At 36.9% G+C, this 144,179-nt stretch overlaps 1 protein-coding gene across 9 annotated transcripts; it reads left to right on the top strand.

The window, feature by feature from the left end:
• Positions 1-5,604: 5,604 nt before the first annotated feature.
• On the top strand, positions 5,605-96,229 carry TANK (TRAF family member associated NFKB activator). 9 transcript variants are annotated; one of them, XM_047721909.1, is made up of 8 exons: positions 5,605-5,732; positions 40,799-40,946; positions 61,049-61,160; positions 62,437-62,570; positions 85,387-85,463; positions 86,130-86,245; positions 91,368-91,948; positions 95,399-96,229. In XM_047721909.1, the coding sequence occupies exons 2-8, from the start codon at positions 40,848-40,850 to the stop codon at positions 95,576-95,578; spliced, it is 1,299 nt and encodes a 432-aa protein (XP_047577865.1). In that variant the 5' UTR covers positions 5,605-5,732; positions 40,799-40,847; the 3' UTR covers positions 95,579-96,229. The 9 variants fall into 9 exon arrangements, with proteins under 9 accessions (XP_047577865.1, XP_047577867.1, XP_047577862.1 ...); XM_047721911.1 differs by lacking the exon at positions 5,605-5,732 and adding an exon at positions 5,822-5,841; XM_047721906.1 differs by lacking the exon at positions 5,605-5,732 and adding an exon at positions 22,515-22,667.
• The last annotated feature ends 47,950 nt before the right edge of the window (positions 96,230-144,179 follow it).

A 144,179-nucleotide genomic window follows, 5' to 3' on the forward strand; every position in this document is an offset into this window, starting at 1 on the left:
GTTGTCTCTGATTACATCACTCCCACAACTCTATCCTAAAGCCAAATTAGGCCATGTGGAGCAGGGATTGGAGATGGTATATTCCCAGTTCATTATCTTCTTGTCAGTCTGGTAGCTTGCAAAATTGTACATAAGAAGAGATAAAAATTGGTAGGGAAAACATCTGAACTTCTTTTTACCGCCTCTAAAATTCCATATTATCAGCGAATGAGAGGATCCGTATTAAATGAAGGGTCCTATAATGGGCATCCTGGCTGCACTATAGTAAAGTTGTTAAAAGCATGGACTTTGGAGACAGATGCCTATTTCCATTTATTAAGCTATGTGCACTTGATTATATTAGTTAACTCCTTTATGTCTCTATCTTTTTTTTTCCTTTTTTTCCCCAAAGATTTTATTTATTTGACAGAGATTACAAGTAGAGAGAGAGAGAGAGAGAGAGAGAGGAGGAAGCAGGCTCCCCGATGAGCAGAGAGCCCGATGCAGGGCTCGATCCCAGGACCCTGGGACCACGACCCGAGTTGAAGGCAGAGGCTTTAACCCACTGAGCCACCCAGGTGCCCCTCTATCTTTTTTTCTATAAGACAGCACTCTCCTCATAGGGTACTTACCAGAATTAAATGAAATAATACATGCAAAGTACTTAGAATTGTGCCAGGCCCACAGTAAATGCTACATAGGTATTAGCCATTATTATCTAATCTGAGACTTTAATGTCCTTGCAGGATTCCCAAGCAGTGGTCATTCATCTTACGCTTGATTTTTCCCAGTAATTGAGAACTCATTACTTCCCAAGGTGATCTATCTCATCTTCTTACTATTGGAGTATTGCTCTTTCTATAGTGAGTCAAAATTTGTTTTTCTCATAGTTCCTACTTAACTAGTCTCAGGTCTACCTTAGAGCTACAGAGAAGAGTTTAATTGATATTTGAACACTGTCCTTTTGTTCTCATTTTCTTTAAGCTAAACATCCTCCATTCCTGCAATCATATACATGTAATATGGGTGAGTATTTTGCAACTAGTTTGTCTATGATCATCTTAAAGAGTGGTACCTAGAAAGTTAGAAATGAAAGCAAGACTAGCATTCCCCTTATTCTCAAGAACATCCTAAAGTCCTATTCATTTTGGAGCTTTTTATCGTCCCCAGATTACTACCTCAAATAAAACTCTTAAGCTGTGTTTGTATGACTTCTACTAAGCTGCATCTCATCATTTCTTTCCTGGGCTCAGGCCACTTTTCCTGCTTTTTTGTTTGTTTGTTTGTTTGTTTCTAGGATGGTGGTAGGAATGGCATTAGTAATTAGACAACTTTATAACTACTACTTTTTTTTAAGATTTTATTTATTTATTTGAGAGAGAGAGAGAGAGAGCATGAGAAGGGAGAGGTCAGTGGGAGAAGCAGACTCTCTGCTCAGCCAGTACCCTGACGTGGGACTCCATCCTGGGACTCCAGGATCATGATCTGAGCTGAAGGTAGATGCCTAACCAACTGAGCCACCCAGGCGCCCACTACTATTAAAGTTCATGTTGGCACTGGCCTGTAACTTGGGTTTCCAAATATTTTTGGATTTTAGTTCTATCAATCTTTTTATCATACATCACTAAGTGTCCTCTTTATTTTGATAATCAAAAATATATAGATATCGTAAGATGAGGAGGACAGAATACTGGGAAGCCACAGCTCTACTTTTATTCCTATTCTCAAAAATAACAGGTCTGAGGTACTTATTAACTGCACAGTCTATCTATGTACCTCACACATTTATTTTTTAAGGAAAAATACCAGGAACACTAAAACAGTGACTATCATCAAGACTATAAATAATCCTTACAGCATTAAAAAGCAAATTAAGATTTTTTGAGAAATTTTACTTATAAAGCTTTGGAAACAAGCAAAAAGTCACAAGTTTAGCCCAAAAGAAATCAAAGTAGAAAGGCATAAAGTATGTTTTTAACACTTGGTCCTTTTGCTTGTTCAGTCCTTGGATATCTAGGCAGCTCTTCCTGAGTTGTTCAGGCTCTGGGGACTGCCTCTCTGCCCACAAGCACCTTGTATCTCCGGTCTTACCTTTGGTATTGGGAACAGGAAAATGTTCTTTGCCTACCTGTCTCTTCCTTAAGGTCATGAGCTCCTTAAGGGCAAGAAAAAGCCTTTTATTTATTTATTTATTTTTTTTTAAAGATTTTATTTATTTATTTGACAGACAGAGACCACAAGCAGGCAGAGAGGCAGGCAGACAGAGAGGGGAGGGGTAAGCAGGCTCCCCGCTGAGCAGAGAGCCCGACTCGGGGCTCGATCCCAGGACCCCGGGATCATGACCCGAGCCGAAGGCAGAGGCTTCAACACACTGAGCCACCCAGGCGCCCCAAGAAAAAGCCTTTTAATAATCCCTATACCCAGCACAGAACCTAACACATAATAGATAATAAATGTTTGTTGAATAAATAATTGAGCAAGCATGCTAACTATATATCCTTACTCATATAAGGCCAGTCATTAACTGAGATTACAGCCTAAGTATAGGAACTGTAAAGACTAAGGCTATTTCCCTTTCCCTATCTCTTCCTACTTCAACCACATTTCCTTTCCCCATTCATTATGGCCAGAAATTCCATTAAACGGGGACACCTTTAACTCTACAACTCTCTAAGATATAAAATGCAAATATGGGGCGCCTGGGTGGCTCAGTAGGTTAGGCCGCTGCCTTCGGCTCAGGTCATGATCTCAGAGTCCTGGGATCGAGCCCCGCATCGGGCTCTCTGCTCAGCAGGAAGCCTGCTTCCTCCTCTCTCTCTCTGTCTGCCTCTCTGCCTGCTTGTGATCTCTCTGTCAAATAAATAAATAAAATCTTTAAAAAAATAAAATAAAATAAAATGCAAATATCCCCACCAGAGAAGCAGTCCTTTGACATAAATTTATATTAAGTTGCAAATTAGTGATACTAACTACTCCCTCCAGTGCAGTTTACAGAGATTTCGGTGTTAGCAGAAAAAGAATATCCATTATCCCTGCAGAGTCCAGCCCTGCTTTGGCCATGGGCTAATAAAATTGTAGAGCTTTAGCCCGCCAGCAAGTAGAGGCTAGAAAATTCTGCTGCTTCCACACATATTATGCCTGGAGCAAGGATCCACCCTGAAGTTTCCCATGTGATCATCTGAACCAAGTTCCTCGATGGGACACCTATCCCAGGCAGCTAGAAGCTTCAGAGTTGCAAGTATCTGCATCCTCACATGGAGGAGAGAACCTATCCCTGAATCCCAGTTAGCAATGAAGAGCCCTGACCTTCTTACCAGGTACTGTCCCCAGAGGAGACTCTGCTTTCCTGGGATTCTTCTTAGGCAGGCCTTGGGGATCTGCCCATGAGAACCCTGCTTGATCACCACCTTGATAGCTTCCTTACTTGATTAGGAACTCCTTGGCCATTCACCTCTGCCTAAATGGGAAGCTGACTTTTGCCTCTCATTCTCTAGTTTGGATTTGGATCACCCTCCCATCTCCTCCTGCCTTGGTCATTGTACCCTAACCTTTGCCATCCTGGCTTGGTGCCATTTTGCTCCTTCCTCCCCCACAGTAATCGCCGTATTTCAATCTGCCTGGTCACGTGGTTTATGACTCTGAGAGGAAAAAAGGAGGGGGAGGGAATAGGAAAAGGAACTGCCAGAGACAACAAAGATAAAAACTTCCATCTGTCTCACATGTTTTGTCTAGAGCCAGAACTGCTCCATGGCACAGGTTTTAAATTCCATGCACTCGGACAGAATTCCCTCAAAAAGCATCTCTAACTACAGCTTCTCCATCTTGCCTCAAGACCCTCCTGCAACCAGCACCCTACCAGGTTGAGACCAAATTCCCAGGAATAGCCAGTTCTGCTGGAGCTTGGGCATCAGCCAAACGCACATGCCAAAGCAAATAGAAGAGGGAAAGGGCATAGAATGGAGAGACCGAAGGGGCATTTCCCAGTTAAGCCAACACACTGCTTTAAAAAAAAAAAAAAAAAAAAGCTGTGTTTATAAAATTCTACTCATGCAAAAATATAAATTCTTTTTTTAATTTAAAAAAATTTTTTAAAGATTTTGTTCTTTTTATTTGACAGAAAGAGACGCAGCAAGAGAGGGAGCACAAGCAGAGGGAGTGGGAGAGGGAGAAGTAGGCTTCCGGCCGAGGAGGGAGTCCAATGTGGGGCTCAATCCCAGGATCCTGGGATAGTGACCTGGGCTGAAGGTAGACACTTAACGACTGAGCCACCCAGGTGCCCCCAAAATATAAATTCTGGAGAAGAAATTTTTCCTTCCACTTTTTGTTTTATTTTGCTATATTTACAGTATTAGATAGGTTTTACTTATCCATTGCATACAAGAAAGTTTAAAGTTTGCTCTCAGTAAGATAGTTGTAAAACACAAGTGCTGAAAGAAATTAATACTTCACTCTATGTTAGATGAGTAAATGGAATGTTTTTCATTACATGCTTATTCATCATTTTAGATGTCCTAAACGTATTTCCTTCTCACAGAACAATTTCATCATGAGTAGAAATATCTCAGGCTTACTTAACATCTAATTTAAGAGAGAGCGGTACGTGAAAGTAGAAAACCAGACTGAGAATCAGAAGCTTGAATTTCTAGTCCTTCTAACAGTGGAACTTCGGGTAAAGTCTCAAAGTCCTCATCTGTAAAACACAGGAATTGAACAGACTCTCCATCTTTTGTAGTTGTTGTTGTTACAGTCATTTTCCTGTTCAGCAACTTGGTGTGCTAAGAGTGTGGTACAGTAAAAAAAAAAAAAAAAGAAAGAAAAGAAAAAGAAATGCACTTGGATTCAAAAGACTCAGCTGCCTCTAACTTATGACTTCGGACGTCTACCCTCTCCTGTTTCCTTATGTGTAATAAAAAGGAAATGGAACATATGGGGTCTCAGGACATTTCCAGCTCTAAAATTTTATAACAAAGAAAAGTGTCTGCGGTGCATATGCTGCCTTCCATTTGCATGTAAAACTTGATGTTTTGCTCCAAGTAGCCTGAGAAGAATGGATGCATTTGTGAAACATTTCCCTTGTGTGCTGGAACACACATGCCCTCAGCCACACGAACAGGGCACCTTAGTTCCCAAGGACAAAGCTGTCTTAGGAGCCTTTCTGGCTTCATTTTTCTTCTTAGTCTCCGAGACCATGCTCTGGAATCCACTACAGGCTTCATCATTACTAGGCTTCTTCCTAGTGAGCTCTGTAGGCCTTAAAGCAAAGGCAACCACACTCAAATCTAGTCTTTGCCTGCTGTTTATAAATATAGTGCTCAGGTTTAAAAAAAAAGTGCCTTCTTTAAAGCTAAAAAAAGAAATTTTCCAAACAGACTTTAACATTTTCTTACATGAAAATGTGCTTAATCCAAAAATATTTTTGTGTTTATAATTTCTGATGCCTTAACTCTTCACAAAAAGAATCTTTGATTCAAAAGGAAGTCAGAGCTACAGGCACGGGTGGTTTACAGAACATTTTCTGGTAGTCTTTGCTTCATTTCAATATCTTGCCACGATTGGCTGTTGAGAGCTACAAATAAGGAAGTCTTCAATTTAGGGGATTTCTCAGTGGAAGTTCCCAGTGCAACACAAGGGAGAGCTCAAGACGGTTTGGGCAACATTGCTAGAGCCTGCAGATAAAGCTTCCAGACTTCGTAACTGACCACTTCTTTCAAGAGCACTAGTCTGTGAGGGAAGACTGATAACCTGGAGAAGAGGTAACCAAAGTTTTAGTTGTTTCTACCAATTTAATTCTCAACCTAGCAAGGTGGCGGGCATGTCTTAGACTGAAGTGTTGCAGATTTGTTCTACTCTTGCTTCTACAAAGTGAGTAATTTATGACATGATTCGATAATGTCTTTGTATTCGTTGTCATAATTGGAAATTTGGCCCTTAAAAGGTAGAGTCCCTAACCAAGACTAAAGAAAATTTTTAAATACTGTGATCTTTTTACATTCTCCCCAACTTTTAAGATCAAATTTATGTCTCTACTTGAAATGATTTTTTAATTTTATATCTGGAATATATGAGCCTTCTCCAATAAGTGGTTTTTATAACATAATATAAGACTTAAAAAGATATGTATTTGGCATAATTAAGTTGTATGTAGCTTACTAGGTTGAACAGTAAACTAATACTATATATATTTATACTTTGGGGGAACTAAATTTTTAAAGATCAATTCTGGCCTGACCCAGTGTGTCCCTTCAAAAATTAACTCAAGGTTAGTATTTTTTCATCTCCTAAGAAACACACATAAATGAATACTTTTTACAGTAAAATATTAACCTTACAGACAACATTGCGTTTCCTATCTTAGAACATTTAAACTTTGGCCATTATAGTAATCCAGTCTTATTCGCACAAATTGGCCTTTATTTTCACAATCAAAAATGAATGCTGGGGTTCCTGGCTGGCTCAGTGGGTTAAAGCCTCTGCTTTCGGCTCAGATCATGATCCCAGGGTCCTGGGATGGGGCCCCGCATTGGGCTCTCTGCTCAGCAGGGAGCCTGCTTCCTCCTCTCTCCGACTGCTTCTCTGTCCACTTGTGATCTCTGTCTGTCAAATGAATAAATAAAATCTTTAAAAAAAAATGAATGCTAAAAATTATATAGTATTTTCTCAAGAATAATCCTAAGAGGGGTGGCTCAGTTGTCAAGTCTCTGCCTTCAGCTCAAGTCATGATCCCAGGGTCCTAGGATGTGGTTCCCTACTCAGCAGGGAGCCTGCTTCTCCCTCTCTCACTCCTCCTGTTTGTGTTGTCTCTCTCACTGTGTGTGCGTCTCTCTTTCTCTGTCAAATAAATAAATAAAATCTTAAAAAAAAAATAATCCTAAGAAAAGTTGATAGTTTGAAACGACTAAAGAGCGAAAATCATTATCAACACCAATAGCTGCTATTTATTGAATGTCTGTGGGAGAAAAACAGTAACAGGGTCTTCCAGCTAGTAAGTGGCAAAGCCAGGGCTCAAACTTGAGTTCATATTGCTTCTTTTTTTTTTTTCTGACTGTTACTGCTGCTCTGCCTTCGTACAATATTGAAATAACATTTTGAGATGTCTTTGCCAAAGTGCAGAGTGATGGGGAAAAAAGGAAGATGACTTGGCCAAGGTCACAGACCAGCAAAGTCATTCATAGAAGCTTAGAAGCCATTCCAAGATCTCCCTTTCCTCACTCTCCCACCCCATTCCCCTCATTCCTTCCAGGATGCACGTCCACCCATGCACAGGTGCACACTTTTGTCTACTTCCATGCAGCGGTGCACACGTTTGTCTACTTCCATGTAGCAGGGGACATGGGGCTGTAGACTAGGTCCAACATGATGGAGGTTCCTCCAAGCAGCTACTTTGGGCCCCAAAGCACACATAAACACATAAAGAAGTGTTTATTTCTTTTGAACACTTGTGACAATGAAAGAGATGGCCAAGTGGAAAATTTTAAATCAATTTGTTAAATTCTGCCCAGAAAGTTCTAGTTGGAATTCCATGGAACTTACACACTAATTAGAGGGAAATGATCATCCTTACAGTAAAGAACCTTCCTATCTGCACATATTTTTTTTCTCTCCATGTATTAAAGCCCCGGGAAATACCATAAGTTATTCATTTATTATAAAATATATTTCAATGTATTTTATTTATATTTATTATAAAATATACCTCAATATATTTTATCTTCTTTGTGTATAGGGCTGGGGATGTTTTTTTGGATAGAGACGTTCTTTCCACTGTATTTTCTAACCAATTACTGCTAGCATTTAGAAAAGTTCTTTATTTCATATTTTTATCTTGTATCCAGCTATTATGTTGATCCTCTATTTGTTCCAAATTACTTTAGGTAATTCACGTGTGATGCCTAGTTAAGAAAAGTATAATTTTTCTCCTCTTTTTTTTCTTCTCACCAAAACTCCTAAAACAGTGTTTAATAACAGAGGAGATAGAAGTTAACCTTGTCTTGTTCTGATCTCAGTGGGAATTTCCCTAGTGGTTAACACTAAGAATGATGATGGCTGTTGGTTTGAGATAAACATATTTATCATAAAATACAAATAACTACAAAATCTATTTCTCATACTGTTTTACGAAAGGTATATCAAGACTTCATGTTAACCTATACTCAATGTCTTTTTGGTGTTATTAGAGATAACTGTAAGGTTTTTGTACTTTAAGGAATATAGTGCTCTGCTATTACACAATGCAGTAATTGCCTTATTTAAAAATTCAATGTTATAGGGGGCACCTGGGTGGCTGTTGGTTAAGCCTCTGTCCTCAGCTCAGGTCATGATCAGGGTCCTGGTATCAAGGCCTGCATCAGGCTCTCTGCTCAGCGGGGAGCCTGCTTCTCCCTCTCTCTCTGCCTGCCTCTCTGCCTACTTGTGATTTCTCTCTCTGTCGAATAAATGAATAAAATCTTTAAAAAAAAATTCAGTGTTATCAAAAATCATGCCTCCATAATAAAGGTAGGTTTATAATTATAAAATATATTTAGTTATTGCTCTAGTTAAAATAATAAATCGGTTGATCAAAATGAGCCAAACCAAACCTACACATTTCCTCATTCTCTCTTTAATCCACATGCTTAGATGTCTCTTCTCTATTATTTTGGCTTCACAATTCAGTTCACAACTCAAATTAGCAGAAAAGAATGAAAATAATGTGGCATAGCCAAGGAACCCTATCCAGGCAGAGCAACCAGATACTCAAACAAAGCAGCTGTTCCTATGCTTTGTGCAAAAAAGCTTTCCCCCTATGATGACTGTGCTAGTTGCAAGCCACAATTGTGTTATAACCAACAGCAGTATGCAAAATGTATGTCCAAATTAATTAATCTTACACCAATTTATATTAAGAAAATGTATGTTAAAAGAAATCTGTATATTGTTGAGATCTTTTGCTTTCATTTTCACAGGTGAAATTACTTTGTATTTTTATTTTTTGATTAAAAACACCAAAGTTTTCCATGTTCTAAAAAGTTTAATGAGAGTTATCTGCTCCTTGAAATGTTTAAAGAGCAAATCTTCACACTGTTTGTCCTTGGCACCCACTTTTGGAAGTAATTCTTTAAAAGCTTTCCAATATTTTCTATTGTTATTGATCTAGTTGGGTTTAATGCTGTTTTTTCCACCCAGTTAAGGTGGTTTATAAATGATCTTTTTCATCAAATTTTTCAAAGGTATTAGCATACACAGCATTCTCTTGTACTTTTTTTTATCATCTCCATAACTATGTGGATAAACTTTTTCACCAATAATTTTGTTCATTAATGTTTTTTCTCTCTCTTTTTTTCCCCTGATTGAACATGTCAGAGAATTTATCTCTTGGATTTATCATTTTATGATCAGCTCTTTTTTTTAGTAGTTTTTGCTTTTATCTTTACCTGTATTTTCTCTTTTGAGATTCATCTATTTAAGGGGGGAGGGGGCTAAAGGAGAGGGAGAGAGAATCTCAAGCAGACTCCCACTGAGCAGGGAGCCTGTTGTGGGGCTTGATCTCTGGACCCTGAGATCATGGCTTGAGCCAAAATGAAGAGTTGGAAGCTTAACCAACTGAGCTACCCAGACACCCCTCGTTATTTTCTTAATGTCTCTTATTAGACTACAATATTTTACTTTTTCTCTTTTCAGTTTTTGAGTTAAATGCTTAGTTCATTTATTTTTACTATTTCCTATTCTTAATGAAAGTATTTAAAGCTAAGAATTTTCTGAGCACCATTTTAACTATGTCTTACAACTTTTGATAGGTCACTTTCACGTCATTGTTATTTTGTTTTTAATTGTAGCTTTATTTCCTCTTTGATCCAAGAGCTATTTAGGACAACCAAGTTGTTTCCAGTTAATGGTCTTTGTTTATTTCAAACAGTTTTAGATTTAGGAAAAAATTGCACCAACACAACAGAGAGTTTCCATATTATCACCCTGCCTTGTCTCATCACATAATTTCCGCTATTACTAACATTTTACATTAGGATGTACATGTGTATGTGTTACAATTAAGGAACAAGTATTGATATGTTTTTATTAACTCAGTCTATAGTTTATTCAAATTTTCATATTTCTTTCCTATTTTAAAAAATTGAGGTAAAATTCACATAACATAAAATTAAACATGGTAAATTAAATAATTCGGTAGCATTTATTGCATTCACAGTGCCTTGCAACCAATACCTCTATCAAGTGTCAAAATACTGTTATTACCCCAAAAGGAAACCCTTTATTAGAATTAGTTAAGCAGGTGCTCTGCATTTCTTGTTCCCCTCAATGCCTGCCAACTGCCAATCTGTCCTCTGTCTTTATTGATATGTCTGTTCTTGGTGTTTCATATAAATGAAATCATATAATATGTGTCTTTTTCTGATTGGCTTCTTTCACTTAACGTAATGTTTTCAAGATTCATCCATGTTGTAGGATATATCCGTACTTTATTCCTTTTATGGCCAAGCAATATTCTATTGTATATATATGCCACAATTTGTTTATCCATTCATCGATTGTTGGGTAGGGTAGTTGGGCTATTTTTACTTTATGGATATTGTAAATAGTTTTGCTATGACCATGTATTTATATGTATTTGTTTGAGTACCTGTTTTCAATTCTTAGGAATATACCAAGTGGTAGAATAGTGGGTTGTTCTGTTTGACTTTTTAAGGAAGAACCAAATAGTTTTCCACAGTTGTCAAGCCATTTTAAAATGCCCACCAGAAATGTATGAGAGCTCTGATTTCTCCACATTCTTGCCAACTCTTGTTATTTTCCTTTGTTGTTGTTATTATTATTACTGCTATCTTAGTGCAGGCGAAGTGGTACCTCATTGTGGTTTTGATTTACATTTCCCTGATGACTAATGATAGGGAGAATCTTTCATGTGCCTGCTGGCTATGAGTATAGTCTCCCTGGAGAAATGTCTGTAAGTCCTTTAGCCATTTTTAAATTGGGTTGTTTGTCATTTTGCTGTTGAGCTTTAAGTGTTCCTTATGTATTCTGGATTCTTAGAGTTTCATCAAATATGTGACTTGTAAATATTCTCTCCCATTCTGTAGATTGTCTTTTAATAATGTCTTTGATAGGGCCTTTCAATGCCCAATTTTTCTTTTTTTTTTTTATGCCCAATTTTTCTATTAATTTTTTATGAAGTCAAATTTATTTTTTCTTTTCTTGTTCATGAGTTTGGTATCATATCTAAGAATCTAGTGCCAACTTCAAGGTCATAATGATTTACCACTATGTTTTTATCTAAAAGTTTTATAGTTTTACTTGTTAAATTTAGATCCATTTTTAGTTAATTTTTGTAAATAGTGTGAGGAAAGGGGTCCAACTCATTCTTTTGATTATGACTGTGAGTTGTCCTAACATCATTTGTTAAAGAGGCTACTCTTTCTCCATTGAATAGTCTTGGTATCCATATCAAATATCAATTCATCAAATATGTATGGGTTTATTCTTCACTCTCATTTATAGTCCATTGATCACATATCTATCCTTATACTGATACAACACTGTTTTAGTTACTGGAGCTTTGTAGTAAGTTTTTAAATTGGAAAGTATGAGTCCTCCAACTTTATTTTTCTTTTTCAGTATTCTCTTGGCTATTCAAGGCCCCTTGTAGTTCCATCTGAATTTAAGGATCAGCTTTTACATTTCTGACACAAAAAAGGCCATTGGAATTTTGATATAGATTACATTAAATCCATAAATCATTTTGAGAAGCATTGTCATCTTAACAATATAACTTCTTTTAATCCATGGGAATGTCGTCCCGTTTATTTAGATCTTCATTTCTTTCAGCAATGTTTTGTAGTTTTTAATATACGAGTGTTTTACCTCTTTGGTTATATTTATTCCTAGATATCTTATTTTGGGGATGCTATTATAAATGGAATTATTTTCTTAATTTCCTTTTTGGATTGTTCATTGATAATGTATGGAAACAACTGATTTTTGAGCATTGCTCTTGTATCCTGCACTGTTGCTAAACTCATTTACTAGTCCTACTAGCTTTCTTGTGGATTCTTTGGGACTTTCTATACATAAGATAATTTCATCAGCAAATAGAAATATTTTTACTCCTGGCATGCCTGGCTGGCTCAGTCGGTGGAGCTTGCGTGCAACTTGGAATTGTGAGTTTGGGACCCATGTTGGGTGTAGAGATGACTTAAAAACAAAATCTTAAGAGAGAGAGAGAGAGAAATATTTTTTATTTTTATTTTTATTTTTTCCTTCTTCTTCTTTTTAAAATATTCACTTATTTATTTACTTGAAAGAGAGAGAAAGAATGAACATAGAGGGAAGAGGCAAAGGGAGAGGGAGAGAGAATTCAAGCAGATTCTGTGCTGAGTGTGGAACCCCATACAGGGCTCCATCTCAGGACACTAAGATCACAACCAGAGCTGAAACCAGGAGTCTGATGCACTCAGGCCCCCTTATTTTTATTTCTCTCTAATTTATATGCTTTGTATTTCTTTTTCTTGTTTAATAACTCTGGCTAAAACTTTCAGGACAATGTTGCATAGTAGTGGTGAAAGGATGCATCCTTGTCTGTTCCTGAAATTAGTGGGAAATGTTCCAGTCCTACACTGTTGAGTACAATGTCAACTGGAGGTTTTTCATAAATACTCTTTTTCATGTTGAGGAAGTTCCCTTCTAGTCCAGGTTACTAAGTCTTTTTTTTTTTTTTTTTTAATATTCATGAAATGGTGTTGGATTTTGTCAAATGCCTTTTCTGCGTCAATGGAGATCATCATGTGGGGTGTTTCTCCTTTATTCCATAATGTGGTGTATTGCACTGAATAATTTTTTTCTTCTTTAACCACACTTGCAGTGCAGGGATAAATCACACTTGGTCATGATGCATAATCTATTTAATATGCTATTGGACTCTGTTTGCTAACATTTTGGGAATTTTAAATTTTTATTCATAAAGAACATCATTAGTTTTTAGTTTTCTTTTTTCTGTTGTTTTTATCTGGCTTTGATATCACAGTAATGCTGGATTCATAAAATGAGTTAGGAATATTCCCTCCCCCTCTGTTTTTTTGAGTTTGAGAAGGATTGGTGCTAATTCTTTTTTAAGTGTTTGTTAGAATTCTCCAGTGAAGCCATCTGGTTCTGGACTCTGTTGGGAAGTTTCTGATTATTGATTCAATCTCTTAATTTGTTTTAAGACTGTTCAGATTTTCTGTTTCTTCTGATTTAGTTTTCATTGTGTGTTTCTAGGAATTTCTATATCTCAACTAGATCATCTTATGTGTTGGTCTGTGATTCATAGTAGTCTCTTATAATCCATGTTATTTCTATTTGGCTGATGGCAATGTCCCCACTTGCATTTCTGGTTTTAGTTATTTATTATTCTCTTTCCTTTTTTCTTCTAAGTCTAGAAAAGTTTTGTCAAATTTACACATCTTCTCAAAAAACCAAGTTAGACTTCATTGATTTTATTGGGTTGGGTGTTTTTGTTTTTGGGGGGGGGTTTGGTCTATTTCATTTATCTCTGCTCTAATCTTTATTATTTTCTTCCTTCTATTAGCTTTGGGTTTAGCTTGCTCTTCTTTTTCTGGTCCTTGAAGGGTAAATTGGGTTATTGATTTCAGAGCTCTCTCCTTTTCTAATGTAGATGTTAACTACTATTAATTTCTTTCTAAGCACTGCTTTCAGTCATCTCATAAGGTTTGGTATGGTACAATTTTGTTTTCATTAATCTCTAAGTAAATCTAATTTCCTTTGTGATTTCCTCTTTTGATCAGTTGTTTAAGAATGTGTTGCTTAATTTGCACATATTTGAATTTTCTAGTTTTCCTTCTGTTATTGCTGTCTAGCTTCATTTCATTTTGGTTGGGAAAGATACTTTGTATGACTTCAGTCTTTTTAAATATATTGAGTCTTTTTTTGTGGCTTACCATTTGTTTATCCTGGAGAAGTTTCCATATCTACTTGAGAAGAATGTATATTCTGCTCTTGTTGGGTAGAATGGTCTATATACGTCTCTAGGAGATTGTTGATTTACAACATCATTCAAGTCCTCTCTCTTTCTTGATTTTCTAGTTTTCTACCCGTTATTAAAAGTGGTGTAGTAAATTCTCCAACTGTTATCATAGTACTGTCTATTTCTCCCTTCAATTCTATCAATATTTGTTTCATATATTTGGGGGATCTAGTGCTTGATGTGTAAATGTGTATAATTGTTAGATCTTTTTGATAAGTAACCCTTTCATCAATATATAATGTCCTTCTTTGTCTCTTGTAGCAGTTTTTGACTTGAAAGGTATTTTGTGTTAATATAACTGCCATGGGGGCGCCTGGGTGGCTCAGTGGGTTAAAGCCTCTGCCTTTGGCTCAGGTCATGATCCCAGGGTCCTGGGATCAAGCCCCACATCAGGCTCTCTGCTCAGCAGGGAGCCTGCTTCCCTTCCTCTCTCTGCCTGCCTCTCTGCCTACTTGTGATATGTCTGTCAAATAAATAAATAAAATCTTTAAAATATATATATATAACTGCCACATGTTTCTTTTGGTTACTGTCTGCATGGAAAATCTTTTTTCCATCATTTTACTTTCAAATTAGTTGTGTCTTTGGATCTAAAGTAAGTATCTTGTAGTAAGCATATAGTTTGATCATGTTATATTATCCATTCTGCTAAGTTTTGCCTTTTGATTAGAGAGATTAATTCATTTATATTTCAAGAAATTACTGATAAGGAAGGACTTACTTCTGCCATTTTGCTATTTGATTTCTGTATGCCTTATACCATTTTTCTGTTCCTCACTTCTCACATTAGTGCCTTCTTCTGTGTTTAATTGATCTTTTGTTTTGTACCCTTTTATTCCCTTATCATTTTATTTTATATATATGTATACTTTTTTAAAAGATAGTGTCTTAGTTCTCATTCCCTTCTCATCTTATTTTATATATGTATATATATATATATACATATATATATTTTTTAAGATGGTGTCTTAGTGCTTACTGTGGGGATTATAAATAGGAACTTAAATTTATAACTATTCAATTTTAATTAATACCAACATAGCTTCAATAATATACAAAAGTTTTACTCCTTTACAGCTTAGTCCTCCCTTATGTTGTTGTAATCACAGACTTTATACATTATGTACCCATTAATATAGATTTATAATTTTTAAAGCATTTGTCTTTTAAATCATAGGAAATAAAAGAGGAGTTACAAACCAAAAATACAATTATTTTTGTTTTCATGTCCATCAATGTAACTGTCAATGTCAAATTTTTTCTTTGTAATGCTTTGAATTATTGTCTAGTAGCCTTTTATCTGAGCCTAAAGGATTCCCTTTATCATTTCTCATAGAATAAGTAAATCTACTAACACTGAACTCCCTCAGTTTTTTATGATCTCAGAGCATCTTAATTTTTCCTTCATTTTTGAAGAATAATTTTGCCAGATAGAGAATTCTTGGTTGACATATATTTTTTTAAGCACTTTAAATTTGTCATCCCACTGCCTCCTAGACTCAATGATTTCAAAGTGAAATTGGATGTTAATCTCACTGAGGATCCCTTGTGCATAATGAGTCACTTTGCTCTCAGTACTTTCAAGATTCTTTCATCTGCGGCTCTCAACAGTTTAATTATAATGTGCTTCAGTATAGGTCTCTCTGAGTTTATCTTATTGGAGTTCATTGAGTATAACATTTAGAAATCGACAGGAGAGAAAATGAAGACTGAGAAGAACCATTAGGAGGCTAGTATGGTACATAAGGATTGATGGTGCCTTGAACAAGGGGTTGGCAGTAAGGACAGAGAATGGAAATGAAGACAGCATGTAACAACGAAGACAGAAAGTATATGCATGCAAGAAATGTTGCAGAGGAGAACTCATGTGAGTTACCTTATTGGGTGACTGATTAAATGTCAGAAAGTAAGAGTTTTATATCTTTGTTCTATGGGGCATTTTTTTTTCTTTCTTCCTCTATTATGTGAAAATAAACACACAGTTTTGAATTCTATGTATAGCTACTTACCTTCATATTAAAAAAAGAACCCTAGGGATGCCTGGGTGGCTCAGTTGGTTGGACGACTGCCTTCCGCTCAGGTCATGATCCTGGAGTCCCGGGATCGAGTTCCGCATCGGGCTCCTGGCTCCGCGGGAGTCTGCTTCTCTCTCTGACCTTCTCCTCGCTCATCCTCTCTCTCACTGTCTCTCAGATAAATAAATAAAATCTTTAAAAAAAAAAAAAAAGAACCCTAAAATAATATATGTTCAATTATCGTAGAATGACATCCTATCATTGGCTTATTTCTATAAGAAGAAGATAAGAAAAATGGTAAATTAGAACTTTTCACTCCCTGCCACCTCTCTTCCACCCACTTGAGTTTTGTTGCTATAAACAGGAATTTTAGAATACATTATTATTAAATTATTTATTTATACTTGTACCCTATATCTTCAAAATTACTTTTAATAGCCTCATTATATTTGCTGCAAATTTTCACTTAATCCAGTAGTTATTTCTAATATTTACAAATATTTTTTTATCTCGAATTTTACCTTTCCTTTTTTAAAAAATGTAATTCCCTTCTTGACTATCTAAAGTGTATCTTCAACTATTTCAGGAAATGGGTAGTATATTTCTGAACCTTGACATATCAAAGAATATCTTTTTCATTTCCTATGTGAATGATAACTTGGGTGGCTATAGACTTTGTCAGTTAAAACTTTCCCACACAACTGTAGATGTTATTCTAATCAGCCTCTGAAGTTTAATATTGAAAATAGTCTATTTTTCTTTCTTTGCAAATACTTTATTCTTTTCTACCTGTATTCTTCTTCTTTTTTTTTTTTTTCTGCCTGTATTCTTATCAAATTCTTTCCATACCTTAGATATAGGAAAACTTCCCTTACCCTCTCAAGCCTGGACTCCAGTGTGTTTTCAAAGTACACTATTCTAACCCTTATTATAATACTGTAATAACCATTGTGCAGCAATTGCCTTCTTTTTCTACATATGTTACCCACCACAGAAACTAAATTCTTTTAAAGTAGGACTGTGGGGATGCCTGGGTGGCTCAGTTGGTTAAGCCGCTGCCTTCAGCTCAGGTCATGATCCTGGCGTCCTGGGATCAAGTTCCGCATCGGGCTCCTTGTTCTGTGGGGAGCCTGCTTCTCCCTCTGCCTGCCACTCTGTCTGCCTGTGCTCTCTCTCTCTCTCTGACAAATAAATAAATAAAATCTTTAAAAAAAAAAGAGTAGGACTGTGCTTTGATCATCTTTGTATCTCTAACTTTTAGCATATAGCAAGCACTCACAAAATATTTGCTGAATATATAAATAAATTGATAAATACTTTCATATCAAAATTTTTATCAGGATATGTCAAAGTGTTTTGTCTCTTTTCCTTAATACATTTCAAAACTTATTGAGTCCTTTGCATCTCCAATTGCTTTGGATATATCTTCTGATATATCTTTGGTTGCTATTTCTATTCTATTTACTCTCTCTCTTCTTCAGGAAGATGTTAGAGCACTTTCTTTCCACTGTCCCATTTCATGGTTTTCTTCTGTTTGCCCTTTCCACTGACATTTGAGAGAGTTTTTCAGGCTTTTACTCTAATTCTGCAGTATTGATTCCATCCTTGATTATGACCAAATAATTATTTTAATTTTGCCATTGTGTGTTTTATGTCCTTACAGTCTTAACTTACCCAACTATGTTTTTATTTCTCCCTGTCTCTTAACTAGGTCCATCTTTTCCTTAGTGTAATATTTTGTCTAATAAGACATCTCTTTTTTTCACGGAAAATGCAAAGCACATTTTTCCCATTTACTTACGCTTCTGGTAAGCCATTTTCCAAGGTGTTCGTTTTCTCTGCATTTTGAAAACTCTTTTTTTTTTCTTCCTTTATGCAGCATAATCTTTTCAAAGGGATGCTTTGTCTTCTATTTTCTCATTCCAATCATTCTGTGGCCCTTACTAACCAGATGTATGGCTTTTCCTTGGTTCATATCTGCCTGCTTTCTCTTAGTTCCTCAGCACAGATATGAAGCTGAGAGACAGGTAGACATGCACAGGTCACAGGGACTTTTTTGGCCTGAACCTGACATTTATTAATTTTTCACTATAGGTATTGACCTGAGGTGAGATCCCTTACCATTATTGCCTAGTTATTTTAGTATGAAGAGGAGGATTCTTGGTTAATCAGAAGCAATCATTGGTCTTTTCCTTGTTAGGAACTCTATATGAAAAATCAAAGTCTCAGGGATAGTCAAACACAGAGCTCTGGGTTTGCTCATCGCTTTCATTATTGGCTTCACATAAAGCATCACATTTATCCACTTCCATTGGGCTTGTGTTAGTATACTCCAAATCATAGCTCCAAAGATAATAATAAAGAGAAGTACTTATGGGCACACTGAGGCAAAGAGAGGTCATATACTACCTGCGGGTCACACATAGTAGCGGGGTTTCTACCCAATTCACTAGCAGGTGCCATGAGGCAGATCATTTTACCACTGTTGTTTAGGCCAGCAGATTTCCTCATTCTCAAGCAACAAAGGTTATGTCCATTTCAGCCCCACAGTTCTTGGAAATGACTGGAAATCCTGCCAAATTTTGTCACTAGGACGCCTGTGGGTAGACTTACAGCTATTCTTTTGATGTTAGTTTTTTTGTTGTTGTTTGTTTGTTTTCTTACTCAGAAAAAGGCAGTCCTTTGGGAAAGACTCAAGCCCAAGAGAGCAAAGCTTGGCAAGTGACTAGCCATGTCAGCCAGGTGCTTTGTATATGGCAAAGTCTGCTCAGCCATACGTGCTGGATCTGGTCATCAATTCTTTCTTTCAGTGCTATTATGAGTTCTCATATTTTTCTGATTTTTTATTAGGCATTTAATTTAGAGTCTGAGACACAAACAGCTAGTCTAGATGTCATCCTAAATCGGAAGTCAACCAGATTCTATTAATAGTGATACTTCACATCAAAGATTTGACAGAGATCATTGATGCATACCTGACATTCCAAGTTGTAGTAAGTGTTTATACTGGCAGCTTTCCTTGTCCCTAGATTTATATTCAGAACACTCAGTAAAATATTAAGCAATTTTGAAAATAGCACCTAAAATATTTTTAATGAGTCTGCAGTTCTCATTTGCATCCCATTCTACCCCATAGTACTGCTTGCTAGCCTAAGATATATATAAATACAATATAAGTAGAGGAAAATTGAAGTGAAATTATGTCATTCTTCTAAAGGACTAAATCTCAAATAAATGTCTCCATTTGATTCCTAACCTTATAAAACATACTGTATGTCAGTTCTAAAAAATTCATCATCATTATAGACAAAGGAAAATGTTTGATGTTATCTTAGCCTAAATCTTGTCTATTTACCCCCGCATTCATGCATGTTTCACACACTAGAGAAGTACGCAGCCATTTCTGTTTATGACTACAACATCATGAGATTGAAAAGAGAGAAAAATATATATTTAAGAAATGTGTATGTTTAATTTTTTTATTCCTTTTTCAAATCTCTTAACACCTCCACGTTCAAAATGCTTATCATTTAGTTTTAGATTCTAGATGTATTATTAATATCCCACTATTTCAATTAGAAATTATCAAGGCAGCTCCTTCAATTTGCTCAAAGTTGGGTGAGATCGACTTCATTAAAATAAAAAAATTTCTGCTCTGCAAAAGACACTGTCAAGAGAATGAAAAGACAAGCCACAGACTGGGAGAGAATATTTGCAAAAGATACATCTGATAATGGATTATAAGCCAAAATACACAAAGAACTTTTAAAGTTCAACAACAAGAAATCAAAGAACACAAATTTAAATGGGCCAAAGACCTTAACAAATATCTCACCAGAGAAAATATACAGATAGATGGCTAATAACCATATGAGAAGATGCTCCACATCATATGTCATCAGGGAATTGAAAATTAAAACAATGAGATATACTACATGCCTATTAGAATGACCAAGATCTAGAACACTGACAACACCAAATGCTGGCAGGGATGTGGAGCAACAGGAGCTCTCATTCATTGCTAGTGAGCATACAAAATGGTGCAGTCACTTTGGAAGACAGTTTGACAGCTTCTTTCAAAGCTAATCATACTAATTATATATATGATCCAACAACCCCACTCCTTGGTATTCACCCAAAGGAGCTGAAAACTTATGTCCACACAAAGACCTGCACACTACTGTTATAGCAGCTCTATTTATAATTGCCAAAAATTGGAAGCAACCAAGATGTCCCTCAATAGGTGAATGGATAAATAAACTGTGATACATCCAGACGCTGGAATACTATTCAATGCTAAATTCAATACTATTCAGTGCTAAAAGACAAGCTATGAAAAGACATGGAGGAAGCTGGAATGTACATAATGAAGTGAAAGAAGTCAGTCTGAAAAGGTTACATACTTTTTGATACCAATCATATGACATTCTGGAAAAGGCAAAACTATGGAGACCATACAAAGATGAGTGGTTGACAGGGATTGGGGGTGCGAAGGATGAATAGGTGGAGCTCAGAGGGTTTTCAGGACAGTGAAACTACTCTAGTATAGTATGATACTAAAATGATGGATACATGTTATTATATATCTGTCCAGGATGAACCTTAAAGGAAACTATGGACTTTGGAAGACAATGTTATGTTTATGTAGATTCATCGGTTGTGACAAACATTCTGCTCTGGTGGGAGATGTTGATAATGGAAGAGTTTTCTGCATAAGTTGGGATGGAGAGTACATGGGAAATATCTGTATCTCCCACTCAATTTTGCTATAAAACTAAAACCACTATAAAAATTATTTTTTAAAAAAAGTGCTTGACTGTCATATTTAACTTGATTGCTTATTATAAGAAACTGTTCAACTGATCACAATGTTATATATGAGAAGTTTCTGTTTGTTTAAACGTTTTTTACAATACATTTTGGCTTTGACTTTCAAAACTAAGCACAATATTAAAAAGAGCACTGTAACTTGGTAAGTTTTTAAATCCGTGGATTTACAAGCCTAAGGAAAGAAGTACAAACATCCATGGTTCAGAAGTGTGAGGAGAAAGTGTGGCAATCAGAAACCGAGTCTCCTGCTCTAACAAGAAATACAATCCCAGGAAGAGCAAGATGCTAAGCTCCCCGAGAAGATAGCAGCTTCGAAGTTACGTGGGACTGTATGATCAGAAGAAAGAGAGCTCAAGAATTCCAGACTGGGCTTGAATCTTTCAGGATGCAGAAAGAATCATTGGCTAAAGACTTAATCAAGCATGGGTTGGCCAAGATCTCCAGGACAAGAAAGTTCTCAACTTCAGAAATGTTGTCAAGTCTATGGATGTAAAGCTATGTTCTAGAGTAGGCTGTGCCTGGTAACATATAGTATTCATGGTCATTTTAATCCAAGCTATCAAACTTTACTTCAGTGTCCTGAGGATGCTTGTGCTTGGTGATGAGGTCTTTTTCAAACCCTCTCAACCCATGTCAGATATGTGCAAAAGTGGTGAGATTTTTTTAAAATATTTTTAAGTTAAATAAATAACATAGGTCATTACTATGGAAGCTTCAGAGAGGGCTACATGCATTCAGCCAGGTGCAATCAAGCTCCAGTCAACGTGGAAAGTCCTAGACTTCAGGGCTCTCAGGAGGCTTCCGCAAGTGCTGTGGATCCGAATGTTCTGTTTTAGTGCAAGGAATCTGAGGGAAAACCTTTTTGGTGGCAAGGATCCAGCCTGACATGAGTGACTCTGGACAGTATCTTTCATTTGAAGAACATTCTAAAATTTACCATGTGGTTTTGCTCACGTTATTGGATTGACCCTCACAACTACCCATTCAGTGAAGTAGGTTATCACTGTCTCTATTTGTCCGGTAAAATACTAAGATTCATTAGGTTAAGCAACTTGCCTGAGCCCGCAGGTATCAGAGCTAAAACTGAGAGTTCACGCACTTCTAGAGGTATCTGTCTAAAATTTCTATCTTGGAGAGTGCTCAAGTCGAGGTAGGAAATGGAATAATGGAGAAGTCTTAATTCATGAGAATTTTCTGTAAAGGTCTACTTGTATCTGGCAACCAATTCAACTTTAGCAAGCACATTTAGTGAAAGGTATTACAACTGGGGAAAAACCAAATGGGTGTGTGTGTGTATGTGCGTGTGTGTTGTGTTTCTCAGTGTGGACTTTAATCACCTTAATCACATTCACATGAGAATCCTATAAAAATGCAGGTTCCAGGCTTCACCCCAGTTGCCCTAACTCTACGCTCTCTAGGGGTGAACTAGTAAATCTACATCTTTAACAAGCGTCTCAGACGATTCTTGTGTATGCTAACCCACATACAGGGTGATAGTAGACCTGGCTATTTTCTGTTTAGGAAAAAAAGTCTCCCTAAGTCCCTCAGGTGGCCTTTAACCTTGACATTGTTGACTTTCCGCGGCAGTACTTCAGCGAGACGAGGCCCGGCGGGATGAGGAGGGGCGGGGCGGGACCGTGCTTGGGTGGGCGGGGCGGTGCTTGGGTGGGACGGGAGGGGTCCGGCCTGGCCTGGCGGGGTGGAGGATGAAGGGTTAAAAGCTCCGCGCGCAGGCGCTGCCCTCTGAACTGGAACGGAAAGCAACTTCCGGCCGACTCTTTCGGCCCGGCGCCGCCGCTCCGGGGTGTGAGAGACAGGCGCGGAAACCCTGAACTGTGAGTAAGAAACTTCGCGAACGAGTTGGTTTGTCGGAACCCGTCGAGCACAGCGGCGGGGAAGTTGTGTGTGTGAGCGAGGGCGGTACGCTGGCAGTACGGGTGCCGCAGGGAAACAAGCCGACGAGCCGCGGAGACGACCTGTTCTCAGAGTGGAGAGGAACGTTGAGCCAGAAAAACTACCCGGGTGTGCGTCCCGGAGCGGACCCGGGAGGGGCTTTCCGAGCCCGCGACGTCAGCGCAGCAACGTTCTCCCCGCCGCGACGCTCTCTGGGGAGGGATCCAGCTCAACTCCGCGTCCACGGTTCGCGGTGACTTGACTTCCACGCCGGGGAAGAGGGGAGGCAGGGCTTGCGATGTCAGGGTGAGCAGTGGGCCCCGTCACGAGTGTCCCAGACTCCTTCGGCGCAAGGGTTGTCTTCTGGAAGCTAGTACTATCGTGGTTATTCTTTCGAAAACTTTTAAGTTGGTCTTTCTGTTCTTCCCAAGGTGGTTGCTCAGTTCCGTTCTCTGCTTCCCTGTGGGGTGTCATCATAGCCGTGTCAATGAGAAGTGGGGTAACTTCCCCGAGGGTCACGGAAAGAATGGGTGGGCGACTGGAAAAAGCAAAAGCAAACCCTACCCCCAGTGGGAACCCAGGCGTCAGGTAGGGTCTCAACTCGGATGTAAACTGAGTAGCAATGAGTTAAGGTGTAAAGATCTCTGCCTGTCAAGAAGTGAAGAAAGTAAGGGGAAGATACTCAAACCAAAGACAAAGAGTAGGTGTGTCTCCCTTGTTATACTATAACAAGCAAAAATTGAACAGCCTTGCTATGAACAAGGGTCCTTATCTCTCTGATGCTTTTGACAAGTTGTCCAAACGGAGAAATGGTAGTAATGCAAGTCAGGTGACATGAAAATGAAGGAGAATGAAATGATCTGCCTCCTTAACGTGGTGGAATACGCATTTCAGACGAGGGGTAGCCGAGAAGCAAGCAGTGAAAAATTATTTTTGCATCATTGGGAGGAGAGGGAAACCCTAAAATGATACGACCATGTATGAAGCCAGCAATTTATAGAGAAAATGAAACTTTTTTTCTCAGCTCTTTCCCCAGTTGTAGTACTTTATAAGGCCTTCCGCGTCACTCTTACATGTGCATAAATATGTTATTTCATTTTCTGGTGAGAGTATATATGCATACTATTCTGTTATCTGCATTTTCAGACAAAAATATAAGGTGAAAGTTTTCCCATACAAAGCTCTGCTTTATCTTAACGTCAGCGTGGTATTCTTTGTCAGGATGTACCATAATGTAGTTAACTATTTCTTGACATGACCTCTCAATATATTTTGCCCATTATGCTTCAGAATTATTTATCTGTATTTTATTAGGGTCCAGGTGTAGTAATCCTTTGTGAAATATATGGCAGATATTTTCGAGAACTGTCAGTCTTTTGGTTTAAAATGCCCAGATTTTTTATCACTTAAGAAGACTGCTACCACTCAAAAATGATTAAACTGTTTTTCCTATATTGTCTCTTAATTCTTTTATAGTTTTTTATGCTTTACTCATTAAAATATCTGAAAATTATTTTTGTACATTATATAAGGTAGGGATTTAGCCGTTTTTCCTGAAATCATTTGTTAGAATCATTTCTTCCTGACTAGAGTACTACCTCAGAATAATAAACTTCCGTGTATACATGGGTCTTTTGTTATTATTATTATATTATTATGTTGCTTTTTTCTGTTTGTCTCTTCCTATACAAATACTAATCTCCTCCGGGCGCCTGGGTGGCTCAGTGGGTTAAAGCCTCTGCCTTAGGTTCAGGTCATGATCCCAGGGTTCTGGGATCCAGCCCCGCATTGGGCTCTCTGCTCAGCAGGGAGCCTGCTTCCTTCTCTCTCTGCCTGCTTCTCTGTGATCTCCGTCTGTCAAATAAATAAATAAAATCTTTAAAAAAAAAAACAATCTCCTGATTGTACCATTTTTTTAGTAATTCATAAAGCAAGTCCTTCATTTGTCTTTTTCAAAATTTTCTTGAATATTATTGCATTCTTTTGGGGGTAAAATTTAAAGTATAAATTGTTCATGTTTCATTAAAATAATCCTTTTGGAGGTTTTAGCTATTATATTAACTAATATTTTGTGGCTGGTATGTAGATAAGTGATTCTACATCTGGCCAACTTTCTGAACTTAGTAGTTTTAATCAATTGTTTCCCTTGAATTTTCTAGGAAAAATCATCTTAATATCTTATCTTTATACTTCTTCTCTATCTTTGATTTAGTGAATTGCTAGCTTCTTAAGCACGGTGATATGTAATAACAGTGATTCTGGTCATCCATATATTATTTCTCAGTTTGTGGCTGTTATTACTATGTCATCATTAAATAAGGGGCTTAATATTAGCTTACAATAAATTTTGTTTATCAAGGAAGTGTCTTTAATATTCCTAGTTTACTAGGATTTTTGCAGGTTGAATTTTATTTTATTTTAGAGATAGAGCAAGAGAGGAGGGGGTAGAGGAGGGAGAGAGAGGAAGGATCTTTTTTTTTTTTTTTTTTAAGATTTTATTTATTTATTTGACAGAGAGATCACAAGCAGGCAGAGAAGCAGGCAGAGAGAGAGAGAAGGAAGCAGGCTCCCCGCTGAGCAGAGAGCCCGACATGGGGCTCGATCCCAGGACCCCGAGATCATGACCCGAGCCGAAGGCAGCGGCTTAACCCACTGAGCCACCCAGGCACCCCGAGAGGAAGGATCTTAAGCAGGCTTCATGCTCAGCTCAGACCCTGAAGCAGTGCTCAGTCTCAGAACTCTGAGATCGTGACCTGAGCAGAGATCAAGAGTCAAATGCTTAACTACTGAGCCACCCACGCACCCCACAGAGAATGGATTTTAGACTAGGGTTGTGTGTGTGTGTTTACATTGTCACATTGAAAGCAATTTTGAATAATAGATGTTGAGTGTTTATTTGGTCTATGTATTTCTGGTTGTTAAGATTATGTCTTTTCATTACGACTTAACTATTTTTATCAAGAGTGGAAGTTGAGTTTTGTCGTATGGCTTTTGGCATCTCTCATGACCTATTGTGTGCCTTTTTTTTTTTTTTGACCTATTAGGATTATGGGTTATTTTAGTTGAATTATAGTTTGTGAAACAACCTTAGGCTTGGTCATGGCGTAATACTTAAAAAATACAGGTTTCTTTTTGGTAACATTTTTACTTAAAATCAGTAATTTGGTATCTTCTGTAGCCATCATTTTCTGTGTCATCTTTGCCACAGTTTGATAGCAGGGTTATTTATAATGGTTTCCTAAAAACAACAGAAGAATTCCTGCTTTCTCTGCACTGAAGTTAGTTTAAACAGCGTAAGAGCTTTCTATTCTTAGAAGGTTTGAAAGAATTCACTCATGAAGCTATGTTAGCCTGAAAGTACATTGTTCTTTTTTTTTTTTTTAAAGATTTTATTTATTTATTTGACAGACAGATCACAAGTAGGCAGAGAGGCAGGCAGAGAGAAAGGAAGGGAAGCAGGCTCCCTGCTGAGCAGAGAGCCCGATGTGGGGCTTGATCCCAGGACCCTGGGATCATGACCTGAGCCGAAGGCAGCGGCTTTAACCCACTGAGCCACCCAGGCGCCCCAAGTACATTGTTCTTAAAATAGCAATAATATTCAGCAAAAAGCCTCAGAACCTTAAAAAAGCAAACAAGCAAGAACTCCTCAGTAAATCCAAATAAATGGAAGAGTCTAAAATACCAGTATATTAAAAACAAAGAACTTCTGTGTTGATCCTCCACTTCTGTGTTGATCCTCCTCATTTCTCTCCCCTCCCCTACCTCTTTTTTTTCATGGTCAGAGAAGGTGCTATAGGTAGGTTGAGGCTAATGATAAAATGTATTGCTGTTCCTTCTTTACTCTGCTCCAGTTATACTATAAAGTAAGTGGTATTGCTGTGTCTACATGGGCAAGTTCTTCTCTGCCCTGAAGGAAACCAGCAATGACACTTAAGTGGGAAAGCATCAGTTTCACTTTGTTGTCATTAGCTTCCCAATTTTGTTGGGAAATTTCTTTCTTTAGAGGTACTAACCATGCTAACATTCTGCTGTAGCCAAATCCCATAGGAGAGTTTCAGAATGAGTAGGTGAAAAAAAAAAAAAAAAAAATACACAAGCTCAGCATGCCTGTACTTAGTCAATATGAAGTGAGAATTATTAGCATGGTCCAGATATACATGTGACTTATGTATTGTGTACTCTTTGGTTGAGTTGTTACCTCTTATAGATGATTATTTCAGGCATTTTTGATCACTCAAGAATATGACCTTAAGCGGGTAATGTAATTTAGCAGTATACATCTGCGAAAAATGTGGAGGGCTTCAGGACACTCCTTAGTGTTATGTACAGAGAGATGCAGGCATTATGTGAATGCTTACATATTTGAGTATTTTAATTGATCATGTATCAATCTAGATAAAATAATTATTGACATGATTTAGGAGTGTGCCGTATAAAAACAAAGACTTTGCATGTTTTTTTAAAGTCCTACTCATTATCCAAAAGGAAATGGTAAATAAAAGTAAGTAGCCTATGATGTAAAACTTCACTATTCTAACTATTCTGATATTCTAACTTAACTGATTAGCTGTTAGTATTTTGTTTTCTGACTCCTTATAAGCATGTATATTACAGTTTAATTTCACGTAGTTTGCATTTCATTATGTCAGGCCAAATTTTGGGGTCTAGTTCCTCTAGGATTTATGTTGTGGCTGCCATTCCCCTTCCCCCCATCTCGTTGCTTCTGTGGTTCTCAGTCATGGGTAGATGGAAAGAGGAGGCTGTTATCTAGAATAGTTAACAAAAGTCTCTTTATAGTCTGGGACCAAGATGCCAAGTCATCTTCAAAAAAGAAGAGCAGAGACTATTAAATGAACTGCCTTGTGGATAGATAGCTAATTAGTGTACAAAGTCTTTTGAACTATGCACAATATTTGATACTCTTCAGAAAAGTTGAGGAGGACCAGAACAGTCAGGGGTACCAGGTTGTTTGCAACTGAAAACAAGCCTTTGGGACCTATGTAATACATATGTCATAGTTTTTCAATCCCTAGTCTATAAAAACTTTTTGAAATTATGGGGAAATACATAAAATGTGAAATTTATCATAGTAACCATTTTTAAGTGTACAGTTTTGTAGTGTTGAGTATATTTATATTGTGAAACAAAGAAAAACATTTCTTAAGGGACTTTTTTTTTTTTTTAAGAGTAAGAGTTGGAAGTAAATAATATTTATCTCACAGGGAAAATGTTCTATATAGTAACCTGAGTTTTCTTCCTTCTATCCAGAGATATACTTTCTGTGATAGTAATTATCAATATTAAATTATGAGAGTAAACTGAGCACTGATGATGTGCATTAGCTTTCACTTATTACCAATAATTTTGCTTTTAAAAAAAGTGTCTCTTACAAACAGGTTGTGAAAACAAGGTCTGTCTTTCAAGTCATTTCAGTAAGGAATTACTGGGAATTGATAGATGAAGAAAAATAACATGAGTTCCATTTTGATGGTACTTAAGAAGTTGAAGTTTTGAGAATCTTTGAAATAGTCGCATGGAGTGAAGGATAGAGAATTGTTCTCGGGAGCAGCAGAACAAACACAACCAGGTAATTTTGTTAGGGAGATGCTAGGGAGGACAGAAATCAGGGACTTAGGTCTTTTCTAGAAAATATATGATCTCAAATCATTTGAATAAAATCACCTGCTCTTATGGGATATTTAAATCCTTGTATTATTCATAACCACTTGTTATGTGGTGTTTCCTATAATATAATTTCATATATTTGCTATCTCTAAACTAGAAATGCCTTTCCTTTGATATTGATGGTTCTTCGTTTTTTAAAAAATCCTTATCCCCTTTTTCATAAACATAAAATCTCACACATCCATGGAGATTTAATATGTGCTTCTCCTTCCCACACAGTCTTCTCTTACACTTCCTCATCCTGAATATAACTTGCTCTTATAGTTCCCTCATCCAATAATATTCTATAGAGCACTACTTTATATGATTTATGAAAACAGATTTTTAATATTAAATAGCCATTTTAAACTGCATAAACCCCATTCTACCCCCCATCTCTAGATTTTAACATGACCTTTACTCAAGTGAGGATACCCCTTAAGAAGCTGAGCAAGCTAACTGAGCAGTGCCATGTTTCTGTTTACGGTGGGGTAGAACATCACGTGCCATACCCAGTTTCTCTTTTGGTGTTATACAGTTTGGTTGTGTGCTTCAACTCCTAGAATTTGATAAACAGTCTGAGAGAAAGAAATACTACTGGACTAAAAAAGGGAAGTAAGGCAAAGCTGAGACACATGGGTGTGGTCTTTGGCTGTGAAATCTTTTAACTCTTAGAAGATAACACAGAAAGTATCTCCAAGTTTGAACATCCAGCAAAATGGAGAACCTGATCTGGGGAGCTTTTGGGTTGATCACTGGGGAGTCCTCTCACCTTGTTTATCCTGATACATTTAGCCTACTACCAACTTACAGAAAAAATACAAATCTAAATTCTGACACTGCTGCATCAATGGTATTTAAGTTTCTATTATTTCAGCTGCCTGACTGCAACATAGTCACAGTTGTAGTGCAGCATGCTATGGGTATATCCGAAAGTGAGACTAGAAATACAAACTGTCATTTTAGGGAATTGGCTGCTTATGTTAGGGAACTCTCTTAAAAGTGGGAAATGATTATAACTAAGTGTTAGGAGTGAGAGTTCTTTTCCATTTCCTTTCTTTAAGTGGGGAAAACACACATACTATTGGTGTCGTTAAAATTTTACTGTAACTGAGACAGAGGATGTCCTTTTATTTAAGTATTTACTGTGTTACTGACTTTTGCTTTTTGCTTCTGATGTTTTCTGTGGGTGAAAAGGTGAACAAAGAGCTCAAATACAAAAAAAGAAAGGTTGTGTCTTCCATTAACTTATTTACCTCTTTTTTTGCTAAGGTGGCAGCTTTGCTGAAATAGAATGTGAATGCTTATTATTATTCATACCCCAGGGGGTTGGAAAAAGCAGATGACTTTTCTAGGATGGAGTGATTTCCTTCCCCCATCCTGAAACTGCTTTAGATTTCAAGTGGCCTCTCACCACAAGTGTGAACCTGGCAGAACACTTAACCAGACACAGAATAGTCTCAGCAGTGGAGGAAACCCAACAGAGGGGCCTTTCCCACCTCCCAAATCACCAGTACTTATCTCTACCACCCCACAAAAAATAGGCCTTACTAAAGCATTATAAATCATTGTGGGTGGAGGTGGTGGGGGTCTGATACCTTTTTAAGCCTGTGATTCTTTTCAAACTTGAAATCCCAAAATATATATCTAATCAAAGTTGAGTTGTTCTGGTTGAGCTGGGCAATTGGTGGAACACTGTTTTGGTTCACACACACCCCCAGCCTCAGTAGAGCTCTGGAAGCACCACTACTTACTTTGATTATTGTGTTATTTATTCAGGATTGGTTAACTATCGCTTGGCAGAATAATACTGGTTACCAAAGATAGCAGGCTTAAGATATTTTATATATGAAATAAGAAAAATAAGTTCATTCAAGAAGAAGGCTGGGAGGAATTAGAGTATCCCTTCAGAAGATTCAGCATCCAGGTAGAAGAGTTGCACAAAGGAATACAGAAGAAATGAAACTGCCCCCCAAAATAATTGAAGAACATTTCCTAGAAGTGAAGGATGAACTTCCATGTGAGTTAAGTCAAGATCAGAAATCAAAATGGCTCTGGGCTTCCACAAAAACAAATGGAAGCTAGAAGACAGTATAGCAAAGCTATGAGCTGAATCCTTACTTTGCATCGTGGAAAGACAAGTAAAACTGAAAAATCAATAATGGCAATATTAGCATGTTAATAGAGATACCAAGATTAATACCAGAAAGAACCGAAAGAACTAAGAATTATTGCCAAGGTGAAGTGGGAAATGAGGAGGGGAAGGAAGAGAGCAAGGGATTGATAGTTGTTCTTAAGCCTTGTGAAACTCCTTGACTCCTTAAAATGTAGGTAAGTATAGCTTTGTTTAAAAATAAAATAAAAACTAAATTAGAGTGAAAAGAGCTAGAGATTGGACTTTCATATCACAGATCTGGATTTTTCTGCGTCTTTTATTGTCTAATTCTTTGACTTTAGTCAGTTTATATAACCTTTTGAAGCTCATTTTCTTTATGTGGAAAGGGAAGATAATCTATGCTCCTGCAGAAGAAAAATTAGAATAAGGTACTTTATATAAAGCACCTGGTAAGTAATATTAACTCAGTAGGTATCAATCCCTCCCCCATCCCTAATGTTTCCCATAAGGAAATAGGGAAATGCCTCTCCTTCATTGTTGGAATGCTTGTCATTCAGACACAAAACTGAAATTGTCCCTAAGGTCTGGGGTTCTGTGCCTTTCTGAATTGAAGGCATGTCATTGAGTTTTATGCCCTTTCTCAACTATCTATACATAGTTTGAGAATTTAAATAGAACTGAGATGATTAGAGTATCGGTGGGGGGAGCAGCAAGTGAAAAGGACCATTGCTGCTTGGTAGAAGAGCTGTGGTCACACTTAAATCTTTCTCAAAATGAACGTCAGTGCAAATGCCATTCATGGAATCTCTTCCATTAATAGAGGAAACACTGGTATAGACTCATGAGTTGTGGAAATTTCAGGGAACCAAGACCATTAGAGTGCTATTGCTCTGGGCCATCTGTCAAAGTATCAAAATACCTCCTTTTTTCTTTCTTTAAGAACATCTACCTTAGCAACTGCTGTTTTTGTTTCCAAATTGTATATACTTCTTCTGGGATGATTCAAAAAGCAGATCACTGTGGAACAAAAAGACACGATAAAAAGTCTGTTTCCCTGCCTTGGTCCATATTTCTATAGTGTTATAGAGAGTACAGTGCTTTTCCAGTTATGAATTGACACTTTATGGCAGTGATTCTAAATTTGTCTCACATCTGCTCTTCCCTCTTTTCCCCTTAACCGCCCGCCCTCCCAAATTACCCAAAAAGTCTTAGACCGGGTTTGCTGATCTGTTTATTTAAACCACCGTGGATGATTCTCTTGACCCATGTAGGACAGTATGTTCTAACCCAAACATCCTAAACTGGGGCAGATGAGGGAACTGAGGTCTACAAAAAGGTTAAATGACTTCAATCTCACCTGTCAACAAGCATGTGTTCTATACTCCCATTTATCTTCAGTTGACTAGGCTTTTTAATTTGATTTCTAATGTTCAAGTTGTCTTAATAAAGAAGAAATTAATATATTTTATATAGGATGTGGTCTCAGTTAAAATTTAAGTTTGGGGTCTTTATTTTATAGCATCTTCTTATTTTTTCCAGATACAAAAAGAAGTAAAGAGGGAAAAAAATGAAAATTTTTAATAAACTCTTGGTTCCCCACAGTAGGATAGCACAGCAGGTGTTAAAGATTTACTAGATCTGCATATTCACATTTAAGAAAAACTGGCTTTGAAAAGAGTGGAAATTCAGTCAGTTTGGGCACAGATGCAGGTTTGAGAGGTTGGTTTGTCAGGGTACCCAGGGATTTGGGAGTCCTGTCTTTAGGGGTATTCAACAACTGGAGTAAGATTGTGTTTAATGGAATTATATCTGGTTTTAAAATTTTATCATACTAAACATTTAAAATCACACCCTAAACATCTTGGGAATGACTGGAAATAGAGATTTGGAAATCTCTGAAACCTTATTTATTTTCTCATTGGAGTTCTCACAATTACTTCTAATAAAGCAAGTTGTGACTTGCAGACATTTGCCCAACAGCCTTGAGGTGTCCTCAGGGAAATTAAAAGCGGGGGTATGAAGAGCCGGGGAGTCCCGTGCCAATGGTTAAGAGCACAGAGTACAGCTTTATAATTATGTAAGCTTTTGCCTATTCCCATTTATCATTGGTAATATTCTCAAAACTAAATGACCACTCAGCAATTTAAGCAGTGATTTAAGAGAAAATAGGCCTTATTGTGAAAAGGTTCCCTATCTGTCTCCTAAAGTTTTATATCTTCATAGAAGAGCTCTTTCCTTTTATAGTGGTTTGGTTTTGTTCTGAGAAAGTAAATGACTCAGAGATGCTGGAGGGGTCCCTAATCTGTTAACTCGTGATATTTTATTTTTTTAAGATTCTATTTTTTTATTTGAGAGAGAGAACACGAGAGAAAGCGCAGAAGCAGAGAGTGTGTAAGCAGGATGGAGTGGCAGAAGGAGAGGAAGAAAAGCAGGCTTACTGCTCAGTGGGAAGCCTGACTTGGGCCTCAGTCTTTGGATCCCGGGATCATGATCTGAACTGAAGGCAGGTGCTTAACCAACTGAGCCACCCAGGTGCCCTAACTCATGAGATTTTAACTACTTCATCAAAAGCAACTTTTCCTTTTATGAATCTTGTGCAGCCTGTGACATCTCATACATTACTGTGTTCTGTTTAGGGGGACTTTTTTAAGATTATTGAAAAAAAATTTTTTTTCAGACTCTTTTGGTTAAGACCAAAAGATAGGTACAAACTATCCTACTCCTGTGAAAGATCATTAGTAATGCTACTTGTCATAAATGCAGCAGAGTAGAAGGGAGGAGATTTCAAAAAGATCACGCATTCAGACACTTTACCGGGAGTTATTTTTCCTGTTATTTAGCAGCATGTAAGCATTTGCAGCACACAGCATTAGATAACGTTCCTAGTTTTTTGCCTAACAGTGTCTTTCCATAAGATAACAGACTTCTGCTAAAAGGCCCATTTTATGCATTCGCTAGTTTATTATTTACCTTCAGACATTGTCCAGATGATAAGTGGCCCTATCCTCTCTTTTGCTTACTATTTGAAAGGAAAAGAGTATACATCTTGTGACATGAATGATGCAATAATGAGCATTGCTTCTTTCTCCACTTTTCTTTTCAAAAATGTTGGTTTTTTTGTAAAAAGATTTGGGCTTGGTTGACTGTCCAAGGACTTAACCAGCATCAGAGGACATTCAAAACCGGTTTTTAGGAATAGGAATATAAACAGGAGGGAAGCCATACTTAATATTTATTTATTCCTCTAGATTTGGTTATTACTCAGTTGGTACATTTTTCCTGCCTACTGTTAATTATATGTCTGTTATAGCACTTCTATCCAAAATTGTATTCTATATCTTTTTTTTCCCAAAACATTTTTCTTCCTGTTTTTCTATCTGGCTATCATCACTGTCTGCCTAGTATTCTGAAAAATATGGCTGGTGAACCATCTTCAACAAAGTCACCTGGGTTATTTATTAAAAGGAAGATTCCAGGACCCCATTCCAGGCCAGCTGATTCAGAATTGCAGGGACCTGAATCCTGCCTTCTCATCTAGAGCCACTTGGTCAACAAATCCTGTTTGTTCTGACTTAAAAATGTCTCTTGAATGTATTCATCTTTCATTTCCCCTGTTCTTGTTCAAGCCCATCTTTGACCCAGACTACAGCAGTAGTTTCCTATGGATATCCTTACTTTGTCTCCCTCATTAGTTTCTGTTCTACAGTGGGTATCCAGTTTACCTTTCTGAAACATGTTTATCTCCTGCTTAAAAATCCCCCATCACCCCCCCTTTTTTTAAGATTCATTTATTTACTTTAGAGAGAAAGAGTGTGCATTCGCATAAGCGGAGGGAGGGGCAGACAGAGAGGGAGGATCCTGAAGCAGACTCCCCACTGAGTGCAAGCCCAGTAGGGACCTCAGTCCCTGGACCCTGAGATCATGACCTGAGTCAAAGTCAAGAGTGAGATGCTTAACTGGGAGCCACCCAGGCACCCTGAAAATCCTGCATTACTTCTTAGTAACAGGTTAAATTCTATAAATTTAATAGAGTAACAGTCAGGGTCCACTACAGTCTGGCCAGACTGAGTCTGCTGCATATTGTTTATGTACTTAGTATACTCTGTAACTCTAGGGGGTTCCATTCCAATTATGGTCTGCCTGAATGGTGCCACTAGGGCTTTTGTAGTTCAGCTCAAGCACACATGGAGGACCTGACCATTCTGTCTTAACACTCTCACTCTCCATTTTATATTCACGTCTTAGACTTCCATAAATAGAATACCTCCAGTCCCTAAATGCGCTGTACTAGTGACTTCTCAATTCCTTTGCTCTTTCAGAGTGAATATTCTTTCCTCCCTCTCATTCTCTGCTTCTTGAAATCCTCATGTTGGGTGCCTGGGTGGCTCAGTTGGTTAAGTAACTGCCTTTGGCTCAGGTCATGATCCTGGAGTCCAGGGATGGAGTCCCAAATCAGGCTCTCTGCTCAGCAGGGAGTCTGCTTCACCCTCTGACGTCTTCCCTCTCATTCTCTCTCTCTCTCTCTCTCTCAAATAAATCAATAAATCCTTAAAAAAAATCCTCATGTTTCAGGGGCTAGTTTAAGTGTCAGATCTTCTGTGAAGGCTTCCACAGTCCCTCATTTTAATTGTTCTTCCTGTTGAGCTGTTATCCTGCTTATACCTTTTATTTAACAGGTTTTTTTTTTCTTTTGAGATAAAACTTATATGCAGTAAATCTTCAGTGAACCATTGGACAAATATCTACAAATGCTTCTACCTGTGCTTCCCAGATTCCTATTAAGATACGATCATACCTTTTTACATATTTATAATTGGCCTGCTAGTATGGTTAATCATTTTCTTGCTTGTCTGCCTTACTAAATTATAAGTTCTAATTAGAGAAAAAGGCAAAGAGTATGACTTTCTCTTTCCCATGGAAAAAAGGGGCACGTACAATGCATTCAGAACTGAACCAGTGTTGACTGGTGTACTGATTAGTAAACAGCTCAGCTCCTCTCTTAAGAGATTCTCAAAGACAGTGGCTTAAATTAGACAAATTTTATTTCTTTCACATACTCTAAAGTGTAAGATGTTCAAAGCTGATCTGGCAGCGCCATCGTGTCAAGGACCCAGACATCATTCTTGTTCCTTCATCCCCTTGTCCTTCCACCATCCCTGAAGTGTTTTCCTCACTATGGTGTTTTAAGTGACTCACCACAGCATCCCATCCAGTTGGGGAAGGGAAAAAAGTGATGAGCTCCTCTTGGAAGTTGAAGTTACTTGCCAATGACCAGAACATAGTCATCTGAAGATACCAGTTAAAAGTTAGAAATAATAGAAGAGAAGAGGATAAATACCGAGGAACAGATAACATATGTACTTCATATATGGTTTCATTTAATCTTCATAATAACACTGCAAACTATTTATCAAAAGAAAACGAATACTCAGAGAAGCCAAGTAAATGGCTAGAAAATTGCAGATATGGGATCTGAATCCAAAGCCCCAACTTTGTTCATTCTATGTAGTTGTGTTAGGAAGACATACATAAATGTTATTAAATAAATAGAGTCACCTTCACAGTGTTATTGCACATATTTTTATATCACACATTTTCACAGTGTCATATCATCTCTTTAATTCCAGGACACCCTGTATAACTTTTACTCCATGCTTCTCACCATCTTGAAATTAAATGCCATATCAGCTGGTTTGTAACCAAGGCCTAGTTTATAGTACAGTTTAACAAAATGACTACTACTTTTAAAGCTGGTATATGAGGAAAAGTATATTGCTGTATTAACCAAGCAATAGCTTCAGTCCTCTGTATTTGTTTGGAAATGCTATATAATCATAAAGTTGAGGGAGATTATATCATTTAGCCCGTTCATTTTTTTTTTTAAGATTTTATTTATTTATTTGACAGAGAGAGATCACAAGCAGGCAGAGAGGCAGGCAGAGAGAGAGGAGGAAGCAGGCTCCCCACCGAGCAGAGAGCCTTATGCGGGGCTCGATCTCAGGACCCTGAGATCATGACCTGAGCCGAAGGCAGAGGCTTAACCCACTGAGCCACCCAGGCGCCCCTAGCACCTTCATTTTAAAAGAAAGGAAAATTGAGTTCTATTGAAGATACAAGATTTATCCTTTATTTCATTCTCACTGCTGCTGCTTTTCAAGTATCATGGGAGGAGCACTAGCATAATCAGTCATTTCTGTAAATAACCATCATTGTTATGCTGAAGAATTGTCTTAGGTTTAAGAGTAGCATGATCAGAAAAATGAAGGGGCGCCTGGGTGGCTCAGTTGGTGAAGTGCCTTACTCTTGATTTCTGCTCAGGTTGGCTTAGGTCATGATCTTGGGATCCTGAGATCAAGCCCCATGTGGGAGCTTCTCACTGAGGCACAGAGTCTGCTTGATATTTTCTCTCTCTCTCTCTCTCTATCTCTGCACCCCCCAATACATGTGCATGCTCTCGGTCTCTCTCAAGTAAATATTTAAAAAAAAGAAGAAAAATCAAGCTGAACAATGCATAAAGAAATGCTTATTATCCTAGCCTTTTTTCGTGAAGAATGGATATTATCTAACACTAAAAACATCTTTGTAGCCTTGGGAACCTGTTGTAGAAAGGATGACTGCTATTTGATCAATAAAAGGAATGGGTGAGATCATTCCTATCCATAATTCAAAACCTAGTGCAAATGTTACCTACTTCTCAAAGCCTTTCCTAAACCTCAAAAATAGATGTGACCACTTTCCCAATTCTGTAGCCTTTGGATACCTCAGGGTGTGTGTGTGTGTGTGTGTGTGTGTGTGTATTTTAAATTACAGCTAATGGTGCTTTTGTGAGGATAGGTTTCGTATTTGTTTCGTCCTCATTGTCAGTGGTGCCCAGTACAGGCTTTGTTTGTACTTGGAAATATTTTATCAAATGAACATATCCACCATGGCATCCTGGGAGAATACTTTGCAGTTGTCTTTATTTTATTTTATTTCAAGATTTATTTATTTGACATTTGACAGACAGCAAGAGAGAGAACACAACGGGGTGGGGGGGGGACAGTGAGAGAGGGAGAAGCAGGCTCCATCCCAGGATTCTGTGATCATCACCAGAGCCAGAGGCAAACACTTAACAACTGAGCCACTCAGGCGTCCCTGCAGTTGTCTTTAATAAACTGTTTTTGAATAAAGAATTTCAAAGCTGTAGTCCCAGTTCCCTTGCTTATTGCTTTGTAGCTCTAGGCAAGTCATTTAATGCCCCTGCGCCCTTATCAGTCAAATGGGATGTGAATTAAAAAACCAAAGAATTGGTGAAAGAACTTTGTAAAAGGAACATAACTCTGAGGTGGTACTCTCTGAAGCTCCTTGCCATACCCCACAAAAGTGCCTTACATGTAACAAGTAAACATAAACTTTATTTTTGCTAATTGATTTGAATAGTAATGGGATCCATCTTACTAACATCTAAGTTTGGTCCTAGCAGTTGCAAACCTTTGTTGGAGCTGGGAAACTTTACAAAGGGAAGATAAAGTTATTTCCCTTGCATAGGCTACCTCTCCTACCCTAGAACAGTTTAATTACTGAACCAACGAATTAATGAAAGAGGAAGCAGCATGCTGCCCAGGGATTTTCTTGGTGCTTCCTCCTGGGTTGGGCACACAGTAGACCCTGGGAGGAGGCAGAACAGGAACTTGTCCTTCATTTTCCTTCTCACAGGAAACACACTGGGGTGGGGTGATGGGGGAGGAACTACTGCCCGAGGGTCAGATGTGGGTGGGTAGGGACTATCCTGGCTTCAGGGGGATTGCCCTGGGTAGGTGGGGGTGCTTTGCATTCTGCTTGCCCAGATACCTTCTGGGGTATCAGTGACTTAATCTTCTCCTCCAGTGGTGGAAGGAAGCCAGCAGATCAGACTGAGAATAAAGATACTACCATGGAAGGCTTTCCTGAAAATGTACTTAGAAGAGTGTTTCCAAGACAGAGGTTGCCTTAGCTTGGATCTCCTGGGTTTAGGCAATGAGATTTGGGTTTGAGCATGTTTACTATAAATAAAACCATTTCCCTGGAGCCTGGCATGTTTTGCAGCAGGCATACCAAAATGTAATTGAAATGTGACTGCCTCTTAAATTGTGAAATTAATTTTACACTTAACAAATCCTTAAAAAAAAATAGAGGAACAAGTGGCTTTAAAGTTCAGAGTGTTAATATTTGAAATCTGTCCAATTTAATTAGTTGGTTCCCAGCGACTGTTTCCTTTTTCTCTGGTCAGTGTCACCGATCTAACACCCAATTCTCTTATTGGATGTGAGATAGAAATTAAATGTATCATTTATTTAGTTGTATTGACCTGAATCATATCTCTCCAGCTTACATTCTTATTTCAGGAAATAGGATGCATCCGTGTGGAATTTATTCAGTAACTCTTCTTAGTGACATTTGTGTGATCTAATTCAAGGACCTGAAGTGAAGCATCCACATGATTTACTTGCATATGATGCAGCTATTTTTAGTACTGCATTTACATTTTAAAAAAAAAGAATGCACCTTTTTGATGGAACAGACATGCATTTTTTAGACTCACAGACTCAAGAACTGTTAAACAAAGAAGTTTCTTCGAAATCAAGTCCAAACATCTTTTTTGTATTGGAGAGAAAGAAACTTGGGTCAGAAAGATTTAGTGGCCCTGTATCAGGGTCACAGAGTCATTCAGTGATAGAACAAAATAAGAAGTTAGATGGGTTTTCAACTCAAGGTCTTACTTGTCTCTAATTTTAAAATATAGGTGTGTTTTATGTTGACAGTTGTCATTTTGTGCAGCTTTTTAAGACAGTGATAGGTAACTTAGCCACGTAGTTCTTAAACCTCTCATTTCTGCATTAGCATTTTACACTGTATTACTGTCCTGATAGCTGCCTGTCCTTAATTTCTTTGCCTGCTTGTATACCTATTTTTAATCTTGCATATATTTTTATAAGCTGCCTTAAATCCTTTGAATAATAGAAAGTTATACTATTTGTGTGCAAACACAAGTATGGAATTAGATAATGATGATTGTACAACATAGTGAATATACAAAAAGCCACAGAAATGTACACTTTAATATGGTGAATTTTATGTCACATGAATTGTATTTTAATGTAAAACACTACAATTTTTTAAAAAGCTTTGTGTACCCAAAATGAAAGGACAGATGAAAGATTAGAGACTGTGATTATGAAGGATTTCCAATCATAAAGTGAAATAATTTGGTTCCCCCAAACCCCACATGACTGATAGAGAACTTTATCTATTCTGTGGCTTTCGGAAGATTAAGAGAAGGGTCCTGTGGTGTGGTTTTTACAGCTGGACAGGAAAAATCAGAATCATTACATGGCCCTCTGCTCGGAGCCAAGGAATGTGGTTAGAAATGTTATGCAAATTGAAATGATAAAATCAAATTACCTCCACTCTATAAAGCACCTGTAGTTCAGAAACAGCAGGGAGGTTGGAAAACTAATAGGGAGTGTGGGTAGGACTGAAGGGATGTGATTTTTCTTTTTTAATGTACAATCCAACAGCAACTCTCCCTAGATTTTGTGCTAAAATAAGAGCATTTTCACACATTTTAATTGCTCTGCGATAACAACAGTGTGAACTCCATCCACAAACATTTAATATCTATTTAATTTTGCTCTAATTTCAGTGTAGCAAGAATTCACCTTGTAAGTGGGAATAACTGTCCGTTTAGTAAAAAGAAATCCCTTCCCACATTGCTAATCCTGTTGTGCATTTCTATAATAAAATATTAATAACAAATGGCCTTTCATATTTCTCCATTTTAAGGTTGCATTTTTAGATTACTATTTTCAAAGTAGCCTCTTTTTGAACTGAAACCCCACTTGCATCTTGAACATCAGTAAAGAATATTAAAAATTGAAGAAGTTAATGTTTCTTAAGATTTCTAATCAGGGGTGCCTGGGTGGCTCAGTGGGTTAAAGACTCTGCCTTCAGCTCAGGTCATGATCCCAGGATCCTGGGATAGAGCCCCCGCAGCGGGCTCTCTGCTCAGCAGGGAGCCTGCTTCTCTGTCTCTCTCTGCCTGCCTCTCTGTCTACTTGTGATCTCCTGTCTGTCAAATAAATAAATAAAAATCTTAAAAAAAAAAAAAAGATTTCTAATCAGGATTTTAGATGAGACTTATTTGCCTTTTATAAACTTTTATAGTACTTGGGGCTATACTGTTCATGATGAACTGTATTGAACTGTCTATAAGATGCATTTTAGAAATGAGATTTGTATAATTTAATAGCTATCTAAATTGTTATTATTTTCCAGACCTGTCATATACTCCATCCTTTATAGTGATGCTACAGAACAGAGAGGAATGGATAAAAATATTGGTGAGCAACTCAATAAAGCTTACGAAGCCTTTCGACAGGCATGTATGGATAGAGATTCTGCAGTGAAAGAACTACAGCAAAAGGTATATGGTTTTAGTTTTGAAGGTTCTTATTTGTCTTGGTAAATGGAAATTTGAGAATCTTTTGCAAGTGGAAAATACCTTATTTATTAGAAACTTTCTTGAACTATAATAACTAAAACACAGAGATATATATTGATGGAATTGAAGATTCTTATTTGTTGTTTTTTTTATAAATTGTGACCCAAGAAAAGAGTTGATAAAGAGCATTATCCTCCATAAATAATTTTAAATTTTCAGTTTCAAAAGAGGGTAAATTAGAAGAACGTTATTTATGCATAAATGTAGTTTAGTAGTTCCCAGGCAGATGTCTGTTACTGATCCATGATTAGGTCATCACTGATCTGCAGCAAAATGAGAAAAATAAGAATGTAGTAAACTTCTTGTAATGCTAAAATTCTGTTCTTTATTCTCATACTATACTTCCATACTATCAGATTGTAGGGCAGAATTTTATTAACAAACACTATTGTGAGATGATAATGAAAGTGTTTTTGTTTGCTTGTTTAATGCCACTATTTAGGAGTGTTTGGGGGGTCCCCCGATACCATAAAACATATCCTGTGTTGTCTAGAGGGACTCATAGGACTTAGCATACAGTAACACTCATAGCTAAGATTTATTACAGTGACGTGATAAGACACACAGCCAGATCATTAATGTACAACATCAGCAGACTCTAGAGGGATCCACATGCAGGCCCCCTATGCTCTTTCCCTCCTGTGAGGGGTCACACAGAGTGTACCCTCCCTCCAGCTTCAAAAACTTAGTCACACATATACAGCCCTTCTACATAAGGAACTCCATTTGAGACTCAAGAACTTGGGGGTTTTATTAAGAGCTGGTCACATAGATAGCCTGTGTCAGCCAAAATTTCAGACTCTCAGAAGGAAAGTAGGTCTTCACCATAAATCTCATGGTACAGTCTAATTAAGTTGGCGCCACAGTCAACTTTATCACTTTTATCAGCTTTAAAACAAGTCAAGTTTCCAGATGCCAGCCAAGGGCCAACCTTGCAATAGTTTCAACAGGCAGTTGAAAGTGGAGATCTTAAATTGGTTACCTCATTTAAGAAACAGTTTTATTAGCCTTAAAATTCTGAAGTCTAAGAAATATGCTGGCCATGCAATTCTTAGTTTCTTCCATAGATATAGGAACTGCACAATTCTCTTCATCCTTTCTACTTGACACATCTGTAAAACTAGATGTTATATATAATTCCTTGTATTTCTCAAAAATCATTATTATTTGTGATTTTCCTGTTCATTTACAAAAGATTACTTCCAGTTATATGGGTAGACTTAGGGACTAGGTCTTCCTTAGTGGTACATAGGAGAAATGGGCATAACAATAACAGGGAGTTTTCCAAAATTATTGAAGTTTAGAATTTGGATTTCTTTGCCTTTCTAGCTCAGGTATAAGGCATAATCACTTTTTTAAAAACAACATGCAAAATCCCAACTTTTCTTCTTATTTTCCCATTAGGTTCAGTAAGAAACTTCAACAATCTTATACTTGTTCTAGGAAAGTTAAGAAACAGAGTTAGGGAAGAGGAGTACTGAGATATTCTTATGTTGAAGCAGAAACAGAAATTTCTCTAACTGCTCCTCTGCCTTCACTGGTAAGCAACCAGAAACTTGTGATTTAACCTTTTAACTGCCATAGGAGAAGCCTTTGCTCACATCAGCAATTATCCAAAGGAGGTTAAAGGGTTTTGGTTTTTTTTTTTAAGTATTTGTCAAGTACTCAGGAATAAAAGAAAACATGCATTCTCTCTTTCTTATATACTAAACTCCAACTATCCTGATTTATTTAAGAAAAATCAATGTGTGCATGCTGTATACTGGGCCTTTGATAAGGTTTTGAGGATGCTGAAACAAAATATAGTTTACGCCCTTAAGAAACTTTCTTTTAATAAGGATTCGTTCCAATAAGAAGATAAGAAGGAAGATTCATTGTTATGACCACAGTATACTAAGTGTTACAGTGGATGTCTGTGGGGGATAACAAATAAACACAAGGAAGAGGTACCTAAATCAGTCTGGAAGAATCAGCTCATAAGCTCACTCTCAAGCCCAATGCTTGTGCTAAGATTAGGAGTTGGGTAGATAAGGAAGAAGAGTCCTGAAAGCAGGGGGATCAGTATATATAATAAAAACACAAAAGTAAGGGAATATATGGTACATTCCATGTACAATAAAGTGATTCTATGGCTCCAACAAGAACAGTAGAGCAGTACAGGAAAAGCAGCTGTGAAGGTAGATTAGGGCCCTATCATGAGGAATGTGACTAAGTAGTTCATACTGTATTCTTATTCAGTCCAAATTTACTGAAGGATTAATATATATGCTTTAAAAAAGTCTTCCTGGCATTGGGACATAAATAAATATATATATATACACATATATATATGTGTATATATATATAAAACATGTATAATTATATATAAATATCTATTAATATATATGTTAGATAGTTGGCCCTTGAACAACACACAGGGGTTAGGGGTGCTGACCCCCCACATAGAGATCTACATGTAACTTTTGATTCTCTAAAAACGTAACTACTAATAGTCTACTGTTGACTGGAAGCCCTACCAATACATAAACGATTCATTAACACATATTTTGTATGTTATATGTATTATATACCATATTCTTACAATAAAGTAAGCTACAGAAAAGAAAATGTTACTAAGAAAATTATAAGGAAGAAAAGTACATTTATATATAGTAACGTACTGTATTTATTAGAAAAATATCCACATATAAGTGGACCCAGGCTGTTCAAGGGTCAACTGTATATATATTATACATCAGTGTAAAAAAAATAAATAAATGGCACTCGTTTCAAGCAGTTAACATGAGAACTTAAATTAAGCATTAGGGATGAATTAAGAAAGAGATCTAAGATTATTTAGGAAATAGAATGGAAACCAGGTGCCACCGGAATGCAGGCCACTTCTGAGTGTGATAACATAGATTCTAGGATGATACCCAGGTAACTAGAATAGAAAACTAGATTGATAGTGGTGCTGATGACTAAAACAATCAGTAGAGAAGATAGAGATTTATAGATGGGGAAATAAAATGCATAATTAGGTTTTAGTTACCAGGTTTAGTTACCTGTGGAACATGCAGATGAAATTGTCCAATGGATGGTTGCAAATTCGGATCCGGAAGCCTTTATTATAGCCTTGAAAAAAATAGCATTTCCAGGTTTGAGTGTATAGAGCAAAGGAGTATTTGTAGGATAAGAGTGTGAGAGGAAGGAAATAAGGCCAACCAGTTGGTTATTGGAGAGTCAAAACTAGGTTAAAGAATTGACTATGAAACAAGAGGAGAAATGTCTATTCCTCTGAGAACCGGAAGGAACAAGAAAAAAAAATAAAGATGTACACAAAGATAAGTTTACAGATTGGAAATGGTGGTGGCAGGAAATTAGCAGGATTATCACCTATCATTTATATGTGGAATCTAAAGAAGTCAAACCTATTAAAAACAGTAAAATGGTGGTTACCAGGTGTTAGGAGGTAGGGATAAGTCTGATGGTGTTTAAGGGTATAAACTTATAACAAGTTGTGAGTAAGCCATAGACATCTAATGCACAATATAATAAATATAGACAATAATATTGTGCTATAATTCTATAATGTGATAAATAGTGCTACAGGGGCAATTATATTACAATATGTAAATGTATCAAAGTACCCACTGTACATCTTAAATGTATACAATGTTACATGTCAAATTTATTCAATAAAAAAAAAGAAGGGTTATAATGTAAGAGACTTTTTATTTATATTTATATTTTCTATGAGATACAAGGTGGGGTCATCTGAGTGAAGTGATTTTAGGATATTCTGTGGTAGTAAAGAGTTGAAACAATTTCAGTTAACAAATGACAGAAGAAAAGTGTTGCATCCAACATTTACCATGAATTTTTGGTGGTATCAATCAATCCATGTTTGTTGGTCATTTTTTTCAGCAGCTTTCTTGGTATAGAAGTAGAATGAGCAGACGGCCAAATCTAGGATTAGGAGGTTGCAGAGTTAAGAATAGAAGCATGGTTAGGTGGCTAGAAAGTGGGTACAAAAGCAATTGAAATCGTGTGCTTTGAAATACAAACTAACATCAGAAAGAAGTTAATCTAGGAGTCTAATAGGCTAAGAACAAAAAGAGGGTTTATGTCTGAGGTCTCCGTGAAGAGAGAAGAGATACAGAAGGAGTAGAATAATGTGAGAGGTCTATTAGTAATAGTCTATTACTAATGAGTTTTTGAATTGATGTTTAGAAAATTCATAATGTTGTCATGAAAGTGGATAGCCGGAGTGGGATTGAGAAATTCAAGAAACTCTCATTAGAGCACTTCATCTAAAGTGGTGATAAGATTAGGAGTATTTGGAGAGACTGTGTGAAAGGAAGAGCCAAGGGGCACCTGAGTAGCTCAGATGGTTAAGCGTTTGCCTTGGGCTGGGGTCATGATCTGAGTCCTGGGATCAAGCCCCACATCGGGCTCCCTGCTTGTGCACGCTTGTGTGAGTACTTTCTCTCAAATAAGTAAAATAGCTTTTTTTAAAAAAAGGGAAGAGCCATACTTTTTGAATGTGATAGAATGACTGGTATATTGTAGGATAAACAGTTTTAAGGAAAGGCTGGTATAATTGAATTCTTTGTGGATGGCCTTTTGCTTGAATTTAAAGGACTACTGGTTCAGAAGTAGCAATGATGAGGCAAGATAGTGCTTATCTTTTTGTTCTCCCACTTTCTATACCATCCATAGCCCAAAAACCCTGTGGTTTGATGTAGACTACTTCATATGAGGGGACTATGGAAGCATCTGTATCCTCAGAAGACAATGTAATCATTCCCACTTTAAAGCAAGATACAAGTCTTTTTGAAATTCAGATTTATTAGCCATTACATTCTCTATAGTATAATGAAATAGGAGTTGTGACAGGAAGTTTTGTACTTTGATCTCATTCATTATGTTTTTTTAAATTAACTTTTTTCTAAAATGTTACTCCAAAAAGACCTATATTCTTTTGACATTTCTTGGGATTTTATTTTATGAAACATTTATTGTTTTTTGAATTATAGAATCAGATATGCCAAGTGTAAATCACTAATTTGTTCTAATATAACTACTCCCAGAAATGAAATTGAACTTTTTAAAGTAAAACAAACTAGAATCTTTAGTAGTAAATGATACAGACAAGCTCTCAATCTTACAGTATGAAAATTAGAGCAAAGGCTCTGAGTGGTGATTTTGGTAAAGGAAATTATTACTTGATTTGGAAATTTTTTTTTTTAAGGGTGAGTCTGTTTCTGGATTCTTTATTCTTTTTTCTGATCTCTGTGTCGATCTCTCTTCCAATACCATTATCTTCCATTACTTTTATACACACTGTAAATTTTTTAAAAGATTTTACTTATTTATTTTGGGAGTGAAGGGCAGAAGGAAAGGCAGAGAAAGTCTTTTTTTTTTTTAAGAGACTTTTATTTATTTATTTTTTAAAATTTTATTTATTCACTTGACGGAGAGAGACATAGCGAGAGAGGGAGTACAAGCAGGGGGAGTGGGAGAGGCGAAGCAGGCTTCCTGTGGAGCAGGAAGCTCGATGTGGGGCTCGATTCCAGAACCCTGGGATCATGACTTGAGCCAAAGGCTGACGCTTAACAGCTGAGCCGCCCAGGTGCCCCTGATTTGGAAATTTTGAATTCAAATGTAAGGATTAGTCAGGGGAGCTGATCGGCAGGCAGTCATTTAAAAGTTCCGAACAAAGAATGCCTAGTACCCAGTGGCTTCATGGTAAATTCTGCCCAACATTCAAAGAGGGACTACCCAGTAGTCTTTCTCATACTCTTCCAAAAAATTGAACAAGATGGAACATTTCTTAATGTACTCTATGAGGTCGTCATGACCCTCATACCGAACCCATACACAGACATTGCAAGAAAACTGCAGACCAATTATTTTTTATGAATATCAATGCAAAAATCCTCAACAAAATGATAGGAAACCAAATTCAACAGCATATTAAAAGGATTATACACCTTGACCAAGTGAGATTTATTCCTGTAATGCAAAAATGTTTCGGCATAAAAAACCAGTCAATGGAGTATACCACTTTAACAGAATGAAGGAAGGGGAACCACATGATCATTTCAATTGATACAGAAGAAGCAGTTGACAAGATTCAGACCCTTTTAAAACCTTTTAAAAACACTCAACAAATCAGGAATAGAAGGAAATATTTCAACATTCCTACCCAGAGTAATTAGGCAAGAAAGACAATATCCAGATTGGAAAGTTATATATAAAATGATATCTATGTAGAAAACCTCTTAAAGATTCCATCAAAACCTATTAGAACGAATAAATTCAGCAGAATTGTAAGATACAAAATCAACACACAAAAATTAGTAGGATTTTCTATACATTAACACTTAACAATCTGAAAAAAATTAAGAAAATTCCATTTGCAGTATCATCAAAATAAGTAATATACTTTATATAGTATAATTAATATACTTAATATAGTATATATTGATATACTTAATAAACTTAGCCAAGTAGGTGACAGACTTACACACTGAAAATTATAGAACACTGCTGAAAAAATAAAGACATCAACAAATTGTAGAAAATTTTGTGTTCATGGATTGGATTTTCATTTTTCATTTTCATTTCCTTTCACCATATACAAAAATTAACTCAAACCAGAACCTAGTGTAAGAGCTAATATTATAAAACTCTTAGAAGAAATCATAGGGAGAAAGTTTCTTGACATTGGATTTAGCAGTGATTTCTTGTATATGACAACAAAAGATTAGGCAACAAAAGAAAAATTATATAACTGGACTTCATCAAAATTAAGGCAGCCAAGGAATGTGAGAAAATATTTACAAATTATTTATCTGATAAGGGATAGTTATCTAGAATATATAAAGAAACTCTTACAGCTCAACAGCAACAACAAAACCAGAATAAAAAATAGGCAAAGGGTGCGAATGAACATTCTCCAAAGAAGTTGTACAAATGACCTGTAAGTATGTGAAGTGATCCTCAGCATTATTAGCCATTGGGGAAATGCAAATCAAAACCACAGTGAGATGCAAGTTCATACCCATTGTATTGGCAAAGATACGGAGAAGTTTGAATTCTTGTACATTGCCGATGGAACTGTAAAATGGTATAGCCACTGTGGGAAATGTGTGGTATTTCCTCAAAAAAATAAACATAGAATTACCATATAACTCAGCAATTCCAATTCTGGGTATATACCCCAAAGAAATAAAAACAGGGACTTGAAGAAATATTTTATAACCATGTTCATAGCAAGCTCATTTATAATAGTCAGAAGATGGAAGCATTCCACATGTCCACGGATAGGTAAATGGATAAACAAAATGCAGTATATACATATAGGGGAATTTATTTAGCCTTTAAAAGAAGGAAATTCTGACACATAGTATAGCATGGATGAACCTTAAAGATATTATGCTAAATGAAATAAGACAGTCACAAAATAACATATAGATGTATGATTCTACTTAAAAGAGGTACCTAGAGTAGTCAGATCATAGAGCCAGAAAGTAGTAGGGTGGTTTCTAGAGGCTGAGGGAAGGGAACAGAGAGTTAGTGTTTAAAAGGTACAGAGTTTGAGTTGAGGAAGAGGAAAAAGTTCTGGAGATAGTTTGTGGTGATGATTACACAACATTGTGATATACTTAATGCCACATACATAATACTGTGGACACTTAAGATTGGTTAAAATGGCAAATTTTATGTATGTATTTTGCCACAACTTAAAAAAAAAAAAATTTTGTTACCAAAAAAAAAAAAGAATGGGTGTAGCCTGGATTCTCTTACTAGCTGTTTTATTGCTGTTCATCTGTTTGTAGAAACTCACCAGCCTTTTACGACTTAGTTGTTCATACTCCAAGCCAGTTCTCTCAGTGTTTCTTTGAAAAAGTACAATTCAAGAACTCAGTTTAAGACTCCTGTTTAAGAAGTCAATGTGCTACATCCATTGAAGAGCATTCTGACAAGCAAAGGCATACAAGTATTACAAATTAATGAGAGAAACAATTCAGATAAGGGCACGTAAGTGATTTTTAAAACAGTACTGACTTAAATTACAAAAGCAGCACATGCATATTGAAAAAAATACAAGTAATTCAAGATACACAGAGTATAAAGTCATTGTTCCCTTACTTACCAGGGGTAAGCATTGTTAGTAATTTGTGAATCATATTTTTTGAAAAATAGGATGGTGCAATCTGAAAAAGATTAAAATTTTTCAAAAATGTCTTTTATCTTTGGGGCACTTGGGTGGCACAGTCAGTTAAAGGTCTGACTCTTAGTTTTGGCTCAGGTCATGATCTTAGGATCATGAGATCTTATGCCCCACATTGGGCTCCTCACTTAGCAGGGAGTCTGCTTAAGACTTTCCTTCTCCCTCTGCCCCTCCCCACCGTGCAGGAATGCACAAGGGTGCACGTGCTCTCTCTCTTCTCCTCTCAAATATATTTTTTGAAAATGTCTTTATCTTCACATTCATCATCACTAAGATATATCAAAGTTTATGTTTACCAAAGTGCTTTATACGGTCATCTGATTTACTCATTATACAAATCTTATGAGGAAGTATTATTTTCATTTTTCAGATGAGGAAAAGGAAGTGCAGAGAGGTGAAATAACTTGCTCACAACCATGTATCTAATAAGTACTAAAGCTAGTAGAACTGTGATTTGAAAAAAATCTGGCTGACCATAAATACATATCTATAACTTATTCACCTAAAATCTTCAGTAGTCTTTCAGATTCATACATAGTAGGGCTACCTCATTCCATTTAATGGCTGACCATATCTCTTGTACTGCCTCTTCCTTAAAACATTATTTTGACATTCCAGATAGCATGTTTGATTTTTCTCATTTCTTCTTGAGTCCTACTTCCTTAATCTCCTTTTTTTTTTTTTAAGATTTTATTTATTTATTTGACAGAGATCACAAGCAGGCAGAGAGGCAGGCAGAGAGAGAGGGGGAAGCTGGCTCCCCGCCTAGCAGAGAGCCCAATGCGGGGCTCGATCCCAGGACCCTGAGACCTTGACCAGAGCCGAAGGCAGAGGCTTTAATCCACTGAGCCACCCAGGCGCCCCCTTAATCTCCTTTTTAGATTTGTTCCCTACCACTGGGCCAGAACATTTGGTTTTTCAAGACTTTCTTCACTTCTTATTTTATGTTCTTATAGAAACTGTCTCATCTTTTCCTGTAATTTCAGATACCTATGACAATGACTCCTAAATTTATCTCCCTACTCCAGTCCAGATCTGCCCTCTGAGCTCTATACCCATATATATATATATATATGGGTATATATATATATAACAATGTTACTTGGAATATATATATATATATATATATATATATATATATATATATATCAATCATTGTTACTTGGAAGGATATTAAACTGAATCCCCAGACCTTCACTAATTTTTCCTCATCTGTATCATTTCAAAGGAGTAATGAGTTTTACAAACTGCTCTGGAGAATTATACTGCCTTTTTTTTATCCTTAATTACCTCACTTAAATTTCAAAGAATGATTCCTCATTCTATTATTAGCATCCTGTTTGATCATCAAGTATATTTACTTTCCCTGGACCCTAAGTAGTTTTTCTTTTTTAGTTCAATACCAAATTTTCCATTGTTGTACCTAGACACTCTTCCCACCATGCCATTAAATTGTATTAGAATCTCTCATTTAAGAACGTAACTGTTCCGGGGCACCTGGGTGTCTCAGTGGGTTAAGCCTCTGCCTTCGGCTCAGGTCATGATCTCAGGGTCCTGGGATCGAGCCCTGCATCGGGCTCTCTGCTCAGCGGGGAGCCTGCTTCCCCTTCTCTCTCTGCCTGCTGCTCTGCCTACTTCTGATCTCTCTCTGTCAAATAAATAAGATCTTTAAAAAAAAAAAAGAACATAACTGTTCCTACCTTTTCCTTCCAGGATAGCCTTTATTCTACTCCATACTGAAATGTCATGTAACCCCAGATAATGCTGATCCAGTTGCATCCTCCTCCTCATTCAATCCTTAAATTTATATTACATCATAAAACAGAAAGGAAAATTATCATTCACTGAATGAATATATTTTACAAGTTTCACATACTTCGTGTTTAAATCCTCCTAGCCTGGCAAAGTAGATATAGCCCATTTTCAAATGAAGAAACTGAGACTCGGAAATAAGTTAATTTTTTTCAGTCAACATGGCAGAATGTATACTGAAACTAGGTTTATGGGAATCCAGATTTATTTTACTAATCTAGCTAAATTACAGCCTATTCCAGGTATTCAAACTGTTCTTCCCATTACTATGAATAACCTATTTTAGGTTCCTCTTTTCTTGGATGAATCCTTACTTTGTGATTTATACACCTCTTAGGAAAAGAGGCTTGAGTATAATGCTTGTTATTAATTTTTCTTTCATTCATCCTATAACTTATGATGTCCTAGGTATATAATAAATGCTAGGGATTCAAAGATAAATAAAACATAGAGCATGAACTTAAAAGGTTCATAATCTGATATTGCTTATTCTATATGTTGTCTTGTATAAGCATTCATATGTTACCCATGCTAAGAGGACTTCTGATTGCTCCAAAGTAGAGGGATATTTTAATCAGAGTAGCCCCTGACATGAACAGCTTTTAATATGCTTACAGAATAAGAGAAGAAACTCTTATATAGTGCTGTGGTAGAGTTGGCTTGGTCCTTGAATTAGTTACTGTACAGGATAAGCTGTTAACAAGAGACCAGGAAATACTGTGCTTAGATAAGATAGACGTTTATCCTCTCATGCAGCAGTCCAGAGGTGAGTAGCGAGGGATGATAAGGTAGCTCTACCATCCTTAAACTGTAGTTTCCCTCTCTGGGATTGCAGTGGCCATTTTACTTTGTTAACATTTCCCTGCCAGTGAGAACAGAGAGAAGCATGAAGAGCAGATAGCTTTCTTTTAAATATGCAGTTCAAAATTTGTATAGGTCACTTCTGTTCACATCCTGTGAACAGAACTTAGACATATGGTCATATGGCTGTAAATATATTCTCAACTGGATGACCATGTGTCCAGGTAAAAAGTCTGTATTACTGAAAGAAAAAACAAAAATATGGCTCAGTCATTGAGCATCTGCCTTTGGCTCAGGTCATGATCTCAGGGTTCTGAGATCCAACCCCCCATTGGGCTCCCTGCTCAGCAGGAAGCCTGCTTCTCCCTGTCCCATTCCCTCTGCTTGTGTTCCCTCTCTCACTGTGTCTCTTTAAAATCTTTTTAAAAAAAGAAAAAACAAAAATATATATGGAAGAATAATTAGCAATTTTTGCCACATCTTTTGACTAACTAGAGTGAAGTTGCTGGAGAGTATCAAATATCACAGGAGTCCTTAATGTGGGCTTAAAATATTTAATCAGTTTTATTACTTATACCAGGTTGCTTCTCATCCATTTCTGCCACTGTTTTGTGGAAGAAACCAAATACATTTAATAAAGAGTTAAGTATCCTCTCTTGCTTCTTTGGCCATCTTTTTATGAGAAAGATCAGTAATAAAATAAATAAAACATTTTGAAATTTTAAAATTGATTGCCATTTAAAATCAGATTACCATATTCATAAATGAATTAAGTTTCAGAAAACTTCCTACAGCTAATCTCCTGCTTTTCCCAAGATCTTTGTGTTATGTAAAAAGAAAACGGGGTGCCAACAGGGATACCTGGGTGGCTTAGTTGGTTAAGCAGTTGACTTTGATTTTGGCTCAAGTCATGATCTCAGGGTCCTGGGATCAAGCCCTGCATTAGGCTCTGCACTCAGTATGGAGTCTGCTAGAGATTCTCTCTCTCCCTCTGTTACTCCCTCCACTTATGCACTTTCTTCTTCTCAAAATAAAATCTTTTTTTTTTTAAGATTTTATTTATTTGACAGATGGAGATCACAGAGAGTCAGTCAGAGAGAGAGGAGGAAGCAGGCTCCCTGCTGAGCAGAGAGCCCGATGCCGGGCTCGATCCCAGCACCCTGGGATCATGACCTGAGCCAAAGGCAGAGGCTTTAACCCACTGGGCCACCCAGGCACCCCAAAATAAAATCTTTTTTGAAAAAAATTTTTAGAAGGAAATGTGGAATATAACATACTTGTCTCTTCTTGCCAGTTCTTGTTTAAAAGTGAAAATTCAGCAATGTCTTGTATACAGAGGTAGAAATCTCTTAATTATAAGATAGTTCAGGTGCTTACAAAGAAAATTCCCTTTCTTTGTACTGCTGAGAAAAGTGAATGATACAGAATATTTAGAGCCATCTCATTTACCAAGAGCCTTACTGACTAACCAATGAGTCTAAGATGAAATCCTCAAATAAGACTAAATTTCACCATGTATTTTTTGTCATAAGTTACAGATCCAAACTTTTTTTAAAAGATTTTATTTATTTATTTGATAGAGAGCATGAGCTGGGGTAAGGAGCAGAGGAGAGGGAAGAAGTAGACTCTCCCGCCCAGCAGAGAGCCTGATGCAGGGCTCAATCCCAGGACCCTGTGATCATGGCCTGAGCCAAAGGTAGTCGCTTAACCAACTGATCCACCCAGGCGTCCCAGATCCAAACATTTGTCTGACAACAAATGTTAAGCCATTAAGGATTGTTTTGTCAGATTGCTTTATCCATAGTCTTGACCCATCTGAAATGTAAAGTGTCAGGGTTATGTTACCTCTAAAAGCTTGTAGAACATGTTTTCTAGGATTGTATGAAGGCATAAAATTCCTTTATTATAGGTACTATTTTATTTAATAATGCCTTTACTTTCACTTAAGATGTGAGTGGCTTCAGGGCGCCTGGGTGGCTCAGTGGGTTGGGCCGCTGCCGTCGGCTCAGGTCATGATCTCAGGGTCCTGGGATCGAGTCCCGCATCGGGTTGTCTGCTTGGCAGAGATCCTGCTTCCCCCTCTCTCTCTGCCTGCCTCTCCATCTACTTGTGATCTCTCTCTGTCAAATAAATAAATAAAATCTTTAAAAAAAAAAAAAAAAAGATGTGAGTGGCTTCATTGTTTACCACTCTTCTTTTTTCCTTTCTTTGGTCCCCAAAATTTCTGTGTAAAGTGTCCATGGGAATGGAATAGTTGTCGCTTGTTTTTTTCTACAGAAGCTACTGGTATCAGAATAAAGATGCTTCTGGCCATTTCTGACCGAAGTTTTATTTCTTCTATTGTACATTGTCAGTACTTTGCCATAGACTTATTTTCTTCCTATCAAAATTTAAAATATTTGTGTCCTTTTTTCCAGGTTTTTATTTCCAGAAATATGTCCTGTCGAAACTTTTAGGCAGGTATGCTAAGATACAAATTCAAGAAGATCCGTTAATAATTGGGAATGTTTAAATTACGATGTTCATTCAAAGATATTCTGAGCAGCTACTCAGTGTATTATATCAGGGACTGTTCTAAGTATTGAGTCCATAATGATAAGCATACATGCTCCCTGCTTCATGGAATGGTGGTATACCTAGTAAAACAGAGACTAGTCAAGAAATCTCATAAATGTAAATTTTCAAACTCTGATAAGTATTAGGAAGAAAAGTAAACTGCTGTTAGAACGTCTGTTAGGGATTTGACCTAATCTAGGAGGTCAAAGAAGATAGTCTTTATGAACTGATTTTTGAAAGGGCAGGGTTGGGGTCCTTTGCAGGTATAAGGACGTGTGTTATAAAGACTCATTGGCCTAGAAGAATTTAAACTATAAGGGAAATGTGCAATGAGAAGAATTAGGCAAGACTATGTAGGGTTTTTAAAGGCTCTATTAAGGATTTTTGGTTCTGTATTTTGAAAGCAGTAGAAAACTGTTAAAGATATTTATGGGGGAAGGATGGGAGGACTGAATGGGTGTTAATGATTACCTATGCATTTTGCAAAACACAATGGCTACAGTTCAGAGAATGGATTGGTTGATACATTTAAGGCGTGTAGTGAGGTTATTGCAGTAGTTAATTAAAGCAAGTTAATTCTTGCATGGTGATGGCTACATTGGAGATAAAAAGTGGGTAGATTTGAGAGAGATACAAGATTAAAATTGATACTTGGTAATGGATTGACTATAGAACAAGTAGATGTGAAGGATTGTTACAGCTTTCTCGGATAAATGGTAGATATGTGGGTAGATAAATAATGGTGCCATATACAGAGAGGAAGTGCAAAGACTTGATTTTGCAGGGAACTGGGGTGGCAGGGAGAAAGAGAAGTTGGGGAGAGGAGATCATCAGTTCTGAATATGTAAAAGTTGAAATGCTTTCCCAACAACACTTGGCCACATAGATCTAGAGGAGAGACCTAGAAACCTCAGAGAAGAGGTCTAGGTTAGAAGGAGAAATTTGAGAGTCTGGTGTATAACCTGCCACTTCAGATGAGATGAAGGAAAGAGTATTTAGCAAAAAGAGAATCTTGGTAGAACTGGATATACTTACATGATATGCCATAGTGGTTATTTAGGGACTTGGGCTTTAGTGGTTAGGCAAACCTAAATTCAAATCCCAGCTCCACTGCCTACTGAGAAACATTGGGCAAGTTACTTTGTACCTCTTTATGTTTCTTTTCTCACCTGTAAAATGTGGGAGATAATCTACTCGGATTTAAAGAACTAAAATAAAATAGAACACTCTGATTTTGGTGCATAGTAAATGTTCAGTGAAATGACCATATGATGATAATGTATTGCTGAAAATTTGGGTTACAAAATAGTTCAGTTTTTGAAAAGTAAGATACATATATATGTGCACAGAAGTTCTGAGAGGGTACATACCAAAGTGTCAGTAATTAACTCTGAGGAGGAATGGAAGTCACAGTTAAGGAAGAGACTCACTTTTACCTTGTACATTTGTGGGGTTTTGTTGTGGAAGTGATAGTAGACATTTTGTTGTTGTTTCGCACTTTCTCAACAAATGTGCTGCTTTTGTAGTTTTTAACAGCTGTTAATTGTTCCTTAATCATTTTTGACTATTTTTTCTCTTCGTAAACTTTGAACAACTGGGGACAGCCGGGGTTCTTGGTTTTTTTGCTTGACAAAATGTTTTTGATTCAATGGAGGTACCACACAGCTCTCTCAGAAAAAAACTTCAGAGTCCTAGGTTACAATGAACTAGATAGAAGAAAGACGGAGAAAACTGGCTTAGAGCATGGGGAGGTTATAAGTGTGGTGACATATTATCCATGTTCAGTGGTAATCAAGGGTTTAGTTAATGGATGCAAACACTGCATACTATGCTAACAGATATTATATAGATATCTTGCTCATTATTAAAGGAAAGGAACTAACATTTGCAAAAAGCTTATTATGTACCAGATAATTTATACACAACATTTTCTTCAGTTCTTCAGGCAAATATCATTTTCATTTCAGAAAAAAAGAAGCCAAAGCTCAAAGAAACTAAATAAATTAATCAGAACCAGAACACAAGATCATAAAATAAAAATAGTTTTTTATTCTTTATCATTTGGCATGCTGAGAAATTGGTGGCAGCACTGTCACTAAATAGTAGATAATCAGATTGATTATCTGATCTGTCAAATTGCAGTCTAGGTAATTTTTTATGGGACTGGGGACCCTGGGGTGGGGGGAATATAACTAGGTTATAGGAAAATATAGCAGAGAATGGTTGAAGAATAAGCTGTGTAAACCAATAAGGTAGTTTGTGATTGAAGTGTTGCATATTGGGACAGTTGTTATTTAATTGTCTTACTTCATGAACTGTGGAGTTTCCTTGTTGAGAGTATTTGTGATAGCCTTCTATAAAGCTTTTGTTCTTTTTGTTAATCTTGGAACAGTCTGAAAGGTTTTAAGTTAAGATTCTTTTTTTAACCAATTCAATTTGTTTAATTCCTATTGTCTTTATACCAGAAGAAAATAGGAAAACAATGGTATTCTTGAGAATATTGAGATTAGTTCTTGAGGATGAAAAGAGATGATGTTTGACCTTTTGTAAGTATCATTGATGACGAAGGGCACTTGAACTTTTGTTCCTCCATCTAGGAAATAAGTGCTTTGAGAAATACAAAAAATGACAGTTTTCAGTGTCAGCAGTAGGAAAAAAAAATTCAATTTATAGAACTCTTTTAATATTTATGAAACCCATGAAAACTTGAGCAGCTGTATATCCAAAATTATAGAGAATATGCTGCCTTAGTTTTGAAGATGAATTGAAATTTTCCCTGGATAAAGGGACAGTTCTAAAGATAAGCTTTGCTTTGTTTATGACCAGGGAAGGACATGTATGGACAACCATTTTCAATAAATTAAAAATGAGTACTGTATTGATCAGCATTGTTGTAAGTTTTGCTTTTGAACACTAAGAAAGACTGCAGAGTACATTATGGCACAAGTACCTAAGTACCTGTTTACCTCTTCAGATGCTGGTAGACCACTTGTTTTGCTAGTCTTTGGAATTGGAAGGCGTGTCAAATACACAGAAGCCAGAGTCATCTTGGCCAGATGGTGTTTGATACAGATGGATGGTTAGTTGTCATGCAGATCTCCTAGTTGGTAACTTGTTGCTGCCATCTGACTCAAAGAATCATTCACACACACTGGCTGTCAAAAGCATCTTCTCTTCTGTCTGTTTTAGCTGTCATGTCTGTGCTCTGTACAGAAGTGTTGACAAGACATTGCTGTTGTACATTTTCAATGTGGTTGTTAGTGATTTTTCTGTTTTGTGAGGTCTTTGATAGGGCTGGAATCTACTTGGTTTGTAATTGTATTGGTTTTTTTTTAAATACTGTGACAGTACAATTATCTGACCTTTAAAAAGGACTTTTCAGGGTGTAAGTTTATTCAGATCTGTTCAGTGAACAAAAGCATTTAATAAAAAGAAAAAAATCTTATTGTTTCAGTGTGTGTATGTGTGTGTGTGTGTGTGTGTGTATATATATATATATATATATATATATATATATATAAAACAAGTAAATTTAATTCTGCTGGTTATTTCCCAATTTGATACAATATCTTCTTTTGAACTTTCCCTCTCATAACCTTGTGGTCAAAATCTTTATACTATTTTCTAAATATGTATTTTCTTTTCTTGAATTGGTACTTTTTTGCTAATGGTATAAGCTTCCCTTTTTTCAAAAAAAAAAAACTTTCGATATTGCCTATCTTTTGTGCCCACTTTTCAAACTTAATTTCCTTTTGTCTCATTCACCTACTGACCTGTCTCCATTTCTCCTGTTTCCTTTATAAAATATAAGCAAAGCTTTTTCTCCATTCTTTTAGGTAACTTCTGAAGTCATGTCTATTTCTCTGATACTTAACAACTTAATTAACAACTTAAAGTCTATTTATTCCACTAGTATTTACTGAGCATCTCAACATTTGCCAGCCACTGTGCTGTATTCTAGAGATACCAAAAGAAAATAGCCTCTACCCTTGAAGAGGTCATAGTCTAAAGCAAAATCAGAAATATAATTAGACTAGAATACTATAATTGCTATAATGTAAGTATGTGTAAAAAACAGTGAGAAAACAAAGACCATTGCTATTCTTTCCCCCCTACTGAACTTCCAGAATATCAGTGTTTAAGTTATTACAGAGTTTGCTGGAGTTTATAAAGTACTAAAGTATTAAGTAGTTTAGGACGTAGTTCAAAACTTCAACTTTTTTCTCAGCCAATGAATACATTTTCAGTGTTACTCATTTACTACACTACTTTATATGTAGGTGTGCTAAAATATGTTTCTAAGCCAGAGACTAAAAGATGAATATTACCTGGTAGAGCCTTTTGAGTTGGTTCCAAAAGAAAATACAAGTCCTTTGGTTTTCCATGAAGGTGGGGAAAAAAAACACATAGTAGAAGGAGAATGAGCCGAGGTTTGAGTAACTTACACACTTATTCTGGGCCTATCTGTGATTGCTAAGTTTTCTGTACTGGTTACTTAGTGTTTGGATGGTAAAATATTTTTACCTATCGAAATGTAGTGAAAGAATGGGCAATTATGGGTCAGTATTTATGAAGAGCTTTGAGTTCTTTGGAGAAAGTTTTAAATACGCAGAAGTAGATACTGAAGAAGTAACATCAGCATGTTTGCTGATTCCTCAGCCTGGTAGTTCTGTGTAGCCCAGGTAAATTTAAGCTATTACAGAATTTGCTATAGACCTTTAAATCCTTTCAGTCAACCTACTCACTCTAGGGTTTTGATTATAAAGTTATGTAGGAATAAGATGTCTTGTTGTAAGAGGCATGGCCCTGGTGTTTAAGGTTTTGTTTTGAGACTCATAATCACAGGTCATATGGCCCAGATGGACACACAACATACATTCTTCTATTTATAAAAATAAAATTAGGCTTCTTTTTCTTTCTAACTTGGATTCTTTATTTCCTTCTTTTTTTCATCAAGGATGTACTATATACGTAGTACAAGGATATACTGTGTATAAGTTACTTTGCAGAGTTCTGTGGGGGGTATCAAGTTATATAACACTACTCTCAGGCAACATGCAAAGAAACAAACCACTTGAGTTACTTAGCAGCTCTGTCTGTTATTCTTGTTTGAAGTGTATTACTATAAAATTTCACCCTTTATTTGGGAAAATGTGGTATTTTGCTTTAATTTCATAAGCTAATTTATTTTGGGAAACTAGGAACAGCTGTGTAATTTATAAAGAACTTTAAGCTTATTGGTTTCTGAAAATAATAATTTCACTAATTTTGAACTTTGATAAAAATTGAATTCAAAATCAAATTTTTTTTAAGATTTTATTTATTTATTTAAGAGAGTGAGAGAGCACAAGCAGGGAGAGCAGCAGAGGGAGATGGAGAAATAGGCTCCTTGCTAAGCTGAGCAGATAGCCCAGTGCAGGGTTCCATCCCAGGACCCTAGGATCATGACCTGTGCTAAAGGCAGATACCTAGCCAACTGAGCCACTCAGGTGCCCCTCAAAATCCAGTATTTGGTATCTACTGAAGAACATTCTGAGATTATTAGAACCCTATTTTACATCCAGGGAATTTACAGTTTAGTCATTTATTGTTGCACAAATAAAGAATTCTCTATTATTGGTTGGTAATATATTTTTAAGACTTTGTACTAATTTGATAATTATAATACAACATTTAATATTTGCTTAAAGGTTTGTTAACATCTGTTATTCTCTAATGCAAACTGCTATCTTCTTTCATTGCTTAATTCTCACAACCATTGCAATAATAGAGCAAGATGAAAGGGTTAAAAATATAAGGGAAACTATGATATTTAAGATATCCAGTAAGGGGACGCCTGGGTGGCTCAGTTGGTTAAGCAGCTGCCTTCGGCTCGGGTCATGATCCTGGCGTCCTGGGATCGAGTCCCACATCGGGCTCCTTGCTCAGCAGGGAGCCTGCTTCTCCCTCTGCCTCTGCCTGCCACTCTGTCTACCTGTGCTTGCTCTCTCCCCCTCTCTCTCTCTGACAAATAAATAAATAAAATCTAAAAAAAAAAAAAAAAAAAAGATATCCAGTAAGGATTAACCACATATTCTCTTGACTTCATAAAACTTAATCTGAGAAAAGAAGTTTCTGATCAATATAATTTTATAATTTGTACTTCTTTGATTTTCATAGGGTCTCAGTTATGCTACTTCCTTTGTGGTTTTAAACTCTACATACAAATTCAAAACTGTTTATTTAAAAGCAATGAAACCTTAACATTTTTTAAGTTAATAGGTATTTTTATAGAATAATATACCATCCATTTTGTCATTCATGCTTTTTTGTTTTTGTCATCAGGGACTGAATTCTAAATTACAATTTTTATCCTGACCGAAGAACCAGGAAACCATATGTTGAACTATTAACCGAAATCTCTTTAGTTAAGATGATTTTTAAAATTTTACGGTGTTTTAAGGGTTTTAAATTAGTGATGTTTATAATGACTATTAATACACTGTTGGAACAGTTTTTAGTTCACAGATAATGTGCTCAATACCTGGGAATGGCAGTAGAGCAGCTCATATCTATATGTAATTAATTATTAATGGACAGTAAATGTATGTACATATCTGTCAGTAAATATCAGGCTAACTGGTTTTTATGTCAGCAGACTGAGAACTATGAGCAGAGAATACGTGAGCAACAGGAACAGCTGTCACTTCAACAAACTATTATTGACAAGCTAAAATCACAGTTATTCCTTGTGAATTCCAGTCAAGGTATGTTCATATTAATTTTTTATGTATTTTTTGAACCTCTTGAAAAGTGGAAATCAAGTTTTTCTTTTTTATTTCTCCATTGTTTCTCAGTAATTCTGATATTTTAATAACTTTGGTGCAGTTACATATTTTTATTTAAGAAATGGGTACTTGCAGGTTATGGGGAAATGAACATTCACATATACTATATTATAGAACTTTAAGCTGATGAAACTTCCTAGAAGACCAGTAAATAGGAAAAACTTTCTTAAATATCTGTACTCCTTTTTTAAAGGTTTTGGTGTTTTTTTTTTTTTTTTCTTAATTTATTTATTTGACAGAGAGCGCAGGAACACAAACAGGGGGAGTGGAAGAGGGAGAAGCAGGCTTCCCATGGAGCAGGGAGCCCAACTTGGGGCTTGATCTCAGACCCTGGGATCATGGCCTGAGCCAAAGGCAGATGCTTAACGACTAAGCTACCCAAAAGCCCTGATTGTGCCTTTTAAATGAAAAATTCAAGTCCTAAAAATATGTCATAGAAAATACTTGTTCAAGAACTCAAAGACATGTATATAAGGATGCTTATAACAATATAATTTCTAATAATGAAAAAGTAGAAATAAAGAAGTGGTCAGCAATTAAATTAGTCACATAACGAACAGCTATGTAGCCATGAAAAAGTGATGATAATAGATGTTAACTTACTAACATAAGGCATATTCATAATATATAGAAGAATGAACAAAGCAGGATAAAAAATATATATATAATTTTATATTATAATATATATATATTATAAAAATTCTTATTTGAATTTATATGTATAGAAAAAGGAAAACTGTGATAAAATATAGACCAAAATGCTAATAGGAATAATTCACAGGTCATAAAAGTTGTGGGCAGCTTTTATTTATTTATTTTTGCCATGTCTGCCCTTTCTAATTTTCCTAGAATAAGTATGGGGTAGTTATGCAAGTAATTATCTTAAACAAGGGATACATACCTGGAAATACGGCTTATTAAAAGTTTAATTGCTATTGTTGATACTAAGTTGCAAAGAGCTTCTAGTTTTCTAAATGCTACATATTTTTAAATACCACTTATTTTGGGAGTAGGAGTTCTGTGTATTTAGTGGGAATAAAAAATTGTCAAAATGGGAATATTTAAATTGTCAAAGTAATTTTCTAAAGATTTTTGAAGCTCATAGATTAAAATCTCTCTAAAATTAGGGTTTCTGGTTTGTTTTTATTTTCCCAGGTGCTACCCAAAACAGGGGTTCTCTACTTATATCCAATAGGTTTTTGTCTTGCAGATAACAGTTTTGGCAATGTTCCCCTGCTTGAAGACAGTGAAGCAAGGAAGAATAATTTGACTCTTGAGCAGCCACATGATAAAGTAAAATCAGGAATACCAAGAGAAAAAGAATTAAAGGTAGACTGCACTGCTGGTTTATTCCCTAAAGGAATTAAGAAATGAGAAATCAGGTTCCACAGACTTCCTGAATTATTCAGTCAGTATTCTGTCAAATTTGGGTGGGCAGAAACAGGGGAGAAGGTGGACAAGATCTTTCCAATCCTAACATTACTTCTGCAGAAAGCAACATTCAGATGCCGATACATAACACAGGTAGGATCTGAGGTAGATCCACAATTGAAATTTAAACAGAAATTCTGTTTATACACAAACAAATGACTTACATGTTTCTAAATAGAAGCACTATTTCCAAGTAAAATAAAGGCTTAGGTTTATTTCATGTTTCCTGGTATTTTCTTTTCTGTATCACAGGCATTTAACAAATAAAACATTTAACTAAAGGTAGATAGTAAGGCATAGATGATTCTGGATTAGAAACAACACTCTGGTTTTTTTCCTCAATTGCTTATGCTTAATTTTTTTTAAAAATGCACCTAACCAGTTTAAGCAAAAAGAAACAGTATAAAAGGAACATTCTCTATCTGCAAGGACATCCTAGAAGGATGTCCACGCTTCATTGAAACAATATAAAAAGAACATTCTGTACCTGCAAGGAAACATATAGAAGATGTTCAAGCTACATTACTTAGAAACAACTTAAACATCCATCAGTAGCAGAATGATAACACCTTTACGTGAAACACTTTAGAAAAATTACAATTAACTAAATATATATTAGTATGCCTAGATTTCAGAAACAGTGTTGAATAAAAAGTAGAAATTATAAAATGATAAAATGGGAATAATTTATATAAATTTTTTGAAATACAAAATGGCATTATTTATAAAAACATAAGTATGTAGTCGAAATGTAAAAACATGGACAGGAAAGTTACACCACTTTTTTAGAAAAATGATCACCTCTACAACTAGAGAAAGAAGAGTGTGATTCTGGAAGGGAATAAAGAGGGCTTCAGTTTTATCTACTTTTTTTTTTTTTTTTTTTTTTTTTGAGAAAAGAGCTGAAGCAAAATGTTAACACTTGTTAAATCAAGGTAGTGGATATACAGATGCATTTTTCTCCCTCTTTTTATGAATCATTGAAATGTTATGTTTAAAAAGGAATTTTTTTAATGAGTTGGGTTTTAGTAGCATGAGACTGCTTTTGAATAAAATAAGATCTCCCAGTAAATGAGGATTCTTAACATCCACAAGACCAAATAAGTCAAGAATGCTCTGTTTATTTCTTTTCTTCTAGGTAAGGTAGAAGATTTTAGCTTTGTGTGCCAAGATTATTCAGTTACCAGGCCCGTAACTAAGACTATCTTAACTTGTTTTCATTTAACATCAAATATGAGAAATCCAATCTAGATACATTTCTATGTATAAAAATTTTAGAATGGGAAGTTCTCTAAAGTATCTCCTATTTCATTTTTTTTTAATCATTTTTGTTTTTTTATTTGAATCATTCATCTCTCCCCCTCCCCTTTGCAGTTTCCATTTATCTGAAAATGCTGATAAACACAAGAAACCCTGGCACTGGAATATGTTTAGGTTTATTTTGCAAAAATAAGATTCAGAAACAGTGATTCTGACTTCTGAAATGCAGTTTTATGATTGGGTCTATTATAGTATATTACAAAATAATTGAACTACTGTAAAATGGCAACTTACAAATTCTGTGCTTAAGTAAACTATCATTCTACTTTCCTGTTTCAGGGACTTCTAAATATTATTTACCATTTACCATTAATCTTTATTCAAAATTCCTATATTCCAGTTATAACATTTCTTTGAAGATTATTATCTAGCATCTCTAGTTCAAAATATAGAGAAGGTATTTTTGAAAAGATTAGTCTTGGTTAGAACAAATGGGATGATGTAAAAGGCTCTTAGATATGTTAATAATTTCATTTATTTTCTATTTGGTTAATTTGTCATTGTTTATGAAAGCTTTAGAGTTTATTTTTCAGTCAGTAAGCGTTGACTTCAACAGAATTCTTTTTTAAAATACATTTATTTTGGGGCGCCTGGGTGGCTCAGTGGGTTAAGCCGCTGCCTTCGGCTCAGGTCATGATCTCAGGGTCCTGGGATCGAGCCCCGCATCGGGCTCTCTGCTCAGCAGGGAGCCTGCTTCCGCCTCTCTCTCTACCTGCCTCTCTGCCTGCTTGTGATCTCTCTCTGTCAAATAAATAAATAAAATCTTTAAAATACATTTATTTTATTTTATAAGATATCTTTTGTTTCTAAAATATATGTCTAGATACCTGGGCTAACGTTAAATATAAGTAACAGAAATTATGTCAGACATGGCTTATTTCTAAAGAAATAATGTTGCATCAATTGTAACTTTAATTTGTAGACAGACAATAGAGGGAAAAAAATAAAGTTCCAAGTAAGAAATCTAAATTCAGTGAGTTCTCATAATGATCTTTACTAGTGAGAGAAACATTTACCTGACAGCCACATATTTAATACTTTGAATAACTCATCAACTCAGTCTTCTTATACTGTGACCATTTAATAAGAATCGGGCGCCTGGGTGGCTCAGTGGGTTAAGCCGCTGCCTTTGGCTCAGGTCATGATCTCAGGGTCCTGGGATCGAGTCCCACATCGGGCTCTCTGCTCAGCAAGAAGCCTGCTTCCCTCTCTCTCTCTCTCTGCCTGCCTCTCCGTCTACTTGTGATCTCTCTCTGTCAAATAAATAAATAAAATCTTTAAAAAAAAAAAAAAAAAAAAAAAAAGAATAAAAATTAACTGTCTTGTGTTTCAGCTTTCTTATCTTTATATATCCAGAGCCGAACTCCTCATGAGCACTAAATATATAACAAATTAAAAAGAAGAGTAAATATATTCTAAAAGAATGAATAAATTGGATTTATTGAATATTTGAGAGCTGGCTGTATATTGTAAAGTTAGGCTTCATTTAGAAAAATACTGCCTAATTAGGTAATTGAAATTAAAATCTTTTCAACTGGCATATATATTGATCTATACATACTGAGTTATAATTAAATTTACTTTTAGTTAATACAAGGGAAATCCGTTCCTAAAGAACTTCAATTTTGAATATATCAGGGTTTTTCCAAAATGAAGAAATATATTGGTTATCAGTTGCAATTTTATAAAAGTATTCATCTCCATATAAAGACTACAAGACTGGGACGCCTGGGTGGCTCAGTCGGTTAAGTGGCTGCCTTCGGCTCAGGTCATGATCCCAGCGTCCTGGGATCAAGTCCCACATCAGGCTCCTTGCTTGGCAGGGAGCCTGCTTCTCCCTCTACCACTGCCTGCCATTCTGCCTGCCTGTGCTCACTCTCTCTCTCTCTCTCTCTCTCAAAATTAAACAAAATATTAAAAAAAAAACAAAACTGCAAGGCATGATGCAGAAATGGCTAAGATAAAGGTACAGTTAATTTTTTTTTCTATTTTCAGAATACTTTTATTTATAGTATTGGTCTTCTTAAAAACTGAATGATTTCTAGAAATCACATTCCCAATCAGTTGGCCTAACCTCTGTAATGAATTACTAAGTTAATAGATATGCTTTGAACCAATAACACAAAGCTACTAATCACCCACAGTCATTTCCTTCAGTTTTGTGAGTGGTGTGAGGATTTGTTTTCTTTAGACTATATATTTTGTTCAGGATTTGGTTAGGATATTTGACAGGGGAAAGACCCTTTGACATTATGGTGAATACCAACTTTGAGTGCCTTGGCAAATAAAACAAAGAATGGAGGAAAGGTGTATATTGAGGAAAAAGAAGCTCTTTTAGAAAATTTTATTTGGGAAACATGAAATTTATAGCTTAACCTCTGTTCATGGTGTTCCTACACAGAGCATGCAAGGGTCCTTTGACTTCTCAAAGGACATAAAGAAATCAAGGGGTGCCTGGGTGGTTCAGTCAGTTAAGCGTCCGGCTCTTGATTTTGGCTCAGGTTATGATCTCAGGGTCGTGAGATCAAGCCCTGCATAGGGCTCCATCCTCAGCGGGGAGTCTGCTTGAAATGATCTCTCCACCCCGCCAGTGCCCAGCCATGCACGCACACATGCGTGCTCTCTCTAAAAATAAATCTTTAAAAAAAAGCAGAGCCTGTATAATTGAATGACCCTTAGTACTCTGTTTATATGTTCAGAGCATTAGGAGAAAAGTACCCCATTTAATGAAAACCTGAGTTTCCCTTTTTTTTTTTTAATTGGCGGGGTTGGGGGAGGGGAGCAGAGGGTGAGAGAGAACCCCAAGCAGGCTCCATGCCCAGCGCAGAGCCTGACACTGGGCTCAATCCTACAACCTGAGATCACAACCCTAGGCAGCATCAGAAGTTGAACACTCATCCGACTGAGCCACCCAGGTTCCCCTGAGTTGCACTTCTTGTACACCACCATAGTTTGCACGGTCTTTCTTGATGAGACGTTATTTTGGCGAAGGGTCGTTGAATCATCCATCATACAATAAAGGACCCCAAATTTTACCCCCAAACTTAACCAGCTTAAAACAACAAATATTTATTATCTCAACGGCCTGTGGGTCAGAAATTTGAGAGTCACTTAGCTAGATGGTTCTGGTTCAGGATCTCATGTGATTAAAGTCAGGACATGGGCAAGGGGTCCAGTCATCTAAAGTGTTGGTGTCGTTGAAGGACCCACTTCCAAGATGGCTCACTGACATGACTGTTGGCCGGAGACTTCTCCATGTGGATCTTTCCTCACAACCTGGCCAATAACTTCTTCAAAGTAAAAAAGTGAGAGATCCAAGAGCGCAAGAAGGAAACCTCAGTGCTTTATATGACTTAGTCTCTAATAATCACATACCTTTGCTTCTACTTTATTCTGCTCAGTAGAAATAAGTTAAGAGATGCTCCAGAGGCAAGGAAATAAGGTCCTCTTCTTGAAAGGAAGAGTACCAGAGATTTTGTAGATGTATTTTAAAAGTATCATGGGAGGGGTGCCTGGGTGGCTCAGTGGGTTAAAGCCTCTGCTTTCGGCTCAGGTCATGATCCCAGAGTCCTGGGATCGAGCCCCACATCGGGCTCTCTGCTCAGTGGGGAGCCTGCTTCCCCCTCTCTCTCTCTGCCTGCCTCTGCCTGCCTGTGATCTCTGTCTGTCAAATAAATAAATAAAATCTTAAAAAAAAAAAAAGTATCATGGGATTGTAGATTGTGGTATACAGAAGAGGGTACCAAAGATTACGGGTGTGGGGTGTAATATTTAATTGATACGGTAAAAACTAGTGAAAAAAAGTAGAGGACCTTGGCAGAATTTAATAGTAAATTCAACTTCCTGAATCCTATCACTGTTAATCTCAGAAGAAAAAAAAACCATAGCTTCTTCTCTTAAGAACAATTTCAAAAATTATAAACATGAATGTAGACTTTCCAGAGAATAGCAGAGCAGTGTTTTAAAGAACCAAGAAACTGTTGCCTGTTGTTACTCTCTTCTTGTAGCCAATTTTAAAAATTGAAAATTTGGGGACATCTGGGTGGCTCAGTGGGTTAAAGCCTCTGCCTTCAGCTCAGGTCATGATCCCAGGGTTCTGGGATCAAGCCCTGTGTTGGGCTCTGCTCTGCAGGGAGCCTGCTTTTCCCCCTCTCTCTGCCCGCCTCTCAGCCTACTTGTGATCTCTGTCTGTCTGTCAAATAAATAAGTAAAATCTTTAAAAAATTTTTTGAAAATATGTAGGAAATCAGATAATGCAAAAATATACATACTTATTCTTCACAAAATTACTGTCTGTTATTTGTAGAACACTATTGTCAAACATAGTAACATTTCATGAGAGCAGTTATTTAAATAACAAATTGTCTTTCTTAATGTAAATATAAATTGGTATTGTTTAATTCACTTTTTTAAAAGCCAGGATTGTAATACACTGGGTCACTTTTAAGATCTTGGAAATAAAAGATTTCTGTAATTCTGCTTCGGGAAAGCACTTCAGTTGCCAAACTAAATACTATTCTAGCTGCCCAGGGTTTAACAAAAATTGTTTGCTCTCATCTTTCGATCCTATTTTTTGTTTTTGTGGAAGTTACACAAAAGTCTGGATAGAGTATTTGGATGCAAGAAAATATGTAGAGAGCAATAATATAGAATACGTAGAATAATTTGGTAATACTGGTAAATTCTCTTCACTCATTCATTAACTGGACTGCATGTGTACCTGACATTGCAAGCCACTGGAAGAACAAAGATACTGTCCCTGTCATCTGGCTTAAAGTCTTGATTTAGTTAAAAACAAAAAAAGCTGACATTACTGATTGTTGTAAAGTCATTTCAGAGTTGAGGATCCAGGATACAAAGTATAGTGTGAGTTTATTTGAACTTCTAACTAATTATTTAAATAGAGCTCATGTGTTTATGTGTCCAAAGAGCTGATTTTTTGCTTTATTTTTGATTTTCTGCATATATATCTAGTTTATTCTTTATACATGTCTTTTTTCATCTGACTTACATGCTTGAAGCAAAAGTATAAAAATACAGAGAATGCAGTTGTTACTGAAAGATGCCAGTTAGACATTTGGCACATTTCTAATGTTACCTGTCATTATGATTAGGTCAGCGGATATGGTAGCTTTGAGGAGCACAAAGATTTTGTGGGTCTAGAAGAGTGAAACAGTGATGGAGCTGTGGAGCCGCCATCAGTGCTAACAGTAAGGAAATCACATGCACTGTACCTGGCAATTCTAGTATATACAGAGGCTCTGTCATGTTTGAAGAAAGCTGATGTCTAAAAATTCACTTGTCAGTCACTTAGGCGAGAAGTGTTTGAATTCCTCCTATTTGCCTATTCTTGCTAGTCACAGACAGGAATGCCAAAAAAAGAGGAAGACAAGATCCACCTCCTTTAAGGAACTATATAATCTAGTTGGAGAAACAAGGATTTGGAGATGCTAAGCAATAGCAAACATTATAAGACAATGCGAAGTCTTAATTATATGATAAAATGAAACATTATAATTTTATGGTACAGATAAAACATGTAGGACCTTAATTTAAAAATAAAAATTCCTGGTGAGCTGAAGGTAGGCTTTCAGGGACTCAACATTTAGTTCAAGTAGAGGGAAAAAAAACATATTCTTAAATGCGTATTTTTGGTAATCTATGGAAATATGTAGATTTTCTGCAAGATTTTAATGGAAAAAGAATTTCTAGGCAAGAATCAAAATTATTACAGGCCACTTTGGAGAACATTATGTAAACTGAAAGCTGGGGTGCCAGGCTGATTCAGTCATTAGACCATGTGACCCTTGATTTTGGGGTCATGAGTTCAAGCCCCATTTGGGTGCCAAATTACATACATAGATACATACATATATACATATATACATAAATTAACTAAGTTAGCTAAAACTGGGGGTTTTGAAAGAGCATTTCATTTACTATAACCTTTTTAAAATGACATAATCATGACTACAGAAGACAGAATGCTCCCCACCATTTTGTTACTTTATTCTATAGATGGTACTTAAGTGAGAGGCATTGCTGTGTTCCTCTAGTTGTATGTATGACAGTTTCAGCAAGCAGGTTATGAACTTTAACCCTGCTTAACTCTCTGGACTTCTGTAACTTATAAAATCCTAGCTTCACAAGTCTACATCTTGGACAGTATCCCCATCCTTAAACTGTTCATTTGTCATATACACCGGATTTCAGATACAGTGCACACTTAGGATCTCTCTGAGTTTAGGCCACCTATAGTTTCTTACTTTTCTATTGCAAGTCTCATAAACTATATTTGTCAAGTGGCCATATATTGTCCAAGTACCTGGTTTTATATGCATTATAAAAGCTTTATAGTAGACTTTGTGATTATGAATACCTTGATAGATGTTAATGTCAATACATACAGCAATTTTTGTGAAAATGTAGCTGATAAAGCCTCCCATCTGTAATTTTAAATACTGCTCTAACAACAAAACCATAATATGAAACCAGTTAGGTTTTGCAAGAAGAGCTCTTAAAATGGAACTCACAGCCTTTCCCCCCTTCCTTTAGCAGGTTAATATCTGTAGCCGTTAATAATTTGGTTGGGTTGTTTGATTTCTTTTTTTTACTAAAAGGTATATAGAAACCTTTTCAGATTTCTCTTCTTCATGTAGATGTTGTTCTGTTGAAATACCTTATTTTGGGGCATAAGCATCTGACTCTTGATCTCAGCTCAGGTCTTGATCTCAGGTTTATGAGTTCACCCTCCGTGTTGGGCCCCACACTACGTGTGGAGCCTACTTAAAAAAAACAACACCTATTTTACCTTACATATATTTGTTGCTCAGGCAGACACTGCTGTATTTAGAAATTTCTATTTTAGTCTATTAAAAACTGCAAGACCAGTCTGTATCATGTACTGAACTGATTTAAAATAAATCTACATGTTTATTTAAAAAATAGATTGTCATATGTTTTTCATCATTTGAATAAAAGTTAGAAATCAGACCATTAGTCAAGATATGTAGTAACTATCAAATGATTTCTGTGGCAAAGTCAAATTTGGTTTACATCACCTGAACAGAGTACCTTTTCTAAGAGAGGAACTTGAAATAAATTCATTTATGTTGTATTACTCAACTTGGTTAAAAAAATGAGTTACTGTATTCTTTTGATGATCAATTCTCTCTTTTCATCATCTTTTATTAGAAAGAAGTAGTGATTATACCATCTGTACAATGGCACATGGCAGCCTAAGGTGGGGCTTATGTAGGATGAGAGAAAATGTGTGTGAGCACCCTACTCTGCCTTCTCGGTGAGAGCTAATGTCCTAGTCCCCCTAGTTTTGTTACTAGAGACTGGATTGAATGTACCTTCTTTTAATGTGTAACACTTCTTTTTTTTTTTTTTTTAAGATTTTATTTATTTATTTGACAGACAGAGATAACAAGTAGGCAGAGAGGCAGGCAGAGAGAGAGGAGGAAGCAGGCTTCCTGCTGAGCAGAGAGCCTGATGTGGGGCTCAATCCCAGGACCCTGAGATCACGACCCGAGCCCAAGGCAGAGGCTTTAACCCACTGAGCCACCCAGGCACCCCAGTGTGTAACACTTCTATATTACTTCTCTTTGGAGACTGGTCTTTGTTTGCAGACCCTCTGGTAGAATAATAATTAGAAGGAAGAAAAACTGAGCCAGTTCATTCATTAAAGTTCAGAGTTTTTTCTCAAGTATTATAATAAACATATCAGAGGCTTAAGAAACAAAAAAAAATATGTTGATATCCAAAGCATTTTAATATTTACATTGAAATTTCTGTGGCAGAAATTTTTATTGTTTCCAAATCTGAATTTTTTTTTAAGATTTATTCATTTATTATTTTAGAGAGTGCACAGCAGGGAGGGGCAGAGGGAGAGGGCAAGAGAGAATCTCAAGCAGACTCCCCCTGAATGTGGAGCTTGATCCCATAACCCTGAGATCATGACCCAAGCCAAAATCAAGAGTTGGATGCTTAATTGACTGGCCACCCAGATACCCCTCCAGATCTGAATTGTTAATCCAGCCTAGCCCTTTCCTGTTCTGGGCCTCTGTTTTTTAATTCAATATGTCATTTTAGGATTTTGGTTTTTATAATAATGGAAGTAATTTTTGAGGAAAGGAAAAAGATGAGAAATGGCATATCACTTTTTAAATTTTCTTCCCGGGCTTCTAAGCAAATTTGATTATTTCTAGTGATGGCTTTTCTCTGCTTACTTCCCCCTTTTAAACCCTTTCCTCACATTTCCCATTTTTCTTTTTTTCTGCTCTTCTCCAGACACCACAAAACAGAGTTCATATACTCTGCTCAGCTGTGATTTCTCTTGACCCAATCATGAAAGTCTGTTCTGTCAGCCTCAGTAGGTTAGTACTAGCCTCCCCATACAATCTAGTTTTCTCTTATATTATAATGTGTCATCCTAAAAATCTCAAAATTTGTTTTGAAGACATTTGTTTTTCAGCGTTATGAAATGCCTCCACATTTGATCTGTTATGATCTGTTGTGTTGTTTTTTGGTTGAATTATATGGAATCTAGTTTCATACAGATATGTAATTGGGAAAGGAAGAATATTTTAATAACCTTTTTAGAAATTGCGGCTATTCTCTTTTGATACCATACCAAAATTCAGTAAGTAGTAGTCTCTTAATTGTTAATTGCAATATAAAAGCTGAAACCAGTGAACTTTTCTACTGCTTTAAAAGCCAGTGGTCTGTTTGTACTTTAGATCTTTAACCTATGTGATTTTGTAGCATCATGAATTGGTTATTTGGAGAATATTGGTTCACTGAGCTATGCAGATCTTACAAATATTGACTATGATATAATGCTTAAAAATCATACTTAATATCATACTGATCTCATCATAAAAGTCTTTTAAGGATTGGGCTGTTGTCAAGCTTACTGTAACAGGTATACATTCCCCAAGCTTTTAATTTTCACTTGAAAACTTAAATTTTTTTCATGGACAACAAATCTTGTCAGTTATTTTGAAAGTGAAAGTAACTTCATTTGCTTTTGAGAATGTCTGAATAACCATAGCTTACATGTCAGTCATTCTTTCAAGTGAAAATGGCATTCCATTTAAAAAGTGACTAGTTCAGCTTGCAACTCAAACAGTTGAACCAGTGCTTTTCCCCAAGACAACCTTTGTACTTTGGTATGAACAGAATTTGTGTGTATTTCCTGTTTTATCTCACACAGTATTTAAAAGCTAATAACTCAGGAACAAAATTTAGTAAAATTAATAATTTTTGCTGTCGAATCAAGAAGATAGCTTAGGAGCCCCCCCCCCCCCCAGGGATCCTATTTTTACTGAATGTGTGGCATTGAAGAGTACAGTGACTCCAGTTTAGTTCCATGGCCTCGATCATACTCAGGTGCCTGCAGTTTCACTCACTGTTGTTTGTGCGTCATCGGTATAAAGGCCAACAAAGTAAAAAAGGCAAATAACATCTAATAGTGTTGTAATAAGAGTTGACTCCATGGATTTCAGGGTCAGGGATTTGATCTTCCCCTACTTACTAGCTAATAAGTGAGCCGGTTACTGCTTCAGGGGTGCTCTAAGAAACGAGACTCCTGAATCAGAGAAAAAGATCTTTATTATACACAGCACAGCAAGCAAGAGCATTATTATTTGCTTTGGTCCCTCCTGGGGATGGGGAAGGGTAATGCAGTGAGACCAAGATGGATACCTGCATATGCACTGAGTTGCATTAAAGGTGAGAAAGCCTGAGCTTGGGAGATTTATCATTTTATAGCAAGCAGTCAGCAGCCTTTTCCTTGTCCAAGGGAGACATTATCTTTCAGGTTTACCCCCTGCAAACACAATCCCGAAACTATCCCACGTAAATAACAGAGCCTTGTATTCTTGGCATATGCAGCAAAAATGTGCAGGGACACTCAGGGCCCATGTAGATTTCTCTCCCAAAAGTAGATCTCCTGCTGAGCAGAGAGCCTGATGTGGGCTCGATCCCAGGACCCTGGGATCATGACCTGAGCCAAAGGCAGAGGCTTTAATCCGCTGAGCCACCCAGGCGCCCCAGTTACTTTTCCTTCTATTGAAATAATGTCATGCTGTAAGAATACTTTAACATCTCCTGAGGCATCCTTACTTATGCCAAGAAGTCGTATTGCTTATTCCTCAGTCCTTTTCACATTTATTAAATAATTGTTCTACATCTTTATCCTTTATGTTGTTGTTGTTACATAAATTAACCCATTTATCATGGGCTAGCACTGTTTCAAATGGTGGAGCTCCTACTGGTCTTTCAACTATTTCACTCTGCAGACTTTACGGTGATGGCAGAAGTGGTGTTATAGGTCCAGGCACCACCATTTTCCCACAGGAACCACAAGGCCAGATCCCCAAAGCTCATCTTTTCACATTGGTTTTGCCGTAGAAGGAGCTAGTATACTTGGCATGCTGGTTTTTTTCAATCTTCACCATTTTCCCAAGGTGGGGCACCAGAACAGGTCCTGTATTTACCAGTAGTTCCAACCCTCTTGGTGTGTTTAGCCATGTCGCCCCAAACTAGATCTGAGCCTAGAGAGCTATATCCTTAGACCTGAAATCATAGTACCTATATATTGCTCCTGGTTATTTCTCTATACCTCTTGTATTAAGTCTAGAACTGAATTCTTATTCTAATCTGTTAAAGATAATGTGGTGCCTGATACATTTCCTGGGGTATCCACAGAGCTCCAGACCTATAAAATGCTACATACTGTGTATTCTTTCTGACAATTTTTAAAGGCATAAGAATATTACGGGATCTGAAATCAACAGTAAGACAACCACGTAGCTTCATTTAACCACAGAATCTCCAGCTGGCATTTTTTCCCAATATTGTATTTTAACAAGCTCTTAATGGATTTGTAGTCTCCTTAAAGATATTTTATAGAATTTGGTGGTGGGGGAGGCATGGAAGGCTCACCTAATTTTTCATTTGTACCTAATTTGTTATACTTAGGCAGTCTTGCCGTGTTATGAAACCTAAGTTTTTTCCTGAAAGATTTTTTTCTATCCAAGATGGATATCTTTTGTTTTCTCTCTCCCATTTTGTTTACATGTAGTGGTGTTGTGATTTTTGTATTGCAACTTAATTTTCATCTTAGTAATTCCGTATCAGGGTTTACGCACATTATTTCTACCCCTAATTGTCTGTTTAACATTAGGAACAGTATGTCTCCCTCTACATTGCATCCACATAATGTTGCAGGGGCTCACTTACTTGTCCATATTCCTTCAGTGTGTCATCTGGAATTTACTTCTGCTGGATGGCCAGATAGCTGCAGTAACTCTTGCTTTCCTTCTTGCTGCAGCTGATGAAACATTCTCTTCTCCTCTTGTCTTGAGGACAAAGTGGTAACTTTTTTTCTAAAGCTGAATCTAAAACTCTCTCCTTCCTACTTTTTTTCTATTTCTTTTTGACATGAAGAAGATAATACATCTTGGCATTTTATTGCCCTTTGTCAGACCTACAGTTTTGTTTTGAATTTTACTATCCCAGGAAAGTGTAATCTCACTTTCTTTAAGGTTTTATCTTACCCTAAGATCTTCTGATGCTAAGGAGAACATCCTAGTATTTTAAAAGGAAAATGAAGGTTAGAAGTATGAACCATATTTGAGGAAAAGGTAATTAGGTTATGTTTTAAAACTTGGTCTACAGTAGACAACACAACAAGTGAAAAGGTATTGGATCAAAAGAGATGAGTGATTATAAAGAGAGAAGGGAGGCCTGCAAATATAGACTGTAGAAAATGAAAACTCAGTAGATTTGATGTGACAATGAATGGTAAGAAAAGTATATAATGAGAGAAGAACAGTGTACCCATGTCTAAACCTTAGAGAATGCCCACATGTATGGCCTTGGTCAGGGGGCAATGCAAATATCAAAGCTTAAGAAGAAACCTAAATATGTTATACGGTAGCCCCCCAAAAAAAATGTTTCAAGGAGGATATGGTCAGTAGTGTGAATACTGTCAAATCAGCAGTGAACAGAATGACAGCTTTAGGAAAAGCCAATGGATTGGTGATTAAGACTGGAAAATTATGGTGAAAGCTCAGAAAAATGAAGGAATTTTTTTTAAAAAGCAAAAAAACACCCTGAGTTTGGGAGTTGGAGCCTCTGTATGAAGAATGAGTACCTAACCAGCTCTCTACAAATAGTATTAACTGTGGAAACATACACAGGAACAACTCCCTGAGGAACTGGACACTGAACTTTGCATATTTTAGAAAGGAGTCAAATGTGGAGCAAGTAGTCACCTCATAGTAAATTACTAATTTTCTGTAGTTCTGTCCTGAGAGTGGTCATAGTTGCAGAGCCTGAAATTGCTATAGAAAGCCCACCCTCATTCTGGCTAGAAGAAACAGGAAGGAGAATGAGCTCAGAATAAGCATGGTCACCAGAGAGAGTGAAGGAGCCCAAGAGGAGAGAGCCAGAGAAGAAAGGACTCAGGCCAAGTCTCTGGCTGTCCCCTGAGGTCATGGATGTGTAGGGGCAAATAGGAAGCAGTTTGCAGCTAAGGCTTATAAGACAGAACTGATATCTGAATTGTCCTTCTTCAGGTTAATTGCCTGCAAAACATTACCACCCTTGGCACCATGTAGCATAATGTCGCCACAACATATTCACAATGTTCAGAGTACACCCCAAAGTTATTCAATACATGGAGAGTCAGTTCTGCCCAATTTCAATGGAACACACCAACCCTAAGTGGATCTACATAGTGAAATTGTTAGACAAGGGGTTTAAATCAGCTATGATTTAAAACTGTAACTATGCCCAGTCCTCTATTAGGATATTGTTGGGGGGGTAGGAAGATAATTGAGGTTTTGAGAAGGATGGAATTAATGATAAGATACTCTCCATTGTCATGTTTAACTTCTAATAGTAAGTTTGAAAAATAAACAATGAAATTTCAGTTAAGAAACTATTACCAGGGGCACCTGGGTGGCTCAGAGGGCTAAGCCTCTGCCTTCAGCTCAGTTCATGATCTCAGCGTCCTGGGATCGAGCCCCACATCGGGCTCTCTGCTCAGCAGGGAGCCTGCTTCTTCCTCTCTCTCTGCCTGCCTCTCTGCCTACTTGTGATCTCTCTCTGCCAAATAAATAAATAAAATCTTTAAAAAAAAAAAAAAGAAACTCTTACCAGATTATTTCTGACAGCAAGTGAACTGGTTTGGCAGAACTCGAGTAAGTCTATCTAGGTTATTTTCAAATGTAAATTTCTACTTGGACATTCTTGAGCACAAAAAAAGGCCATACTAAAGGTTTTTTCCCAAGCAAAATTAAAACATCAAAACTTGGCTTATCACTGCTTCTCAGTGAGAAATGTATTTGTTGTATGACAGGTTTTAGAATCTTAAAATTAGTTTGTACTGGTTTGATGTGTAAATGTTACCGTTCTGTATCCACCTCACCGTACTAACTGCTACTGAGCTGCCGTGGCATCCAAGTCCTATACTTGAGAAGTTAAGAGCCTAGACTGATGAAGCTGGGGTTCCACTTGCAGCTACTCCATCTACTGGACTGTAGGCAAATTATTGGACCTCTTCAGAGCCTTATTAAAATCAAAGTATCTATTTCACAAGATTATGTGGGTTAAGTTAAATAATTAATAAATGCAAATTGCTTAAATAACAGCTATTTTCATAAAGATATTTTCAGTTCAACATGGTAATGGTATAACATAAAATTTGTGGCTAATATTCGAAAAGGATTTTTCCAAGTCAGTTCATTTTAAATCTAGTGTTTGGAGAGTGGGACCAGCTTTTGGTTGGTCATTTAAGGTATTCATTTTCTATTTTGCATAAAGAGGCATTCTCACAATTTGTTATTTCGTCTTAAGAAAATAAATTCAGAAAGATGTGCAAAACTTAACTAATGCACAGTTAAGTTTCAAAAGACAGACTGTAGAAAAGTATTAATCTCTCTTAGCTTCAATTTAACTTAATAGAATTGAAATTATAGTCATTGTGACAGTACTGGTAAAGGATTTTAACTTTTTTTTTTTAAAGAATGTTTTATTATAGCATTGATAGTGATTTTTGGGGATTTACATTAAACCAGAATCCTGTGAAGAACTTGGAAGTAATTGGGGTATTTAATTTTATCCTTATATTGTTTATTTTCTTGCTGCTTCCTTCAGAACCCTGGAATGGGTCCCATTTTGCCTTGAAATTGTTCCTGCACTGGCAGTGGGTTTGCCTGGCACACTGTGTCATGCCAAACAGACAAGACTTGTAGGATTTGTGTTCCTCTTTCTTTGCTAGATTTTCAGTAATATTAATGAGGGTGAGAGAACCATGGATTTCACACAGCCACAAATTCTTATAAATACAGTTTTCTTATATTTTTTTATTTGCCTTTTGTCCTCGAGCTTTTTTTACTATGCCTTTATATTCTCATCAAATCTCTTTTTTGTAATTTTTTGGTCATTCTTTCCACCTTAATCTCTTCCTTGTCTCAGCCCTTTTCTCACTTTCTCCCTGTTTTAGCCATATTCAGTGCTTGACTTTACCCTAACATCTTTGTCTCAATGTATCTAAAACTTAAAAAATACTCAACCTCAGTTTCTTCTTTAACATTTCATTCTTTGTTTCAGTAATCTAAGTGATAAGTGAATTCTTATTTTCAGATTGTTTTTCTACTGCTCATTTGTTTCTCCTTTTTTTTTTTTAAAGATTTTATTTATTTATTTGACATAGAGATCACGAGTAGGCAGAGAGGCAGGCAGAGAGACAGGAGGAAGCAGGCTCCCTGCTGAGCGGAGAGCCTGATGTGGGGCTCTATCCCAGGACCCTGAGATCATGACCTGAGCTGAAGGCAGAGACTTAACCCAGAGCAACCCAGGCACCCTTCTCCTTTTTCTTTTTTCTTTCTTTTTATTTTATTTCTAGGAAGAAGAGGGTCGAGGACATGCACGAGCAGGAGGGAGGGGCAGACACCCTGCTGAGTAGGGAGGCTGAATGCAAGGCTTGATGCCAGGACCCTGGGATCATGACTTGAGCGGAAGGCAGAGCTCTCTTCCCTGGCTGAGCCACCCAGGCTCCCTATTTCTCATTTTTCTGTAGAAGACTTATCAAGCTAGTATTTATAACTCTTCCACAGTTTATATTTTCTTTACTAATCCATCCTGTCTCATCCTGGTTTATTTCTTGAATTACATTGTTCTAATTAAGAGCATAGCTTTCTTTTCTGTCTTAAAAGTATAATTTTAGGGACGCCTGAGTGGCTTAATCGGTTAAGCGTCTGCCCTTCAGCTCAGGTCATAATTTTGGGGTCCCGGGATGGAATCCTGAATGGACTCCTGCTGAGTGGCGAGTTGGCGTCTCCCTCTCTCTTTGCCCCTCCCCCACACTCTTGCTCTCTCTCGCCCTCTCAAATAAATAAAATCTTTAAAAGTAAGTAAATAAAATCATAATTTTACCAAGCCTCATTCAGAAACAAAAGTATTGGCTACACTCAGTTTCCTGCCATCTAAAAATAAATATTCCTTTTGCATCAACCAAATTTTAGAGGGAATCTTTGGTATGAACACTGAAATAGAATGATAGTCATTGTTGTAGTTCAAAATGTGTCATTGCAGACTTACCGCTTTATTTAGTGTTAGCCTTTTAAAGTTTAAATTCCATATAGGAGAGATACATTGTATTAATGAATGTAGTATTATCTTTAAAAGTTTCATAACAAAGTTTAATTTCCTAACCTCAGTTGCTTAAAATTTTTAAGAAAAAACATAATTTTGAACTTAAATTTTATTGCAGTTTCCCCTGCTTTATGGAGGTATAATTAGCAAATAGAAAATATATATATTTTCAGTTTACAATATGATATACTTTTTAAAATTTATTATTTATTTGAGAGAGAGAGAAGGGATGGGAGAGGCAGAGAGAAAGAGAATTTTAAGCACACTTCCTGGTGGTACTCAGTCTCATGACCCTGAGATCATGACCTCAGCCAAAATCAAGAGTCCTACAATGATACATACAGTGGGGTAGTATTAACTACAATTACCATGCTATACATGACTTCATACATCTTCAGAACTTACTCATCCTGCATAACTGAAACTTTGTACTCTTTGACCAACATCCCTCCACCATTTCCCCCACCACCACTACCACCCCGAACCCTGGCAACTACCATTCTACTTTTCTACTCTGTAATTCTATGATTTTGGCTTCTTTACAGTCCACATATAAGTGAGATCATTCAATATTTGTCTTTCTGTGCCTGCTTCATTAGGATGATGTCCTCCACATCTATGTTGTCTCAAATGACATGATTTCCTTTTTTTTTTTAAGGTTGATATATTCATTGTGTGTGTGTGTAATTTAGGGATACTGACCCTCCGCATAGTTGAAAATCTACATATAATTTTTGACTTCCCAAAAACATAACTATTAGTAGCCTACTGTTGACCAGAAGCCTTACTGATAACGTAAATAGTCGACTAACACATATTTTATATATGTATTATATACTGTATTCTTTGAGTAAAATAAGCTATAGAAAATAAAATATTAAGAAAATCATAAGGAAAATACATTTACAGAAGTATACTGTATATACTGAAAGAAATCTGCATAGAAGTGGACCTGCACAGTTCAAACCAATGTTGTTCAAGGATCAACTGTACAGTATTCCATTGTGTATGTGTGTGTGTATGATATAGAGATATATATATATAGATAGATAGATAGATATATCTCTATATCATACACTACATTTTCTATATGTATTCATCTGATTATGGACACTTCAGTTGAATCCATATTTTGGTAATTGTAAGTTTTCTTTATTTTTCAAATTGGTTTATAAAAGCCTTTCACTTTTAGTGCTAAATATTAAAAAAAAGGTAAGCATTGGTGGAAACCTACATTTCTTTCTTTTAAGATGTTGATATCTAACAGATCCTGGACTCCCAACATACACACACACACACACACAAAGTTTTCCATTATCTTTGCATGAAGAATAAATCTGGTTTGGGACTAACAAAAATATTAGCCACTTTTTCTTTTCCCTCCTTAAATATCATTGCATATTCAACTGGCCCTGGAACATATATTTTTTTATATGATACCCATCTATGAGAAACTTAAATTGATTTACACTAAAACAAAATTCTCCCAATTCACATAAGAGGCAATTTAAGGAATCATTTCACAACATCTTTCAACTGTTTTAAATGGGTTTATCTTAATGATTTATTTGAATGACTTATCCAGCGCCATAGTGGAAGTGTAAATGAAAAGTACGACGTGTAAAGCTCTTATTTCAGTATTCATTCCACAAGTTCGGCATTTCCAAACTAGTACTTGGAACAGTTTATAATGTTAAGTATTTTAAGTTTTAGTACCTCAAAATAAACTCATTTGTTGAATGATTTAACGTTTAAAGTCTCCTAAAATATAATGTTCAAAGTTCCCTTGCTTTCTTATTTGAAGTTGAAGTAGCTTCAGCTTCCTGCAGTGCAGGGTCCGCTTGGATAATAGTTGAGAATAGAAAGAAAAATACAAGTTATCTCTTTTAATGTTTACTTACTCTCTGGGATGCTCCACGAACTGCGTGGTCTTTATTAAGTAAATTAATTTAGCATTGAAAAGCAAGTCTTGAGCTTCTGGGGATAATGTTGGAGTTGCCATTGACAACACTAACTCTACATCTTTTGAAAAATAAAAGACTTTTCAGAAAGTTGTGTCAAATAGCTACAGTGGAAAATAGTATTGATGCATTATACCCATTCTAGATAAACCTTGCTTCCCAATGTCAGAACTGCTCACCATTTTTGCCATTTGTTGAACTAACATGTTAAAAGATCCCTTTTGAAATTTTTTGGGGGGCTGCTGGAGACCAGAAATTTTCATTTAGACTATATCAAAAGATTTATTTGGTATAAATGATAGAAGATGCAGTGTATTGCTTAGTACAATTGTAATGTTTTTCTTCAACAACAATAATAGTAATAGTATGCAGGGGCTGTGTTCCTAATCCCCAAAAAAGTTGAAGACCTTAAATTTACGTACTTCATGGAAATTTCTCAGTAAGAGTCCTACCGTTACCCCCTACCATTACACCTCAGGAATCTTTTCCAGATAAATTCACCCACACAAGTTATCAAATTTAAATGTCAGAGGGCCACCTGGGTGGCTCAGCCTGTTAAGCGGCTGCCTTCAGCTCAAGTCATGACCCAGGGTCCTGGGATTGAGCCCTGTAAGGGGCTCCCTGCTCAGCGGGAGTCTGCTTCTCCCTCTCCCTGCTGCTCCCCTCCAGCTCCTACCCTTACTTGTGCATGTACCCGCACTTTCTATCAAATAAATACATAAATAAAATCTTTTTTTAAAAATCTAAATGTCAGAGTAGGAGGTTGACACAGGTTATTTGCCAAACCATAAAAAGTCTATCATTCTTTTCCTTCCTCTTCCTTCACCTTCATCTCCTCATCTCTACTCCCACCCCCTTTGTTTTTAAGATTCCTTTAACATCAGAAGCAATCATTTCAGGTACTGATCCCCAAATGAGTACTTTGGAAAATGGAATAGTCTTTATGACTTTCTGTAAATATCTTCATTTAAAGGTTAAAATTATAGAGCACAGCTTGAACACCGCAGGTTTGAGCTGAGTGGGTCTGCTTCTATGGGGGAATTCTTTTTTTTTTAATAAATACAATACTGTAAATGTATTTTCTCTTCCTCCTGATTTTTGTAATAACATTTTCTCTAGCTTTGTTACAAGAATACAGTATATAACATACAAAATATGTGTTTCTGTTACGTGTAAGGCTTCTAGTCAATAGTCTATTGGTAATTAAGTTTTTGGGGAGTCAAAAATTACACATGGACAGGCGACTGGGTGGCTCAGAGGGTTAATAAGCCTCTGCCTTCGGCTCAGGTCATGATCTCAGGACCTGGGATCAGCCTCACATTGGGCTCTCTGCTTGGCAGGCAGCCTCCTTCTCCCTCTCTCTCTGCCTACTGCTCTGCCTACTTGTGAGATCGATCTCTCTCTCTCTCTCTCTGTCAAATAAAATCTTTTTAAAAATTACACATTGATTTTATATATGGGGTTGACACTTCTAATTCCACATAGTTCAAAGGTCAACTGTACTTCTTTTTGGTTCTTTCTGGCTCCTAATAAAATAATTTTGTTTCATACTGAGAATTTCTAATAGTAGATTTTTAAAGGAGACTAGTCATTTCATTTAATCATTTAATCATATTGATTTAACATTAAGTTGTCAAGTGTTTCTGTCCTCTTAATATTACCTTTTCTCTAATTATACAGATTTAATATAATTAAATATAATTTAATATATTATAATTTAATGTATTAAATTTAATATATAATATAATATATTTATATAAATATAAAATATAATATATAATATGATTTAATATACAATATATACAATATAATATAGATAATTTAATATGATATAATTTTTTTAAAAGATTTTATTTATCTACTTGACAGAGACCACAAGTAGGCAGAGAGGCAGGCAGAGAGAGAGGAGGAAGCAGGATCCCTGCTGAGCAGAGAGCCCCATGCGGGGCTCGATCCCAGGACCCTGAGATCATGATCTGAGCCGAAGGCAGAGGCTTAACCCACTGAGCCACCCAGGCGCTCCAATATGATATAATTCATTTAATATATAATATATAATTTATTGTATAATTATATATAAGTAATATATGTTTTATAATATGTATTTATATTATGTTATTATATATAACTATGTAATATAATTTATATATAATGTCTTTTAATATATTTATATATTAAATATATTTTATATATTTATATAATATAATTTAATAATTTTTTTAAGTATACTCTGTACCCAATATGGAGCTTGAACTCATGACCCTCAAGATCAAGAGTCACATGCTCTACTGTGTGAGTCAGCCAGGCACCCCTTAATAAAGTATATATATAACATATATAATATAGTTTGTTTTCATACTTGTGTCATCCTGAATGGTTAGTTGTCTTAAAATGTTGCCTTTTTTCCTAGTCCACACTAAAATCCATTGAGTGTTTAAATGTACATAACAGTAATGAAAAACCTTGTATACTGCTTTTAAAAACAAACTGACTGTGAAAATGTCTTCTAATGTGACTGCTTTGCAAGCTCAGTAAAGTGCTTTTAATCCAGAAGAAGACATGGCCTAAATGTTTTCCAGACAGAAAGCGTGCAGCAGCAAATGGTATTTATTTTACTTTAGTGTGACAACATAAAGTATATAAAATCACAAATTGTTTGGGTTGCCGAGATTTTATTTTACTAATTAAAGGAATACTGTATTTTAGAAATGTTAAGCAAACACTCTTAAGAAAAAACTAGAAGAGTAAAGCAATAAACTGAAATAAATTGGAGAAGATATTAATTTTTTAAAAAAATTGGAATCAAGGCTTTTTCTTAACAAATGAAACTCCTAAGAAACTGAAAGAACTTAAAGCAAAATTAAAAGGGGTTATACTCAGATGATAAGAAACAGTGAGGTAAAATCATCAATTTTAATAATGGCTACAATAACCTTAAATCTTAAAAAGTCGCTAAATACAAATGTCCATGGTTTTAGTTTGAACTTAAATAAGACCTATAAAGTTTTGGTAGACTTATAATTTATAAAGACATCTTCAAATCTTTGAATTTATCAGTTTGTGTCTTTAGAAGATACACAAAGTTTTCTAGGTATGATTAACGATTTTTAAAAAAAAATCCAAACCATGCAGTGGATTTATTACATGTTCTTTAATGTTGACTTTTAAGTGTCAGAATAAATGTAATACCAGAATAAGCCACAGGGTGGGAGTGAAAGGCAAGAACTTAGCTTCAGAAAGTAGCTTAAATACATCATTGTGCTATCTTTAAAATGCTTGTTAAATACTAAGGTGCTGTAGCTTGGTTTTCTTTCTTCCTCTAAATATAGCTGCATTCCTCAGCAAAGAATATGTAACAAAATACAAAAACATTGATTTAAACATATAGGCCAATAATGGGAAAGAAGTAATTGCACATACATACAGGTTTTTTCCCTAGTTGCTGGTAATGCCAGGTGCTTGATAATCAAAGTAACAATTTCATTCAGTACTTGAATTTGAAAGTTCTTGAGTTGTCAGTACTGGAAATAGTAATTACAGAAGTTACCAGAAACACTTCTTGTCTCCATCCTGTTTTTCTACCTTAATTTTCCTATTTCCTGATTGTTCTCCTTTAAAGAAAAAAAAATCTATGTATATCTATAAGCTACCTAAATATACTTTTCCATGAGGAAGATGAATTTTCCATTGTATTTTCTGTTAACCCATTCTCATTTGAGTTTAGAAGCAATTTAAAGTGGTGATTATTTTGTATCTTTAAGGTAAGAAGACAAGAGGTTTCTTCTCCTAGAAAAGAAACTTCACCAAGGAGTCTTGGCATTCCTTTATTCCATGAAAGGTAGTTCTATATCTTTTTTTGCCAACTCTAAATATCATGAATTTTGAAATATATTTTTATTTTATATTTTTAAACTTTGAAATTGTAACAAAATAACAGCCCTTTAGAACTAGAAGAGACCAACCGAAGGCTCCTCCAGGTTAAAATGACATATGTGAGTCACAGTGAATAGCAGAGATGGATTTAAAAACTAAATTAAAGCTCTAATATTTAATAAACAAAGTATTATGCCACATTATTTTATATGGACAGATTTTAATGTAAAATGAGGAACATTTAATTTTCTTCTATTTAAAATGCTTACTGAGAACAAAAATCAATACATTGAAATTTCTAACGTGAGAATGAGACAACCAGCAAAAGTGTGATTTATGAACAAGTAGATATGCTAGTCTGTTCTACATGTATGTATCAGAACTTTTTTTTTTTTTTTGGGGGGGGGGTATTAGAACTTTTAAATTGTTGCTTACTTTGTACCTTTGTTCCTGGTTCTCCAAACATTAAAGTAATTCTTTGGGACATTTTCTAGGATTTTAAAATAATTTTTTTTAACTTTAACCTTTCAGTAATTATGTTATGGTATATAAAATGGTGCTATTTAAGTTTAATAATGATTTAAAAAATATTTGAAGATAAAGCTTTATATTTTAAAATATTTATTTTTAGGGCTTATATAGAGAAGACTTTCCAGGATCTAAAAGAAGAATTTCATAGATTATGCATGCTAGCAAAAGCACAAAAAGACCACTTAAGCAAACTTAATATACCAGCCACTGCAACTGGTAAGGTTTGATTTAACACACAGTAATATTAATTTGATTGATTTAAATTTATTTATTTTTGATTGTGAAAATATTTCTAAATGCTTATTAAGTGCTAAGGATCTGCAGTTTGCACCTCCCACCACTTATAATGGGTAAGTGCTGTCTAAGTTCTGTACTGTATTACATTATCTAATGATTGGCTTTTTTTCTTTATTGTGTGTGGGACTTTATAGAATGAATTGAGTAATGTAATTACTAATCATCTGAATGAGAAGTCCCACCTTGGAAGAAGTACAAAACAAATATAGAAAGTCTTTCTCAAGGTTTTCAGTTGCTATTTGGGGGTTTAATTAAACATTAATTCATAGGTTAGTAAGCAACCGTGAACTACCATATATAAGCTAAGTAAAATTATAACATCAGGTTTGTTTTTAACTTCTGCTTGAAAGTTGATTGAACACTATGGATTTTTATAATTCGGTTTCAGAAATAAACATTTCACATTTCATGAGGCCAGTTCTGTTGGAGATATGAAGTACAAATTTGGTATAAAATATAACTTAAAAGGAACATCTGTCTTACACATGTGTTAGAGTGTGTGTTTTAAAACCTTTACCCTTTCCTAAAACCCCATCCTGGTGTTTGCTTCAGTCGTTCATGTGAATAGCAAAATGTCAGGGATTGAATCTGGCTACCAAGCACTTCTGTAAACAAAAGAAAGGTAAACTGATCATTTAAAATGATAAATTCTCCTTTACCTTTGTGATTTGAGATATTCTGCTTACCATTCCCAAGAGATGTGATTTACAGTTTTTACTCTGAAAGATGTTGCAGCAGTGCTGTTACCCCTTTAATTAAAGATCACTTTCCATTTCTAACAGCTCTTATATCTGGGCTATTTAGAAATCATTTTGTAGTGTAAATTTACTTTTTGCATACTACTACCACTTTATTTTCAGAAAAGGTACACAATGTGGTAGAGAAGCAAAACAGTCTGTGTAGACTGACATCATTTATTTCTTCCCCTTTCCCTTCTCCCTCCCCTAAAAGAACTCTAATTCTTTCACCTGAATCTTTGTCGTTTTCATGAGAAATTGATCTTTTGTGTAGACTCAAGGCTAGAAGAATTATTTTTATTTAAAATGTACTAGCTTTAGAGATGCAGTACATAGAATTCATAAACATTGTTTTTTTAACATCAGCATCTTTTCAAAACATTGTAATGGTGATATATTCATTGTTACACAGAGAACCTACCCCATTATCAATGGCTTAATACTTTGACCATTTTTAAATTGCACAGGTCTAAATCTGAGTATGTATCTGTCAACTAGGACACTGAGTGTTTAACTTCAATTTCTTCCCCACTAAAACTGCTTCCTAATGTTATTTTTATGTTTTATATTAAACATGTCACAAATAATAAATACAACATTATTCTTGAAATATTCTAGATCTGTGTCCCACAGACTCCAGGAAGTTTTGCTGGGTCCAAATAAAAAACAAAATATTAAGTAGTATTCTGGTAGTAGTAGGTCAAAAAGGGAAAGAAATATTTTGGGAAAAGATGACTATTCAGACTTTATAAGAATGAACATTACATTGAATAAAAATTTAAAGAAACCACTTCAAATGTGATTTGCATAATACAGTTGGAAATTAGCATTATTGTCCCATGTTATTTTTTGTGAAAATTTGACTTTCACTTCTAGATAAATAAACATATAATTCATGAAAATTGCTGAGTTAGTAGAATTGTACAGTTCCTTTTCCATTTTTCTTCTCATTCACTTACAGCAATAATCTTGTGAAGGGATAAAGATAAATGTATGTTTAAGCATATGTGGCTTCATAAAAAGTATTATTTGGTCCATAAGGAGGGTCCTATTTCAGGAGAGATCACGAGAGTAGAATATAGGATTACAGGTTACAAACAACCATCAGATCTTTTTCTTTTGTCAGTATGTAAGGTAATTAAACCAAGAAGTAGTCTAAATGGACAGCCTGTACTTAAAATTTGGAAATCTAAAAATGTTTCTCATTTTGTTTTTTTTTTTCCTTGCAAAGATAAGTGTTCTTGAAATAAACAAAATAGAAAAGCAATTTGCTCCCCCTGATCATGTTTCTCAGTGTCAGGATGACAAGTACTTTTCTGTACCTCATTTAATTTTTTTTTTTTTTTTAGTAACTCATTGCTGAAACAGATTAGTTCAGAAAATTACTTTAATGTGGCTGAAGTATGCCTGCTAGCTATACAAAAAGAAAATACCTGCTTTATTTTAGCTGTTTTGAGTTTTCCAGGTTTTATTCACAAGGGGGATAATTCAGCTACTGGAAAAGAAATTCAGAACATATTTCTATCATTTTGGAGGCTCTTCTGTACATATGGAAAGCAACATTTTGGATTTAGCTTAGTGGTTCAGACCACAGGCTCTAGAATTAGGTTGCCTGGGTTCCAGTGTCAGATCTACCACTCACTCATTAGCTGTGAAGCCTTAGAAGTAATCTCTTCATGTCTCAGTTTCTTCACATGTAAAGTGGGGATACAATAGTGCCTACCGTGTGATTATTTTGAGTATGAAATGAATTAAGGCGTATACAATGATTATAACAGTGCATGGCACATAGAAGTGCTATTAATGTTAATAGTTGTCATTATCATCAGCAGAAGATTCTTCATCATTCTTCCTGTTCTTGTGAACATCATTTTGCTAAGTATTTCCTCCTCACTGTTAGAGAATTTGGTTACCTTAGCAGTTGATTTTCCCGATTTGTTTTTTGCAATTAGCAAATGTTACCTACAAAGAAAGTACTGTTTCCTAGAATTTCCTGCTACTGTTAGTCTACTATCAAGAAAAATAACTAGAGTTAATGGACTTTAAGACACCTCCAAGGACAAAGAAATCCTACCGAACAGTTGAGCTTGGTCTCAGTTACTGTACCACTCCCAGTCACAGACAGGTTATCTGGTGAATGTACATTGGCATACTCTGCTCTGTTGGGAACAGAATACAAATTCATTTAGAATACATTTATTGAGGGCATTCTATGTGCCAGGCACTGGATAGGGTAATGGGGTTAAGTGAGAGACAAAACATAGTTGAAGATCTTAAGAAACCTACTTTAATGGGAGAAAGAACAGTATACTTAGAAACATAATGCAAGGTGTTTAACCCTCAGGGCACCCAAGAATCATGCCCAAAACAGTCTTGGGGAGCCAGAGCTGTGAAAGAAATTAATGTCTACACCAAGAAATGAGGGACAAATAAGAGTTAGGTAAAAAGTAGTTGGAGAGGACACTTCAGTCAGTCTGCACAGTGTGTACACAGGCCCAAAGGCAGGAAAGCATGGCTATTTTGGAGAACTGTACAAAGTTCCCCACCATTAGTTTGGTGAAAGGTAAGAGCATGGAGAGGCGACCAGGGGCTGGTCATGAACAGTTCTATATGACTTTTCTGAGGGATGAGGCTTTGGAGAGCCATGAAAAGATTTTATTAGGAAGGTAACATGACCAGATTTGTATTTCAAAAAAAAAAAAAAATAGCAATGTAGAGAATGGATTAGATATTAGCTAAATTTAGAGGCAAAGAAGCAGTTCAGAGGCTGTTGTAAATGAATAAGATGGTATGTACTAAAGAGAGGTAGTATTTAAGAAGGTAAACCAAAGAAGTTTGTTGCACTGTACTGCCGTCATGACCAAGCAGAAAATATCTCGTGTTGGAATGTGCTGTGGCAAAAGATGGAAAAGTGACATGAGACTGTAAGGACCAGAGGGAAAGGAACTGACATTTGTTAAGTGCCTACTAACCTGGACAGAATTGTGCTGGGGGCTCGCTGTTTCAGTCAGTGTCCTTGGGAAAGCTTCATTTTGTGAAGGTTCAACTTCTCTGGTGACTGCCTTTTTAAAGTGATTTTTTTTTTTAAATTTCTACCTTTCGTCCATTTAATGAAAATCACACATTACCAATCTCCAGCCTTAACTGTCTTCTTGGGTAAAATTATGGAGCACAGTTTAGCTTTTTCTGATGTCTCAGGATCGTCAACATGGAGAGTGCTTTGATCATTGTTTTTTTGCATCGAGAAATGTTGCTCTTACTGGCCCTACACCAGTATAGTGTTTTCTGAGTTGTTATATCTGCCTTTTTGTTTTTCTTGTCTCTCTTATGCTTTTAGCTCTTGTTGATAGCTATATCTGTCTTCAACAACTCCTATCCCTACCTTTTAATTTGCTGCTTCTAACCAGCTCTGAGCTAGGGAAATATCATCAAGCTTGTTAGAATAAATCTAAAAAGAGAATAAGAGCAAAATGCATGTATCTGTGGGCCTTTTGGCTCTAATTCTGACTCCTCAGAAGCTCTATTTACTTACTTTCTAGCTTTTGCCAGTGTCCTAGAGAGCTGAATTTTGTTCAAGAAGCAGCTTCTTGTTAAATGAGCTGCAGAGGCCATGGTATCCTACCTGATACCTACCTACTAGCTTCAGAGGTCTGTATATAAAATGAGAGAATTATGTATTCACATACTCTTTTCTGAACATGCATCCCAAAATTTCATCCTTCTTTTCCCTCTGCTGTCTTCTTTTTCCCCTACCCCCACCACTGCTACTCCCTCACATAAGGATTATTGACAGTACACACAATGGCTAAATTGATTGGTGAAACACTGTGGCACACAGTGATATTAGGGGTAATAAATGGCTAATCCACGTAAATTCTTAACCTGTGTAATGTTACATATGCCTAGTCAGGATTTTCCTTTTTAACAACTTATTTGTCTGAGCAAGCTCACAGTTGCAGCTTCCATTACTGACAAAATGTTTAAATGTATACACTACAAGCAAATGTTTTTTTAAGCATAGAGCAGGATAACTGTGAAAAAGATGCAAAGCTTACAGCAAAAGACCTAGGAAAAGACAAAGTAGTTTAACTGTGACTAATAAAGTACGTTCCAGTTCACCCACTGGAGACTGCTAATATGCCTGTGGAAGATGGTAGCAATTGTAAAAAAATCCCAGTTGTCTTCAGTTGCTGTAAAAACCAATAGAAAAAATAATGCTCATCTGTCCAAAGCTAATTGAACGTTCAGATTTTTAAGAATGATTGGAATGCAACTGTTTTCCTTTTGTGTTCTTTTCCCTGCAGAAACGCAGTGCTCTCTCCCTATACAGTGTACAGATAAAACAGATAAACAAGAAGCGCTGTTTAAGCCTCAGGCTAAAGATGATATAAATAGAGGTGCACCATGCGTCACATCTGTCACACCAAGAGGACTGGGCCGAGATGAGGAAGATACCTCTTTCGAATCACTCTCTAAATTCAATGTCAAGTTTCCACCTACGGACAATGACTCTACTTTTTTACATAGTACTCCAGAAAGACCCAATATCCTTGGTCCTGTCACATCTGAGGCACTGTGCCAGGATAAATTTAATATGGAGTTCAGAGACAACTCGGGAAACTTTGTTAAAACAGAAGAAACTTTATTTGAAATTCAGGGAATTGACCCCATAGCATCAGCTATACAAAACCTTAAGGTAACTGACAAAACAAAACCCTCCAATCTTGTGAACACATGTATCAGGACAACTCTGGATAGAGCTCCGTGTGTGCCACCTGGAAACCGTAATGCATTATATGTAAATACATTACCACTTCAGGACCCGTCTGATGCACCTTTTGCTTCACTTGATTCCCCGGGAAAAGCTATCCGAGGACCACAGCAGGTAACCATTTTGCATTAACAGATATATTATGTGTGAACACACATTTTGCCATACGTGCACAGAAATGCATCTTTTTTAGGTTATCAGTCATCCTTCTTAAACTAATGACTAGCTACAGTTAAGGGTTCTAATAAAAAAAAAAAAAACAGGTTCTGTAATAAATGACATGAAATTAGAAGCTGAATATGGTAAAGTTCTATTATAAAGTACCTTAAAATGTAGGGCACATTTTAAAATATATGTCAGCTTTATCCATACCTAGTGTGTGTTGCTTTCTTAGTCCCTTATTCAAAGCTTTTTACTCAGCATCAGTGTTACAGTAGGATTCTTTGTTAAATTTCATACTGTGAAACAAATGCTATTTTTTTATTAAAAAGTTTGTGTGTGTCATTTCCCTCTTTACAAGAATGCATGTTTTTCATAAGTAAATAATTGTATTGTGTATTCCTATTTATCAGAATAAGTGAACTTTCATCTAATATTTCCATTACATTTTCTGTCATACAATACGTAAATCTGTAGGGTTTGGTTTTGATTTCTAATCTGGCAATGAACATGCAGCCTAATATATTTTTTAAATAGTCTCTACATAAGTATGATTTTAATCAAACACTTCAATGTTTCTAAAGCTCACAGACTACTCACAGCCCCCCAGTCTACTACTACCCTCCCATTTATCCAGGTTCTATCACAGAATGATGCTCTTAGTTTTAAAAAAAAAAAAAAAAAAAAAAGTGAAAATTAGTGCCTGAAAGCCAATGAAAAATATATAATTGTTACAATAAGCAGAAGCTTGTGAAAATACAGAAGGGTGTAAATATCTCTATAATTTGCACACATTTGTTTAATTTCTCTTTGCCTTTAGATAATTTATTTTTTTTAAAAATCCAACAATTTGATGAATACCCTTTGGCTTTCTAAGTACTGGTATAGGTTACAGACTTTTAAATCAGCATACAAAGGAGGCAGTAGTCAAGCTGTGGTATTTTAGTAGTGAGGAAAACTAGGCATCTCTGACAGTAAGCTTTAATTATGAACTCACTTGTGTTCTACATTGTGCCTTATTTCACATCATAGTCTCAGTTATAGTTACTACTAAATGAAACAAATTAAACAATTTATTTTATTACAAGTAGAATTCCTGTGGAGCTGTGAAGTAGATCAGTTCTAATGCTTGTTACTTTTTTCCCCATTATATCTCTTGCTTGTTCTTTTACTAGTTAGTCTGTGCATTCATGTTTCAGTAGATGGCACCCTGCATTGTGCATTTGCTTTCTATGCTACAGCAAGGGAAACAGCTGGTATGTGATTACAACTTGATGGAAAAGTATTCAGCTTAAAAAATGCAGGGGAATTGGTGTTGAGCTGTCACAAGACATGGGGCATAAGGTTAGATAATTGATATTTTGGCAGAAAATGCAAAGAAATTAGTTTGTTTTGAAGGCCATGTTGCAGTTTAGGATTGAAGGAATATTTCTTAATTTTTAAAAACATTTTGCCATTTTATTTGTATTAATAAAGCTAGTATGATAAATACAAAATTCTTGAATTGTTAGTAATGATGAAGACAAGTGAAAAATTTGGGTTGCGTATTTCAGATTTTTATTTTATATCAATCACCACTGCTACTTTTTTATACATTCAGCTATCATAAGAAAGCCTAAAACATATCTGCTTATTTTTGCTCTGTGTAATTTTCTTTTCTTCCTACTTTTGCTGAGTCAGTGAGTGGGGTCCCAACTGAATTCTATGAAAGGATCAAATCTGAACCAGTAACTCGTAATAGAGAAGGATAAACATGGGCTTTAAAGATAAATTGGCAGCAGAAGATTGGCTTACCAAATTTAGAAGCTAAATTACTTCTAAGCTTTTTTCTTACTATTGTATAGATCTTAATAAGAATTATCTTTAATGGAACAATTTTTTATTTATGTCCATATCAGTTTCCCATTAAAGTGATGCATATTAATCACTTATACTTTTTGTTTAAACTGCAAGCAGTAAAATTTAAATATAATTAACTCTAACTTATTTTTGCTTACATACTCACAGTTATTACTGCTGCTTTTAAACATTTTCTAAAGAAAATGATCTTAAATTTTAAAATAAATATTTTTAATATTACTATTTTTTGTGATAAAATTGTCATTTCTTAAAAAGGGAATTGAGTCAATGTTTTTATAAGCCTCTGCTCTAATATTTGAATGTATCTCGGTGCCTAGACAGACTTTGTATATTTACACCAACTGTACGCAGCTGTCCAGTAAAATGTTTATAAGAAGACAGTGATGTCATGAAACTGAAATGCTTCAATTAGTAATACACTGTTTATTGTAAATGATTGGTTAACTAGAATGAAAGAGATTGGTTAAGGGAATGAGAACTAACACTGTATCAGGTGTTGGACTAGGCTGTCACTTTAAAAACAGATTAGTAATAGGAGCCCAAAGGGATCTCTTTAAATTAACTTTTTGAGGTGATTCTCCTCAAAATACCAGAAATTAGATGTGTCAAGGTAATTTACCTATGTCGAGGTATGCCAGAGTAATATTTCAGGAAAATAAGATACTCCAGTCAGCAAACATTTATTGAGCACCTACTATTAAACTAAATGCTGTTTTTTTCCTGCCCTACTAGATTCTTTTTTAGAAAGAATAACTGCAGTATTTTCAGAGTATTTATGTCTTGCTTACAGTGGAGATAGTTCTGTTGGATTGTGATTTTCCATACTTCAGTTAGGCACCTATTGACAGGTTTCGCTGTGTTCAGTCACAAGAAGGAGTAAAGAAGGCAAAGCGATGCACTGTATAACAAGAGCAAAATAAGTCAAAAGGATGCATCCCATGTTAGATTTTGTTGAGTGATTAAATATTTGAGGTTTCAGAAAACAACTCATCAGTAGAATTTGTTTAGTACTTTAAAATTTGAAAACCAAAACTATACTTATTCCTATATGTTTTATTCATTGTTTATTTGCTTATAAATAGCGAAATTTGAATGGCTCTTGATCAAAATACATGTATACACAGTTCATGTCTAGTGTACTAAGTATTAGTAAGAGCCCTATAAATTAAGATTTCTGTTGGAAAATAGAAAAGATAGAATTTAATTTTTAAAGAGTCTCTAAGTGTTGACTCTTGTTTCAAAACTACTGCTGTTTGATAATGGGTATTAAAATTTGCTGGTAGTAAAACTGAAAAATTTTTAAATATGTGATGATAAAGTGCATGTATGTATTTTAAGTGATTTCTAATCAAAGTTTAGCTGTGCCTTTAATGAAAAGAGGATTGAGTCATGTCTTCATGCTAATGCCATGGAAAGGTAATTTGTTTTCCTATTGGGGAATTTTGTGTTTATGCACAGACCTACACAAAAAAATTAAATTTGAAATTCACTGTAAGTTGATTTTAAATACAAATCACAGAAGATGTTTTTGTTTGTTTCCTGCAGCCCATTTGGAAGCCCTTTCCTAATCAAGACAGTGACTTATCATCGGTACTAAGTGGCACAGGCTCAGAACTGCATATACCTCGAGTGTGTGAATTCTGTCAAGCGGTTTTCCCACCGTCCATTACATCCAGGGGGGATTTCCTCCGGCATCTTAATTCACATTTTAATGGGGAGACTTAAGTTGCAGTTGAAAACAGCTCTGTGTGATGATTCTATGTGATCATCAAGTTCTATGTGATGATCTTGGGTTTGTAATACTATAAATAATTGATTGCAAACTTAGTTCAAGATTGTTTATTGAAAAATAGCTGGGTCACAGCTATTTGAGTTTTTCCCTAAACTTGCATTGTAACTTTTCTTTTATCATCTTTTAAAAGATCATTCTGTACGAAACTAATTCATTATATTCATGTTTACAGTGTTTCTTACCTTAATTTATGTTTGTTTCAAATATCTAAGCTTATTGCTTGGATTTCTAGTTCGATCTGTTGAATTTGGTGATATCAAATGTTTATAGGGTTTTTCACCTAAAAATTAGATTATTTATGCTATAGGTGATTTTTTTAAAAAATAAACCTATAATACAGAACAGCAGACAACATAAATGTCTAAGTAAATACCAAACCTAAGACATGTGTTGCCAAGTGATAAAATCAGTGGTAGAATTATTTAAACACTTTAGATTGTTTTGTTAATAATATACATGGTTTAAATTTTACTGTGTTTATAGCTACGTGATGAAATGAGTTAAATATTTAAAAAATTACTTGTGTTGTGATCATTAAATGTGTTCTTTGTTCCTGAGTGAAAAAAATAAAGGAATAAATCACATTTTGGGGAAGTTCATAACATTAATGTTTTCTAATGATAGAAGGGTAATGATATCAGATCTGGTGATATTTAATTATGAGTAGGAGATCACTTTGAATTTAAAAATTATTTTTTGAACCAAACTTGCTAAAGAAACTTTGTATTACCTGGGAGCAAATCTAAAGCCCTGTAAGGACTATCCATATACAGTGGTTTATATTAGAAATATTTACATTGTTGTCCAGAAATTGGTTATTCATTGTCAGCAGCCTGACTGATGGCCACTGGAAGACATTTGAGAGAGAGGATACCAAATCAGAGGGCTGCAGAATTTTGTTTAAAATGTTATCTGTCTTTCATTTTTTGACCCTGTGGTGCTTGTTTTTTAGGTTTCCCCTTGCCCTCCAATTTTTAAGAACGTTTGAAGCATGGCTTCCATTTTAGAAAGTGAACATTGATTTGCAACTCTCAAAACACGAATTTAAGCCTTCTTTGGAGTAAGTGTATTTAAAAATTGGAGGGTTTTAGGACGGGAATTCTGAGAGGCCCCTGTGCCACAGTAAAGAGCCTTAGCTGGGAAGAATGAGAATGGTGCCTCGACTTCTCAGGTTGCCAAGCACATCACGTTGACGTCTTCCTCACCAAGGTGACATAGCGATGATTAGGCATTCACTGTGAAGGGTTCTGAGATATGTACATCTTTCCTCCATTGCCACTGGGGCTGAATGGAAATACCTAGACAATTATCCAAGTCTCTACCCTACCTCCCACCCACCCAGCCTCCCCTCTCACTTACCCCTCCCCACCACACACACAAAATTAAAAATAAAAACTTTTCAGCCTGTACCAGCCAGAATACACCACTGTACCTATCTCATGGACGGGGATTCTTTTTCCTTCTTTTCTAGAAGAGAAAGAGCCCCTCACACAGTTGCCATCTACTAGCCTGCTGACAACCAAAGGAAATTATAGCCCAGAAAGTGACTCAAAGTGTTATGAGGGAATCTTCTCCAGTCCACTCTTTCCCACCTCCAGCACTGTTAGTAAGAGCGGGAAACTCTTGTTTCCTTTTGGGCTCCAGGGCTCCAACTTCCGAGGGACAAAGGCCCTCTTGGGCCACAGGAAATGCAGCCCCGAGAGCAGCCTCCAGTCCCGCACTGCAGAGGCGGCGCTGGCTGCGGCTTGAGAGGTGGAGTGGACACCCGCCAGGTCGCTCCCTCAGTCTCTCATTACTGAGTCGTGCAGGGGCTGCATCTTGGCATCTGCTCAGCGTGGCCGGGTAAGAACAGCTCCCAGGTAAAAAAGCTGCACACGCGAAACGCTGAGTCTGAAAAAACCACCCCCGCCGAGACGAGGCAGTTGTGAGCGGGATGCCTGAGAAGTGGGAGGTGAATGTCCTCGGGAGGGCCCCCCCCCCCCCCCCCCCCCCCCCCCCCCGGTGCAGCTTTCCCCGGAGGCTGAGGCTGCTGCCAGCGGGGACATCTGCTTTCTTACACTCCAGCCTGGCTCACCCCGCCCCCTCAGCCCGGGTTGCGTGGTTATTTTACCAACACCGAGGGAGGGAGAGCTCGGGAGGTAGAAAAGGGGTGGATGGAAGCTCAGGAGATGTTCTTCCCACTCCCTCACGTCTCCTCCTTTTTTTTTTTTTTTCCTCCACATCTTTTAACCTTCAAGGTAAAGACTTTATAAATATGAAACGATAAACGTGTCCGCTGGCTCCCAAGACCGCCTTCTGCTCGCGGGGCTCTCGGGTGCGGGGCCTCGCCCTTCTCTCCATCCTCCCCGGAGTCGGGCTGGTTTGGGCGGTTGGGCCGGGCGCAAGGGCCGCTCCGCCTGTGGCGCCTTCTCTCCCGGGCTGCTGCCTCGACAGCTGCTTGTAGCTACAGTAATTAGACTGTCAGTGCTTGTTAGAGGAGAGCGGGGAGAACACGCTTCTGACAGCAGATTCCGAGACTCCCCAGTTTGTTAATTTCGAAGAGATCTTTAAAGCATTAATTGAGGTCTCCCCAACTCTCCCCTCCCGCCCCTCTCCCCAACTCCTCCCTTCCCAAAAATATCTTCTAGAGAAGAGAATTCTCTCCGCGTGGAAGCAGTGTTTCCCGCAAAACTGCCAGGCCGCCCCCGACTAACGCGCATACACCCTATTTTACATATACGCATATACGCGCGCATGTATACGCGTTCGGTTAACTCCGCGGAGGCCTCGTCCAAATAGGAACCAGGCTTGCATTTAAAATAATAATAAATAAGTAAATAAGTAAATAAATAAATAAATAAATAAATAAACGGGGGTGTGGGGTGGGGAGGGAAGCAGAAGTCGGGAAGAAAAGAGAAAAGCAGCAGGCTGATTACGAGGTGTCAAAACTGCCAGGAGCAAGAAGGTGATAGCAATCAGGGGTGAGAAGAGTGCGGCATTCGTGCGGGGCAACTAATTATCCGTCTCATTTGAGAAGAGCAGCATTTGAGGCAGCAGCGTTCGCCTGCTGAACGGTGACAGATTGGCGCGGAGGAGAGGGGAGGTGTTAAAACAATGGAGCCGGGCGCGCGAGCGCTGCTGCATGCTAATCAGCCCTCCCTCCGCCTGCCTGCCGCGCTCCCTCCTTCCCCCCGGCCTCCCTCCTCCGCGCTCCCTCCTCCCGCCTGCGGCGCTCCCTCCTTTCCAGCGGGCCCGCCGCCGCCGCCACCACCCGCTTCCTGCTCCCTCGCTTTCCCGCGCGTCCTTCCCGCCGCTGGCGAGTGGAACTCAGCCACCGCTATCGCGTCCCTCGCGGGTCGGGAGCCCCCGCGCAGCTCGCCGCGGGCGTCCTCCTCTGGGCCGGGCCTAAGCGCGCCGCGGGCCAGAGCCACCCAGCGCTAGTGCGCCCAGCGCCCACCCCTGGGCGCCTCTTGGGGTAGGGAGGCGAGGGCCCGCGCTCTCGCTTCCACCTCTTGGGGGAGAGGCCAAGGAGCCTGCATTCTCGTGCTCGCTTGCTTTCTGCTGGTGGACTGAACGAGTTGGGCAGCGAGTGAGAACCCAAGCGAATTCGCGAAGGGCGAGGGACAGGAGGGACAGACAGGAGTGGGAAGAGAGGGGAGACCAGAAAGGCAAGGAAGGCCCTTGGAGAGACTGCAGATCTGACGCCTGCCCTAGGGCGGCTGCCACCCCACAGGCCTCTCCCGGCCCGCGGCCCGCGTCAGGGCAGCCGAGGAGCGGGCGAGGTCATCCCCTAGCTCCCTCGTTGCGCCCCACAGACACTTCCAGAACCTTCCTCGTCCCGCCAAGCCAGAATAGCGCCCACGACTTAGAAATCATTGAGAGGTAGACAAAGGGCCTTCGCAGTGGTTGTCCTTCCAAGGCTTGACCTCCTGACCCAGAACTAGACTGGACCTCCAGAGACACCCCCATTAAACTGTTGCTGGTGAGAGAAAGCCTTTAGAAAACGGCCACCCCACCCTCTGCCGCATAGACTTGGAGGCAAGAGGACGCTGGGGGCATTTCTGGAAGCACAGCTTGCTGCCCTGTTGCTCCTCTCAGGGGTCTGACCTGAGTGAAGGTGGTCGCTCCACGGAGGAGAATCCACCAGACCCTGAGTCTCTGCTCTACCTGTTGCGGCAGGCAGGCCCAGGACCTGAGGTTGTGATACAACTTCCTCCTACTTTTTGAGTTTAAAAGCTGATTGTTGAGCTCAAAGCTTTTGCTTAAAATGCACTTTTCCCCATACCCTACATTTTTACTATTCTGCATCCACATAAACTACCCTTAGAGACTGAAACATTGCAACACTGCTGTTCTTGTTTCTTCAGTGGGTTAAAGCACACAGCTTCAGAGGACTGGCAGGAATTTGGACTGAATGAGAATGCGGTTCCTTCCAACCTATTCTGTGCTATTTAGCTAAGCAGGTGTCTAAATTAACATCATAAAACTTCCTTCCCCAAAAATGTAGATGGAAAAGAAAAGCCCCTGAAAGATAATCCCGCCAGTATAATTTTTTCTCTTCCGCTGACCTTTACCATTGCATCAATTTACACACACAACTGTTTGTTTAAAAAAGATCAATTTCAAAACGTGAAGATTCGATAAAGCTGTCATTTATACATGAGAGTTTCATTTATATTATTCTCTCTACCCTTCTCTGTTTGTAATGTGTCATAATTAAAGTACAACACAAGAGAATAAAATAAAAACGACTTGAGTAAATTTTGGTATTTTATATCATTGATCTAGTGAAAACCTGCACAGACACACAGAGTGAATCAGTTTTCCTTTTAGAATATGTCCAGGCATACCAATACAATAGCTAAATGCAAAATTGTTGGGATCTACAACAGAATAACACAGAATGTTTATACATTTGAAAATTAAGAATTCTTAAAAGAGTTACCTCAAGAGTTTTGTACAAATGATGGCTTTTTTCATTTCTACTCCTTGGAAAACCACTAAGCAGGCCTGTCTGCCCAGTGTCACTGCATCCCAGACTTTTCCGTGCAAGAGTATCGTCTGGCATTTGGAAAACTCTCTGTCATCTGAATCTGTTAAAATAGCAACCTACCTAACAGGGAAAAAATCACCTTTACATTTACTAATGTAAATTTGGAGACTCAGGTGCTCCATCAGCATCAAAATTAACCAACTCATTAACTATCATTAGCTTTTTCTTCATTAACCAATTCTATAGAACCAAAATCTCTATCTCTCTGAAGTGGTAAACCTATAGTGTTCAAGTACATTTAGTTCAGTTCTGCGCTGTGTATGTATTTCTAATACCTAATCAAACTCTTTACCTTCCAATGTCTTGGTTGTTACGGGTTTAATGCAATTTCTTCTCAGTCTACAGACTTCACAAATTTGCATGGTTGTTTTAATGGTGTTTTTACAGATAAGTTTTTATTTGCACATAAGGACAAAAAGGTGAAGTGAAATTTGGTCCCAATGGAAACCTGTTAGTTTCCCTGAACATATGGCTCATTGGGCTGTTACTTCCTTTTTGAGATCATTTTCCAAGATTTTTTAATATATACATCAATTTGACACCAGTTATAAAGCAAATATATTGGCTTTGAAGATGCCTCCACCTGGGGCATATTTCTCAGTAACAACCCATCTAGTCAGGTGAACCTCTGAATGTACCTGTTTCCAGTCTCCAAGAACAGGGTATGATTTGAAACCAGTCAGAACTGATAGTTGCTAACACTGTCTGAAATCAGGTAGTTCTCTGGATTCTTAAAATGCCACAGTGATTTGATTAATACAGTGTCGGGGAGACTGCTTAAAACTCTCTTTACAGACAGAGGCCGCGCCTTTGGAATCCACAGTGTTACAATGATTCCTCTCAGTAGATACAAGTGATGTAAGTCTCATTTATTGAAAGTATGTGATGCCAGTTTAAGACTTAAGGGGAAAATCACAGCACTTTGAAAAAGATGTAAATGTTCAATTGGTAAAAAAGGGGGGAAAACCGTGCTAAAACATGTGCCTATTTCCATTATGCTTAATTTACTATTCAAAACAAGTTTTTCCTAATAAGCTCTATTGTTTCTTCCTGTTTTGTAAAATTTAATATGTGTGAGACAAAAACCAGATTCAGAATGTGAATGAAGTCTGTTTAGCGAAAGCTTGTTGGAGCTTCCAGCACAAGGAGGGCCTCAAATTAAAAGACATACCACTTTATCACCCTGATAGGATGTTAGCAAGTGAGTTCCTTGGGTCTTTTCTAGAACCAGTTACAGCTAGATCACCAACTTCCTCCAGCCTCAGAGCACCTCATGGATGAATTCATACACTAAAAATGCAGCAAATACTAGAATATTGAGAATGATGATGTCACGTATATTTACTAAACAACTTTAGCTTTCTCTTTACTGCAGTCTTCTTTCTCAGGTCTCAGGCCCCAAATAGGACTCCACTGTAAGTTCTCAAACGTGTCCCTTGTCCTGTTAAGTCACTCACCCTTCTCCAGGGTACTGGCACCTGCTTACATATCTCTTGATGTTGAACTGGTCTCCCTCATTTGAATATCCCCGTGGAATCTGGAATGCCTGTGTAACCTGAAGTGTGCCCATGATTCCTTTGTTGTTTAGAGCCATAGCGTGAATACATTCTTTAAATACCTTACTTATATCTTTTGGAAGCAGTGTACAAACGATAAGTCATCGCTTACTAATTAATTCAAGGAATAGTTGTTTTTGAAATAACGAAATCTTAAAGATTGCCTACTCCAACTTTCTTTCTGCGTGGATGAAAAAAAAAAAAAAAACGAACAAACAATAAACCCCAAATAAACTGCATTTAAATAGAATGAATGAGTCCCTCAAACCCACTCCAGTCGTTAGAACCCAACTCAAGCTCTCCTGTCTTTCAACCCACGGCTTTTTCTGTAATCATCCTTCACCTTAAAATAAGTATACTTTTTCATTGGCTTTGTACTTGGCTTCATAGGAAGCTTAAATCATTCTCTCAGAAGACTTTTGTATACCAAGAGACTAACCATTATACTAAACCACAGGGACAGTGGGGAGGCTGACATTACCTGACCACGGGTGGGGTGTATTATTTAGGGATTATCCATTTATCACCACCCTGAGGCAGGCCTCAGAACATTTCTGCTGGGAGGAAGAAGCACCTTAGTGCACTGAAGCATTTCTCTTTCCTTGCTCCAAGCAGCAAGTGTTAGAACGTATTTTTGAAGCTTAAGACACAAACTAAGGAGAGAAAGTAAGAAAGATTTGCTTCTCAAAAGCTTGGAGTTAAACCTCACCATAACACCCCAACCACATTGCTAACTTTAATTGTCAAAACTCTAACCCGAAGGTCAGCGTTTGTATGGTAAAGAAAACAAAGTAAACCAGTATGAACTGGAAGTGAGCCTGTATATTTCCTGAGACTATCCAGCTGGAACTAAAACATTCTCTAAACCAAGCAAATGTTTCACTGGTTCAGGAGTTGGCCTTCATTTGTCCCAAGATGGCCCTGAGGCCGATGGAGAGGCCTCGGCTTTGTATCCTCTTCCCTTACAATGTTGGCGAATCAACTCTGGGAAACAGCTCTCATTAGACAAATAGTCTCTCCCTTTGCAGTTGTGAAAGGGGCAGCCTGTGTGGGTGTACTCATGCAACTTCAAGCAATTGGCTTAAAAGGAAGGCAAGCTCCCTGGGAATCCAAAGGATCAGTAAGGGTGATAAAGCTTCCTTGAAAAAGCTCTCACTAACCAGGACTGAGGGAGAAATGTAAGCAGCAGGCTTCCACCATTCAGCTTCTCAATTCCCTCACACTCCCTCACACTCACTCTCACACACACACACACACACACACACACACACGCACACATTCCAATATGCAAAGACCCACTGTTCAGTTTTTCCTGAGGTTTCTACCACTGCTGCTTTGAAAGTCTTTTCTTTCAGCATCTGTAGGGCCTGGATGAGATCTGTTTATAGGTGAGAGCACTTGTGAAATTTCAAAGCAGATTTTGCTGTTCTGTTCCACCTTTAAAAGTTTTCAGGGCCCTGGGGTGCCTGAGTGGCTCAGTGGGTTGGGCCTCTGCCTTGGGCTCAGGTCAAGATCTCAGGGTCCTGGGATCAAGCAGCAACCAGCGCTCTGCACTGCAGGGAGCCTGCTTCCCTCCCCACCCCCCACCCCCCTCCACCTTCTTACCCCTCATACCCCCACATGCCCCTCCTGCTGCTCTGCCTACTTGTGATCTCTCTCTCTCTGTCAAATGAATAAAAATAAAATCTTAAAAAAAAAAAGTTTTCAGGTCCCAACTTTGTCTCTTTCGAGATAAATACCAACGAGTACTGTGGTTCCACAGTAAGTGGTAGAAAACATGTAATCCTGACATGGGAGTGTACCACTGTCAGGTTAATCGCAGGCAGGATGTGGGTACCCTGTACTGGCCAGGAAAGGAGCCAGCCTCAAGGAAGGAACCCTGGCCTATTTTCTAGTCAAGTCAACAATGACACTGCCACTTCCTCCAACACAGAAGGACATTTCCAAGTGTTTTCATCATTTCTTCCTCCTCCACCCTACAGTGCACTTGGAAAAGTATCCTGTGAAGGTAACTCATTTCCTTTCAAAGGCAAAGTCCCATTGAAAAGTCCTGACTGTCCTGATTATTATATTAATGTACATGAGAGCATAAGCCTTCTTGTATGGTTTCTTCAAAAAAATTTTATTTTATTTTATTTTTTAGAATTGCCAGATTTGGCAAATAGAAATACAGGATGTCTAGTTAAATCTGAATTTCAGATAAACAACAAATCATTTTTTAGTCTAAGTATGCCCTATGCAGTATTTGGGAACCCTATTTTTAATATTTCATTGACTGTAATGATGTGAAATCAAGTCTTACTTAACAGATTTTCCTCTAGTTTTTGGGGTTTGTTTGTTTTGTTTTGTTGTTTTTTGTTTGTTTGTTTGTTTTTTGGGTTTTTTTGTTTTGGGTTGGTTTTTTGTTTTGTTTTGTTTTTGTTTGTTGTTGTTGTTGTTGTTTTGGCTCTTTGTGGATTTGCGAGGGTGTGATCAAGTGTGAGGCAATTACCTCTTTTTGCGCCTGGAACTCTTTCTTCCTTTTTCATTCCTCAAGGGAAATCTCAGCGCCTCTTCAATCTCTGTCAGCATTTGTTGTCCATCCTTTCGATCGTGCAGTGTTTTGTGTTGTGTTTCAATGTGTGTATATAGGCTCCTCCGTGAGCTCGTAGAGGCCAGGTCACGTTGCCTCTTCCTCCCTTCCAGGGTTGCCAGGCCCCTTCCCGGCCTCTCCCTCCAGGTGCGGCAGGCGGGTGGGGAGGCGGGCCCCCCCGAGGGCTTAACTCGCGCCTCGGACCCGGAGCCGAGGGGAGACTGAGGCTCCGCTGCGGGGCCCCTGGAGCCGACCGAAGGGGAAAGGAGAAAGCGAGGAGGGCTTTTCGGTCCTCGCAGCGCAGCCCCGCGGAGGTGGAGGGGCCTAGGCAGGCCCTTCCCTGAGGCCTGCACTGGAGGCCTGCTCGCTGCGAGGGCCCGCGAGGCCTGGAGGCCGGGCGCACGGCCGGGGGTCGGGGAGGCCGGGGAGGCCGGGGAGCCCGGCTCGGGCTCCGGCTCGGGCTCGGGCTCCGGCTCCGGCTCCGGCTCCCGGGCGGGAGGCACCCAGGCCCTTCCCCGCCCGGCCCCGCGCCGCTCCGCGCCTTGCTCCAGCCTCGCTCCAGCCGGGCGGTTCTTCTCCTCATTTGTTGCATTGTTTGCATTAATATGAATATCTTGTTCTGTTTGTTTTGTCTCCTGGGAGCCAATAAAGCTGTGAGTTTTTTCTTTACACCAAATGCAGCTCTACGGGCGATCAATCAATGGGTAGTCTTCGGATAATCTGTGAGAGTGAGAAACCTAATAAAGCTAGCGACTAAAAAAGGAAAACAATCTATTTTTCTCTTAGGTTAACTACGTCAGGATGAGTGTGTTCCACTTCTGCTGCTTGAGGTGGGCTTAACTCTTGTTCTTTGGGGGTTTGCTTTGGGTTTTGTTTTTTAAACAAATGGATTAAAATGTCAAGGTGGGAGGGGAGGCGATCTGAGCGGAGAGCGAGACGGAGAGGGGTGTTTAGGGCCTCTTAACAGTTTCTGATGATTGGTCGGTTCTCGCAAGAAGAGGAAAGAAGGTACTTTCTAATGTCCCAGAAAAAAAAAAAATGTGAGAGATGTAGGATTCCGAGAAGACGCACTTTGGCGAAGAGGGCGTGCCTCAGTGTTCCAGGCAGACAGGAACTGTAAATTAAGAACGAAGGGAACTAACTACTGATAATAAGTCAAGTCATTACGAGTGGCCCTCGCCCCCATCGCTTGTTCCCTCCTGCTAGACGGTAAGCTCCCCAAATGCATTTTTGGAAGTCCCCTCAGCTCCCCTGAGCCATGCAGGAGAGAGGAGAAGATCTCCGGCTTCGGCGGCTGCGCTTCTCCTCACGGCACAATGCAACCTAAATCATTTATAAACAGATCAAAATAACAATCTGAATTATCTAACATTAACAGCTGAACTGAAGAGCCCAAGATTATGTGATGAATTGTTAAATTGCAGTAGCATTGTTTTGGATTGCTAATTAAAAAAAAATAAGCAAACCCCATGACTCTAGATATGACAACTGAAAATACCCACAAATTATTTAATAAATGAAGCGTCTAACAACTTTAACACTTCCTGGTCGCCTTGTTAATAAATGTAATTTGAGGTAGATTTTAAAAATCTTCAATCTAAACAGTGAATTCATTACGCGCCATTCAGATCTCTGGATGCCTATGGACTTCTTGGAATTAGGTGTTAAATAGACAAAAGTGAACCAAACTGCCTTTAAAAGCACAGCATGACCATGTAATTCTTTTTCCAGTTTGTGGTAAAAAATGATGAAACTTCTTTCCAAGTAGCTATCACCCAGATTTAGTGTGAAAAGTAGTGTAATTGTAATTCACGCCATCAGGGTCTATCGCTGATAGACGATCAGCTGTTCTGTAGTGGAGAGAGGCTTTCTTTTCAAATAGGAAAGCTGCCAAGTGCTCTGCGATACCTCCAGCAAGCTTATCGGATTGAGTTCAGAGCCAAAACAGCAGCTGCACACATATGCAAATTGGCAATTAATAGTATAACATTCTGCAAAAAAAAAAAAAAAAAAAATGTTTAAAAAAATTTTTAAGAAAATAGAAAGAAGCTACCTGAACATTAACCTCCACTGTAACTGGGACTTCTAGGATGAATGACTAAGGATTAATTACCCTCTGGAAAGGACTTGCTCTTTATTACCTTCTCTCCTACAGATCAAGTCTTTGTTGTCTTGCTCAGTTTTGTCTGTTCCATGGAACGCAGCAATGGACTCTACAGGAAGAAGTTTAAAAATAACTAAAAAGCCCTCATATTTTGATTCCAGGAGAGGGGGAAAATGAAGTCCCTTCCATTGATCATGCTTTCTCATATACAGAGATCACAAAGAAAGAGCCTTAGCATCCTTGTGGCAAAGACATTTTGTTCTGGATGTCATCATCTCCTTCCCCTCCAGCTTGCGGGAGGAGGAACAAGCTTCGGGTCCTGGGGGTGCTGCCTGTCTCTGTCTTGATTTCTGTCTCTTTCTCCCATTGACAGCAATGCCGTTCCTAGGCTTCACGCAGCAGTAGCAGAAATTCAGCAAGATTTAGGATTTACGTTGCCCAGCATGTAGAAACACAACATTCTCAAATGTTTAAAGAAAAGAAAATCATATGGATTTGTTAAATTATCTTGACATCCTGGTCCCCTGTCCCCACCGCACCCCAATTCACAAACACACACACACACCCCACACACACTGTTTTCCCTGATACAGTCATATAAGAGTTACGGCTAGAATTAGGTGGACAACCTAAGGCCTAGGAAGGGCCTGGCATTTTCACAGCAGGTTTTCCCCAATGCTTGGGGTCTTCCTCTCCCTGTAGCTTGGGGGTGGGGTGATCAATAAATGTTTCAGATAATCTGTGAATTCTTAGTAGTCAGGATTCCGTGGTTGAAGATCGGCCTATTTCTAGGAGGTGGCAGGTTTCAGAAACTTTGGTGTTAGGGGTTTTACAGGTATTTCCAAGTTCCAGGAGTCTGGAATTTGGGTGAGGATCTCGATTCCCTTCAATGTGCAAAAGTGAAGGAGGTTTTATTTTTGCTTTATTTTTCCGGATGTTCTGGGGTGACATTGTATTGGTCCTGGTTGTAACGTGGGCCATAAATGCGGAATTGTGACCATCACCTCTGCCTTTTTCTCCTTTTATCACCTCCACTTCTGATGTTCTCACTTTTAGTTCTATTACAAATCAAGCGTGACTTTTTTTAAAAAACACACTTTGTCTTAGACCCTAGGGACACTTCTTTTATAATATGAGACAAATTTGGGATTAACATACCCCTTGAAGGCAGAACTTTCAATGCCACGATGTGCTTTGAAGCGTGAATACCAAAATGTTAATAGGAAATTCACCCATGTAGAATTTAAATATATTTGTTTATATTTCTTGGAAAGGAAGATTTTGGATAACAATTAAGCATCCAACCCCATGTTGGGTGCAAAAAAATTTGAAATCCTAATAAGAAGGATAAATTTTTTTCTTCCCACTGACAAACTCTGGGTCCATAAATTGCACTTTCTAAATACTTATGATTAACAGAACTTTTTTTGGTCTGATACCAATAGAAGTAGCCTATGTTCTGAAAATTTAAGGTACAGGAGAAAAATTGTCAAGCCTGTTCCTAAGTAAGGTATTATTTTTCTTGACTTGTGATCCAATTTGAAAGCATTGTTAGGCCTTTCTATTTTCTTTTGACTAAATGAAAAGTGGTTTAAAATGATATAGCAAGTCAACTGGAAAGTTGCTTTTGAATAAAACAGAAAAATGGGAATGCCAACTTTCTTTCTTTCTCTATAACTTCATTAACATGGTTGTATAGACATTTGCATGTAAAATGTAGTTAACAAAAATTACACAGAAGTAAATTTAGTCCTTTAGTGCCTACCTCTATGGTAAAATCAGACCATTTGGCATACTTTGAAGTCTTCCAAGAAGCCTGGTTTCCACCTGGAAAATAAATTACTAAATTTGAATGTGTTACTTATACTATGGTGAGTTGTCTATCTGTTAACATTTTATTTTAGTGCATATACTAGAAGTTGTATTTAGAGTTTTCTAAAAATGTCATCTGTCAAGGTAGAGAATTATAATAATATAATTATATCCAGGAAAGGTGTTCTGACTTTAGATTATTTTGACGCTGTCACAAATAATGCATTTTTCAAAAATCAGAATACCACAAGTTCATATGTTTCATCGTCAGATTTTGAGATTTATTTAGATTAGCTATAACTGTCATAACCATAATTTATTTTCTTTGCATTTATTAATACACAGATAATGTTTATACAGGGGTTCAGTGTAACCCCTGTATGCGCTATTGGAGTATTGGAATATTGGAATAGTATGCGCTATTAGAGTACCTACCCACACTTACTTTGCTCCATCTCTAAATGGAACTTCATCCAAAACTTTCTAATATAGCATATTGATCCCATCGTTGTTATAGTCTTAGTTTATTATATCCTACTGTTTTAAATCATAAAGTTTGTGGTATTATAAAAACTATTTTGATTGACCAAAATGACACAAAGTGTCATAACAAGGTGGTTGATGAGATGTCGTAGACAGTGAAGACAGCACTGGATTAATTTATCCAACTCGAAACTCTCTTACAATGCTGCAGGTGTACACAGCGGGAACAGATGAAGATGTGGGACCATGGCTCAGTAAAAACTCATTACCACAGTTAGTGACAGAGGGAAACGATGTGTTTTATTAAAACGTGTTTGTAAGTTTTTTCTTCATCTGAAAAGAGAACACATTAACCTCCTAAAGGAAGCAGTATTTCTTTCTGAAGGGTATATTTTCTAAACTGAATAAACAACCAGAACAGGTGTGGTTGTGGAACTGTATACTTTCAAGACCAAAGAATTTACAGTTAGTTCCACTATACCCAAATATGTCTAATTCCTAGGCCATTTTCAGGATAGATATAATTACATGTTTGTCATTTTTTAATTTTAACTGCTTTGTGAATCCAGGTTAATATATAATAGATACCACTTTCTGTGGGGTTGAAAAGAAGAAAAATCTTGATTCATACTTAAAGATGCTGTATTTGAGCAATATGATTTTTTAAAGATTTTATTTATTTATTTGACAGACAGAGATTACAAGTAGGCAGAGAGGCAGGCAGAGAGAGAGAGAGGAGGAAGCAGGCTCCCCGCTGAGCAGAGAGCCCAGAGGACCCTGGGATCATGACCTGAGCTGAAGGCAGAGGCTTTAACCCACTGAGCCACCCAGGCACCCCTAAACAATATGATGTTAAAATATTTTACTTAATATTTAATAGTACAGGGCATTTGTTTTGGAAAATTTACCTGGAGGACTCAGGACATCTATGTAGTAAACCGAATGAGGACCCTTGACTTAAGATGATAAAAGAGTAATATATTTAGAAAATCATGCCTCTAGGACATTTACTTGGCCATTCGTTTAATAGTCTCAGCAGTGATAGTGATTGTGATGGTCATTATTACCTTTATTCAGTGATGAGAAAAATGAGGCTAAGTTCAAGTCACTTGGCTGGTAACAGACTGGTCCTTGTGGCACGTCTGGTCTGGTGTCTGAAGGATAGAAGGATGGGAGGTTAGGAAACCATCTCTGTCCCCTTAAAATTCCATTTTTCCTTTACTAAATCCAAAAGAGTCAATGAGGTAGTCCAAGAATTTAGCAGTGTAACCGAGGTCCATTTGATTAGGAAGTCTTTATATGCCTAGAAACAGGATTGCTTTGGCACAGGCATAAAGACTCAGGCGATCTACACATCCATCCTCAAATTTAGCAATTCGAAGCAGTTAGCTACACGGACAGTTTTGTATGCATTGCTAAATGCAGACACAAAAACTGCATTTGCAAAAAGAGGAAACCCAGTTAAACTAGGTTGCAAATTTGGCCCTAATTTAGCGTAGCATTTGTGATACATATAGGTTAGAGTGACATTTATATAATGGTGTGAAATATGAGAAACTTCCAATGCTAGACACAAAGACTTTTTAAAATTGCTTTTGCCTACTTTGGTTAGTTTAAGAAACAGGAGGAAGAATTTGGTTTTTCAAGTGATGGGAAGCCTTTAAGGATGTTGGAACACTGTTCAGTCCCCTGGGGTTCTGCCTGCTGTACAATTTTAAATGTCTTTTAGCTAAAAAATTGGCCAACAAGGGAAACATAGAGATAAAATCTCTTTTTCTTTATCTGGGAAGTGACAAGCTCTAGGTGGATAACATAATCCAATTCTGACTGTCAAATAAATGGTCAGCTTTGGGGGTCAGAAAGCCATAATCGTTTCTCCTAGCTAATAGAACCTATTTAATTGGCATAACTACTTTTGTACTAGAATTTACTTTGGAGGTTTTGTCCTTATGCTCAGTTGTAGACGTAGTTTTCAGCTTTAGAAATACAGCCAGAAACGAGACTCGCTATACACACAATGTTTTCTCTAAGTGCAGCAATCATGGTACCTGAAACTCTTTCCATTTCTCCAGTGAAGACCACTGGAGGGCAGTGTTTTCTCCTTCCGGAATAGCACCTGGTTTCAGATGGAAGATGCACTGACAAATTAAAAAGGTGTCTGGCTCATGGAAAATGAGTTGCTCTTCTCATTCAGGCTCTGTTTGGAACTGACCCCTCCTGTCACATGCTGCTTATCACACTGCCGGCCAAATCAGACAGACCTTAAGTCAGATCCTAAAACAATATCATGTACACTATTTGCTACTTGGGAGTCTTTTAAAGTTTAATTAACCAGGGGAGGATTGTGCAAAGTTTGTTCTACTAATTTAAATAGCAAATGGAAGGATACATGAGCAAGAATGGATAGCTTTAACTAGCTGCTTTGTGCTTCATAATTTTAACATTTTGTTAGGTTTACATTAATTTTATTTTTTGTTTTTATTTATTTATTTTTAAAGATTTTATTTATTTATTTGACAGAGAGCACAAGCAGAAGGAGCAGCAGACAGAGGGAGAGGGAGAAGCAGGCTCCCCACTGAGCAAGAAGCCCGATGCGGGACTCGATCCCAAGACCCTGGGATCATGACTGGAGCCAAAGGCAGACACTTAAACAACTGAGCCACCCAGGCGCCCCACATTAATTTTATTTTTAATACAATATGTATACATATGTTTGCCACCAAATCAACAAGTTAGCATTTTCTAGAAAGAACAAATGAAGCATATTCCCTAGAGTTTATTTGCCCTGCTCTGTGGTATGATTTGTTCCCTAGGGAAAGTAGATGGAAAAATATTGGAAATTTTTTATTAAAAAAAGATTTGTTGCTAAGTATTGAATTTTATCATTATACTTATTTGTGTTCCCATTAATTAAAAAATGAAGCGGGATTACATAATAAAATTTAGGGAGGAGCCATTTAATCTTTACTTAAAGGTGCAAATGCTAATTGAATTCTTTTTTTTTTTAAGATTTTATTTATTTGACAGAGAGAGAGCAAGCACAAGTAGGGGGAATTGCAGGCAGAGGCAGAGGGAGAAGCAGGCTTCCCATTGAGCAGTCAGGCTGATGGGGGTCTCAATCCTAGGATTCTGGGACCATGACCTGAGCCGAAGGCAGATGCTTAACAACTGAGCCACCCAGGCGCGCCATGAATTCTTTTAATTATTATAGTAATTTGTTACATTTTAAGAAATGAAAATATTATGTGTTTTAGATATATGATTTTGTCTAACAAAAGAGCATGATTTTTTTTAACAAAATCAACATATAATTTTATTCTCATGATTTAGTTGGTATATTTTTTCAATGAAATGCTGACAAGCTAACTGGGGTTTACACCTAAACAAAGCGACCCACAGCAGCCAGTCACTTAAGAAAAAACATAAATTTAAATGTCTGCATCATAAACATTTGTTTAAAGTTTTTTTTTTTTCTTTTATGATTTTATTTTCTTGATAACCTCTACACCCAACTTGGGACTCGAACCTACATCCCCGAGATCAAGAGTTGCCCGCTCTACTGAGCCAGCCAGGCACCCCAGGATTTTATTTTTGTAACATTATTGCTGATGATAAAACTAACAAGTGTTTATTGTGAACACTATGGAAATAATATAATAAAAATCACCCATAGCCCAACCAGTTAGAGATAGTCACTGTCAATATTTTAAAGCACATCATTACAGAGTATTTTTCTGTACAGTAATATATATTAAAAATAGTTAGAATACAGGGAATATTTGTGATCTACATTTTTCACTTAAAATAAATCACAGATATTTTCCCATGTCATTAAATGTTTGTCACCAGAATTGTTTTGAATGACTGTATGGTATACCATAGTTTACCTAAGAAGTTCTCTAGCACTATATTTAGTGGTTTCTAACTTTCCTACATTATAAGCAAAGCTATAATGAATATCTCTGTAGGCGATACTTGCATACATCTACAATTAGATCCTTCATACAAATTCCCAAAATGGGAATTTGAGGGTCAAAATGTTTTTTTATAAGTTTTTGTACATAAATCCAGTGTGTCTTCTGGACTGGAAAGGTATGAAGGTGTCCATTTTTTCATCTCTTCACCAACACTAAGTGTCACCAGTTTTTTTTTTTTTTAAAGGTTGTATTTATTTATTTGACAGAGAGAGAGATTACAAGTAGGCAGAGTGGCAGGCAGAGAGAGAAGGGGAAGCAGGCTCCCCACTGAGCAGAGAGCCAGATGCGGGGCTCCATCCCAAGACCCTGAGATCATGACCCCAAGACCCTGAGATCACGACACTGAGCCACCCAAGCGCCCCTATCACCAATTTTTTAATCTACTGTGATGTTTAAAAAACAGTTTCGTTCATCTAGTTTTTGTTTTGTTGGCTCAATATTTTTAATATATTTCATATATTTATTTACCATTTATATTGTTTCATAATGGCTTACTCTTTTCTCTACATGATCCATTTTTTATTGAGATGTTTTTATATTAATTAATTTCTGGGGGGTATATAAACCCTTATATAAAGGGTTATATCCTTTATATAAGGATAGTAACACTGTGCCATATATTATAGAGTATTTTTCCAAGGTAATATCATATTTTGTCACTGACTTTGTCATTTTTTAAAAATTCTTTTTTAAGTAGACTCTACTCCCAACATGGGGCTTGAACTCACAACTCCGAGATCAAGAGTCATGCCCCACACACAGAGCCAGGAGAGCACCCTGACTTTTTCATTTTTAAATTATCAGTTTTGCAAATGTTTTCATTAAAATTTCTACCTGTGCTTGTACATTTAGAAAATACTCCTTATGGAGATTAGATATTCAGTTACATTTCCTGCTACGTATTTGATGACTCTGGTTTGTTTTTGTTTCTTATTTTCATTTCATTCATTTAATGCTCTAAGCAATCTGCAATTTATTTTGGCTTGTCACATGAGATGAGGATTTGATCATTCCCTTCCAGTTGTTCAGCAATTGTCCTTGAATATTTATTGAATGATATACTTCTTTCCTATTGATTTAAAAAGACTTTTGAGGGTACCTGGGTGGCTCAGTGGGTTAAAGCCTCTACCTTTGGCTCAGGTCATGGTCCCAGGGTCCTGGGATTAAGCCCCACATGGAGCCCCGCGTGCAGCCCCACATCAGGCTCTCTGCTCAGCGGGGAGCCTGCTTCCTCCCCTCTATCTCTGCTTGCCTCTCTGCCTACTTGTGATCTCTGTCTGTCAAATAAATAAATACAACCTTTTAAAATAAATAAATAAATAAATAAATAAATAGACTTTTAAATCATGCTGACTTTATGTTCCAGAGTCCATTTCTGAGATTAATTTCTGCTCCTCTGATTTCTTGCTTCCTCTACCATTATCACAGTATTGTATTTTATTTTAAGACTTTATTTATTATTTGACAGAGAGAGACACAGGAGAGAGGGAACACAAGCAGGGAGAGTGGGAGAGGGAGAAGCAGGCTTCCCGAAGAGCAGGGAGCCTGATACGGGGCTTGATCTCAGGACCCTGGGATCACGACCTGAGCCAAAGGCAGACGCTTAATGACTGAGCAATCCAGGTGCCCCATCACAGTATTTTAATTATACATTCTTACATCTGATATTGCAAGTGTCTCTTCAGTAGTTTTTTTCCCCCAAACTCATTTTTGTATTCTTGCTTATTTATTCTTTATACATTTCAGAATTACTTTATTAAGTTAAAAAATTCACTTGAGAGCATATGTTTTGCTATGGAAAAATGCCCAAGATATATTAAGTGGAAAAAGCAAGTCGTTGAATAGTATGGATGATATTATCCCTCCTGTAATTAAAAAAAGTCAGTGAAAGCATAGAAGCATGTGTGTGTGCCCATGTATGTGACTACGTGCCTTATAGACACACAAAAATTTTCTAAAAGATTAAACAAGAAGAATTTTTACCAATGGTTAATTTTGGGGTGTGGGAATGGACATTGTGGGGAAGAGGAACTTCTCCTTTTTACTATAAAGTAGTCCTTTTAGGCAGTCTGGATTTAAAACTCACCTGAGGGGCACCTGGGTGGCTCAGTGGGTTAAAGCCTCTGCCTTTGGCTCAGGTCATGATCCCGGGGTCCTGAGATCCAGCCCCACATCGGGCGCTCTGCTCGGCAAGGGGCCTGCTTCCACCTCTCTCTCTGCTTGCCTCTCTGCCTGCTTCTCTGCCTACTTGTGATCTCTGCCTCTCAAATAAATAAATAAAATCTTTAAAAAAAATAAAAAATAAATAAAAACTCACCTGAAATTCTGAACAGAATTGCATTCAACTCATCAATGAATTGGGACATCTTTATATAATATTGTTATTTTCCCATATAGGAACAGTTTATAAAAATTTTTGTGTTCCTCAGTAAAGTTTTTTAATTGTTCTCAGATGGGACCTACACAAGCTCTGTAGTTTATTATACTTCAACTTTATACACCAATAAATACCTAAATTATATATCTATATGTATAGATTGATATACAGAATTATAAAGATATATAGTATCATAAATATATATTACATAACTGTGATTTTTTATGAAGTTAATTTGTCTCATTGAAAACTATTTGCTAATTGCTTTTTTTCTTTAAATAATTGATTTTTCAGTTTTCTTAACTTGAATTTTAAAAATAATCCTAAAATAATTGGTCATCTTAAGTTGGTCAGTTTAAGTTCAGGCTAAAATGGTTGGTTTATGTAGAAATACTCTGAATTTACTCAATGTCATTGTTTTTATTTATATGCTTTTCTTTGGAATCATATAAACATGGCTTAAGAAAATAGCAATTATGAGGAATATCCTAAAATATAAATGACTGCAGAATACAATACCTGTCATTTTTTGAAATGAAATGCAAAGCAGTAATGAACAAAAATAATTATTAGTATAGATAGGATTTCCATGAATAATTTATGAGGACCTAGACAAGGAAGAAATAATAGATATGACCTATTTTGAATCCTGTAGACTTTTTTCCATATTTGTAGTAGAAGATACTGCCATTTTAAATATTTTTTTTCTTTTCAAAAAGGAAGGTGTTTTAATACTCTTATTCCTGACTATAAATATATAATATTCTCAGCATAAAAAGCATTCAAATATTATAGAAAAATAGAACTTCCTTATGTGAAGTTCAGCCACAACTCTCTCATCCAGAACAAAATACTACTAATAGTATTTTACCTAATCTTCAAGAATTAATTCTATTCATATATATTTTATGTATTTATAAAATGCGACCATACAGTGCATTCTGTTTAATAGCTTCCTTTTTCTTTTGATGTGTAAGTACTGTTGCTGTATTTTAATGTCTGTAAAGGCAGATCTTCATAATTCTTTTTTTTTTTTTAGATTTTATTTATTTATTTGACAGAGAGAGATCACAAGTAGACAGAGAGGCAGGCAGAGAGAGGGAGGAAAGCAGGCTCCCCGCTGAGCAGAGAGCCCGATGGGGGACTCGATCCCAGGACCCTGAGATCATGACCTGAGCCGAAGGCAGCGGCTTAAACCACTGAGCCACCCAGACGCCCAGATCTTCATAATTCTTAATGGCTGTCATTAAAACGTATATTTTATTTCATGGTGTTCCATAATTTGATCAGTCTTCCACTGATGAACCTTTAGCCACTTTCCAGTATTTTACAATGAATATTTAAAACATCTTTTCACATTCGACACGTAATTTCCCTAAGAAATGGAAATGCTGGGTCAACAAGTCTGCTTAATTTTTTTTTAAGATTTTATTTATTTATTTGACAGACAAGGATCGCAAGTGGGCAGAAAGGCAGGCAGAGAGGCGGGGCGGGGGGGGGGGGGGGGGAGGGGGGAAGCAGGCTCCCTGCTGAGCAGAGAGCCTGATGCGGGGCTCGATCCCAGGACCCTGGGATCATGACCTGAGCCGAAGGCAGAGACTTTAACCACTGAGCCACCCAGGGGCCCCACAAGTCTGCTTAATTTTAAGACTTTTGATACACACTACCAAACTGGCCCTCAAAAACCCCACAGTGATTTTTCCCTCAAACCGTCCCAGTAATGAGTATTGATATTATTTTTTAAATCTTCTAGAATCTGATAGATGACAAATGGTATTTCATTGTTCTTTTAATTTCCAGAACTTGATGACAAAGGAGATTTATTGTGTTTTTGCATGCTTATGGCCTATTGTTATTTCCATATGTATTTGTGAGTTAGCTACTCTCTCCTTTACGGGTTTTCTTCTGAAGTATATGTCTTATTGTTACTGATTTGTAAATGGCTCCTTAAAGATTAAGAATATTAATCCTTTGTTATAGCCATATATTTCAGTACATCTTTAGTCTTTTTACCTTATTTATGTCACTTTTGCCATACAAAGTCTTTATGTGATCAAATTTGTGAGTTATCACCTAATTTAATACCTTTGGTATCATTCTTAGACATTCTCTATGACAAGATTAGTGAAAAAAGATTCTCATATGGTTTATTCTAACTATGTGTTTTCATATTTTGCAGTTGTATCTTTAACTTATCTAGATTTTCTTTTTTGAGACATAGAGATCTAACCATATTTTTTCCCAAATGGTTAATGTTACCGTACCATTTTTGAGCAACCGATAGTTTTCCCACTATGTTCTTAGATATACTGTAATCTAGTTCCAGATTTTATTTTTTCCTTCTGTCTCATTTATCTTTATTAGCATGTTCTATATTAGTGAGATTCCGAGAATATTGCTCAGGTTTTTCAGCACTAGTGCTGTGAAACCAACACTCACCCAAAGCTCAATGGCTTACAACAGCCGTTTCTTCCTTTCTCCTGGGTCTCTGGGTCAGCTGCAAAGTGGCACGGTTCTGCCAGATGCAAATGGACTTTGCTCCAGGCTCCAGGTCAGACTTAGGACTGTTTCACATGCTTCTTTGGTTAGAGAATATTCTTCTTGTGATAAATGGCAGGAGTTCAAGAAGGATGGCAAAACTTTGGCTGTACTTCTTAAATCTCAATTCAGCCCATTCTCTATCCACTCCATTGATTTGGCCAACCCCTAGGTGAATGACAAAGGAAAACATATTGCCTTCCCAGGAGAAGCACGTTAAGGACTTGGAGAAAATGAAAACTTATAAACAAATAATACTATCTATCTCACTGAGCCACTTGTATTTTTAAAGACCCAGGTTTTTCACTCTTAAATATGATAATTGTGGAGATTCAATAATATAAATAATAAATTACTGGCATCTAGTAATTCAATAAATGTGTATCTGCTTCCTCACCATACACTACAGCTTTACAATGTACTTAAACATGTGAAAAGGCAGATTAGCTCTTACCCCATCACTCTGTTTTTATATAGCATTTTTCTAACTATACCATTTTTTCCAGGTGAAAATTTGATGCCATCTCATGTGTTCATCTCATTAACTGAAAAAGGAATCTCAATCATACTACTTTTAGAATGATCAGGTTGTTTCAAGGCCTTACCAAGAAGGGTTTGAGGGATTACTCTTAAGACCCATAACAATAAAAATATTTTCTGTTTATTCAAACAAGTCAAAACAATACTGCACAAATTTTCAAATGATACTAAATTAATTAAGGTGCTTGTTATCCTGAAAAAAAAAAAACTATAATTCAATTTAGGATAATGATCATATTTTTTCTATTAATTTAAAGATTTTATTTATTTATTTGACACACAGAGAGAGAGCTAGAGAGCACTAGCAGAGGGAGAGGGAGGCAGAGGGAGAGGGAGAAGCAGACTCCCCACTGAGCCAGGATCCCAACTCCGGACTCCATCCCAGGATCCTGGGATCATGACCTGAGCCAAAGGCAGTTGCTTAACAGACTGAGCCACCCAGGTGCCCCATTGATCATATTTTTTTAAATGGTGCTCAAAAGAAGTAAGTGCAAGGTACAATCATAATCATTCAGTGCAATACAGGATTGTGAAGTGTCAGGGCAGAAGGACAGAAGAAAAAGACTTTAAGATTTATCTACAAAGTATAAATAGTCAATGTGGGAGAAAACAAACATAATTTTTATGATTTCCTGAATATTCTTAAACAGGCAAGGGGAAATATCTCCTCTGTATCATATACTAATTAATTTTTATTTGAAAATTACTTCCTGTTTGGGATCACATCTTTTTTTTTTAAGATTTACATATTTATTTGAGAGAAAGAGAACATGGGCATGTGTGGGGAGGGAGGGGCAGGTCATTTGAAGGTACGTGACAGACCAGATGAGCTCTTCCAACCAGTGTGAGCCTATGAATTTGTCTCAAGTTGCCTAACACATTAATCTGTATTATTCATAATAAATTAACTCAAATATTTATTATGTAGTTTAATCATAGCAATATATCGACATATTTATCGACATTTTGAACATGGAACAAAATAGCATAGTTGCCTAATTGACAATAGATATATTAGAAATACATTTGGTTAGTTATGTTCTGGGGATCATTTCAGGCTCTTATTTACGAGCGTCCAACAAAAGTTTGCCAGCACTATACCCATTTATTCTTAATTATAACAGAGAAATACAGAGTTTTGACTGAATTTTTAAGCATTACTTTAAGGCTTAATTTTAGAGTCATATATTTTCATTTGTCCTCCAAAGACCCAAGTTTTAGAACTAAAATGCCCCTTTAAATGTTATTTGTTAGTGCCGTAGAACTGATTTTTCCAAGGGGGCATCATCAACGCATTTAAAAAAGGGGGTCTATAACACAAAATCAAGAAATTCTTGGTAAAAGGGCATCTGGGAGGAGCTGAGATATCCTTTGCTTTCAGTCTGATGAGTCACTGGCTGTTCCTTGTGTGTATGTGTGTGTGTATGTGAGATGAGAAATTTTAAGAAAGAATAAATGTCAGTTTTCAAAAATATAACACAAACCTGTCAATTAATTTAGATCCAGTCACAAGAAATGTGTTTTGGTAGAAGGCAAGAATGAGGTAGAATGGTTTTGTTTTTATCTAATCCCCTGCCAATGGTTCTATGAAATGCGTGTGTGTCTGTGTGTGTAGAAAACACATCAGTTTATTCCCAAACCTCAGCTCAGTGGAGTAACCTTTGTGTAAGAAGCAATGCCTTTGCATATTATAAATGGGTGAGTTAATCTTGCCCATTTTTTTATAAATATTCTTTTCAAACTACTGATAATATTAGCTCTGATTGCATTTTGGCCCAAGTGAAGGCCTATTTTCACTTTTTGATGGCTGACTCATCTTCACATGATTAAATAGCCTTCACTGCTTGCAAGCTTTCCAGTTGGTTCCACTTTTTAAAATTGCATTATTCCAACTATTGATAACTTCCTATTTGCATTATTAATAGGCTGTCAAAGTGTGTTGATGTCTGTGTTAGTTTTGAAAATCCCTTAAGGTTTTCTTTGCACTGGATCTAGACAGATCAACCCATTTGGAGAAGAGTGTGATCAAAAGTGACAGCCTTGCTCTCTTGGTCATAGAATCACCAGTGCAGCCACAGATAGGCACAAGCTGGAAGTAAGGTAGGTACGATGTCCACTTCAATTTCAAAACTCAATTTTTTTTTTTCTTTTCTCAAAACTCAATTTAGTTTTATATCATTTTGTGTTTTATTTGAACATTTGTTCCTTTTTTTGTAAAACAAAAGGAAAATTGCATCCTAGGCCTCTGCTGTGAGGACTGACTCTGATCTTAAGGGTGAGGATGCTGTTTATTCTGCCTTGGAACTGACTGTCCCACCGCTAAGCAACACGTGAGGCATGGCCGAACTCGATACTATTATCAGTTGGATGAACTTGAGAGTGTAATGTAATGCTACCAAAACTGGCCCTTTGTAGCTTCTTGGAATTTGGGCACAACTTTGCTGTTTTTAAAGCTACAATTTAAAATGTTTAGCTGGCATTTTCATTCATTGTAGTTGGCACTTCCACAGTGTTCCTTAAAATTTAATACACATACATTTAACCCAGCAATTCCTGTTCTTTAATCCTATCCTGTAAAATATACTATCCTATAAAACATACTATATATATTTATTTATACTATAGAACATACAAAGATTGGTCTACAAGGCTACTCATGGCATCATTGTTTAACAGAAATACTTGAAAGGAACTAAATGCTCATCATTGGCAGATAGTTAAATAAATTGAGGTGCATCTACACTACACAGCCATTTTAAAAGGAGGTAGGTCTGTGCATCAACACATGGGAAGATCTCCGAGATGTATTGTTGAGTGTTGGGAAATACCACAAAATTCTCCAAGTAATTTATGTGACATCAATGAATGAACATATGTTCTGAAATGATAGGCACAACACTTTTAATATTATTTACCTCTGGAATACAGAGGTATATTGATTAAATCCTATGTTTTAAGGTTCTGCAATGGCTTTCATTTTTTTACTCTACTGTATTGGTGCTGTGTTTTAATTTTTTTTTTAAAGATTTTATGTATTTATTTGACAGAGAGAGACAACAAGAGAGGGAATACAAGCAGGAGGAATGGGAGAGGGAGAGGCAGGCTTCCCACTGAGCAGAGAGCCTGAAGGCAGAAGCTTAACGACTGAGCCACTCAGGTGCCCCTAATTTTTAAGAAGAAGCATGCATTTATGAATTAGATGACTAATAAACCTGTGAGATTTTTAAACAGTACTTTCTTAGGGAGAGAAGTTTTCCCTGCTAAAACAATTGTTAAAGTATAAGGTATAACATTTATAATTATTCTCCACATTTCCATCTTTTCTGCCATTCCTCTCTTCACACATCCCACCCATTACAAAGCTACAAAAATCCAAAACCTCTTTAAAAACAGGAAAAGGGAAATAAAGATATGCCTATAAAATGCCTCATTTAGATTATGTCCCTCTCTTTGTTTAGTGACAAGAAACCAAGTTTCTATTTAACCCAGTGGATACCATTCATACACACAGTATTGAGAGAACAGGAGAACCCAGCATGCCGGTCCCTCTTGGTAAATCTTCCAGGGAGATGCAGCTCATCATTTCTACCAAAACTCAAAGACAGAACAGTTCTTAAGTGCCTTCAAATGAGTACATACATCCTATGTTGGCATTTTATCTGATTGTCTTATATTGAATTATATCACCTGGGGTTAATGTTTTTCTTTAAGTACGCATTGCTTTACTTTAAGTATTAACCTTTATTAACGTATGTTCTGTTGTGATATATTATTTCCCATCCATTTGTCTACCTCACACATGACATCATTTATTGCTAAGACTAAGTCTTGTCCATGCCTTTGTAAACCAAATGTAAGGAGTGCTTTTTTACAAAGGGGTACTTGGCTGGTTCAGTCAGTAGAGTATGGTGGCTTTCAATCTTGGGGTCCTGACTTTGAGCGCCAGGTTGGGGGTAGAGTTTACCCTTAAAAAAAAATTCTTTTAAAAAGAAGTGTAAAAGCACTACTTAGCTCTTGTCACTTCTTACTCTCTACTTTTACATATACTTGTATACAATCTAACACATAGTTACAAAATTATTTCTTGTTTCCATGTTATCATATGAGAAATATTTTAAAAAATGAATAGGGAGGGAAAATGCTTACATGGAATGAGAAGTTGCTTCCAAAAAAAGTAAATTTTTTTAAATGTTACAAATGCTTCAACTTACTTCCTCTTTGTAACTCTCCCTTACATGTCACCTACAGATTTTGATCTCCACTTTTCAAAACTCTGGATATCTAAACCATGCCTTTCATTACTTTCTCTGAAACCTATCTTAATCTGAACAGATTTTATTCTTGAAAAGAGGAAAATTTTTTAGGATTGAGGCCCGATGTTTTCTCATTTAATGCCATTTGAGCTAACTTGTAAGATATGAAGAAGAAAATTGAGGCATCACCTGTCCCACTATCTTCCACAGAATCTGATCTGGCCAGTAGAACTATCAGCCAAATAATCATCTCATGAAACATATTGCTACTCTCTAAATGAAAAAATATTCAACTAATAGGATGAAAAATATCTAATGATAGCTACCCCCTTCTGCTCTTTTCAAATTCAGAAGGCAGCCACCATTTTCCCAAGAGAGGAAAATTTTTAACTAAACAAGTAGAAAAAAAGCTACTTTCATAAATGTTTCTATGATAGCATTCCAAGGGCGGGGGGGTTGGGAGAAGAGGCTGGCAAAACCTTAAAGCGGGAAAATACAGCAAGAAATAATGTGTTTTTAAATACATTCTTTTAAATTTGTTTTTAATCATTCATATCATTTTCTTTATTCTTTAAATATACTTCCCTCTTCCTTCTAAAAGAGTTGTATTTTTTTTTAAAGATTTTATTTATTTTATTTGACAGACAGAGATTACAAGTAGGCAGAGAGGCAGGCAGAGAGAGAGAGGACGAAGCAGGCTCCCTGCTGAACAGAGAGTCTGATGCAGGGCTCGATCCCAGGACCCTGGGATCATGACCTGAGCCGAAGGCAGAGGCTTTAACCCACTGAGCCACCCAGGTGCCCCTAAAAGAGTTGTATTTCTAAAGTCAATGGAAAATGACATTGTTGCAGACCGGGTAATGGAAGATACGCTAATGCTCGATCAAAATGTGGTGAATCCCACTGATGTCTTAACAGTTGTTCAGACTTTTGGGCTCTCCTTGGATTCTATTTTCTGACCTCGATTTTTAATCAGTCCTGCTATCATTAATTACTAAGATGGGCAGAATAAATGATGTAGTGGGAGCTCAAACTTTTCATTCAAATATAGTACAAATTTTTAAGCAGCTGATGTCTCATAGGAGAGACATCAGCCTGAAATGAAGTCAATGAAAATAAGCTAATATGCGTTCTTTACTCTTGTTATGTATTTGTAGGTTTGCCATTTATATAGATAACTATATGTATTAACTGGATATATTCTTGCAAGTGAACATATGCATATATAGGAGATGAACTGGTCAATTGCTCTATATTAAGAGAAGACTTCTAAGAGAAGGAAACTCCACATATCTTGATATATGGATGGCTGATAATTCCATGCTTGGAGTCTGCTTGAAGATAATAATGGACCAAAGGACTTACCTAAACTTCTTACTCTAAAAATTGCAGTATTGTCACAGGAATAATTGTTGTCTATGAGACAACTAAGTATATATACATATTTATGTTATCATGTACGATTATTATTGGTCTGTCTGCCTCAAAATGAAAACCTTACTTTCTTTGTGCTTTGTTTCAAACTGAATTCTGATGAACTGGAAATAACTGAATGTATGAAGAAAACTTTCTTTTAGTCTTCCATCTCTGTACACAGAACAACAATGCAACAAACAAATACAATGTGAAAACCAGTTTTTATTTAGGATGATTTTTCACACAAATTGAAAGAATATACATTGGAAGAAATGTCTGTGTTGTCAACAAAGTAGAAAATTTAATTTACTTGATATATGGATCAAGTATATCAGTCCTCATATAACTCTCACACAAAAGAGCCAATAGCAAGGGAATTGTATCCCGTCTACTGAAATCACCATTTATTTTTCTAACATTGATAATTTCAGTACAATTATACTTTTTTAAAATTAACAGACTAACAGGATTATATTTACCTATATCTGCATGAAGGTATAAATAAGACTATAAAACTAATTTTATTTATTTATTTGCTAACCTATGTTTCAGTAGGAAATTGAACTCTAATAAATCTGCTTCTATTGATCTTTTTCTTGCTCTTGTTGAGGAGAGTTGGGGTACTATTTCTGACATTTCTTATACTGAGGATGCTTCATAGTACCTCAAAATCCAGATAATCTTGATGATCTGATCTAGCACAATTTCCATTAAAGATATATTACCTACCTGTAATGAAAGGGCAAAAATCAACTGTTCAACAACAAAATGGGGAAAGCATTCCGATTTACTTCTCAAACTCGGTCCATTTCTCTTTAGAGTGCAGTGAACAATGAAACAGTTTTTCCCCAATGTTCTTGGTTAAGTGGACTTTTAATAGTAAAACAAGCCACCTAGGTGGTTTCCTTTGAAATGAGAGGTCCTGTAGAGGCATTGGGTTATTTTACCCAACACTTTTTGACATGACCCAATACATGGTTATGTTCTGAACTCGACTATTACCATGCCTTTCACCGTCTAACTTTGTAGGTTCCGAAGAACGGAACCTCCCCTACTTTCCCGGGAAGACAATTCTCCAGTGTAGTTCCTCTAATTATTTAAGGTAGGTCTTCATTTCTTTAAAATAGCTGAGTTATTCAAGTTTGAAAAGCAGCTACTGCGTAAGCAGCCTGACTTAAACTGACAAAAGCAAGGAAATTCTGGATCCATAATTCACCTTCCACCCCTCGACCTCACAAACCGCCATATTAGCGTGATCACACCAAAATACCAGCTTGTGTTTACAGTTTCAGTCCTCCTGATGGCGGACGGGCGCGTGTACACGAGCACTCGCTCTGTGTGCACTGAATAGGATCACGATCCGGAGAGCTGAAAATGTAAACACAAGCTGGTATTATGGTGTGACTGGCGGTCTGTGGTTCTTTGTTTGAATACTTTAAAAATGGGCACCCTGGCAAGAACAAAAGAGGCAGAAAGCAGAACTGCTCTTAAATGGCTTCTCTCATCTTTGTCCCTCCTCAGGTACACCCAGAATAACTTATCCTCTTGACGGGCATCCCCTACAACCATTTGCTTTTGCTTAGTTGGCTACACTTCAACCCAACAGTTTTGTTTCCAAATGCAGGCCGTTAATACTGTGCCTTTGGTAAAATTAAATTATTTTTCAGTATTTGCAAGCATTATACTTCTCTACTTATTAGTTGAATCAAAATCGTCCACGTGGCAAGTTCATTGCAACATTTGATGTGCTTATGCAGGAACCTAAAGGCCTTATGTGGCCTTGGTTTAGTATTTGCAAATTAACAATAGTACCTTTATCTCAAATGAGGATTGGCATTACTAGAACCCTATTAGACAACGTATCTACCTACTGTTCTTGCTTGTGCTGTTTTAATCATTGATTTTGAAGTGCGGAAGTTGACCTCAAGAGAAATGTAAAGGGTAAAAAAACAAATTATAAGCGCTATCTTAGCATAACATCTACTTGCATGGTTGGTCCTTTAGTTCTCTCAGCAGTCTTTGTCATTTTTCCATCTTAGCGCTAAATACGCTCATTCGTTGGTTCTCCACTGTGAACTTTGATTCCAAAATAGATTTAGTTGTAAGATGAAAAGATGATCCTATCATTTCAGGAAGAAACTTAAGACATATAAAGCAGGAAGGTTGAAAAAAAATCCTTGCCTAAAGAATATCAGTATAGTTCGTGATATGCTTGACTTCATGATAAAGTACATGGTCTTGTTTTTTAAAAACAAAATTTTCTCTTTGGAATTAGGTATACCATCACTATCAAAAATCAGTAACTAAAGGAACAGTGGGTAGTTGGCATATCCCTTTTCTTACACAAAAATTACAAATTGATTTTACACCTACTGAGGCAGCCATTCGTCACTGTAAACTTACTTCTGACAACTGTTTCTCTTAGAATCCAATAAGCAATTGAAAAGCAAAAGTAAATTTTCTCAATATGATTGGAAATCAGTTAATGTAAAGACATAAACACCAACAACTCATCATTGTAGACAGTTTTGATGTAGACTACAATATTTAATAATGGAAAGGAAGGGTCTTAGCTTGGGATTTTTTAATGAAATGCCACTCAGATGGGAACAAGTGATTTCAGAAGTGTTGTCAGTCACTTTAGACTGAAAAGAAATAATAAGAAATAGTTTTTAAGATATCAAATAATTTGCACTAAAATGCCATACTATCACACCTTGCCTTTGAAAAAGCCAACAAGTTGCCTTGTTTATTTAAAATATATCATACTTGGTTACGTCACGAAACTGCCCAACTTGACTTACTTTTGCCGTCTTGTCCCTCGATTATCTCTCTTCGTGTGAGATCCCTCACCAAGGCAGCTTGCTAGCATTTCACAAACTGTAATAAAAGAACCACCTACATGTACGTCAATACCGGCAGATCTGGATCATCTTATTTTCACCTGATATATGTTCGGACTCCATTGAAAACTAAATTACGGGATGAATATTTACTGGAAGAGTGAGTTTGGCCTGATCTCACACACACATTCTGAGAAAAAGTGAATGAAGCTATTTTGGAGATTCAATATCTGTGGTAATATGTTCACTTCTACAAATAATTAATATACAAAGAATTGACATTTTCACAAGTTTTATCCCCAATGTCATATAAAATCATATCTTATGTGCCATATTTCATATTCTGGAGGAAAGAATTCCATGCTGCAGGATTTCATAGCTCTGAGCTTTTACTTTTAGTTTTAGAGGTGTTTTCTTTTTTAAACTCTTCATTTCAAATATGTGACTGTAATTTTACAGAAAGTTCAAAACATCTTTGGGCCTGCAAACATCCTTATTACTTCTCATAATTTGCTTTGGCCCATCCACTTTCTAATGCCATCACTTCTTATCTCCCTCATGCTGTTAGTATGTGTTGGTGGCAAATACAGATAAACAAATGTGGCATTTTAGGTTAGAGGGACTTTGGCAAAATTATCTTGCGGAAACCAGCTAAGAAAGGGCAAATAGGGCCCAGAAAAGCTGCAATAATGGCTCAATTCTACATTTCTAACAATGACCATCTATCCCGCCCCCTCCCCCCACAAAAAAAGGTGGATAGAGATGGATGGTGGCTGGTGATTGTACATTTGAATGTGCTTAATACCACTGAGCTGTACACTTACCACTGGTGAAAATGGCAAGTTTCATGTAAATTTTACCACAGTAAAAAAATAGAGGTTACAACGAACCTGAGTGAGAAATTAGGGACTGACTCCAAGAACCTACTTGCCCCCCAAAACAGCAATTGTACTACAGAAAGGATGCAAAGCCATGTGAGAGATTAAGCAGGCAAACCGAACTTTCTTCCCAGTTCCCTGGAGCACACACTTAAGAATTCTTTGCTGTTGGAATGTATTCAAACACAGATTATCACGTTAACATAGCTGAAAGATAATATTAAAGGAAAACAAAGTTTATTACATATCTTTTAGTCTCTCCTCTATATTTTTTCCAAATGGCCATCTTTTTTTCTGGGTTATTATTTTTTTTTTAAAAGCCTGTGCACATGAGCATATAACTTGTCTGTGTGACTATTTATAAAAATGAAAAGGAATAAAGTAAAAAGAAGTGGAAAATAACACTGCCTTAAATACTAATGAATTTTAAGTAGTTGAATTTTTGAAAAGTAAACTCTAAGTCATACTGTAGGGCCTACTTTCCTACTTTTTAATAGCTTTCTAAAAAAACTCAAACCTTGAAGTGCATGCAATTAGTAACATGCAACAGTGAGGCTAGGCTTAGTCACAGCACTATTTCAATGCTGCTTCTATTTTTGGTGTCCTACAGAGAAATAGAATTAGAATGTTCTAACCTCTGCTCATTCTGTAGGTGAGAGTATAAAGCTGACTGCTCAAAAAAATTGGGGAGGGAGAGTCCTTTCAAGCCGATTTTTTCTCGTGTTTTATGTATTAGATGATTATTTTACTCTGATGTGGACAATTCAGGACAAACAATTAATCTTGTATACATAATCAACTCCAAACTCTCTTGGACAGATTGCCATCAAAGTGGCCTATCTAGGAGCACCAGAACATGGTTTCTGCCTCATCTCCATATTATCCTGCTGGGTTTGTGCCCTAGCCGTATGGTTTTTAAGGCTTCTGCACAATCTAAAACAGAGCAGTGTTACATAAATTTAGAGAATCTTAGGGTTGGATGAATTTTAACTTCATCCAGTTCAAGCACCCATCTGATGCTTGGATCTCTTCAAGTACTCACACAGCCTTAAAGTGAATAATTCTAGTGATGGTAATGCTTACTTCTGCTGGACCATATGTAGTTAAGAACGAGAAAACTAATAAACCAGGAATAAAATTACTATCCATTCCTCTGCCGAGTATAAGATTGAGGACACAATGAAATAACCCATCTAGTCATGGCTAGCGCAGTGTTAGAAATATAAAACATACTAAACAATAGTTATATTTAAATCCATTTGCATCACACTCATTACTCCTTAGGTTTCAAGTGTCTACTGCTGGTTAATGTCACATAGTTTTTTGGTACCTGGTCGTTTGTTATTATGTGAAGGTGAGAGTTGCCGGAGTGTCATTAGTTTAATATTATGAACTAGAACCAGTTCACAATTTTTTTAAATACTTCTATTATAAACTAGATTCTTGTAGTTGTAGGGTTATGAATGTGTGTGTCATGATATAGTTAACACAAATACTTACCTGTCATTTAGTTCATCTTTCCACTCACTCACTATTGCTAAAATCTTGGCCACAAACTGTAAAAATCACCAGAAACCCTGGAATCTTACAATAGCCTCAGTAAATGCTTGTCCCCACGTGTGCAAAGTCACTCTTCCGCTTCATCCATACCTCTTGATGGACTAGATATTGAGGAGTACTAAAACCTACTAATTTCCACGTCTAAAATATCGCACATGTCTATTTCTTAATCTCATCTTCAGATATTAAGAAAACAACCCACAAACTATCCCTCTGGGAAAATCACATTCACCTAGGTATGCTAGTCTTTAAGCAATTTTTCTTTTTAAATGTTCTTAAGGATGTCTAGTTCTGTGACTGGGATTATTATTACAGCGATCTGACTATAAGCAGTTTTGTTCAAGATAAGTTAATTCACATTATGAGTATGTGACCTAAAATGTCTTAAGGTAATTAGCAGCTCTGGTTTACCTGAAAACGGCAGTTACCGGGAGCATGTAGTCTTAATACCAACACATCTCTAATATCAATGTTATTTAAAGCCATACATTAAGAGTCATAAGCATCTGTAGTGACAGAAGAAGCATGCAGCAAAGTACTGAAAAACTGGAATAGAATTAATTGGTTTTGGTCTACCCACTTCAAATTAGAAAATAGCAACAGAAAAAAAATTAAACACTAAATGTATTCGTTAGGCAGGATCAGCAATCAGGCTGCCCACACATGATCTGCAATTAATTTGTAAATAAGATTCATCACCTGGAGGATAATAAACTCTAGTTTTATGGCCCAAAAGACTAGACAAGTAAAAACCACTAATGAACGTACTGTATAAACACAGGGGTGAGAATATACATTGGTTGAGCAAGTGAGGATAACAAGGAGACTGCGTTTTGTTATTAAAGTAGACCAAAAGATACATGACACATATCTGGAGATTTTTCTGAAGTGTTAACACTGTTCAAAACAGGGTCACGCAAAAGGCGTGGAAAAGTGTTCTACAAGGTAAGGAGGGCGAAAGTTGTTTTTTAGAAAGAGTGTTGTTTTTTGTTTTTTGTTTTTTAAGTCAGGATCAGCATTTTAAACACTGAGATAGTTACCTTAATTTTAATTAATTTCTCATAATTGCATATTAGAAAATCTTACTAACAGATAATAACCTGAAGTGATTTCAGTTTACCATCTTTTAAATGGGACTTGGATTAGGAAGAGATGTCTGCAAACATTATCAAGAAAAGAAGTATGAAATGGAATGTACAATATTACCCTACTTTGGAAGAGAGTTTGACATGAAAACTAATTTCCTTCATGTAAGTTATAATTGTATAACACAACTTAATTTGGTTTTTCTTTTCTTTCTTTTTTTTTTTTTTTTGGTTTCTGTTTTGTTTTGTTTTAAAATTCCTATTTTTTAGTAATCTCTACACCCAGTATGGCGTTTGAACTTACAACCCCAAGACTAAGAGTCACATGTTCTACCGACTAAGCCAGACAGGCACCCCCTTTTCTCTTTTCTTTCTTCCTTCCTTCCTCCATCCTCCCCTCCCTTCCTACCTTCCTTCCTTTCTTTCTTTCTCTCTTTTTTTTTATTTTACACACCTTAATTTGAATCCAAAATAAAATACTCAACTTTACATCCACTCAAGTGAGAATTTCTTCTTTAGTGTCAGCTAAGAACTCTGAGAAGTACAAAGAGGTAGAAGAATCAATAGGGATGTTTATTTGAAATACAGAGTCTTGATCTCTACCTCATACCAACTGAAATACAATCTCTAGAAGTGAGGTCCTGGAATGTGTATGCAACTGTAACAAAACCTTTACTTGATTCTCATGCATGTTAAAGTTTCAGAATGACTTTATTGATTAATATCCATGCTTGTCACAAATTTCTTCAGATATTTCCTCTTACAAACAAAAATATTTCTCAAAAAATGAAAATATTTCTGCAAAGTGTAAAAAACCTCCTGAAATTTCCTATAATAAATAAGTTCTTAAAACTGGAGTCATCTTAATGGGGTCAATAATATTATTAGTACTAAAATTAAAAGGAGAAGGAAGCCAAAGGAGTATAGCAAAAAGGAATCAAATTTTGAATGCTCTAGAATTCAATTATTAATTATAATTATAATCAATATAATAAAATAGATCACTTATTAAACAAATAGAACTATCAAAGTGTCTCAGCACTCAAAATAGATGCTGTAAAACATACTAAGGCCTATGTAATTCAACAATGGGATTTGCATTTGACCCAATTCTAATAACTTTACTTATGTAGTGTATTTGATTATAATACATTAGAGGTAGTAATATTTTGAAACAAAGTTTGGGGAAAGAAGACATCTGCTGTTAACTGTTACTTTTAAGAAGTAATACCTGGAAAGAAGAGAAAAAATGCTTATTAAAAAAACAAGCCTCTAGGGGCACCTGGGTGGCTCAGTGGGTTGGGCCGCTGCCTTCGGTTCGGGTCGTGATCTCAGGGTCCTGGAATCGAGCCCCGCATCGGGCTCTCTGTTCAGCAGGGAGCCTGCTTTAAAAAAAACAAAAAACAAAAAACAAAAAAAAACCAAGCCCCCAAATACTAGACTGTACTAAATAACTGTAAAGGATAAGCCCCAAAAGCATAGCTATCTGGGGCCTTTAATGTACAAACACTAGAATAGTCTGTATATATTTATGTAGCACTGTAATTAATATTTATGATGATGATTATCAATCGTCAGGAAACACGTTTATATGCTCTAGCTTAAGAAGGAAGTGTATAGCCCATTTAGAAAGGTTTTAATCCAAATTGTTTAGAATGAACAATTCTTCAAATCTTAGAAGTGTATTATACCTATCATGGAAATTCTCTAGTGGGATTTACCTCAAAGGAAGACAAGGATTTTTCCAAATAGTTTAACTTAAAAAAAAAAAAAAAAAAAAAAAAAAAAAAGAGGAGGCTGTGTTACTTAGGCGTAGGCGCCATCTACTGGCAGAAAGCGATACTTTCAGGGTAATTGTTTTGTCACTGTAATAGGACAATATGGAACTGGCTACATCCAGAGGTTTTGTTAAAGGTTTTAGAAATGTCTATTTTAAATTGTACAGATTAAAATGAAAATTATTCATTAAAATTTCAAAAGAACTAAGGTTAAGGAAGATCACAAAGTGAGGCAGAAGTTGAAGATGAAGAAAGTAGTGTCAACATAAATAGTAGAGATATGGTAAGTATAAAAGGGAAAATCAATACAAATAGGGTTTAAGAAAAACTCTATTGAACATTGATCATAGGTATGCTATTTATTATATACATACATTTTTATGGGGAATGTTTTGTTTTGTTTTTACATTCAGTGCCCTGTTTAAAAATATGAACGAATGGTGTAATTCTCTCTTCTCTGATGATGGTGGTTATAGGCAACATTATTATACACGCAAAAATTAACCAGTAGTAAGGAAACCTGAGTTTCCTGATTAACTATAGTTTACCAACAAATAATTATTAAATCAGTACTCTTCATAACTACATAAGTTCAAAGGAATGAATAATATTGAAAAAATATATAGTTTCTGTTTATAATCAAACAAAATGCAGCTGATACGATAACAGATACTTATAACAGAAAATATTTAGTAGGGAAAATAATTTAAAAGTCATTCCAAACCTAAAACCACTGCCCAGTCAAAAGCTCAAGAAGGGGTGTTCCCACTAATCCTGGTGTTTTGTGCATCTCTATTAAAAGTTTATTGTGTATGCACATAATTTGGTTTGACATGTTTCTTTCTACAATTTCTGACACTGCTATATTCAAATGCAAATACAAAATCAACTTTTTCCAAAGTTAAATAGGTATTCTTTTTGAATCAGCCACCATTTTGGATTAGGACGCACTCTTTGGCTGGAGAGAAGATAGCGTTTGGAGATACATTGTCCTGGGGTTGAATCCCAGTTCTGCTAGTAGTTTTGAGACTGTTTGCAAAGTATTGAAACTCTCAGAGCCACAACATTCTCATCTATAAAGAATTAGTAACATCCATTATGTGAAACCATATAACATGGCCTTGCTATGGTAGATATTTAGTTCCTAATCCTCTGACACTTTCGTTAATTTAGATAATTAAGTCTAATTACAGCAAAAACTGAGCAAGTACTGAAGGGTAATATTTTAAACGGAGTATGATTAGACAAGGATTTAAGATGTTTTGAATAAGATCTAGAACAGAGTGATAGGTATAAAGTGGCAAAGAAGAGGAGCGCCTGGGTGTGTGGAGCATTACTTAAAAAAACTGGGGGACACCTGGGTGGCTCAGTCATTTAAGCATCTGACTCTTGATCTCAGCTCAGGTCTTGACCTCAGGGTTGTGAATTCCAGCCCCACACTGGGCTCTGTGCTGGGCATGAAGCCTACTTAGAAAAACAATGACAAAGAGGGAACAAAAAGGCATAGAAGCTAAGAGCAGAAAAATGGAAATTAACATGCTGTATTGATATAGAGGTCAATATGGAAAGTAAAAAGACATAACTCAAGAATGAGGAGCGTCATGCAAGGAATTATCTTTTAAAGATTTATTTTATGTTAGGCAGTAGGGAGCCATGATATTCTCTTGCAAAACAGTGAAATACAGGGGGAGCCTGGGTGGCTCAGTCGGTTGAGTGACTGCCTTTGGCTCAGGTCATGATCCCGGGGGCCTGGGATTGAGTCCCCACATTGGGCTCCCTGCTCAGTGGAGAGTCTGCTTCTCCCTCTGCCTCTGTGATCTCTCTCACTTTCATTCTCTCTCAGATAAATAATAAAATTAAAAAAACAAACAAACAGTGAAATACATCATTCAAGTAGCTGACTTACCATGTCATAATTACATTTTCATTTTGATGAACGGCTATGTTGAAACATCTTGGGAAAAAACTAAATAAGAACTTCTTCAGCTTTATTTCCAATATCTGGGAAAAAATATCTAATATGTTAATCTTCCTAAGCTGTCAAAACCATGAATCCATCTATACCTTTCTAAACTCTGCTATTAAAATTTCTATGTATAAATGATACCTATCATCTTAAAATTCTTCAGTCATTCTACTTAGAAAAATAACTTAAATACAAGAAAAAAGCTATTTCAATTTATAAAAAAAGGTTTTATAAGTTGATTTTTAATTATTATAAACCACTATAGGTCTTGGTAAGAAGTGTTATAGTTTGTCTTTAGCAGAACATAGATGTAATTGATAACCCATAATCTTTTCCTACCTCTTATAAACTAGGTGCATGGGTTCTTACGTTCACAAATTTTACAATTCAGTTTTCCAACAAAATAAGTAATTAATTAAAATATTTATGCCCAGAACATTTGTTTATTTATTTGTTTTGTTTTTTGAGTAATCTCTAGTCCCAATATAGGGCTTGAGCTCACACCCTGAGATCAAGAGTCACATCTCTACCAACTGGGCCAGGCAGGCGCCCCAATCCAGAGTGTGCTTCTTAACCTCCATGTTGAAGTCCATTGGCTTGTATGCCACAGTGAACTGTGAGATTTGCCAGAAGTAATATGTGTTACTAATAAAAAATAAAGCAGCAAAATTGACAAATAAGTTACTTTTTTTAAAAGATTTTTATTTATTTATTTGATAGAGAGAGACATAGCTAGAGAAGGAACACAGCAGAGGGAGTGGGAGAGGGAGAAGCAGGCGCCCTGAAGAGCAGGGAGCCCTATGTGGGGCTTGATCCCAGGACCCTGGGATCATGACCTGAGCCAAGGGCAGAGGCTTAACGACAGAGCCACACAGGTGCCCCCAAATAATTTACTTTTAAAGTTATATAGCAAACTCATATTTATCTCTATAATGACATAACTCACTCATTTAAACCCACAGATAATTCTTTTAATTTTTTTTTCACCCCACGTGCGCCCAGAGCTTCCCACTTCCCCCCGCCCCCACCTCAAGGAGAGACACAGGGAGAGAGGGAACACAAGCAAGGGGAGTGCAAGAGGGAGAAGCAGGCTTCCCGCTGAGCAGGGAGCCCAGTGATGGATGATGATGATAATGACGCAGGGCTCCATCCCAGGACCCTGGGATCATGACTGGAGCGGAAGGCAGACGCTTAACAACTGAGCCACCCATGCGCCCCATCACAGATTATTCTTAAAAGCAAAAGAAAGAGCTAGAAAAAACTCCTGTTCCCATTCCCATGAATTATCTACATCCTTTAGGACAGAGCTGGCATTGTTACAGCACAAAGTATCCAAGCAATATATAAAATAAATTCCTGTCACTATTTGTCCTTCGTAGTTGTTTTGTATTTAGCACTTACTCATTCATTCATTCTACTTCCTGAAAAATGTGCTAGATGTTCAGGATCTAAAGACTGGTAAGATTAGGTCCCTGTACTGAAGGAGCTCAAAATAACTAGGGTGAATAGTTGGCTTGGTATCCAAAATTACAGCTTGTGGTGTTAGTAGGAAGATGATTTCTGAAAGGAAATCCATCGATTGTTTTATTTGGGAATTTTATTCAGTTATATGTAAATATGTTCATTTCATTTTTTTATTTCTCAATTTTCAGATTCACATGCACTAATCATGGGCAAATGAAGTGTACGTGGCCTTTCTGGTTGCATATCCCAGGGTGGTCCTTTGATGATCGTCATTTATCCTGATTCTTATAGCTTTCGAGATGATTGTTGGGATGTGGTTTGGCCAAGAAATTTCTCAGTTATCATTTGTTGCGTCATTATTCTAGAGCAGGAGATGCAAGGACTTGAGGCTTTCTGGGTATGTTTTGCTCTTCACCCTGCTCTTCGCCCTGAGAGACTAGCCCCTAAGGACTGACTCATCTGGAAGCCAATCTCAGTTTGACATGTCTGACTCCATTAAGGCTGTAGTTCTTGTCAGATCGCCCATCCCCCACAGGTACAGAGCTCATCTCAGGTTCTGTTAACCACTACTTTCCCCTCCCCCTTCAAGTCTAGGGATGGGACTGGCTTCCTGTGGCAGGTGCTTCGCTTGAATTCCTTTAAACTTGTCCACAAGCCTTAATGAAGGCCCTCATTAAACTGTCTTTTGATGACATCTTTTGAATGTGTTTCTCTTTCCTGCTGGGATTCTGACTGATAGAAGGCTTCTAGTCAGAATTCCAGCAAGAAAATTACAGAAAAGAAATATATATACTAAGCAGGAGAGACACAGGCAGAAGAGGCTAGCTAGTTTTATGTTGTAGTAACAAACACTAAAATCTTAGTGGTTTAAAACATGAAAGATTATTTCTCTGTCACTCAAAGATCACTATAATTGATGCGGTTCTCCCGGGCAGCTGTCATTCATATGTCACTTAACAATCAGATTTACTTTGATCTTCTGCCTGCAACTTCTTACCACAAGACATCCCCATTTGCTGCTGTAGGGGAAAAGGAAACTGGGAGATAGCTTGGTGGCTTTTTACTGCATGAGCCACATATCATTTCCTCTCACAGTCTGCTGACTGGAAATATCATATGGCCCTGGCCAACTCCTAAGGGCTGGGAAGTGTGGTTTTCTGTGAGCCTGCAGAGTCTGACACTCACTCTGGGTAGTTAGTAAGGTAAGATTGAATTGCAGGACACCCTGATGGTGTGAGAGAATCATAGAGTTGAAGAGTGGTGTTGGGAATGACACCATGTGTTTCGTGTCAAGGAAAGAACCCTAGAACCACAAAGAACTGTTTATTCTGAATAATGTGATGAAACTTCACCATTAGGAGTTCTAGGTAATCTCATGTGAGTCTCACTGTTTCTCACCATGCCAAGAACAGATGATATGGCTCAATCCCTAAACTCTTTGCCTTTCTAGGATTCTCTTTTTTTATCAAGATAGCTGCACATGAAGAAAGTCAAAGGTCAGGGCCCTCTGGAAATATTTTTCACAGTGATTGGAGATGGAGTGAGTAAACCAAAATAATTAGAAAAGTCACAAACAAATAAAATTTGACATTATTGACTTAAAGCTGCGCAACCAATAAGCAAGTAGCACTGAAACTTAAAGGTAGGGGAAAGGGAAGCAGTCACTGACAGATAAGAACTACGGTCTCCCTCGATTTATAAGTGGACTATTTTGGCATTTAAAAGCCTGTTTTCGGGGCGCCTGGGTGGCTCAGTGGTTAAAGCCTCTGCCTTCGGCTCAGGTCATGATCCCGGGGTCCTGGGATCGAGCCTCACATCGGGCTCTCTGCTCAGCAGGGAGCCTGCCTCCTCCTCCTCTCTCTCTCTGCCTGCCTCTCTGCCTACTTGTGATCTGTCAAATGAATAAAAATCTTTAAAATAAATAAATAAATAAATAAATAAAAGCCTGTTTTCATATATATATATTTCATTTACTTTTCACAACCCCGGGGTATTTTAAATCCCTGTGTTTAAAAAATGATAATTTTACTTATGGCTATTTATTCACGATTGTTTATAATACCCCTATTCTGACAACATGTCATTTTAGTTAACAAAGACCGCCCCTCACCCCTCATACCATCTACAATATAAATACATAGAAAGTTCTAATTTAATATAAGAAAAAAATGGTTTTTTTTTTTAAGAAGATTTTATTTATTTATTTGTCAGAGAGAGAGCACAAGCAGGGGGAGTGGCAGAGGGACAAGCAGGCTCCCTGCTGAGCAAGGAGCCCAATGTTGGACTCCATCCCAGGACCCTGGGATCATGACCTGAGTTGAAGGCAGAGGCCTAACCAACTGAGACACACAAGCATCCCCCCAAAAATGTTTCTTGAATACACAGCTGTGCTTAAAAGAAAAAAGGGAGAATCCAGAGGTATTAGAAATAAAGAGGGAACTCCCAGCCATTGCAGGAAGCCTGTGAGCAAACGCTGTGGTGGGCTGAATAATGGACCACCAAAGATGTCTGAGCCCTATTCTCCAGAATCTGTGAATATGTTACATGGTAGATGGAATTTGGCAGATGCGATTAAATTCAGGATCTGGAGATGAGGAGATGATGCTGGATTATCTGGGTGGGCCCAGTGTAATCACATGGTTCTTATAAGAGAGAGGGAGGTGGGAGAGAGAGCAGAAGGTAATGAGATGAAGAAGGAGATTGGAGAGATTCACCACAGCCAGTGAATGCTGGCCACCTCTAGTAGCTAGAAGAGAAAAGGAACAGATTTTCTCTTGGAGCCTCCAGGAGGAAAGGGCCCTTAATTTTAGCCCATAAAGCTCATCTCCAGAACAGTACGAGAATAAATGCGTGTGATTTCAAACCACCAAGTTTGGGGTAATTTGTCACAGTAACAATAAGAAACTAATACAGGAGCCCAGGCAGCTGAGGAGGATATCAGGCATGGATATGGATCAAATTGGACAGGAAATAGGAATCTCACTCCTAGGTGGAAACGAGAGACTTGGTCCAGAGCCCCCGTAAAGAGACGAGCAAGAACTGAAACCATGACTTGCAGAATTGCTGTCTGCCCCTGAAGTATGCACAGTCATAGAGTTCCAGTGTGTGCAGCTGGAATAGTGCCAGGACCACGAAGAAAGAAAACTAACAGATCTGAAAGATTAGACTTGGAGGACACCTGGGTGGCTTGGTCAGTTGAGCAAACCACTCTTGATTTTGGCTCAGGTCGTGATCTCGGAGTCATGAGACAGAGCCCCGAGTTGGGCTCCACACTCAGGGGGGATTCTCTCTCTACCCCTCCAATCCTCCCACATGCGTACTCTCTCTCAAATAAAATCTTAAAGAACAAAAGATGATTAGACTCTGAAGAAGGAATTAGTGAACTGAAAGACAGGTATGAGAAAATGAGCTAGAATCCAACACAGAGGCATAAAAACATGGAAAATACAAAAAACAGATTAAGAGATTTGAGAATAAATGAGAACTACAGCATACAACCAATAGACATTCCAAGATGAAAGGATTGAAGAGAAGTGGGGAAAGGCACGGGGAAGAAAAGGGCTGAGAATTTTTTTGGGAACTGATGAAATAGACTTGAGCCTTCACAATGAAAAAGGGCACTGAGACCTGAAGAGTTAGACAAAAATGAATCCATTAGTAGAGATATCAAAAATGTAATTCCAAAGACTAAACTCATGGAGAGAATCTTAAAAGTAAAAGCAAAACCAAGCCAACTCAAACCAAAATGATAACAACCAAAATACACAGAACCCACAAAAGACAGCAAAAATAAACAACTAGATTGTAGAATAATTTTTAATATTCTGAGGAAGACTAAGTGATAACATACAATATAATAGCTAGCTAAATTATTATTCAAGAGTTAGAGCAAAATATATGTTCAAAGTCAGAGTGTTTACCACTCAGACTTTTACTGAAAGAAATAACAAAAAAGTAACAAAAGATGTATTCCCATAAGAAGGCAATAAACTCACAAGCAAGAGTAATGATAAGTAAAGAAATTAATAACTACATGGGTAAACCTAACACTGAATTGAAAAAAAAATAAATATAATGATTAATTGTGGGAAATCTGAAAGCAAGATGGAACTGAGTAATAATAACATGGTACACAGAAGAGGAATTTATTGGCATTCAAGCATCTTAAGATCTATGGTTTGGGAGAAATGAGATATTGACTAAATTTAGACACCAATAAATTAAATATTCATGTAAATGTAAGGGTAGCAATTTTTTAAAAGATGAAATGTGTAAACTAAATCAATTGATTTCTAGCTTATATGCAATAATTATAATAATAAATAACATGTAACATCTACTAAGTTCTTTACAATATTAAGTCATTTAATCCTCACAACAAACTTATTGATGAAGTAGCATAATTATCCCCATGAATTCTGACTCCAGAATTCATGCTCTTATCCACTATGTTAATGTTTTTAGATATCTCTTAGTTTGATTACAGTTGCAATAGATGTCAATATTTTTTACACAGTTAGCAATAATAAATGTGGCATGAAAAGATATACAAAATGCTATAAAACTGAATCTCCATAGCTTTAAAAAAAAGGCAGGACTGTAATATAATATTTCTTCTTGGCAATCAATGAAAGATGGGGAGAGATAGAAGCAACCCTAAAACTAAAGTACCAGTAACTAGAAATGGATTTGATGTGAGGATAAATATGAGAATTTATTATAGGAGAAGATGACATTGCAAATCGGTAGGATAAAGACAAATTATTTAATAAATGGAAGAACAGTTACATAGTAATCTTGAAAAATATGATTTTGGAGACCTACCCTACTCTTTTTTTTTTTTTTTAAGATTTTATTTATTTATTTGACAGAGAGAGACACAGTGAGAGAGAGAAGACAAGCAGCAAGAGAGGGAGAAGCAGGCACCCCAAGGAGCAGGGAGGCTGATACAAGGCTCAGTCCCAGGACTCTGGGATCACAACCTGAGCCGAAGGCAGACACTTAACTACTGAGCCACCCAGGTGCCCCAGAGCTACCTTACTCTTTACAGAAAAATAAAATCCGGATAAATCAAGGATTTATTTATTTATTTATTTACTTATTCATTCATTCATTTGTTTATTTATGATTTTATTTATTTGAGAGAGAGAGAGAGTGCGCACAAGAGGAATAGGGGGAGAAAATCTTTTTTTTTTTAATTTAATTTTATTTATTTTTTTAAACATATAATATATTTTTATCCCCAGGGGTACAGGTCTGTGAATCGCCAGGTTTACACATTTCACAGCACTCACCATAGCACATACCCTCCCCAATGTCCATAATCCCACCCCTCCCCCTCCCAGCCCCCCTCCCCCCATCAACCCTCAGTTTGTTTTGTGAGATTAAGAGTCACTTATGGTTTGTCTCCCTCCCAATCCCATCTTGTTTCATTTACTCTTCTCCTACCCCCTTAACCCCCCATGTTGCATCTTCTCTCCCTCATATCAGGGAGATCATATGATAGTTGTCTTTCTCCGATTGACTTATTTCACTAAGCATGATACCCTCCAGTTCCATCCACGTCATTGCAAATGGCAAGATTTCATTTCTTTTGATGGCTGCATAGTATTCCATTGTGTATATATACCACATCTTCTTTATCCATTCGTCTGTTGATGGACATCTAGGTTCTTTCCATAGTTTGGCTATCGTAGACATTGCTGCTATAAACATTCAGGTGCACGTGCCCATTCGGATCACTACTTTCATACCTTTAGGGTAAATACCCAGCAGTGTAATTGCTGGGTCATAGGGTAGTTCTATTTTCAACATTTTGAGGAACCTCCATGCTGTTTTCCAGAGTGGTTGAATCAGCTTGCATTCCCACCAACAGTGTAGGAGGGTTCCCCTTTCTCTGCATCCTCGCCAGCATCTGTCATTTCCTGACTTGTTAATTTTAGCCATTCTGACTGGTTTGAGGTGATATCTCATTGTGGTTTTGATTTGTATTTCCCTGATGCCGAGTGATGTGGAGCACTTTTTCATGTGTCTGTTGGCCATCTGGATGTCTTCTTTGCAGAAATGTCTGTTCATGTCCTCTGCCCATTTCTTGATTGGATTATTTGTTCTTTGGGTGTTGAGTTTGCTAAGTTCTTTATAGATTTTGGACACTAGCCCTTTATCTGATATGTCATTTGCAAATATCTTCTCCCATTCTGTCAGTTGTCTTTTGGTTTTGTTCACTGTTTCCTTTGCTGTGCAAAAGCTTTTGATCTTGATAAAATCCCAATAGTTCATTTTTGCCCTTGCTTCCCTTGCCTTTGGCGATGTTCCTAGGAAGATGTTGCTGCGGCTGAGGTCAAAGAGGTTGCTGCCTGTGTTCTCCTCAAGGATTTTGATGGATTCCTTTCTCACGTTGAGATCCTTCATCCATTTTGAGTCTATTTTCATGTGTGGAATAAGGAAATGATCCAATTTCATTTTTCTGCATGTGGCTGTCCAATTTTCCCAACACCATTTATTGAAGAGGCTGTCTTTGTTCCATTGGACATTCTTTCCTCCTTTGTCAAAGATGAGTTGACCATAGCGTTGAGGGTCTATTTCTGGGCTCTCTATTCTGTTCCATTGATCTATGTGTCTGTTTTTGTGCCAGTACCATGCTGTATTGATGATGACAGCTTTGTAATAGAGCTTGAAGTCCGGAATTGTGATGCCACCAACTTTGGCTTTCTTTTTCAATATTCCTTTGGCTATTCAAGGTCTTTTCTGGTTCCATATAAATTTTAGGATTCTTTGTTCCATTTCTTTGAAAAAAATGGATGGTACTTTGATAGGAATTGCATTAAATGTGTAGATTGCTTTAGGTAGCATAGACATTTTCACAATATTTATTCTTCCAATCCAGGAGCATGGAACATTTTTCCATTTCTTTGTGTCTTCCTCAGTTTCTTTCATGAGTACTTTATAGTTTTCTGTGTATAGATTCTTAGTCTCTTTGGTTAGGTTTATTCCTAGGTATCTTACAGTTTTGGGTGCAATTGTAAATGGGATTGACGCCTTAATTTCTCTTTCTTCTGTCTTGCTGTTGGTGTAGAGAAATGCAACTGATTTCTGTGCATTGATTTTATATCCTGAGACTTTACTGAATTCCTGTAAAGTTCTAGCAGTTTTGGAGTGGAGTCTTTTGGGTTTTCCACATATAGTGTCATATCATCTGCGAAGAGTGATAGTTTGACTTCTTCTTTGCCGATATGGATGCCTTTAATTTCCTTTTGTTGTCTGATTGCTGAGGCTAGGACTTCTAGTACTATGTTGAATAGCAGTGGTGATAACGGACATCCCTGCCGTGTTCCTGACCTTAGTGGAAAAGCTTTCAGTTTTTCTCCGTTGAGAATGATATTTGCGGTGGGTTTTTCATAGATGGCTTTGATAATATTGAGGTATGTGCCCTCTATCCCTACACTTTGAAGAGTTTTGATCAGGAAGGGATGCTGTACTTTGTCAAATGCTTTTTCAGCATCTATTGAAAGTATCATATGGTTCTTGTTCTTTCTTTTATTGATGTGTTGTATCACATTGATTGATTTGCGGATGTTGAACCAACCTTGCAGCCCTGGAATAAATCCCACTTGGTCGTGGTGAATCATCCTTTTAATGTACTGTTGAATCCTATTGGCTAGTATTTTGGTATTGTGAGAATTTTTGCATCTGTGTGCATCAAGGATATTGGTCTGTAGTTCTCTTTTTTGATGGGATCCTTGTCTGGTTTTGGGATTAAGGTGATTCTGGCCTCATAAAATGAGTTTGGAAGTTTTCCTTCCATTTCTATTTTTTGGAACAGTTTCAGGAGGATAGGAATTAGTTCTTCTTTAAATGTTTGGTAGAATTCCCCCAGGAAGCCATCTGGCCCTGGGCTTTTTTTGTTTGGAGATTTTTGATGACTGTTTCAATCTCCTTACTGGTTATGGGTCTGTTCAGGCTTTCTATTTCTTCCTAGTTCAGTTGTGGTAGTTTATATGTCTCTAGGAATGCATCCATTTCTTCCAGATTGTCAAATTTGTTGGCGTAGAGTTGCTCATAGTATGTTCTTATAATTGTCTGTATTTCTTTGGTGTTAGTTGTGATCTCTCCTCTTTCATTCATGATTTTATTTATTTGGGTCCTTTCTCTTTTCTTTTTGATAAGTCTGGCCAGGGCTTTATCAATCTTATTAATTCTTTCAAAGAACCAGCTCCTACTTTCGTTGATTTGTTTTATTGTTTTTTGGTTTCTATTTCATTGATTTCTGCTCTGATCTTTATGATTTCTCTTCTCCTGCT

This window comes from Lutra lutra, chromosome 3 (genome assembly GCF_902655055.1).
Source record: "Lutra lutra chromosome 3, mLutLut1.2, whole genome shotgun sequence".
Lineage (NCBI taxonomy): Eukaryota > Metazoa > Chordata > Mammalia > Carnivora > Mustelidae > Lutra > Lutra lutra.

Bases quoted from the DNA above. Each gene is read 5' to 3' on its own strand.
- TANK (XM_047721902.1), top strand. The intron at 61,161-62,436 runs GTATGTTCATAT...TATATCCAATAG, and splicing joins CCTTGTGAATTCCAGTCAAG to GTTTTTGTCTTGCAGATAAC. The intron at 91,949-95,398 runs GTAACCATTTTG...TGTTTCCTGCAG, and splicing joins CTATCCGAGGACCACAGCAG to CCCATTTGGAAGCCCTTTCC.